The sequence below is a fragment of the Orcinus orca genome, chromosome X, assembly GCF_937001465.1.
Source record: "Orcinus orca chromosome X, mOrcOrc1.1, whole genome shotgun sequence".
In the NCBI taxonomy this organism is placed as follows: domain Eukaryota; kingdom Metazoa; phylum Chordata; class Mammalia; order Artiodactyla; family Delphinidae; genus Orcinus; species Orcinus orca.
Genome location: NC_064580.1, coordinates 30,511,212 through 30,655,390, shown reverse-complemented (window position 1 = coordinate 30,655,390; position 144,179 = coordinate 30,511,212).

Here is a 144,179-nt window from a genome sequence, read left to right as displayed (position 1 = left end):
GGATTTGGTGTACAAGAATGATAGTAGAAGATTAGGTTAAAGGGAAAGGGAGAGAATGAGGGCTGAATATGTGACTATTACAGGCCACTGTATGTGTCTACACTTGACTTTTATTTAGAATGAAGTAAGAGGCCATTAAACATTTTGAATAGAGAAATATCTTTGCCTTATTTCAAATTCATTAATTGGATAATTAAAATTTGCTGTCTATAAAGAACATCCCTCTGATTGATGTTTTGAGAATAGTCTATAGTGAGGCTAAAAGTTGAAACAGGGAGACTCCACAATACCTTCACATTTTTTGAATTGATACCCAGTAAGAAAATTTTCACACTGAGATTCAGGATATATACGCACACATATATGCACATATACACTTAGAGATAGATGTATCTATGTCCATATATATGTATAAATAAAAGTGAAATAAATTTTTTACAAAACAATATTTACTCTTTCTATACATTATGCAGTTCAGTATTTTCTATGACATTGTTTTGCTGTTGTTTACAAGGCACTGAATTAATTTATGACTCACTAATGGGCCATAACCCAAAAACATATAGATGGATATGAAATAATTCAAGAGTCATGGTGCTAGCTTGCATCAGGGAAGCCACTTTGGAGGTGGGGAGATGTAGTTGGATTCTGGATATATATTAAAGGCGAGGTGTGAGAGAGAAAGTGAGGATAAATGAATGACATTAATTTTTGTGGCCTGAAGAACTGGAATATTGGTGTTACTATTTAAGTGCTGGAAAAGGTACTTGGAAGAAATCTGGTGGAAGTAGGTAGGAGAGATCAAGAGCCATATTTTGGACATAATTGACTTTGTATTTTATATTCAGAGGGGTACCATGAATAGGCCATTGGCTCTAATAGACAGGACTTCAAAAGACAGATCCTATTAGTTAGCTATTATCTACAGATCTCAAATGAATAATTTCTTCCTCAAAGGAACCCTCCCTACCCCACCCAAGGAAGCCAGGTGCTGCTATCATAGGCACTGAAGCAACATGTATCTCACCTTGACACAGCTGCAAATTTACATCTATTTGTGTGATTATTTGATCACTGCTTTCCTACCTCCCCCAAAAGATGGGACATTCCATTAGGTCCAGAGTGTTTACTTACCACTGTATTCTTAGCACTTAGCACAGTGCCTAGGGTATGTATTAGGATATATATGTCCTTATTGCACACATACATCTAAGTACACATAAAAAAATAAGGTAAACAGGCTGGAATGAGGTATTGAAAAAAATAGCCTCAATGTCCATATGGCAGATCATTTGTGTCTTTTCAGGTGGTTTAGATCATTACAAGGCAAAACCCATAATACTTGAGGGTGGAATATTTTATGAGGCATGGCTATTGCTAGAACAGTGTGAGTGAGGGAAGAGAATAGTAGGAAATAAGCTCAAAGAAGTAAGACTACAGTTCAAGTGCGATGAGAAAGCACTGGAAGAATTAAGAATGAAAGTGATATAAACAAACAAATGAATATAACAAAACAGAATCAGACTCATAGATATAGAGAACAAACTAGTGGATGCCAGTGGGGAGGGGAAATGGGGGAGGGGCAACATAGGGATGGAGGATTAAGAGGTACAGACCATTATGTATAAAAGAAATAAGATACAAGGATATCTTGTATAGCACAGGGAATATAGCCAATATTTTATAATAACTTAAAATGGAGTATAATCTATAAAAATATTGAATTACTATGGTGTACACCTGAAACTAATATAATAATATAATAGTGTAAATCAACTGTACTTTAACTGAAAAATAATAAGATAAAAAAGAATTGGGAGATTGGGATTGACATATATACACTAATATGTATAAAATGGATTAATAAGAACCTGGTTATAAAAAAATAAATAAAATAAAATTCAAAAATTCAAAAAAAAAGTAGAGGAGAGATAAAAAAGGGAAGAAAAAAATATTCAACAAATTGTGCCTGATAATAACTAAAATATATATAGTCAAAGGCATCTGTATTACTTTGCTAAAAAAAAAAAAAGAATTAAAGTGATGAGATCTGCTAAATATTTTAAAAGATCACTCTGGTTATTGTCTAAAACATATCTGTAGTGGAATAAGAGTGCAAGCCCAGAGAACAACCCTGAAGTCGATGCAGTGGTCGGATGATAGAAAATAGTGATTTAGACAAGGGTTATGAGAATTCACAGTATGAGGGACTGTGGGAGATTGGGAAGAATATTTGCCTCAGAGTTATTTCATCTTGGGAAGGAAATTGGAGAATCTATCTACCAACTCCCATTTGTCATCGTTGCGGACTGCTCCGACGCCATTACCTTCCTGGTGTGTATGGCCTGCTCTGAGTATAGGCCTGGCATACTCCAAAGGCCAGAGAATGCCCTAAGGTAGAAAGTCCCCCATGCTTGCTCTCAGAGGCTGTGGGTACACGTGGGAATGGTGTGCGCCAAGGGGATATATGAGGCATCAACAGCCTCTGCTACACTTGTAATTATTTTGCATTGTTTCTATACTCTCTTTGTCATGTGTGTGTTTGCCTAATTTCCCCAATAAAATGAATTGTATCAAGACCATTCTATAAATGTCAATCATGAACTAAACAAGTGTTAGTATTGTAATCCAGAAGGAAATGATCTTTCAGGCGGGTCACACAGGGGTAGAGTCAAACTGGCCCATTATCTGAGGAGCTGAGAAATCATTTGAAGAAACCCACTCATTTACCATTTTTATAATATTTATGATGGGGAAGCTTATGGGAAACTTAAGTGCTTGTTCCTTGTAGTACGTGGGTGTATGTTTGTTTTGCATGAAGAAGAAAATGGTGTCTGCTTAGGGTAGAGAGGCTTTTAAAGACTCATGAGAGCTCCCCACCCTCACCCCGACCCACCTCTGGGACTCAGCTTGATGGTAAAAACCAGGATGAGGAAAATTAACCTTACTACCAGATTCAACCTAGGAAACTGATCTTAAGCAGCATGGGATATTGGAAGTTTTTAGACAGTGAATAGAAAAATCTTAACACCTAGATTTTAGCTCTAATATCATTAGATCCTCAATATCAAGGCAACATTCCGTCTTCTCCTAAAACACTCCTAGTCTGAGGACATGCCAGAAGAGAATGCTTAAATTTAGATCATTCTAGTAGTCAAAATTTCAAAGAGATCCCTAAAAAAATTCTTTGGAAAGAATGGGAAAGTGTAGTGATTCAAATTACCCTTGATTGTGTAGAAAATGTTTCTTAGAAAAATTTGCAGAATCCACGACAGCAATCTAAAAATATCAACTCAACTTCCAGTCTCCTAGGGAAAAAAATGCTTTCTCTGCATCCCTAAAATACATTTATTTCAAACTGAGTTTTTTCTAAAATCTGTGTTAAGAGAAAACCAACTAATAGCCATGTTGATTCATGAAAGTTCTCTCTTGCAATCAATGGATACCTCTATATAAAAGTGATGACAGTGCATAAAACATACATCTAAAATACGTTTCAGCATTATCTGCTAAAGGAAATTACATGGAATGCTTATTTTTAATACAATAGGGATGTGCCATCTTTGAGAGCTTCTAGGATGCCACGATCTATTCATAATTAAAGTGGTGGACTTTCATTTAATCATACCATGTTATTCATTTTCTAGTTGGACAGTTCATAAAATAAATGGCTTTAGCTGGAAGTCTGAAACCCTTTGACATGATATTATTTGAATGTCTTGCTTTTCTCTAGTTGCAAATACTTTCCGATGTAGAGTAACTGAAATGTTAGCAGGGTCCATGGAATTCTTTTACTTGAGATAATACCCTGCGTGAACAGTAATCTGAAATTTCTATAGGCCTTTTAAGCAGTCACCTAGAAGTAACTGGCTCATCTAAAGAGAGGTATTCTAGCCTCTCTAGCCTTAAAGTTTTGAATAAGAAAATGCTAAGAAGTCTATCTTCTATATTTGTTGAAATAAATACAACAGTATGGGTTAGGGAGAAGGAAGATTTGCAAATGGCTTCTTTTTCATTGCTTGACCATCTACACCAGAGGGTTTCCAGGCATACTTGAAACTAACTTTTGAAGATGTTTGTAATAGAATAAAATAATGAGCAACATTTCTAGCTCTCTACTCTCTCAGTCTTTCAAAGCTTAAGCATCTCAGAGGTTCACAGAATCTTTCTTCATTATTAAAACGACACAGTTTCCCTTTTGTATGCTCATATATATGTTTTTATGCAGTTGCTTGTACCAACAGTATACATCCTCATATAGTTGATGGTTTTCAATGAGATACTATAAATATTAAACTACAATTTGCTTGTTTCATATAACAATATTTCACAAATATATTTAAATATATTTGCATGTAATTTGAACCCATGTTTATTTTTAAAATGGAACTTCACGTGGAAATATACATAAAGAAAATATATGAATTATAAATGCACAGCTTAATTAATTTTTACAAAATGAACAAGTATATCTATCTCCCAGAACAAGAAACAGGTATTATAAGAATCTCAGAAGCTATCCTGACCCCCAATCTCTGCATCCCTCAAAAGATAACTAGTTTTATCTTCTATCACCATAAATTGGTTTTACCTGCTTTTAATCCTTATGTAAATAGAAGTATACAGTACGTACCTTTAGTGTTTATTTCCTTCACTTAAATTATGCCTGTGGAATCCATGCATGTTATTGCATGTAGCAGTAGTCCATTCGTTACATTGCTATAGCACTCGTTTTATGAATATAGCCATATATATTTATCAGTTTTACTGTTTATGGATATAAGGGTTGTTTCTAACTTTAGCTGTTATGTAAAATGCTGCAATATTGTTCCTGTCTTCGATGCAGGTAGTTTTTTTTGTTGTTTTTGGGAATATACCTAAACATGACATGACATCCAGAAACCTTGTTAAATCCACTTATTAATTGTAAAATATTATTATCCGAGGACTCTGAGCTTTCTACATATATGTAGTCTGCAAACGGTAACAACTTCATTCTCCCTTTCCAAACCTTGTAACTTTTACTTTGTTTTCTTGTTACACTGACTAGTATATTAATTAAGGTAGTATTTGCTATTATTTATAGATACATTTTAGCAGATCAAGGAAGATTCCTTCTATCCCTAGTTTACCAGGAGGTTTTATATTTTAAAAATTTTTTTGCAAGTGTGAGTTAAATTTTCCAACACTTTTTCTGCATTTATTTTTACCCTTCATGTTTTTAATGTGATGAATCACAATAATTGGGTTTCATGTATTAAAATGAACCTTTGCTTGCCCAAATAAAATGAACTTCATTGTGATACATATATTGTTGTTTTAATATAGCACTGCAGTTGGTTTGTTTTGATAATAACTTGTTTAGGGTAGAAATCATACACGTTTTCTTTTAAGTAGCTGCATAATATCCCATTGTGTGATATAATTGCTTCAATGGTTTCCCAATTAAAAGACATTTAGGTGGTTTTCAGTGAATGTCTTCTTAGAAATAAGGCTTTAATTAAAAACCTTATATATATCCTTATATACTGGTGATTTTATTTCTGTAAGATAGATTCTTAAAGAGGGATTGATGGGCAACAGATTATGTACATTTTAATAGCTATTTTCAGGTTATTTTCTTAAAATGTGTCAGTATTTCACTAGTGTGGAATATAAATGGCTTTTTTTCTCACCCACTTTCCAGAATTGAATGTTATTCCATTCATTTGTTCTTTCCCCTATCTGATGGGTGGGAAATATCTCCTTTTGCCTTTTCCTGATTATGAGAAGGTAGATAACTTTTCAAAGGTTTATTGGTTATTTGCATGTTCTCTTGTGGATTTTCTGTTCAGGTTATTTGTTCATTTTTTTTAAATTGGATTTTTTAAAAATCAATTTGTAGAATTTTATTAAAGTAGAGATATTAAACCTCTGTTCAGATGTTTTAATCTCAGTTTATTGTCTTTTTGCTTTATTATAAAGTCTTTGGCTTTATAGAAAATTTTATTTCTCACGTACTTGAAAGTGACAATTTTCTCCTTAAAGTCATCGCAGATTAGTGTTTGGTTTAAGAATTCCCCCATAATTTAAACTGTTATATATTCCTCATTTATTTGGTTTTATTTTGTATATTTGGATCTTTAATCTATCTGGAAGTTATTTTTATACAGTTTAAATTACAGCAGTCTAACTTTATGGAAACACCATTATGATATATTCCATTTTTAATGACTAAATTGAAATGTCATATGTAATGCATTCCCTTTGGCTGGATGTTTCTGTATTCTGTTTTGTTCCATCATTTTATCTCTGTACCAATTCCTTACTGTTCTGATTAGAGTAGCATAATAATATAAACTAGTATGCCACAATCTTTGTGATTAAAAAAAATTCTGGACAATTGTTATACTTTTATTCTTTTCTGATATAGGAGCTATGCTATATCTCTGAATATTTCCCATCTGATGAACTTGTTAGAAAGAGCATTGATATTTCTGAAAAGAATAGGCATTTGGGAAACCTAAGAGGTCTGCCTATAAATTACAACAAAGACAGATTTTCAGTAGGCATAACATCTCAGGCTGATGCCAATTGAGAAATACCAAGTTGAGACTCCATCCTGAGAGCTGCTCTATGTTTAATCTAAGGAAATTCTGGAGCTAAGCCTAACTACTACGTTTTTGTCAACTTAAGTTATCCACTGTCATGCAAAAGGCCAATCTGGCAATGGAAAACAGGTATTAAAAATATTATGTTTTTAATCTAAGGCACCCAATCGGCTCTTTCATCACAATGTTTTTCAGACTTGATTACCCATTGGAATCACCCGCAAGCTTTTTAAACTCCTGATGCCCAGGTGAGAGTCCAGAACAATTAATCATCATCTCTGGAGGTGGAAACCAAGCCTTAGTGGTTTGAAAAGTTCCCAGATTCCACTGTCTAGCAATGTAAGAGAACCAGTGCTTTAGAAGAGGGTAGGAATGTACTCTGCATGAAAATGCAGAAGAAAACAAGAAAAGAAAATCCTTAGCTGTTGCTAGGCCCCTTGCCAAGCTCTTCTTGTAAAGTTAATTTGTCTTTGGTAGGTGATGGGCAGGATTTGGGGTGACTGGGCTTCTGCCCGAAGAAGTGCAGGATGAATTATATGTGTGTCGGGGTGGTGGTGGTGGGGGAGCAGTAAGGATACTAACCAAATGAAAGTCGCTTCTGAAATTTTTAGAAAATAAAGTCATATGAGCTGTTTATAGTCCAATCTAATTCTAGCTTCAGTGGTGGGAGGAAGGGATGGAGGAGCCAGTCAGAGTGAATATACACACTGAAAGAAGGGTGGGTAGGTTTGGTGAAATCTCCTAAGAAATATGATTATTCTCAGCCTATATTCCCCATTTCTGGTCAGTGCATTTGAGTCAGGATCCAACCATGGGGTACACACGTTCGAGTGACCCAGACAGCAAAAGCCAGTGACCCTTCTCTTCAGTGTAGTCATCTTATAAGTGGCAATGCTAAATCATTCATGACCTCATGTGCTGCTTTTTGGCAAGCGGCTCCCTAATTGCTCCTGTTTTTGCATCGATTCTGCGCAGCGTGGAAAAGCGAGTCTCCAACTTGCTTGTGGATTTATTGACCACCGGGTCCCTCCTCAGCTTTCACCTTCCAGGCCTCGCCCACTCTATTTTGGGGGCAGGAGCTGGGACACAGCACCTGTTTCCTCCTCTCCAAGCATGGGCTGGGCATTTTGACGGCTTCGCCTTTCCACCAAGCCAGGTGTCGGTGCTTCTGTATTTTCCAGCTCACCATCCCTCCCCGCCCCCTACGCATCCCTATTTCCGTGGCTGAGGGCCCGGGGAGAAGAGGAATCCGCCCTCACACACCAGTTCCCAGCTAGCTACCTGCTCTGGAGGGCACCAGGCGGACCGCGCGGACCCACCTGCCTCCAAAGTTTGGGGCGTGGGGGAGCCGGGACACGTGGCGTGTGGCTATGGCTCAGCCTGGGGGTCCGGAGCAGCCCCGAGAACATGCCGCTGGGGACGGATTCACCGACGTCATCAGGAGCCGAGCTGGTAGGACCTTGCTGCCTTGCTTTTTAGCGTGGGGTCTCGAGCGTTGCGGCTTCTCTCCGCAGAGGCTGTGCCCTGGAAGTTAGTACAGGGTTTTGGAAAGTTGTGGCGCTGAGCGGAGGAGCAGCAGGGGACTGTCACCGCGCCCCCGCGCGTGTTGGGAGGGCGGAGAGCCACGCCGGGCGCTTCCGAGGGAGGAGGGGGAGGAGGGGTGCCGCTCTCCGGGAAAGCAGAAACTCAAGTTTTTCTTTCGGGTCAAGTAGATACGGGTGGGCAATTTTTTTTTTTTTAAGGGAGCCACCGGATATCGGTTTTATTATGCGATTGAAACGGGCTTTAAAAATATAAAGGAACGAGCAAACCGATTTAAAAGAAATATTGTCCTGCGTAGTCTTTCAGGAGGGAGGGATGGGGAGGTGTAGAGAAGGCGTGTCTGGTCAGGGTGTGGCCAAGTGCCGAGTTAAGAAATCTGAGAAGTTTCACCTTTGTATCTGTGCTGAAGGAAAATGTCGGAGGGGTGACAGGGAGGCTTGCATGCCTGGAGCGTAACTAGGTGAGTTGAGAACCAGTAAAGAAGGAATGAAAAGTCTAAGGATTTTTTTGCAGCGTTACCACAGTGAACTTTCCCCCATGTGTAAATTTCACTTGTAGAGAATCTTCTAGTATTTCGTAGCCTGGCCCACATGTGCAAACACTTGTAAACCAGGATAGGTCTTGAAAGCTGTAAATGGAAGCAGCTGTTAAGCTTTGCTAAAGGATGAAGTTTCAGCTGCTTGAATCTGTTCCTCTCACCCTTGGAAATACACCAAATCGTGGACAGCAAAATAAGGGGACCCTTCCAGATATTTTTACAAACATTGCTGGATGCTGAAGAGGACAGAGGTGTAAAGTCACTGTGAAAATGTATTTCTGACGTGAGGTTAAAGAAAATATCACAGTAGAAAACAAAAAAATGAGTAAGAAACACAGGAATTGGGTAAACTACAGATCAGAGTTCAGAAGATGGTAGAGCAGGCTTTCTCTTCACAAGTAGTATAGGTTGGTAATGACGCCTGTAAGGCAAAAATGAGTGGTGTCTCTGACAATGCCTTGGAGAAATAGTTGTCCCCAATTTAAAAAGCACGCTTACCTTCTTCTTTTCCTCCCATTAATAACCTAACATGCTTCTCTGATTTTAAAGGGAAGAATGGTGAACTTTCTTAAATGGAATGCCCTTCTCATTCAACTTGTAGGATAATAGAATTGTCTTTAGTCACACTAAAATAACAATTTGAAAAAGTACATTGGTTACTTTCATACGTTGCTTTCAAATTGCTATTGTTTATACAGTTTATTAGACAGTAACTTGTAGCTATAATCATCTGAAATACGCATAAGGATATCTACTATAAACATGTGAGAGTATTATTTTGGGAGAAGTGTGTTAATTTAAGGAATAATTCTACAAAGAATTAATTGTCAGTGCATGAGAGAAGGAGAAAAAATCCACAAATTCTGAAAACTAGGGTTGTGTGAAATTATGTATTGTGGAGATGGCTAGTTTAAATCCATCTCTAAAGGAAATTCAACCTTTCTGTAACTTTGGATTGCATATCAGATACTGCTTTGTGTCACTTTTTAAAATGCAGTTATTTACTTTTTTTTTACATTTGTGAAATTAAGCTTTTAGAACTATTAGACGTTCAGGTGTGGTGAGTGATAGGTCCAACTGGTTATCTAATTTTCACAGCCTACCTTTATCTTTTTGATAGGTCCTTCTAAGGGTTTAGAGCCCATCCAATAAAATATAATATTTGCTTTGAATATTTTAGTTTCTTTACCTTTATGAAACCAGTGGTTTTGTTTTGTATTATTTTTTAGGTATTGATTTTTTAAAAATTCTGAAGCATGAGGGGCAGCTGCTATTAATAAGTGCTTTTTGTAGCCAATTGCTATGCATGGCAATTAACGGTGATGCCAAAAAAAGCAAACCGAAGAACTTGCTACACTGGCAATACCTATGTCTCCCTGCTGCCTCCTCCTGTCTCCCAATTTCTCTCATATATTAGTTTCTAGACCTAGTTAAATGTCAAGGGAAATTTTACAGTGCCTCAAAGGATATAAAAATAAGCTTTACATAAGATGTTTATATTTTTAGCGGCACTCTTGGAGATTGTTTCTTAAGATTGTTTCTTAATAAGTAGAACTTCTAAAAATCGAAGACACAAAGATGATTATAATAAACATTTGTAATACATGGTCGTACTTCATTAGATCAGTTTTATACAATGGTCTTGGTTCATCATTTGGTGAGAAGTCACAACAATGTGGAACTTTGAGTATCACTTAGTTTTTCCTATCACGACTGCGTATTCTTAACTTGTTTCCTCCATGAACTTTGACGTGGTTATGGTTTACATACATTACCTCAATAATCATGAGAAATCCTATGCCTTGGGTGAAAACTGTTTCAAGATGAATGGCTAACCCAAACCAGAACTGTCCCTCTGGTATAAAGTTCAGATATCTTAAAGGTAAAATCTCACCATTTAAAAGCATTTCAGTACAGTATTTACAACTGTTGTTTTTTTGTTTGGATACTCAAGTATGGGCATTTGATCTCCTGTTGATTGGGTATGCTTTCCTGTAATTAGAAACAGCTCAGTGTAACATAAACAGCTTCGTGCTGTTAATTTTTCTAAACCACATGTGAATTCAACTGACTGATTTCTTTTAGGACATTTTGTGTGTGTGTGTGTGTGTGTGTGTATGTGTGGTTTGTATTCATTTGGCATCTCCTGGCACATCTTTAGATGCTTCATTGGCATAGAATAATACATGAATAGTTGAGTAAAGTGTACCTATGGATTTGTGTCGCGAAAGATTTTTTAACCTCTTGAATGCTGAAATAAAATTCAGGCATTGTCTTCAGAATAAAATTAGCTGAGCAGGTTTTGCTTAAAAATATAAAAATTATTTTTGGTTCGATCCTGGAGTCCACTATAACAAGATATTTCTGGTGATCAATTTTGCATTGATAGAATCCTATTTTATTCCAAATTGTAACTATGGAAGATTGTTACACCAAAATTTTGATATTTTTTTTGCTTATTTATAGCGGTTACAAAGAGCCTATGGTAAAGAATAGTATATATAAAAGTTAGGCCGAATGACTATTTTAAGACACACTTGGCTTATTTCTTTAGTATTTTAACTATCCTTATTAAAAAAAAGAATGCAATGTAAGTGAACTTATTTTTTTCAGTTTGAGCTAATGCTCTTAAATTATACGCTATGCCACTACCAATTAGATATTCTCAGAACAAACTAAGAATCAACTTAGACAAAGATATTGGGGATTTTACCAGGGAAAAAGTAAGAAATCAAGACATTTTGAATAACCATTCTTTCAGAACTTCCAATTATTTCAATTGGAAATATTTTCTTACTAGGCCATTTAATATCTAAAGAATCACTTTGGTAATGAAGCCTGTACTTATCCATCCCAAGAAAATTATATGCTCTTGTCATGCTGAAGGAGTGGGGCAATTCTTTGTGCATGTTTGTAGAAGAACTACTTTGGTGCTTAAAAAAAAACAAAAAACAAAAACTTGAGTGTTAAGATTTTGCTTTGCTTTAATATATAAGGATTCCTATCCACAGAGACCTTGCTAAGGAAATTGTGGGGAATACCTCTTCATAGATAACAGCCACTAAAGTATGTTGTACTATAGTGTAAGTTTTCTTCTCTTTTAGGTAATTGCGTATGACAACAGCCCTATTGTAAAAATAGATAGACCTAAGGACTAGAGGAGTGGAAAAACTTCCCTTTTCATTCTGGATTATAGGCAAAGCCATGCAAATTTATGGGAGCTATAATATGTTTTCATGCAAGTTATTTAACATTATACCAATGTTGTTTTCAAATCTGTATACTAAATTTTCTCTGCTGTGATAGTGAATTAAATTCTATTCTTTCCTCCAAGGAGGAAAATTGGAAGTTTTCATATTGAGTTAGTAAGTACATTTGGCTTGAGACTGAAAACAACTTCTAAGTTTCCACTTAAAGTTTTTCCTGAAGTTGATAGCTCCTTCCAATTTAATAAATTTAGCCAATTTATCTTTACATTCAGTAATTCTGAGTTCTGTGTTCCTCTCTGTAGAAATTCTGTTCTCTATTATAATGAAATTGAAAGTAACATTAATGAACTCTAATAGTTTTATGAAAATGTAGTTATTGGGGAAATAGCCAGTGATGTAGTGGAGGTGGTTTGCATTGGCTCGTGAGATCCAGTTGTATGAATCCCTTCCTATCTGCATTTTCAGTGGCATCATTGTTGGTGTTTTGAAACTTCCATGGTGGGGAAAGACCACAGAAACCAGCAAATACTACTAATCAGGGCTTTTTCTTTTGTCCTTTTGAGGGAACCAGTTATTAAATATTCACTAGTACAACACTAGAACTATGATGAGAGAAATTTAAACTGGAAGGCATCCATTATGTTGAGGTCACGTATCAGTTAGGTATGCGTTCCACTGAAAGTAACAATACCCAGCTAACTGTGGTCTTAACAAATTTTACATAACAAGATGTCTGGAGGTAGGCTGCTTCTGGTATTGGCTTGACATCTCAGTCACAACAGGGCTGGTGTGTCTGATTCTCTCAACCTTTTCTTTCTAATTACAAGTCGACAGCTACTGTTCAGGTACCACTTGAGTCCAGAAGAAAGGAAAAGAAAGCCACCAGTTACATCTCCTCCAGACTCACTCCAGTGGAGTGCTGCTTATATCTCATAGCAAGCACTGTGTTCCATGGTCATCCTTGGATACAAATGATGCTAAGGTTGTGCATTTTGAGCTTTTATAGCCTCTAAAGAATTTTGGTAAAGGGGGAGAAGGGTAAAGGAGTAGAAATAGTGTTAGGGTATCCCGTCATAGGAACTGGTTTATTTTGTTCTTACTGCTGGAGCTTTCGTCATGATAGTGCTTTAAGGCCATTTAAACCCCTAGGTGTTCCTGTTTATGCAATCATAAATTTAAGTTAGGTTTTGGTTATGAGCTCTCACGTCTTTATCTCTTAGAACAGGTGAAACCCATCATAGGGCATGGTCTTAGATTTAATAGCTGTGAATCTGTCCCTAGTTTAGGGACATTAAGTCACCCTTTCATTTCTGTTCTCCAGTGAAACCTGACCTGTCTGATCCCAGGAAACTGGCATGCTATTTTGAGAATGGGTACAATTTCACTCTGACAGATGACAGCAACTGCAGGCATGCCCAAAGACAAGCGTAGTATGTACATTGTGATGGTATAGGGCTATATTTCAGTCTTAGAAAGCTGGCTGGAATGACCACTTTTGGACACATTCCATACCTGTTCTGTCATTATAGTAACTGAAAACTGGTCCATCTGAAAAACAACTTTTACTGTAAAATGCCCCCATCTGCCGTATCCCTCCTGCACACTACCCTGCTCCCATTGCCCCTTCTTATAACATCCTTTGAGGTAGTACTGAAGATGAGCTATCAATTCTGAATTTGTAATATTTAGGGTAGGAGAGTTCTATTACCATCATGTGTCTGTCCCGAGGAATTGTCTTTCACGTGTCAAACCATCACAAAACATGAGTGGAAAATGGAGAAAGAAAACATATTTTGTGGTTTGAGGATATATGTCAAATATAGTAACTTTACACAAATGTATTTAATTTAAAGAAGTTCTGACTCAAAAGCAAATTGTAACAAGGATTACATCCATGGTATGAGTTTGCTAAAGATTAAAGGGGAACTGAATTTTAACTAACATGTGAAAAGACAGGTAGTAGGTTTGATCTGGTGGGGAAGCCACTGGATGTCTATGGTTATGTGTTTTAATTAAAGAATATTGGTTAGGCTCTTCAGAAAACTCATAAGCAGGAATTAACATGTGTGCATGAGATTTGGAAGCAGGAGTAAATCTGATGCCCCTGGCAATAATTTTATATACTGAGCAATGTAACCATGTGGGGAATTTTTTTTTTAAATATGAATGCCTAGTTGTTTGGGGGGGGTGCTGTGAACCTGGGTCCTAAGTCTCCTCCTGGAATTCTGACAAGCCCCCAGTTTTGAGAAGCTCTGGCTTTTGTCTTTGGGTTTTTGTTTTCAACTTGCTTTTGGTTTTTAATCATCACAGGCACCTTCCTAGATTGTTTGCTCTGTAGTGACTGTTGAAGTTAGTTTCCTGTTTTCCCTATGGTGAAAGTACATGAAAGATCAGTGGCAGTTCTCAGTTCACAAGCTCTCAATGATTGATACTTACAAAGGTTGTCTATACCCCTATTCTGGATGCTCTGAAAATACCGTGCAATATCTATTGTGATAGAAATCAAAGAGGACCCGTGAGTTAGAAGCAAAGTAGAGAATAACCTGAAAATCAGCAATAGCTGCCTGAACTTACCAGACAGTTAATAGCTTGATTAGTTACTCATACCTAAATGTGAAATAATTTTCAGTTGCCTTCTTTCCAACATTCATCTGAGATAACTTACATTGCCCAAATTGGACTTTTGTGTGGGGGCAGGTGGAAGAGGGGTTTTCTTCGATGTAGGTGTCACAAACTGGTGCATAAAGGGGGAAATTAAGCCCAAGGGTGTGTTCTTTGAGATGTAGTGTCAAAAATGGAGAAAGGATTCCTTAGAGCATGTGCCTCTAATTCTTGAGAGCCCCAGTGCTCCTTATTATATTGGAGCAATATATAACACTACTCATTATATTTCTTACCTCCTATTTTCTGCTTGAACCTAGAAGGTGTTTTTTTCTGGTTTCACCAGCTTTAGAGCTTAAAGCAAAATGTACACACTCTACCTTATTACTATGATGTAGAAGATTTGAAGAGAGAATAAAGCTCTATTGTAAAGCAGACTTGATAAAACTTAGGATTCTGATATATCTAGCAAGTTTTAATGCAGTCAAAGAAAATTGATTTTTGTGCATTGTACCTGTAGTTATCACTACACCAAAAAAAAAAAAAAAAAGTGGAGGCATAGCTATTTCTCCTCTTTACCTATTTCTTTCTTTTTTCTTTTTTTCTCCCTCTCTTAACCTTCTCATTTCCTTCTTAAACCTCATTGTCACTCCTCTCAGAACTGAAGTTAATGCTGTCAATACTGGAGTACAATTAAATTGATACGAATAGACTCCTTTGGAATGGCTTCCTTCCTTTGCCACAATTTTGTAGCATTAGGCCCATGGGGAAATCTATTCCAAGTTTCATTATGCCAACTTTCAATTCAATTTTCAGTTAAATCTTGTACAAATTTTGGACTGCCTGCATGTTATTTTACAACATAACTGCTATGTTTAAAAATTTTGGCTCATTTAAAATTAGGTTTGTGAATTGATACAAGGACTATCTGATGTGGTTATTAGAAACATCCAGGACAGACAACAATCATACTTCCTTAGTTCAGTGGTTCGCAAACTTGAGTGTGTATCAAAAGTCTCTGAAAGGCTTAAAACACAGATCAAGGTGCGTCTCCCTCAGAGTTTCTGATTGTAGAGTGGGACTTGAGAATCTACATTTCTTACAAGTCCCCAAGTGCTACTGATTCTGATGCTCTAAGGACCACACTTTGAGAAACAGTGCTCTATTAGAAAAGTTAGGAAGGAATTAGAGAACCATCACTTGTTGGTAAAAACATGGAGGAATTGGTAGTTCTTTGTTCCAGGAAACAAAGAACAATATAACACTGTTCAGAGCTATTGAAGGTGGACTTGTTCGTAGTACGCTAAGTCCCAGTAACATTAATATGAGCGGTCCCTTAATCCCTTCTGGCTTAACCTCTATCTGTACGTTGAAAGAGAAGGCCAAGGCAATTGACATGACTGAGGGCATCTATGTACATGAGTACTTGTTAATGAACTTAATCATAAATTCTGTGTATTCTTGTATATCTTTTACTTTTAAATTACTATTAACTCTGATACCACTAATTTTATGTGAAGTGTGTGCATAGTTGATGTCACCAATAAACGTGTGATATACAGATGGCCCATGTTCTTGGTTAAGCTGTTGGTCCATACCAGGTGTTTTCCCTTGCTATTCTGCTTTGCCAGGAGTGTACCCCCATCCACCCCAGGTCCCCCAGACATACTCTTAACCACTAAATATAGATAACCACAGAAAGTATTTTTAATAAATCTGAAATTCTTCCAAAGAAATGTCACCAGTCAAAAGTATTTTATTTTAATTTTTTGCTACCTACCACAAGGTCAATTTTTTTCCCTTAAATTCTTCATTAAACTGTCTTCTCCTTTTGAATTTTAATAGAGTTTCCTGGCTTGTACTTCATGGAATTATATGGGATGTTAATGCTTTCTGGTGATCAAATAAGTTTGTGACACATGGGGTAAACAAAGTTAATCAATTTCTTAATGCCTGATTTCTGAGAAATTTTATCATGCTTAAGTGTATGATAAAACTTGAAGAGAAGGGTGGAGTTTTCCAAACATATTTTATCATGGACTTTTTTTTTTTTGAGAAACATTTTGTGGATTGTTGCTTCATGGAACTCGGGAAATTGAAAGTGTAGATGTGAATGAATTAGAATATATCAACCCATTGATCCATTGGTTTATTCAGCTGCTCAGTGTTTTCTCTAAAGGCTCTGAGGCCTTAGTCCTTGATTAAGGAAAAAAAAAAACTTCCCATTTCTAAGAGGGTTGTTCTAATGTTTTAGTAGCATATAGTTTTTGTAATGATTATTGACAATGTTCCATTAAAAATTGATAGAATATAACTAAAGTAAAAATCACAGAAATAACCTTCATGTAAACTGTTAACATTGTGGCTTGTATGTGCATGTATGTACATACTTACACATATATATACATGCACATATGTTTGCAGACACAGGTATGATTAATATTATATATGATTTTGTATAAATGGGATAAGTTGCCTTTACAGATGATATTTAATTAAGTGTGGTAATACAGACATGAGAGTATAAACATAATGTACATACTATTTTGTAATTCTGTAATATTTAGTTATTTTGTACATCAATGTAATACAGACCTATCCTGCATCATTACATTTTCTTTGATAACACTCACTTTAATCGGATGTGGGTGGCATACTAGAATCACGAAGGTGGGATTCAAAAAGGGCTACCCATGCACCCCGAGTCTTTGAAACTACTGTGCGATACATTGTGGGGAGAGTTGGAGGTGAGATCTCACATCCACCCATGAAAAGATGTTTTTTGCAAAATGTCTTATAAATGTGGTTTCTACCCTGAATTGGTTACATAATTACATGAATCATTTAATTCTTCTTCAAAGTTTCTGTTTCTAAATGACAGACAGACAGGGACTGAATTGATTCCTGGTCAGTCAGAGATCCATACAGAAGGAAATAATTAAATAGATCTAAAAGACCATGCAAAATGAAACTTAGTGGATAAGAAGGAATATATGGCATGTGGCTCAGAGAGACATAAAATGAAGGTGGAAAAGTCTAAACTCTGCAACACTTTGGACAAAGGTGTTTAACTGGAGCAAGTATTGACTGAAGGCACTGATGCAGTAGTGCATGAAGAGAACTGATGGAGAGGAGCGCTCCATGGAGGTATGGCCCTGTAGCCTGTCAAGTGATTTGAACTGGAGAGTATTTTGATCATTACATACATTTTAATAAGCAATGTGAATTTGACAACTGACCTGCAAATGTGAAATTAAAACCAATTATATAACTAATTGAGATCTTAATCCCGATAGAATAGATTTAGTAGAAGTATTCTATTATGACATTAGCAATTTATTTTAAAATTAAGAAGCAGACTTGGCAATATTTGCCTCGGCCTAAGTCATATATGCCATAAAATACATTAAATTACCAGTTAACATATATTAATCACCTAAAAATCTCTCAATGCATTTTCTGTCAAATTTATGCATGGTGAATTACTGAGGTCATGTAACTAGCATAGGTTTGGGAATGGGCTGGTTTTGAATCTCAAATGGAAATCTCTTAAGAAAGTTTCTAAAATGAACCCCATGAGAAAATACATTATTAATGATAGCTAGTCAAATGTGAGAAATGCTTACTTTTTCATTTCATAGAAATACATGTTTCATAATTGAATAGCTATTATATTCTCTAATATATTAAGTCAATTACAGTTTGCTTCAGAATAATGGTCATATTACAGATATTTCTTAAAGATTTGGATCACAATTCCAGATCTAAAACTCAGTTTACTCATTGAATTAAAACAATGGCTATATCTTTAAAAATACTGATGGACATTTGAACAAATGAGGTTAAAAAGCTATTAAAAATCTGTATCTTAGATGTATTTTAATTAGATATAGAACGATAAGGCAGGATATGCTAACACACAGAATGAATCATGCTTTGATTTTGTGTTTTTTCCCTATCCTTAAGAACAAAATCTTAAGTGGAACTGCCATTTAGTAGTAGCAAATATTTTTCAGACAAAATAATGCAATATCTCCAATTCACTCTCTTGTCATTTCCCTATTTTTTCATCCCTTCTAATATTAGCCAATGTTTACATTAAAACCAATGAGGAAATTGTGTCCAAGATGTCTACGGAACTTCTTAGGAAAAGGAACAGAAACTGTCATTTTTAATTAAACCAGATTAGTTTGTGAAAATCATAATTATGGATAGCTATAATTTTCCCAGTGCTTATGTCATATGTAACTAAATTAACACATAAGAGTCCTCTGAAATATTCCCCTAAATGACAGTAAGTTATCTATTTAATAAATTTTTATTCTTGGCAACATATTAAAATTATAGATTTTTTTTTCTCTATCAAGGCTATGTTCTTTTTTTTTTAAAAGAATAAAGATTTTCATTTGTTTCATTTTCATTTGTACCTCTAGGGTGCACAATAAGTTGTTGGCTTACATGCTCACACTCCTATATGCTTATATCTAAAAGTGAGCATTGATATGTGGAATAAGCTGATTAAACCCCAGCGACATAAGTGAACTAGGGAAGAACTTCAAAGTCTCCCTCCTTATTCTCACCAACTAGCCACAAATAAATGCTCCCTCCCTTAGTTCTCTTGGGGGGAAAAAATACCTATTATCTCTTGTCTTTTGTTAGGGAATGTTACTCCCACATTCCTGCTTTCCCATGTTTGCTTTTCCCCATCTTATTCCTTTCACATGCTTTTTACCCTTTACACCTACACTAAAATACTACTGGACTGTTCTTTGATTCGTAGTGGGATTTGATTTAATAAGAGTTCAGAGGTCATATGTAGAAGAGTAGAATAGCATGATATTAAAGCCAAGGTAACACTGAGGTTTCAGTACATACTGCTTTAAAACAGCAATAACACACCTAGTGAGCATTCACAGTCTGCCTCTTACCAAACTGAGACAAACCTATTTGCAACATGATGTTGCAGAAGTAACTCTAAACTAGGAATTTGGGGACCTGGTAGGCCTCTGTTCTACTTTAATTCTGTTCAATTAAGTAATTTTTTAAAAAATTTATTTATTTTTGGCTGTGTTAGGTCTTTGTTGCTGCACTCAGGCTTCCTCTAGTTGCGGCGAGCCAGGGCTACTCTTCGTTGCGGTGCGCAGGCTTCTCATTGTGGTGACTTCTCTTGTTGCGGAGCACGGGCCCCAGGCGCGCGGGCTTCAGTAGTTGTGTCACGTGGGCTCTAAAGTGCAGACTCAGTAGTTGTGACACACAGGCTTAGTTGCTCCACGGCATGTGTAATCTTCCCAGACCAGGGCTCGAACCGTGTCCCCTGCATTGGCAGGCGGATTCTTAACCACTGCGCCACCAGGAAAATACTAAGTAATTTTTTTAAAGTCAACATCAGAACCATGCCATTATCAACTCTAAATGAGGTTATGGTGTACCTAAAAATGAAACATAAACTTTGGGAGCCTGGGTGCAGTGGATTTGGGCAAAGGGAATGAAAAGAGATAGACAAGAGAAGTTGTCATTGTGAGGCTTCTTGAAAAGAGAATGGGCAATGCCAGCATGGTAAAGGCACAGCCTACAGCATCAGGTAATAGTGGAAGAGTATGCAGATCAAGTTCTAAAGTTCTGCTTTTTAAAAACTTTTTTTATTTTAAAAGGAGTTCAGGAAAAGATGAAATATTGTCTTGTCGAGGTCATTTAAAGGGCTTGCCTTTTTGGAAGCAAGGCAGGAGTCCAGATTAGTATTTCTGAAAGTGAGATTTGTGTTGTGGGGGAAAGAAACTTGGAAATTTTATATTAATTGTTTGACTTTAAAAATTATTTTTATCTCATTAATAAGGTTTGTAATATATAACTTAAGCGCATATATATATTAATTCATATTATACATATTTTGAGGGGGTTACTCAAAAATCTTTTGCTACGAAGAGTACATATTTAAAGAAAACATAAACTACTTTTCATATCTTCAGAGTTCTTTCAGGCAGTATGATTTAAAGAAAGGTCAATTATCAAAACTTCCGGTAACTATAGAGTAGAGTCAGAAAAGTATGAATGTATTTCACCTATCATTTTTTATATTCTCATTCTGAGAAAAAAAAAGCTCACTACGAAGGGACTGAGGAAATATCATATGTTTTGTGCAAAATAAACTCTGTGTGGTGGATGCTGTGATGTTGCCCAGGTTCCCCTTGCAGGGGTTGCCTCAGCTGCAGAGAAGTACCTTGCGTCAGGCCACTTTCTTGGGTTGACCTCATTCAGAAACTGATGTATGACGGAATATAAAGGCCCTTTCATCCAAACAAAGTTCAGACTACTCTGTAGAAGCCATTCTAGCTCTAGAACTTCCTTTAGGGTTGGCAGGAATTGCTGTTGGACTTGATAGTGTAGTCGATTTCCCTCCAATCCTGATTCTTTGCTCTTCACTCTATAGGCGTTGAACCCAGGGGTACTCCTTAACAAACACTCTGCATTCTCTTTCAGAGCTGGTTTCCCAGTGAACCTGACCAGTAATAATAATTTTTAAAAAAAGTAAATAAATTAGCCATGTATTCCAGAATGAAGTAATTTTAGGTCTGAGACAAAACATAGGAAGTAGACTTTACTAAGAATTTAATCTTGTACTTTGTACTAGACCAGTCTATTGGTATGCTTTGCTATCAGATGCATCATTATTATAACACGGATGAAATGGTAAACTTGGATGGTATAATTCTGTACTGCACACGGTTATTACCATTTATTGTCCTCATTGACCTAGGGTTGACCCTTGCCCTCAGAAAGTATTTTCTTACCGAATGTTTCCTAGATTGGGAGGTTTCTTGTCATCAAGAGGCCCTGTATTCAAGATCCACATCACTCTCTATAGGGGCTTATTAAACTACCTCCTTTTCAGTTGTTTCCCATCCTACCTCTCAAAGCATTGGTTTGTTTCTTTATGCACCACTATCTTTAAATTTTTTTAAATAGTGGAAGATCTGCATTTTAATTAGGTATAACCTACTTTTAAAGTCGGTTGAAAAATTTTCTCGGGTGAAACATCTGTAATATCCAAAGGTGTCTGGCCTAGGGCAGAAAAAGTGGGAGTGTACATCTGTATTATTGCAATCATCAGAAAATGAAGTCCTATTAAAAACATGTTCATAATGTGCTCTACTCTCTAGGAAGCAAAAGTTTATACCTTGGGAAAACTACTAGCATTTCTTATAGACAATAAAAGTTTCATGACAGCATAGACCTGCGATATTAAGTACATGCTCTGACATCTTAAAAATGTTATTACTGATTAATCTATAGTTATAAATAACTTTCAATGGCCCTGCTCGCCTAAATAAAGATGGTAATTTACGGTTTGTGTTGTTTCTGACAAATATGGCCCTCTGCCTTTTATCTAAAAGTGAAGTTACTGTTTCAGGCCATGTAGTTTCACAATAATAAATATTTAGACAGGATGAAGCAAGTTCCTAGAAGTAGAAATATCACTGTAAGAAATGGCCTCATCTTTAAATGTTAATCCTAATTGCTAAATATAGTATGATGTAAAACATTAGCGTATTTCTTAAATCATATCAAATAAATTGACATTAAAAGGTAACATAATCCAACTCTTTACCAAATGACATATTTTTCATTTAGACAAAAATTGTCAAAGTTAAAATGAGATAAAATAATACTGCCACAAAGTGATGATTTTGATATGTGAAACAATAAATAATTATAACTAGAGCAGGAACAAAAATCAAGAAGATACAAAGAATTACCAAGCTTTGCTTCATTAAAAAATACTTAAGATAAATTATATTTGATTGCACGTGACTTTTCAATATCTGCTGACCGTGCAAAGTACAAAAGGTTATAGATGCAAAAAGGCTTTCTGAAGTCCTTTTTTATAATGATACATTAGAAAACAGGTGAATATAATTCAATTTTTGTTGTCCATGCAATAAAATATAATGCAATCATAAGAGCAATTGATATATCTTCTACATTCATTGACAGAATTGGTGATTAATCAACATGTGTAATATTTCTGTGTCTGTAGAGTGTAACATCAAGTATGGATGTGGGAGAGAGTGTCAAAATAATTGTGGACAGTCTTCAGGTAGTGAGGTTATAAGTGCTGCATTACTATTTTCTCCTCTGGTCTATGTATAGTTTCAGTGTTCAAAGAAATACAGATTATTTCTCTACTATTAAGAAATTTTAAAATTTTATGCTTCAAATGTAACCTCCTTTCTTCTCAAGTCATGTGTTTTGTAATGGAGGTGAAGCCATGTTAAAAGCTAAACCCCATGAGTGGAGGTCCACCTTTAGGGCTGGCCTTAAATTCTAATGAGGTAAAGAAGATAGCCACACATTCTCCAACAAGTCACAAAGGATTCTCAGTAGTGTTTCCATGTGGAAATTTTTTTCATGGTATTTCTCGAGAAATTTGTTTCTTTGAGTCTCAAATCACAAGAAAAATCATTCAGGATATTCGGAACACAGGGAAAATGTGTTATAATCCGTCTAAGGGAATTAGAGCTGAAAATGAATATTAAAAAGGTTACACATTTGAAAGATGTGTAACCAAGTGGAAATTAGCAAGAACAGGAAATATAGACTCTCCAAGTCAAAAGATATGGTTGACATTCCCAGGAACCAGGTTCAGAACATTGATAGAAGCATGGTCGAGATCTAAACAGTCAGTCTTTCTTTCAGCTATTGCCGTGGTATAAGGTGTGTGTGTGTGTGTGTGTGTGTGTGTGTGTGTGTGTGTGTGTGTGTGTGTGTGTGTTGTACGTATGTATGTATGTGTATCTGCCTGCTGCTAACAAGACATTCTTGCAAATAAAATATTAAAGTTTATATGCATAGTATAGTTCATAGAAATACTATGAGTCATGTTCCAAGAAATAATGAGTTTGGGAACAAATAAGTTCTCAAATTGGCAATTTCAACGCATGATTCTGTGTAGTGATGATGATGTTAACCTAGCCAGGAAGTCTGAATATTAGCTCTTAAAATACTACCCAGTACTGTTCACTGACGTTTTCCAATGGTTTAATATTCAGTCGGCTATGTTTCTTTGTAAAGTGAGTATTTTTATTAATCATGTTTTATATATTCCTACTGAGTAAAGAGAATGTAGAGCATTGGAAGTATATGTTAGGAGTAATTTAGGATTTTAGGAGTTGATGAACATTCCAGGGAACTCTGATTTCTTGTTCTCAGATCCCAAAGATTAATATATATTGGGAATTTGTAAACTCTCAACTAACTCTCAGCAGAAATGGTGTGGTGGATAGAGGGAGCAAGGTGGTCATTGCCAAACCCTGTGACATCTTTTTACACATAAACCACGTAGCCTATGACTCCTGCTTTCAGTTAATACTGTTCAGTCTTTGGTATGTAAGATTGTTACATCAAACATTACATCATTAATTTTAAGATGGAACTTGATGCATGAATTTTGATATCTAGTTTGCTCAGGTTCTTAAACTTCTGGGGTTATATATCTTTTGGGAGTAGGGTGATTGTCTATAAGGTGTTTTGATTCAATAACTTATATGTCCTTTACACTAATACCTGCTTTGGGGTTTTATTAAAATAACATGGGAAGTTAAAATTAGTAGTCCAGGTTTAGGTTGAGTGCTGGAGAGAGCAGATAATGAGTTGTAATTTTTAGGAGCAAAAAAATGTTTCCATGATTATCTAAAATTGTTCACTAAAGCTGGCAAAAGGCAAGTCTTTGGACTTTGAGACTTTATAGCAGTAAAATGGAAAAATTTCTAACTCGGGCTTAGCTTTAAAAATAGTGGGAAAAGAAAGTTTATGTGTCTACCATCTTCTGTTTCCTTGTAAGATTCAGAAACTTTGTATCAGAAATGCATTTTGACAGTTTATAAAGGAAGTCAAAACAGCACATGTATAGCTGCGAAATGTCGACTCCTAGTTCTGTTCTATTTTAATATGTGGCCCATGTTGTCAAGAGGAAGGCAATGTAATTAATCACAGGGTAAATTTTAGGGTTTATTATGTGGACAAAATTGTCCCATCTCCACCACCTAATATACCCTATAGCCTTTCCCTTTCTTACTCCTTTCTTGCTAGCATAGGTTTTAGTGTTGTGTATGTGTTTTGGGGATCCACACAGTGTGGTGATTAACTTGGACTCATTTTCCCTCATTCATTGAATTTCATCCTTTCACGAGAAATAAAAACCTTCAACTTTAACCCTTTTATTTGGAATTGCATCTCTTTTCCTGCTGCTAGTATATCTCCATTTAGGGTTCTCAGTATAGTTATTGTGATCACAATTACTGTGTCTCGTTGTTAACAAAAATGAGGTGATTTTAAGGTATATCATATAGATGGCTGCTAATTTTGTTTCAACGTGAACCTACCTCTCTTTAGGAAATGAATTACATTAAACATTCATTTAAATATTACTCATGTTCATAGCAGCCTTATCTGTAATAGCTAAAACATGGCAGCAAGCCAGTTGGTCATTGATGAATGAATGGATAAGCAAAATTTAGTAAGTGCATATAATGGAATATTATTCAGCCTTAAAAAGGAAATTCTGACTCATGCTACAACATGGATGAACCTTGAGGGCATTATGTGAAGTGAAATAAGCCAGTCACAAAAAGATAAATACTGTATTGTTCCAATTACATGATGTACCTAGAGTGGTCAAAATCATAGAGACAGGAAGTAGAATGGTGAATTTCCAGGGGCTGGGGGGGAGGAGGGAATGGAGAGTTATTTAATGGGTATAGGGTTTCACTCTTGCAAGATGAAAAGAGTTACAGACATGGATGGTGGTGATGGTTGCGCAATATGAATGTACTTAATACCACTGAATTGTACACTTAACCTTTTTAAGTTAGTAAATTTAATGTGTATTTTAACACAATAAATATCTAAAAAATTATGAATGTAACACAATAAAACATTATTTTTTCACCTGTCTAAAACGTTGCCTTTTAAATACAAAAGTGATTGAACTCAAGGTGCTTTTTCAAGTAGCTATCCATTTTGGTAACCATCAGTACTGAAAACTGCAAAAACTTGTAATTAATCTGGTGATGAAGCAGTTTAAAAGTTTTTTCTAGCCCCATGAAGATCGAGTTTAATGCTTTGAGAATAAGAAATATCTATTCTTTATGTCAGATCAAGTGTACGCTTCTCATTTTTGTGATAATGTGAATGTTTGGAAATCACAGTAGTACTTGTCTCCTCTGAATTGGAGCCATGTTGTAGGCTAGCTTCATTTGATTTGTTAAACTCAGATTTATCCTTTGAGGTAGCACAGCAGCTTTTGCAGGTACAGAAGTGGTCTTTGTATTTAAATGTGTTACCTGGAGCACACTCCCATCTGTTTTCTGTACTTTACACAAAGCATTAGTTCATTTCCAGGGGTTCAAAAATTCTAATTCTAAAGGTTAAATTCACACAGACAGAAGCCCAGTGGGATTAGAATTCCTATTTTAGAAAACACGTGTCCTTTTGCACTGTGAACATGACTTGCTATCTTCTACGTTATCTGGCTGCAGAGCCATTACATTGGCACTTCTTTTCAGCATAAACTTGTTCCCTTGTTCGTCCTGATGTGGTAGCACAAAAAGATGAGCAAGTCCCATGACTAAGAATGAAGACATCTGGAGCTTATGATAAGGGAACTACTTGAGTCTAGGAGTTCTGTGTATCTTTTTTTTTTTCCTTCAGGTCCCTTTACACTTTCTAGTCTTGCTGAAATCTTCACTATTAAAAATGACTTGTTATTTGCAAAACTGTCTGTGAGCCTGCTTTATAGCTACAGATAGGTAATTACACTTCCCAAATGTTCAGGGATAAATTCAATTTTAAATGTTCATTCCTACTGGCAGACTGTGCATCTAGATAGGTTTTCTGGAGCTGAACAGTTCTATTTAAACTTTATTTAGATAAAGTCAGATCTTTCACTTATCTGAAAGCCTGCCGCTTGTGTTTCTGTACAACTAAATATCAGTATAAAGAACTGTTTCATTTTAATTTTTGTAAGCTTGTTACTTTAAAGAGAAAACTAGAGGAAAAGCTTTCTATTGCTGAGGAAATTGTGTCCCTCTTAAGGGGAAGTTTCCTGAGATGCCTTGGTCAGAGAATAGTGGCTTAAGAAGTACTCAATAAATGCAATTTACTATAGGTAATTGTTTTCATGCCACCTTGGCTAAGTCTAAGTAAATTTTCATCTGCAGAGTAAAGCTCCATGAGCTAACAGTGGCTCATTGCTTCTCACACTGATGATGAATTGATACCGGTGGTCATGTGTGCTAGGCATATGTTGGAAAAAAATCAAATAGTTTTGGACCTATTGAGGAGAAAGGCAAATGAAATTTTCTTAAATTAATAAAAAACAAAATTAAATACATGAACTCATAATAATTGAGAAATGAGAATTTTATACTCAGTTATTTGGAGAAAATGTGTACATATCTAGACTTCAAAAATAAGTAAAAATGGAAAACAGTTAAAACAGGCCAGATTTTCTCACTAAAGAAAATAGTTGGTATAATTTATATGTGTTTGGTATCAGTTTTGTCACCAAGTAAGAAGTGAAGGAAAGGGGGGACCGAGGTAAAAATACTGCCTTGGTCATAGGCCATTAAGAGTTATTTAGTTTTAGGAAGGATTAACTACAAAATTCTGAATTATATTGTAGCAGTTCTGTGGAATCATGAAGTTGGAAATGTTAAATTTATCTTAATCTTCAGGTAATATTTTAGGAGGACCACTTTTTTAAAAAGTTGATGCTTATTCTTTTATTTTGTAAGGTAGCATAGAAGTTAGTGGCCATAACTTTAAAAAAGAGAAGAAGGGGATTGGATCTATCATTCTCCCTCTATGGTTGTAACTTTTGTTCCTGGTGTCCTGAAATGTCATGATTTTCTGCCTTGGAGTGGCACTTTCTATTCATTGTACTGGGCCCTTTGAGTCCCTTTCATTCTACAAACTTATGCTCTTGGTAGACTTGAGGCAATTTTCTTATATTCTTAGTATTGATATATTCCCTGCCCTACATTTTCCGCCTTCATTCTGAAATTGCATTATTGGATATTTATACATGCACATACTTAGTAATTTTTTTCCTCTACTATTTTTCATCTGTCCTTTTATGCTACACCTTGAGTGGCATCCTCATATTAACCTCCCAACATTTCTACTGGCTTTGTTTTTCTTATTTTTGCTATCATATATATAATATCCAAGAAGTATTTTAGCTTTTTCAACATTGTTTTTTATAGTCTCATGTTTTTTCTGTTATGCAATATCTTCTATCTCTCAACTTCTGTTACAATTTTAAAGCATTCTTCAATTTTTACATTTTCTTTACTACAAGTGTGGTTTTTACCGTTTGATTTTTTTTTTTTTTTTTTTTTTTTTTTTTGCGGTACGCGGGCCTCTCACTGTTGTGGCCTCTCCCGTTGCGGAGCACAGGCTCCGGACGCGCAGGCTCAGCGGCCATGGCTCACGGGCCCAGCCGCTCCGCGGCACGTGGGATCTTCCCGGACCGGGGCATGAACCCACGTCCCCTGCATCGGCAGGCGGACTCTCAACCACTGCGCCACCAGGGAAGCCTTACTGTTTGATTTTTTAAGATTTGATTTTTCTTTCAAATTGGGGCTCTCCTCAAATACCTGGTTTTCTTTGGCTGCCAATTTAGGCTTAAGACAGGGACTAAAATGTTAATTCACATCTTCTTACACGTGGGCAGGTCTTTTCAACAGGTCTGCTTTACTGTAGAATGATTGGGTGCAGTCCCAGCTGTTTCCTCAGGAGGTCCCCAAATGTCTGTATGTTGAGGTCTTTTCTTTTGGGACATCTGTTTACCCAGAGGGAAATCTGGTTTCCTGCTTGAGGGGTAGGGGTGGTGGATATAAATCTGGTTACCAGAGTTCCTGCCATCAAGCAGGAAAGGAGATTGGTGGTTTCAACATTCGGTATCTTTTTTTTTTTTTAAATAACAAGTTAAGCCATCTTTATTCATAGACAGGATGATTGTGTGGAAAATCCTACAAAACCTACAAAATAGCTACTAAAACTAATTAGTGGGTTTAGCAAGTTTGCAGAATTTAAGAGAAGTAAACAAAAACCTATTGCATTTCTACATACTAGCAAAGAACAATCAGAAATTAAAACCATTTCCAGTTAAAATAGCATCACAAAATTAAATACTTAGGGATAAATACAGTTAGTTGATGGTGGTGTTGGGTTCAAGTATGTCCTTACTGATTTTTCTGCCTGCTGGATCTGTCCATTTCTGAGAAGCGTATTGAAATCTACAACTGCAACTGTGGAATCATCTGTTTCTCCTTGAAATTCTATCAGTTTTGCCTCACATATTTTCATGCTCTGTTGTTAGGTGCCTAAACACTCAGGATCATTATGTAGTTTTGGAAAATTGACCACTTTATCATTATTAATGTCTCTCTTTCCCTTGATAAGTTTCCTTACTTTGAAGTCTGCTCTGTCTGAAATGAGTACAGCTACTCCTGCTTCCTTCCTTCCTTCCTGCATGCATGCAGGCTTTCTCTAGTTGCAGTGAACGGGGCTACTCTTCGTTGCAGTGTGCAGGCTTCTCACTGTGGTGGCTTCTCTTGTTGCGGAGCACGGGCTCTAGGTACACAGGCTTCAGTAGTTGTGGCATGTGGGCTCAGTAGTTGTGGTGCGCAGGCTTAGTTGCTCTGTGACATGTGGACATCTTCCCGGACCAGGGATTGAACCCATGTCCCCTGCATTGGCAGGCAGATTCTTAACCACTGAGCCACCAGGGAAGCCTATGCTTTCTTTTGATTAGCATGAACGTGGTATATCTTCCTCTGTTTCACAACGGATCATTTTCCCTCCCCATGCCGGAAGCACAAGAGGATTTTTTCTCTGATATTGTCTGTGAGAGCCTGGTGGAGCTCCTAGATGTAAATCTTAAAATATTGTGGGGAGCCCCCTATGATTGGGTCCACCTGGAGTTTTCATCTCTCAGACTTGAGCCTCCAGCCATTCATCAATTACAGTTCAGGTTTCCGACCCCAGCACTAGAACCCACAGATAGTTGCTCCAGTAAGGCCTGACTCCCTGTGTTCACGTATCTCTTCAATTTGGGGGGCAGTAGTTTGCTCTGTGACCTCAATTCTCTTACAGACCAAGGTAGAGTTGTTGATTTTGTTTGTTTAGCCTTTTTCCTTGTTTGGATGGTATGGCGTCTTCCAAGCTTCTTACATGCTGGATGGGAAACCAGAAGTTGGTTAATTTTTTAATTTGTCATTGAGGTAACATTGGTTTGTAACCAATGTCATTCTCATTTTATTTGTCATTGAGGTAACATTGGTTTGTAACGTTTCATGTGTACAGTATTAGATTGTACTAGGTTGTATTAGGTTACATGGCCAATGTCCAGACACTTTCCTGTGTTTGTACATAGGAATATAACTTGAACATTTGACCAAGAGGTATCAAGGTGGTACCTCCCAGAACAAGGGAAGCATCTATCCAAAGTTAGATTTTAGTATCTGTATCATTAAAATAAGTCACAAATATCAGGAAGCTCTTTACCTTCATTAAAAAAAAAAAAAAGAGTTGTAAGTCAGTTATGCACCACTATTTCCTTATTGCAGAATCTAACTATGACTATATGTTTATCATTACCAGTGATATTTACACTACCTTTTTATGTTTTTAAGATGTTAATTATTGTTCTTTTACTTCCACTCAAAGATCTTTCTTTAGTATTTCTTGTCAGTCAGGTTTGGTGGTAATTAACTCCTTCTGCTTTTGTTTGAGAAAGTCTTTATCCTGCCTTCATTCCTGAAGGACAGCTTCACTGGGTATAAAATTCTTTGTTGACATTTGCTTTCTATCAATATTTTAAATATGTCATCTCATTGTCTCCTGGCCTGCAAAGTTTCTGTTAAGAAATCTGCTGATAGTTTTATGTGGGATCCCTTGTATGTAACCTCTTTTCTCTTGCTGCTCTTAGAATTCTTCATCTTTGACTTTTCTTAACTTTGCATTTTATATTGGAATATAGTTGATTAACAATGTTGTGTTATTTTCAGGTGTACAGCAAAGTGATTCAGTTATATATATACATGTATCTATTCTTTTTCAGATTCTTTTCCCCTTTAGGTTGTTATATAATATTGAACAGAGTTCCCTGTGCTATACAGTATGTCCTTGTTGGTTATCCATTTTAAAGATAACAGTGTGTACATGTCAATCCCAGACTCCGTATGTCTTTGACTTTTGACCATTTAGTATGTCTTGGTCTAGCGTTATTCAGGTTCAGTCTATTTAGGATCTTTTGAGCTTTATTGATCTGGATGTCCATTTCTTTCCCCTTGTTTAGGAAGTTTTCAGCCATTATTGCTTTAAATATACTTTTGGTCCCTTTCTCTTTTCCTTCTGGAATTGTTTCTTTACATTGTGTGTCATAATTCCCATAGGCTTTCTTTGCTCTTTTTTATTCTTTTTTATTTTTGCTCTTCTGACTGCATAATTTCTAATGTCCTATCCTCCAGGTCACTGATTCTTTCTTCTGCATGGCTGAGTCTGATTTTGAAATTCTCTATTGTTCTTCACTTCAGTTATTGTACTTTTCACTTCTAGGATTTCTGGGTTTTTGTTTTTGTGTTTTGTTTTTTTTTGAAGGTTGCTGTTTCCTTTCACTTACTTGCCTGTGTTTTTTTGTAGTTCACTGAACTTCCTTAAGAGGATTATTCTGAATTTTTTGTCTGACAGTTCACAGATCTCCATTTCTTTACGATAAGTTTTTGGAACTTTATTACTTCTGTTTGGTGTCATATTTACCCGATTTTTCATGATCCTTTGATTCCTTACATTGGTATTTGTACATCTGAGTAATCGGGCTTCTCTTGCAGACTTTGCAGGTTTGCTTTGGCTGAAACAGATCTTCACCAGTCAGCTCAGTCAAGTCAGTTCTGGGTATGTCTGCTGGTAATGTTCTTGGGCAGGTGGGGCCTGCAATTATGGTCTATTTTGAGGCAAGGGAAGTATTCACGCTCTGAGAATGGGGATGGGGGTGTGTGTCATTCGTTGAGAGCAGTTGTATTGGAGTGCCGGCTCAGTTCCCTACCCCAGTAAGGCTGTAGGATGAGCTCCATTTTTGCTTGGATTCTCTGGTCATGTGTACTAGATGGTAGGGACTGGATACTTTATTCACTAGTAGTTGAGGCTGTGAGTTAGCTTCCTTCCCCAGGCAGGGCAGCAGGACTGGACCCAGGGCCTGTACAGCTTGTTGTTTTGGGACCTGAACCTGGCCAGAGTACACTGAATTCTCTGGTCAAGTGAGGCCACTGGTTTTACTCAACAGTTGGGGGAAGCCATAGGTCATGCTCCCTTTTTTTTTTTTTTTTCCTAACATCTTTATTGGAGTATAATTGCTTTACAGTGTTCTGTTAGTTTCTGCTGTATAACAAAGTAAATCAGCTATATGTATACATATATCCCCATATCCTCTCCCCCTTGCGTCTCCCTCCCACCCTCCCTATCCCACCCCTCTAGGGGGTCACAAACCACCGAGCTGATCTCCCTGTGCTATGCGGCTGCTTCCCACTAGCTATCTATTTTACATTTGGTTGTGTATATATGTCCATGCCACTCTCTCACTGTCCCAGTTTACCCTTCCCCATCCCCGTGTCCTGAAGTACATTCTCTAGTAGGTCTGTGTCTTTATTCCCATCTTGCCCCTAGGTTCTTCATGACCTTTTTTTTCCCTTGGATTACATATATGTGTTAGCATACGGTATTTGTTTTTCTCTTTCTGACTTAACTTCACTCTGTATGACACACTCTAGGTCCATCCACCTCACCACAAATAACTCAATTTCGTTTCTTTTTATGGCTGAGTAATATTCCATTGTATGTATGTGCCACATCTTTATCCATTCATCTGTTGATGGACACTTAGGTTGCTTCCATGTCCTGGCTATTGTAAATAGAGCTGCAGTGAACATTTTGGTACATATATATGGAATCTAAAAAAAAAAGAAAAAAATGTTTTGTTTGTTTGCTCTGTAGTTCTTCTGGGCCCTTGATAAACGTTTCTTGTATTTTTTCCATTGTATTTCCAAGATTTTGGATCACCTTTATTCTCTTTACTCTGAATTCTTTTTCAGGTAGTCTGCCTCTTTCCTCTTCATTTGTTAGGTCTGGTGGGTTTTTACCTTGCTCCTTCATCTGCTGTGTGTTTCTCTGTCTTCTCATTTTGCTTAACTTATTGTGTTCGGGGTCTCCTTTTCGCAGGCTGCAGTTTCATAGTTTCTGTTGTTTCTGGTGTCTGCCCCCAGTGGCTAAGGTTGGTTCAGTGGGTTGTGTAGGCTTCCTGGTGGAGGGGACTAGTGCCTGTGTTCTGGTGGATGAGGCTGGAACTTGTCTTTCTGGTGGGCAGGTCCACGTCTGGTGGTGTGTTTTGGGGTGTCTTTGACCTTATTATGATTTTAGGCAGCCTCTCTGCTAATGGGTGGGGTTGTGTTCCTGTCTTGCTAGTTGCTTGGCATGGGGTGTCCAGCATTGTAGCTTGCTGGTCGTTGAGTGGAGCTGGGTCTTAGCGTTGAGACAGAGATCTCTGGCAGAGCTCTCGCCTATTGATAGTATGTGGGGCTGGGAGGTCTCTGGTGGTCCAATGTCCTGAACTTGGCTCTCCCACCTCTGAGGCTCAGGCCGGAGCACCAAGACGCTGTCAGCCACACTGCTCAGATGAAAAGAGAGAAAAAAAGAAAGAAAAAATAATAATAAATAAAAATTTTTTAAATTCTTAAAATAAAAAAAGGTAATAATAAAAAAGGAAGAGAGCAACCAAACCAATAAACAAATCCACCAATGATAACAAGTGCTAAAAACTATTCTAAGATAAACATAAAAATCAGAAACAAGTCAGTCGCAGACAGTAGACCCCAAGTCTACAGTTGCTCCCAAAGTCCACTGCCTCAATTTTGGGATGATTCATTGTCTATTCAGGTATTCCACAGGTGCAGGGTACCTCATGTTGATTGTGGGGATTTAATCCGCTGCTCCTGAGGCTGTTGGGAGAGATTTCCCTTTGTCTTCTTTGTTCGCACAGCTCCTGCGGTTCAGCTTTGGATTTGGCCCCACCTCTGCGTGTAGATCGCCCTCAGGCCTGTTCCTGCCCAGACAGTGCGGGGTTAAAGCAGCGGCTGAGTAGGGGCCTCTGGATCACTCTTGCTTGGGGGAGGGAGGGGTTTGATAGGTATAATTGGAATGTTGGGCGAGCCTGCTGCGCCAGAGGCCGGCCTGACATTGCCACAGCCTGAGGTGTGCCATGTGTTCTCCCGGGGAAGTTGTCCCTGGATCACCGGACCCTGGCAGTGGTGGGCCGCACAGGCTCCTGTGGGGGTGTGGAGAGTGACTTTTGCTTGTACACAGGATTCTTGGTGGCAGCAGCAGCAGCATTAGCATTTCATGCTGGTCTCTGAGGTCTGAGCTCATAGCCGCGGCTCATGCCTGTCTCTGGAGTTTGTTTAGGCGGCGCTCTGAATCCTCTCTCGTGCACCCCAAAACAATGGTCTCTTGCCTCTTCGGCAGCTCCAGACTTTTTCCTGGACTCCCTCCCGGGTAGCTGTGGCTCACTAATCCCCTGCAGGCTGTGTTCACGCGGCCAACCCCAGTCCTCTCCCTGCGATCCGACCGAAGCCGGAGCCTCAGCTCGAGCCCCGCCCGCCGCGGCGGGTGAGCAGACAAGCCTCTCGTGCTGGTGAGTGCTGGTCAGCACCGACCCTCTGTGCGGGAATCTCCCCGCTTTGCCCTCCGCACCCCTGTTGCTGCGCTCTCCTCTGCGGCCCCAAAGCTTTCCCCCTCTGCCACCCGCAGTCTCTGCCCGCGAAGGGGCTTTTAGTGTGTGAAAACATTTCCTCCTTCACAGCTCCCTCCCACTGGTGCAGGTCCCGTCCCTATTCTTTTATCTCTGTTTATTCTTTTTCCCTACTGAGGTACGTGGGGAGTTTCTTGCCTTTTGGGAGGTCTGAGGTCTTCTGCCAGCATTCAGTAGGTGTTCTGCGGGAGTTGTTCCACATGTAGATGTATTTTTGACCTATTTGTGGGGAGGATGGTGACCTCCACATGTTACTCCTCCGCCATCTTGAAGGTTCCTAGTGCTCTCTTTTCAATTGCTACTGTATATAGGGCTGTTGTATGAGCTGTGCAGCTTCCTGTGTGCTCTGGTTAAGTGGGCTGAAGGAAGTATTCAGTGTTTAGTGGGGCTACAAATTAGATTCCCTGCCCAGGCACAGTGGGAGAGGCAGCTCTGAAGCCAGTAAAACTCTTTGTTGTCTTAACTCAAGCTGAACAGCAACCCAAGTTCCCTGGCCAAACAGGGCCCCTGGCTTTTTTCTACATACTATAAGCTCTGCTTGGCCACCTCTTGGCTCAAGTGCTGCTGGGCTATACATCTTCCAGAACTTCTCTCCAGCCCATTTGGTTAGATGGGGCTGGAAGACACTGCACAGGGTGGGGCTATGTCTCAGCTCCTTTGCCTGTGTGGGTGAATAGGGGCCACTCCAGGCACTCTGTTTCCCAAACAAGGATCTCCAGTTAGGAGGGCCTGGGAGCTTCTCTCAGTCTTGGTTTGAATTAGTCCCCCTGTCTACACAGCACTGGAATGCTCCATGCCTGGTAGTGACTTTTCTGTGGGGGTGATTTGCTCTGCCTGCCTGTCTCTTGGCTCAAGTGCTACTGGGCCACACTGCTTCCAGGAGTTGTTGCCAGTCCTCTGGTCAGATGAGGCTGGAAGACACTCTCCACACTAGGTGGGCTGTGATGAGCTCCTTGCATGGGCGTGGGCAAATCAGGCTCTAGGGCTGGCAGGACTCCTTGTTTGAGGGTCTGAATTAGGCAGATCTGCAACCTGCAGAGTTCTGTGGTCAGAGAGTGCCACTTGGTTCTCAGATGAACAAAGCCATTTGTTGGGGTTACTACTTCAGCTTTGCAGGTAGGAACTTAGTCTGGTTGTTGAAAGCCCCTCTCCCCTTCTCCATCACAGTTGGAGAATCCTGTGGATTCCCCTGCAATGATCAAGGTACAGGATCATTGTTAGGGTCTTCTGCAAGGCGACCCACAATGCTGGGGGGAGCTGGTTGACTCCCCTGGGTTCCCTTTTCCCACTTGATGAACTTCACATGGTGCTGCACTGGCCTGGGGGAGGGGCAATGCAGTCAACCAGGAACAGCTTCTCTTACTGTCTAATGCAGTCTGTCTGGGTCTCTGAGTTACAGCCTCACCCCCCCACCTCCCCCACCCTTGTGACTGGAACCAAAGTCAGGAACCACCTATATTGCCATCTTTGTGACATCACTATTCCAGGAAGCTCTTTAAATGACACTTTGTCCCTGATGCATATCAAATAGACCCACCATTTGATAGACCACTTGATAACCTTCATTCCCTTCTTACAAATAGCTTTCACATTGTCCTCATAATAATTTGTTAGGTACTTTTCATAGCACTTGACCAATATTATCTTATGTAATGCTCATAACTTATATGATGATAATAACATTTTTATTCTGAATTTGCAAGGAAATAATTGGGGCACAGAGCAAATGAATCATTTATCTAAGGTCTCACAGCTAAAAGTTGTAGAGCCAGGATTCAAACTTGCTCTGTCAAAGCCTGTGCTCTTAACTATTTTCTCTCCTTATCCAAGCAGATCCTAGTTGATAGGTGAGCGTGTTTCAGCTGAACCGTTGATGGGCAAGAAATCTAATCCCAGAGATGTGGGTTAAAGACTAAATCATTAAGACTTCTTGGACTAAATAACTCAAGATTCCTAGAGCTCATCAGAAGATAAAAGGAACTTTCTCATGACAAAGTCTAAAAGTTTCTGTAGTTTGAGCTACTCCACTCTTTCCCTTGATGTTTCTCCCCTCCAGTTTCCATGTTATGATATATGGGTGGCTAAATATTGTGGTGGGAAGAAGTGGAAATTGGAATGGAAATTTGAAATGCTCCAGGGAGGAGAATGTTTTGTTGTAGTTGTTTATTTGTTTTGAACTATGCAAATCTTAGGAAGGTTTTTCTGCTGTGTTGTAGCTCTTCTTTGTGGCTGATTGACAAGAGGCCTACAAAAATACCCAAAGTTCAGGCAAGCTAAATCTCTGTCTTGTTTGAAATTTTTTTGGACTCTCAAAATGGCACTGACTATTGAAAAGGGTGCTGGTACTAGTAGCTTGAATGAAAAATGTAAGCCTCTTAAAATCAAATTCTGGAATATGTGGATGATCATTAGATAATTATTGCTCAGAACCAGAGAAAGTTTCAGGTAAAATTTAGAAGAGGTTCAGAATAAAACTAGCGGTTAAGTGCTTGCATGTTCAGGCCGTCCTGTTAAAGAATAACTGCTGACCCTCTGTATGTTGATCATGGTTTATGAGTCGTCAAGATGGAGAGTTCATTCAGCTTTTTTTTTTTCTTAAATCTAGCTTCATAAATGATTTAGCATAGTTACCCAAGTATCATGTAGCTTAAAATTACATTTAATTCTCTCAGGATTTCCATGTACAATGCTGTAATACATTTTGTAGAACCAAAATGTGCACAATTAACTCATACACGAGGGTTTTCTAATGTTTCCCTTGCTGGTCAGTGCCACTCTGTATTTCTATCATTGTCAAGTAATACTGGTAGATAACAAAACAAAAAGGTAGACCTATATTAGCTATGGTTGTGCTCTTCTGTAGATAAAAAAAAAAATCATGAATTTTTCTAAAATATACAAATAATATATAGAATGGATTACCTTAATTATATTGAAATAAAAATAAATGCAAATACAGCATAGTGATATGTTCAATTGCAGTTAGTTTTTCAAAACCTACAAGATCAAGATACAACAAATTAGTATTCATCTACATTACGTTTCCTCTTATCTGCATTCAGTGTATTAGGTTTTCTGTTTTTCTTTTTTTCCAACTGTATCAATAATCACTTTATTTTTATTTTTTAACTGAAGTATATTTGACTTACAGTAATATTAGTTTCAGGTGTTCAGCATAGTGATGCAGTATTTTTACAGATGATACTCCATTAAAGTTAACTGCAAGGTAACAGCTATAATTTCCTATGCTATACAGTATGTCCTTGTTGCTAGCTATTTTATACATAGTAGTTTGTATGTATCTCTTAATCCTATACCCCTCTCTTGCCTCTCCACTCTTCCCTTTGCTGCTGATAATCCCTATTTTGTTCTCTATATGTGTGAATCTGTTTCTGTTTTGTGATGTTCATTTGTTTTATTTTTTTAGATTCTATATATAAGTGATGATATGCAGTATTTGACTTTGATTTATTTCACTAAACATAATATTCTCTAGGTCCATCCACGTTGCTGCAAATGGCAGAATTTCTTTCTTTTTTACAGCTGAGTAATATTCCATTGTACGTGTATACCACACCTTTTTTTAATGGTACAGTTACTTTTTAATTTAATTAATTAATTAACTTTTGGCTGTGTTGGGTCTTTGTTTCTGTGCGAGGGCTTTCTCTAGTTGTGGCAAGCGGGGGCCACTCTTCATCGCGGTGTGCGGGCCTCTCACTATCGTGGCCTCTCGTTGAGGAGCACAGGCTCCAGACGCACAGGCTCAGCAGTTGTGGCTCACAGGCCTAGTTGCTCCGTGACATGTGGAATCTTCCCAGACCAGGGCTCGAACCCGTGTCCCCTGCATTAGCAGGCAGATTCTACCACATCTTCTTAATCCATTCACCTGTTGATGGACACGTGGGTTGCTTCCATATCTTGGCTATTGTAAATAATGCTGCTATGAACATTGGGGTATTCATTTTTTTCGTATATATACCCAGGAGTGGAATTTCTGGATCATATGGTAGTCCTATTTTTAGTTTTTTTTGAGGAACCTCCATAATGTTTTCCATAGTGGCTGCACCAATTTACATTCCCACCAACAGTGTATGAGGGTTCCCTTTTCTCCATGTCCTATTCAACATTTGTTACTTGTAGACATTTTGGTAGCCATTCTGACAGGTGTGAGGTGATATGTCACTGTGGTTTTGATTTGCATTTCTCTAATGATAGTGCTATTGAGCATATTTTCATGTGCTGGTGAACCACCTGTATGTCGTCTTTAGAGAAATGTCTATTCAGATTTTCTGCCCATTTTTTGATTGGATTGTTTGGTTTGTTTAGTATTGACTTGTATGAGCCATTCATATATTTTGGATATTGGCCCTTTGTTGGTCATATCATTTGCAAATATTTTCTCCCATTCCATAGGTTGTCTTTTCTGTAGATAGTTTCTTTTGCTGTATGAAAGCTTTTAAGTTTAATTAGGTTTAATTTGTTTATTTTTGCTTTTATTTCTTTTGCTTAAGGAGACATATCCATAGAAATATTGCTACAATTTATGTCAAAGAATGTTCTGTCTGTGTTCTCTTCTAGGAGTTTTATGGTTTTAAGTCTTACATTTAGGTCTTCAATCCATTTTGAATTTATTTTTGTATATGGTGTGAGGAAATGTTCTCATTCTTTTTCATGTAGCTGTCCAGTTTTCCCAGCACCACTTATTGAAGAGACTGTCTTTTCTCCATTGTATATTCTTGCCTCCTTTGTTGCAAATCAATTCACCACAAGTATGTGGGCTTATTTCTGGGCTCTCTATTCTGTTCCATTGATCTATGTGTCTGTTTTTGTGCCAGTACCATGCTGTTTTGATCGTCTGGGAGAGTGGTACCTCCAGCTTTGTTCTATCTCAAGATTTCTTTGGCAATACAGGGTATTTTGTAGTTCTCTATGAATTTTAGGATTATTTGTTTTAGTTCTATGAAAAATGTCATGGGTATTTTGGTAGGGATTGCATTCAATCTGAAGATAGCTTTGGGTAGTGTGGCCATTTTAACAATATGCTTGTAATCCAAGTGCATGGGATATCTTTCCATTTACTTGCATCATCAACGTTCTATAGCTTTCAGTGTATAGGTCTTTCACCTCCTTGGTGAAGTTTATTCCTAGGTATTGTATTCTTTTTAATGTGATTTTAAATGGTTGGTTTTTTTAAACTTTTTGATAGTTCATTATTAATGTATGGAAAACCCAGCAGATTTCTGTATATTAATGTTGTGTCTTGCAACTTTGCTGAATTCATTCATTAGTTCTCATATTTTTTTGGTGGAGACTTGAGGATTTTCTATAGAGTATCAAGGCATTTGCAAGTAGTGACAGATTTACTTCTTCCCTTCCAATATGGATGCTTTTTATTTCTTGTTTGATTGTTGTGGCTGGGACTTCCAATACTATGTTAAACAGAAGCAGTGACAGTGGGCATCCTTGTTACTAAATTGAGAGGAAAAGCTTTCAGTTTTTGGGTATGATGTTAGCTGCTAGTTTGTCATAAATGGCCTTTATTATGTTGAGATATGTTCCCTCTCTACCAACTTCGAGAGTTCCTTGTGGTTTGATGACTTTCTGTAGTAGTATGCCGGTGTTCCTTTCTTTTTAGCTTTTGTATATCTGTTATAGGTTTTTGATTTGTTGTTACCATGGGATTCATATATGTTGACCTATAACCATATCTACTCTACTTGTTTTTAACTGGTAGTCATTCAAACACATTCTAAAAAATCTGTTTCACTCCTTCTTATATTTTGTGCTTTTGATGTCATATTTTACATCTTCATGTCTATCTCTTAACTGTTTGTTGTAGTTAGAATTGCTTTTTACAGTTTTTTGCTTTTAATTTTTGAACTGGCTTATTAAGTTGTTGATCCTCAGTCCTTTTATATATCTTCAATCTATATCTATCTATATCTTATTATTCTATATGCGTCTATATTTTTATCTACAATCCTTTTATATATTTGCCTTTTCTAGTGGGATTTTTCCCTTTCCTATAGCTTCTTAGCTCTTTTCCACTTAGAGAAGACCCTTTAACATTTCTTTTACAGTAGGTTTAGTATTGATGAAGTCTTTTAATTTTTGCTTGTCTCCAAAGTTCTTCTATCTGTCCTTTGATTATAAATAATAATCTTTCTGGGTAGAGTATCTTGGTTGCAAGTTTTTCCCTTTCAACACTTTGAATATATCATGCCACTCCCTTCTGGCTTGTAACAGTTCTTCAGAGAAATCAACTGATAGCCTTATGTGGGTTCCCTTGTATATGACTCTGTTTTTCTCTTGCTGCCTTTAGAATTCTCTTAATCTTTCACTTCTACCATTTTAATTATCATATGTCCTGGTGTGGGTCTTTTTGGGTTCATCTTTTTTGGGATCCTCTGTGCTTATACCTGGATATCTGTTTCTTTTTTCAGGTTTGGGACGTTATCAGCTGTAATTTCCACAAAGATATTTTGTGATACCGTTCTATCTCTCTTCTCCTTCTGGGACCCCTGTAATGTGAATGCTGATATGATTGATGGTACCATAGAGATCTCTTAAACTGTTTGAGTTTTTAAATTTTTTCTTTTGGTGTTCTGATTAGGTGATTTCCATTATTCTATCTTCCAGATCACTTATGCATTCTTCTGTGTCACTTAGTCTGCTATTCATTCCTTCCAGTGTATTTTTAATTTCAGCTATTGAATTCTTCATTTCTGATTGGGTCTTTTAAATATTTTCTAGTTCCTTGTTGAATTTTTCACTTTGTACATCTTTTCCCTACTTTAGTTAAGATTTTTGTTACTAATGCTTTGAATTCCTTATCTGGTAAATTGTTTATTTCTGTTTGATACAGTTTTGGGTGTTTTCTCTTGCTCTTTCAGTTGAGAGCACTTTCTCTGCCTTTTCATTTTGGTTAACATTCACTGCCTCTATGAATTTAGGTGAAACAGTTACCTATTGTGGTCTCGAAGGGGTGTTCTTAATGTGGGAGTGTCCCTATACAGACTGCATGTGCCCAGTGCCTTCAGTGGGAGAGCTGGATTTGACATGGGCACATGTCACCTCTTTCCTCAGTGTGTGCCGGAAGCTATCACCTTGGTAGTGGGTGGAGCTGGAGATTGAGGGGCTAGAGCTGGAGCTGGGTGTGAGGTGGGACTTCCTCTCTATACAGTGCCCGTCAACACCTTGTCAGAGTTAGGGTATGATCCCAAGTTGCTGGAGCAGAAGCCTTGAGTTTCAGGCCCTACTTGCCTCTGTTCTCTTTAAGTGTGTTTTCCCATCTCCTTACACCCAGTGACTTACCTGAGAGGTGGGGATTGCTAAAGCAGGTGGGACCTGTGCCAAGTCTCAGCCTGTTTTGGCCACAGACAGAGGTCTGAGCTGTCTCAATGTGATGCTTGTCCAGGTACCCACAATTGTTTGCTCCACTCAGACACACCCTTGGGTGTATGTCCCCTTTGTCCCTGACAGCAGATCACTGCCCCCAGCCTCTGCCACCCCTAGCCTGTGGTGGAGTCACACTGTGGGGTCTGCAGGGCCCGCATAGACTCTCAGGATGTATGGGGTTGAGCTGTGGTGTAGTGTCTGCTGTTTGAGATCTTGGCTGCTTTTGTTGTGCTACTTGGGTAAGTGCCAATAATGACTGATACCGCCCCACCCAGGCTCAGCCCTGGGACCGGTCACTTCTTCACCCTATGCTGGAGTCTCCTCCGCAGTCATGGCTACCTCACATCCTGTGCTGTGATGTCAAGTGTGCAGGGCTGGAGTATTTGCTTGGCTAGGGTGTTCACTGAGGCCTTCGTGGAAAACACAGCAGCTGCTAAGGCGGACCTCTTTCTGCCCTGCCTGGAGAGCAAGCCAGCCCAAATGCAATCCTCATGAGCAGAGTCCAGGCTTCCCACAGTTCTCCTATTAGTCATAGTGGTTCTCCAACCAGCCAAGGGGGCTCATCTCCCCCATGTAGGACCCTAGAACTGGGGTGCCCAATATGTGGTTCTAAACACTCACTCCCCAGGAAGTGTATCTACTCATGCAATCTCCCTTTTCCTCTGAGTCCCATCCCAGGGGCACAGGTCCTGGCCCAATCACTTTCCTTCCTTTCTTTCCCAATTCTGTGCGTTTCTTTGTTATAGCCTTAGGTGTATTAGGAGCCCTTCTGCCAGTTTCAAGTTAGTTTTCAGTAAGAATTGTTCCACATGCGTATGTATTTTTGATGTGTTTATGAGGGGAGGGGAGCTCCACATCCTCTTACTCCACCATCTTGATCCAGTGTAGGATTTCTCTTTTGCCATTTTACTTTATTAAAACTTTTTTCTTCCAGGCATTTTGTATCTTGTCCTTTGTTTTATATCATGATTAAACTCATTGACTACTTTGACATTCTTGTCATGTCCTTATTTTAAGGAACTAGCATTAACTTGGAGGTCAGGCATGGACATGCCGCTCCAGTGTATTCCCCTAAAGTTGGGAATTTATGCAAATTAGAACCAAAGGAGTCTCACAAGTACTTTTCTCTACCAATGAGATAAATGAAGGACTGATAGAGGACATAGTGTTACTCCATGATGTTGAGTAAAGCTAAAGTCTATTTTAATGCAGTAAATTGAGTTTCAAAACCACAATATTTGATCTTAGAGGCAACTACTGTATCATGTTGATGCTTTTCCTGTCTCTGTTTGCAGCTTCTAGCGTTATTCTTCCCACTTAAAGATCCACTTAAAATCTTTCCTTCTTGCTCTCTCTCCATCTCTCTCTCTCTCTCCCTCTCCCTCTCTCTCTCACACACACACACAGATGGTGAGAACATTTTTATACAAGACTTTCATTTCTTCATCTTTGCAGTATCTCAATCCCATATGTTTGTCTTTGATATTTTGCAAATGTGTTCAGATTTATGCACAACCTCCACATGGTAGTTTGTCTCTGTACATTTGATTTCTGAGTCAGAACACTGCACGTGAGCTAACTCATGCAAGCGGAAATTGTCCTTGACTGTAAGGAGAAATTTTCTGGTCAACTCATTTTGGTCCCCAGGAAAATGAACTTAACTGTCGGTTCTCCAATACAATATTTGAAATGAGTTTTTAAAATCAGTGCTTAATAGGGAAAGCTACAAGCCTGGTTGAGGAAAACTGAAACCATACTGCACTAACTAAATCAACCACATCCTGTTTTAAACCTTTTTGTTGTACATAAATATATGCAGGTGTATTAGTGAGAATTGTGCTTGAGCTGTCTACTTCTCACTTTTCCTTCTCACAGCATACCTACTTTTTTTCAGCATAAGAATTTTCTCTGCTAAGTGCCATAGCAGGTAAGTAATGTCATTACAGCAGCTGCCATGTTTGCATGTTACATTTCCAGCAGTGCACAAAGACTGGCTGCAGACTTAGCCCTATTGAAAATTTAATGGAGAAGAGTATGTGATTGGTGCACCCTTGTCAGGTATTCAGGTATGGTCTGATAATCTCTGGCCAAGGCAATAGGTACCCATCCGTGTGAACTGGAGAAAAGTAGCATGTGCTTATAGGCTGGAAGAACCCCCAAAGAGTATCTACTTAATAGTAAATTTTAAAAGTACAGATAAAACATTGGCATGGTTATTGTGCTAATTAACAGTCTCTTCTTACTAGCTGTCAATGAAATTCTTAGCTAGAGCAGTTTCTCTTTCAGATTTTTCTATGCTTCTTATATTTCCCTTATTAAGTGCCGTGTGTCTCATTAATGCTTTTGCTTCTTTCATTGGCCATTGTAGTTACTTTCCACAGAAAGCATCCCAATTGATACGCAGAAGACCCAGTTCACAATGGCATGCAAAACGGAGACTTATTATCTTACCTAAAAAGATGAGCCAACACAGAGTCTAAGACTGTCAAATCAGAATCATCTGAATCAAGGGTCTTATGCAGTGTCAGCGTTACTAATAATTTCAAGGATGCAGACAAAAGGGAGGATCAGACAAATATGGTAGAAGTCTGGGACATCCTGTGTGGTTCCTCCTGTCTTTCTGCATTCGGCATGCACAGTAAAAGAGGAGGTGTCAAGTGAGGGTTATGCATTACTTGATAATGAAGAAGTGGTTAGGCTATGAAATATCTCCATTTTTAGACCCTGGTTTAAGTAATTTAAGGAAGTCGTGCCTCATAATTCCATAGATGATGGGTTAATAATAAGGATTATGGATTATCCTTATCCACAGACATCGTGCTTAAGAGCATTCTAGGTATTAGGGCCCTTTATCATAGCAAATTCCATTAGCCTTTTTAAAGTAGGCCTGGTTATCAGCAGATTTACAAGGAAAATAAACCATGTCACCTGCCTTCTTTTTCTAGAAGCATTCCCTTAGTAAAAGGAGGGGATGGGTAGTAGTCCGGCTGGTTTAGTTCCTTCTCTGGTAACTGAGCCTGCAAAATCACATGGTAGGTTATTCGTTGGTTTATTCAAGGGCTCATAAATACCATAAAGGGCCAAGATTTCACATTCTTTGTAATCCCTCCTCCTCTCTTCCTCCTTCCTCTTCTTTCTGAAATCCTTTTAGTATTTTTTGTCTCTAGGCTTGTTTTCCATATTTACAAAATTGTTGCCACAGATCCAAGGATCATATCCTCGCACAAGAGCGTAGAGGTCAGAATGCGAAGGAGACCATTCTCAGAAGTTCCCCCACGAGATAGCCTTTAGTGTTTCATTTGTTGTAAGTGTATCACATGCCTAAGTATATCACATTTCTCTAAATTAATAACAGAAGGGGAATGTAATTATCTTAATCAGAATGGAATAAAAGATTCACTCCTGATGTTAAGGAGAGGCATCGATTGTCCTTCATAATAAGTCGATGATACCTGAACAAATTCTGGTTCTCATTAAGGAAGAAATAGTGGTCGGGGGATGAATGTAGTTTCTGAGTAGTCTGCCAGGAATGTCTGTCATAGTCTTGTAACTTCCTGATACCTACAGATATGACAGTAGAATCTAGCTCTGAAACTATATCTGCAATGGCTAAAAAGCAGATTTTCTAAATGGTTGCTAAGAGTTTGAAGTTTGGTCTCTAAATAATAGACTGACTTTTTAATGTTACTGACATTTTTATTTCTGTCATCTCTACTATAAGAGGTTATTTAATGCAGAAATACATTTCTTTTAAACAGTGCTTTAAAAATCAGAATATGATAGTGTACTTTCTGACATAACTTTTGCATATGACTGCCCTCTGTGATAGTAGTGGAGGAAGAGTTTATTTCTCTAATTTAGTGACTCTAATATTGGAATGCATAAAAATCGCCACAAATACTTGGTTAAGTAGTATTTTCTGGGCCCAACTTTAGAAACAGACAGTTTGGCCTACGAACCTGCATTTAGAAGGCACCAGTGACAATGTTGGAGCGTACATGTTCTTTATACCACTTTTGAGAAACACTGTTAATATGCTTCGGGTGAGGAAATCAATCTTCCAGGCCTGAGTGCTGCTTGGAATATTGATTCCTCTTACCCAAGAGCCTTTGCTTCTGAAGTTGTTTTTCTTCCACTACAAATATTATCTTTGAACACATCAATCCCTAAGTCATTCCTCATCAACAGGATCATTGTAGGACTACATTTATTTATTTATTTTAAATTTTACTTATTTATTTTTGGCTGCATTGGGTCTTCGTTGCTGCACGCCGGCTTTCTCTATCTTTGTTGCAGTGCACGGGCTTCTCATTGCAGTGGCTTCTCTTGTTGCGGAGCACGGGCTCTAGGCGCGCAGACTCAGTAGTTGTGGATCGTGGGCTCTAGAGTACAGGCTCAGTAGTTGTGGCGCACAGGCTTAGTTGCTCCGCGGCATGTGGCATCTTCGTGGATCAGGGATCAAACCTGTGTCCCCTGCATTGGCAGGCATATCCTTAACCACTGCTCCACCAGGGAAGTCCCTGTAGGAGTACATTTAAAGTGAAATGTGCAATGCATATGGGGTTCTACAGAGATAGTCACATGGACATTATAGTTATTTCCCAAGACTTTTAAATAAGGGGGGGGTCTCTCCCCTCCCTTATCATGCAGCTCACTTTTTAAAAACTTTATTGAAGTATAGTTGATTTACAGTGTTGTTAATTTCTTCTTTACAGCAAAGTGACTCAGTTATACATATATATATTCAGTTATACATATATGTTATATATATTCTTTTTCATATTCTTTTCCATTACAGTTTGTCAAAGGATATGGAATATAGTTCCCTGTGCTATATAGTAGGACCTTGTTGTTTATCCTTCATACATACAATAGTTTGCCTCTGCTAATCCCAAACTCCCATCCCTTCCCTCCCCTGCAGCTCATTTCTTGATTGAGGAAGAATATGATAAGGAAATAGTTGCTAGACATCCACCAAATTTTGTCTTCAGTATACTTCTTGGCTCTTCTTGTTAGACCATAACTAGAATCAAATGCAGCCACCCTTCATGTAGACAGAGTATGTGACTACCAATGACTTGATCTTACAGAGGCATCAGAATACTCTTGTCCATCTTCCTCATTTCTGAGCTCAAACCTTTAAAAAAAAGTCAAGTCCCCTATGATCAATTTAGTAGATGCACACTCCCAGTACATGTTCTGTGATGTTCATTCTTCTCTTTCCCCACCATCTTCCTGACACACCCATATCTCTTATTATACTTACTGAGTATATCATTATTTTGACATCTATTAAATTAGAATTCTCCAGGAGGTAATATGTTTGTTTCTATACACTGTGCCTAAAACATTGCCTTAGAAAACATTTAAGTGACATGAGAAATGAATATGACCATACCTACCTCCCTAACCTAACATGCATCACTAATGAAAAGCCTAATACATTCCTGACATCAAGCCATACATTTCCTAGAAGAATCTAAAAAACTGAGAATCTCTATGCATACCAAGGAGTTACATATCCACTGATTAAATTATACCTGAAATTTATAGTACATATTTATATATGTATATATTATAAATATAGTATGTGTATATATCAGTATACACACATATATACTATATGCACGCATACTATGTGATGTCACACATATTGTACATATGTGTATACATATACATAATGTTTGACATGTATACATATATACACTATATTTTTAATGAAATATAGTTGATTTATAATGTTGTTAGTTTCTGGTATACACCAGAGTGATTCATATATTCATATATATATATATATATATCTTTATTCTTTCCCATTATGGTTTATTACAGGATATTGAATATTGAATATAGTTCCCTGTGCTATACAGTAGGACCTTGTTTATCTATTTTATGTATAGCAGTTTGTATCTGCTAATCCCAAACTTCTAATTACTCCCTCCCTCATCCCGTTTTCCCTTTGGCAACCATAAGTTTGTTTTCTATGTTTGTGAGTCAGTTTCTGTTTCATAAATAAGTTCATTTGTATCATATTTTAGATTCCACATATAAGTGATATCATGGTATTTGTCTTTGTCTGGCTTACTTAGTATGATTATCTCTAGGTCCATCCATGTTGCTGCAAATGGCATTATTTCATTCTTTTTTATGGCTGAGTAATATTCCATTGTGTACGTATAACCACTTCTTTATCTATTCTTCTGTCAGTGGATATTTAGGTTACTTCCATGCCTTGGCTATTGTAAATAATGCTACTATGAGCATAGGGGTGCATGTATCTTTTCGAATTATGGTTTTCTCAGGATATATGCCCAGGATTGGGATTGCAGGATCATATGGTAGCTCTATTTTTAGTTTATTAAGGAAACTCTCTACTGTTTTCCATAGTGGCTGCACCAACTTACATTGCCACCAACAGTGTAGGAGGGTTCCTTTTTCTCCACACCCTCTCCAGCATTTATCATCTGTAGACTTTTTAATAATGGCCATTCTGACTGGTGTGAGGTGATACCTCATTGTAGTTTTGATTTGCATTTCTCTAATAATAAGCAAAGTTGAGCATCTTTTCAAGTGCCTATGGGCCATCTGTATGTCTTCTTTGCAGAAATGTCTATTTAGGACTTCTGTCCCTTTTTTTTTTTTAACATCTTTATTGGAGTATAATTGCTTTACAGTGGTGTGTTAGTTTCTGCTTTATAACAAAGTGAATCAGTTATACATATACATATGTTCCCATATCTCTTCCCTCTTGTGTCTCCCTCCCTCCCACCCTCCCTATCCTACCCCTCTAGGTGGTCACAAACCACCTAGCTGATCTCCCTGTGCTATGTGGCTGCTTCCCACTAGCTATCTGTTTTATGTTTGGTAGTGTATATATGTCCATGCCACTCTCTCACTTTGTCACAGCTTACCCTTCCCCCTCCCCATATCCTCAAGTCCGTGCTCTAGTAGGTCTGTGTCTTTATTCCCATCTTACCCCTAAGTACTTCATGACCTTTTTTTTTCCCTTAGATTCCATATATATGTGTTAGCATACGGTATTTGTTTTTCTCGTTCTGGCTTAACTTCACTCTCTATGACAGACTCTAGGTCCATCCACCTCACTACAGATAACTCAATTTCGTTTCTTTTTATGGCTGAGTAATATTGGCTTGTTTGATTTTTTTTTTGTTCTTTAGTTATATGAGCTGTTTGTATATTTTGGGAATTAAGCCCTTGTTATCACATTATTTGCAAATGTTTTCTCCCAGCCTGTAGGCATAAGGTAGGTTTTTATTTGGGGTTTTTCTTGCTTTTTGAGGAAGGCCTGTATCATTATGAACTTCCCTCTAAGAAGTCCGTTTGTTCCTCCCCATAGAGTTTGTATGTATGGTTGTGTTTTCATTGTCATTTGTCTCAAGGTATTTTTAATTTTCTCTTGAATTTCATCATTGACCCATTGCTTTTTTAGTAACATGTTGTTTAGTCTCTATGTAATCATTTTTTTCATGTTTCTTTTTCTGTGGTTGATGTCCAGTTTCATGCTGCTGTTGTCAGAAAAGATGGTTGAAATAATTTCTATCCTCGTAAACTTGTTGAGGCTTGTTTTTTGTCCTAGTATGTGGTCAAGCGTAGAGATTGTTCCGTGTTCACTTGAAAAGAATGTGTATTCTGGGGTTTTTGGATATAATGTCCTGAAAATATCAATGAAGTCTAACTGTTCTATTATATCATTTAGGATCTCTGTTGCCTTATTGATTTTCTGTCTGGAAGATCTGTCCATTGATGTCAGTGGAGGGTTAAAGTTGCCTTCTATAATAGTATTCCCATCAGTTTCTCCTGTTATGTCTGTTAGTATTTGTTTTATGTATTTGGGTGCTTGTATATTGGGTGCATATATGGTAACGAGTATAATATTCTCTTCTTGTATTGATGCTTTTATCATTATATAGTGTTCTTTTTTATCTTTTTTTCATGGCCTTTGTTTTAAAGTCTGTTTTGTCTGATATGGGTATTGCTACCCCTGCTTTCTTGTCATTTCTGTTTGCATGAAATATCTTTTTCCATCCCCTCACTTTCGATCTATGTGTGTCCTTAGCCCTAAAGTGGGTGTCTTGTAGGCAGCATATTGTAGGCTCTTGTTTTGTCCAGTCTGCCATTCTGTATTTTGACTGGACCATTTAGTCCATTGACAAGGTAATTATTGATATGTAATTTATTATTATTGCCTTTTTAAGCCTTGTTTCCAGTCAGTTTTGTAGTTCTTCTTCATTTCTTCTTTTTTTGTTTTTCCTTCTGTGGTTTCATGGTTTTATTTTGTATTTTGCTTGTGTTCTCTTCTTTTTGGCTGTTGTGAATCTATCGTATGCTTTTGATTTGTGGTTTTCCTGGTTTTCCACTATGTTAACTCATTACTATGTCTACTTGCTTTAGACTGGTAGTCATATAGGCTCAAACACATTCTAAAAAAAAAAAATAAACATTTTCTTACTCTCCTCCCCCCATATATTATTATTTTGATGTCCTCCTTTACATCTTCATGTTTATCTTTTTGCTGTCCATTGTAGTTACCATTGCTTTCACAAAATTTTTAATTTTTTTACATCTGTGTATTGGCTTAAATGATTTACTTTCCAATTGCTTTTTCTCTTTCCTATAGATTCTTGTTTCTTTCTTATTTAGAGAACACCTTTCAGTATTTCTTTTAGGATAGGTTTAGTATTGTTGTATTAGTTTGTGCTTGTCTGAGAAATTCTTTCTCTACTTCTATTCTCAGTGTTAATCTTGCTGGGTAGAGTATCCTAAGTTGCAGGATTTTGCCCTTCAGGACTTTGAGTATATCTTGCCACTCCCTTCTGGCCTGCAACTTTTTTGTAGAGAAATCAACTGATAGCCTTATGGGGCTTCCCTTATAATTGACTCTTTGTTTTTTCTTGCTGCCTTTGGAATCCTCTCTTTAACTTATTCCATTTTAATTATAATGTCATGTTGTAGGTCTGTTTGGGTTCATCTTGATTGAGACCCTCTGTGCTTCCTGTACCCAAATATCTGTTTCCTTCTTTAGGTTTGGAAAGTTTTCAGCCATAATTTCTTCAAATACATTTTCAATCACCTTTTCTTTCTTCTCCTTCTGGGATCCCTATTAAGTATAGATTGGGATGCTTTATATTATCCCATAGGTCTCATATATTGCTTTCTTTTTTCTTTTCTTTTTCATTTTTCTTTCTGCTGTTCTGATTGGGTGATTTCCATTATTCTGTCTTCCAGTTCACTTATTCATTCTTCTGCATTATCCAGTTTGCTATTAATTGCCTTTAGCTCAGCTCTTGTCCCAGAAAATGAGTTTTCTAATTTTAATTGGCTCCTCTTTATAGTCTCTAGTTCCTTATTACAGTAATCTCCATTTCTTTCGATAGCCTTTCTTAATTCCTTCAGTATTTTCATTACGTCCTCTTTGAACTCGGGGTCTAGTAGACTGGAGAGTTCTGTTTCATTGTTTATTCTTTCAGGGGATTTCTCAGTCTTTTAGTTGGGAGTGTTTCTTGTGCTTCTTCATTTTACCTGTATTTCTCTGACTCTGAGTGTAGGAGAAACAGTTATTGACTGTGGTTTTGAAGGGCTGTTTTTGTTTGGCAGTGTCCCTATGTAACCACCATGAGTCTGATATTTTTGGTGTGAGAGCTTTTTTTTAATATGGATGCCTGCCTTGTCTTTCCTCAGTGTGTGCTGGCCATTATCACCTTGATGGGGGTGTGACTGGTGTTGTGGTGACCAGAGCCTGTGCTCAATATTGAGTGGGAACTCCTCTTTGTTCTGGTGTTGTCACAGCCCTGCTAGGGGCAGGATCTGCTCCCCAGTTGTTGTAGATGCCCCCAGATCACTTTCTGAACTGCAGTATGAGGTAGGCAGGACTGGAGCGCTCCTGCTGGGAGAGGAGACACTGAGTATTTTGTCTGCAGGAGCTGTCCACTGGGAATTGCACTCTGTGGTGTAGCCTGTCACCCACTGTGTGGGCTCACAAAGTACACTGTTTTTGTCACTGCCTTTGGCCCCGCCTCAGCTGTGGGAATTGAGGCAATCTGCCCGGGTATCCCTCAGGTGCTGTGCTCACAGAGCCACTAGTGGAGGTCCATTGGTGCAGAAGCACTGAAGTCAGGCATGGGAAGTGCCATAGTTGTGCACCTGGATCTGCCATGTGAGCTACTGGGTCAGCCCAGACCCTGGCTCTGCCTCTGTGTGCGTGGGCCCATGGAGCCTGCAGCCACTATCACTGGATCCACCTCAGCCAGGGGAGCATCAGTAATCCACTTGGATATCCCACAGTCTCTGAGTTTACAAAGCTGCAGGCGGCACTGCTGGAACAGGGCTCAGATTTCAGCCCTGCTTCCTAAGTTGTGAGGCCCTTGGAGATTGGCTTGGATTTGAACCCCACCTCTGTATGTGGACAACCTGTGAGTGCTTGCATGCTCCCCAAACCTGTAGAGGCAGAGCTGTGCCCAGTGTGATCATTCAGAAAATGAGGCTGCTATGGCAGGCCCTACCCCTCCCTTTGAGCGCTCATGTTAACAATGGGGCTTCAGTGGTGGACCCAGACTCCTTCATGCGCACACCCCTGGTTGCAGTTTGGACCACACTCCAGCACCTTCAGGCTGTCTCCAAGCAGCCAACCCCAGCCCTCTTCCTGGGTCTGTTGGCTGCAGACCAAGTTTCAGTACCCAACCTCCACACACACCAACAGACACGTGTCTTGGTCTATGAAGTGCAGGGAGGTGGCACCGACCCTCTGTGCTCTTCTCTCCCTGTTCTGCCTGCCACAGGGCAGCTGCTGCACTCTTCTTTGATCCTCTGGAACTCGCTTTCTGTCTCAGCTGATCTCCCCACCTGTGAAGGATCTTCCCAGGGTAAGGGAACATTTCCTCTTTCACAGCTCCCTCTCAGGGGTGCAGGTCCCATCCCAATGCCTTTTTTTTTTCTCACCTCCTCCCATAGACATACTAAATCTACACCTACATATAGGATAGTTCCTCCTGAAGAAAACCTGGGGCCTGATGGAATGGCTACCACACATAGGAGGACCACATAGAGACAGATAAGAAAGAGAGACTTGATATTCATGGTGACCCCACCCCTGACAACTTGTAGTCAGGAGAAATATTGCTGAGGGGCCAAGTGCAGACTTGTCTGCCCTGGGTCACAGTGAAAAAACAGCATTATAAAGGGCACCTAGACTATGTAGGAAGGAAATCCATTTATTAACCCTAGAGCTTCTGCCAAATGAGCAGGGAACTGCTGGAGTCCTCTGTGGGGTCAGTGGAAATAGCAAGTACCATGGTTGGAGTCCCCCTGGCCTGTACCCACTCTAGCTGCTCCACCAAGGCCCCCTAGGTCCAGAGACTGCCCCTGGCCTGGGCCCACTCCAGCCCCAGCCACCCTGCCAAAGCATCCTTGGGCACAGTGCTCCCCAGGGACTTCCCAAGGCCCATGCCTGCTCCAGCCAGCCTGCCAAAACCACCAGGTGCAAGTAGTCTACACAGGGGATGCTTCCACAGAAGGTCGCTCCTTCAAGATCAGGTAGAGGTAGCTGTTGTACCTAATTCACAGAAACAAAAAAACAAAAGTCAAACAAAATGAAACAGAGGAATATGTTCTAAAATTGAACCCAAGAAAGAAAAAATATAATTCAAGGAAAGAAAAAACCTTAATGAAATGGAGATAAATAATTTACCTGATAAAGAAAGAAATGGTCATAAGGGTGCTTACTGATCTTAGGAGAAGAATGGAGGAACTCAGGGATAACTTCAGTGGAGACTTAGAAAATATAAGAAAGAACCAATCAGAACTGAGTAATACAATAACTGAAATAAAAAAGAAAAACACTAGGGAGAATCAACAAAGATTAGATGATACAGAAGAAAAAAAAGTGATTGGGTGATTTCCACTATTCTGTCTTCCCAATAAGAACAGCAAAAAGAAGGAAAATAAAGGAGGACAGTTTAAGACACTTCTGGGACAACATCAAGCATAGTAACATTCACATTAAAGGGGTACCAGAAAGGCAAGAGAGAGATAACGGGACAGAAAACATATTTGAAAAAATTGTGGCTGAAAACTGCCCTAAGTTGTTTTGCTTGGGAAGGACGTCTAGGTACAGGAAGCACAGAGAGTCCCAAACAGGATGAACTCGAAGACATATCATAGTTAAAATGGCAGAAGTTAAAGAGAGAACCTTATAGGTAGCAGGAGAAAAACAAATAATCACATACAAGGGAAACCCCATAAAACTATAAGCTGATTCTTCAGAAACTTTACAGGCCAGAAGGGAGTTGCAGGGTATATTCAAAGTGTCAAAAGGAAAAAAAAAAAAAAAAAAAAAAAAAAAAACTTATAACCTAGAATGCTCTATCCTGCAAGGTTATCATTTAGAATTGAAAGGGAAATTTCCCCAACAAGCACAAACTAAAGGAGTTCATCAATAACTCTTTTTAAAGACATGTTAATGAGTCTTTTTGAAATGGAAAAGAAAAATCCACAGCTAGAAATAAAATCCATGAAAGGAAAAATCTCACTGGTTAAGAGTAAGTATATGGTAAAGGCAGTGGATCAGCTATTTGAAAAGGTAGTCTGAAGGTTAAAAGACAAGTAGTACAATCAACTATAATCACAGTAAGTAGATAAGGGTAAACAAAATTTTAAAATGTTAAATATGACATCAAAATGCAAAACCTTGAGGGGAGATGAAAAATGTAGTGCTTTTACAGTGCCTTTTAACTTAAATGACTATCAGCCTAAAATATATGTCTGTATATATGTAGGTTGATAAATATGAACCTCGTGTTAACTGCAAACTAAAAACCTACAAAGGGTACACAAAACATAAAGAGAAAGGAATCCAAACATAACACTAAAGGAATCTATCAAACCACAAAATAAGAAACCAAGAGGAAAAAGAAGAGAGAAGAATTATGAAAACAACCAGAAAACAAGTAACAAAATAGCAATCATTATATACCTGTCTATAATCACCTTAAATGTTGGTGGACTAAATTCTCCAGTCAAAAGACGTAGGGTGGCTGAATGAATTAAAAAAAAACAAACCCATTTCTTTGCTGCCTGCAAGAGATTCACTCCAGGTTTAAAGACAGAGTAAAAGTGAAGGGATGGAAAAAGATACTCCATGAAAATGGAAATGAGAAGAAAGCTGAGGTAGCAGTACTCATGTCAATCAAAATAGATTTTAAAACAAAGACTGGGCGTCCGTGGTGATGCAGTGGTTGAGAGTCTGCCTGCCGATGCAGGGGACATGGGTTTGTGCCCCGGTCCGGGAAGATCCCACATGCTGCGGAGCGGCTAGGCCCGTGAGCCATGGCCGCTGAGCCTGCACGTCCGGAGCCTGTGCTCCGCAATGGGAGAGGCCACAACAGTGAGAGGCCTGCGTACTGCAAAAAAAACAAACAAAAACCCCAAAGACTAACAAAAGACATGGAAGGACATTATGTAATGATAAAGAGGTCAATCCAAGAAGAGGATATAACATTTTTAAACATTTATGCACCCAAGATAAGAGCATCTAAATATGGAAAGCAAGTATTTCAGACATAAAGGGAGAAATAGCAGTACAATGATATAAGTGGGTTATTTAAGTCTCCTACTATCAGTGGATAGATCATCCAGAGAAAATCAATAAGGAAACACTGACATTAAACAACACATTAGACCAGATGGACTTAATAGATACGTAAGAGATCTTTATACCCAAAAGCATCAGAATAAACATTCTTTTCAAGCGCACATAGAACATTCTCCAGGATAGATCCTGTGCTAGGCCCCAAAACAAGTCTTTGTAAATTAAAGAAGATTGAAATCACATCAAGTATCTTTTCTGACCACAACAGCATGTAACTAGAAATCGACGACTAGAAGAAAATGGGAAACAGTATAAACACGTGAAGACTAAACAACATGCTACTGAATCAGTGGGTCACTGAAGAAACTATGCAACAAAACCAATGGGTCTTTGAAGAAATCAATGAGAAAATTAAAAAATGCCTTGTGCTTCAATTTTCATTTGTCTCAACTGTTCAAAATGTATAAGATAACAGCAAAAGTAGGTTTTTGAGGGAATTTCATAGCAAAAGTGCTATTACTAAGAAGTGTCAGTTCTTGTAAAACATCACTGAGTTAGTATCACTTTTTGTAATCATGCATATACTGTAATAAAAGGCTATTAAAAGTATAATTTATATTAGAGGTTTTAAAATATTAACATTAAAAAAAAGATGTTGTGGTATTTTACAATAGAAACTACTGGTTCCTAGTATACATCATTGTCCCTGAACATTTTTCATTAGATTCTATGTGTTATGTACTTCCATTCTTTCTTCCTATATGTCATTATATACAGCTTAAATGGTGGATATTGCCTCTGAGAAAAGGGGTATGGGACACAAGGATTAAGAAGACAGAGTAGGAGTAGTGCAACAGTAGACATTCCTGTGGGCCAAAGAAGAAAAGGGTTTCAGATAATGGACGGATGCTTGCATGCATGGATGCATGTATATGCGTGTGTGTGTGTGTGTGTGTGTGTGTGTGTGTGTGTGTGTGTATGGTATGCATGTAGTTTTTTTTTTTTCATCTTCCTTCTGCCTTAGTCTTTGCCTCCAGTTGGCCTATAGACACGTTTTGCTAGTTCTCAACATAAATTGTGTTATTTGCCAACATTTAAAAACTGTATGTGTTTTATAAAACTTAGATTTCTGGCTCTCCTTGAAAAGTTGAAAGAGCTGGCAACATTGGGCCCACCTTCTCACACTGTTAGACTTTAATGGAGCTAGTTCCCTGCAGCTCTCTTCAAACCGGGGAAATGTGGCTTCATCCTTCACAGTTTCTACCACTCCCTGTATTCTCTACATACTAAAATAGAATGTCCATCATTCACCATTGCCTTTGAGCTCTTCTCTGTGTTACGCCTAAGCTGTTCCAATCTTTTTGTAACTTACTCATATAGGTCCTAACTTCTGGATTGTGGGAAAGCAGATGTAGTGAGTTGCACATGGGCTATATTGCCTGAACCGTATATACTATTAACAACATGAGCTTTGGATGTATACTTGATTTAGCTTTAGGTTCCAGCTCTGCCACTTACTAGCACTGTGATCTATAATATCTTTAAAAGCTACATAAAAAAATTGAGTTTGCAGCAGTAGTTAAGTTTATTAGTAGGTTTTCCCAGTAGAGTGGATGGGTGTGTGGGTGTGAATATACAGAGAAGGCGAGGGGAGGGAGTGGAGGAGGGAGGGGAAGAAGGGAAGGGAGGGGAGGGAGAGAACATATGAGAATGTAAGGAATTGCCTTATAGGGTTATGTATACTGACAACTCCCAAGATCTGCAGTCAGCAGGCTAGAGACCCAGGAGAGCTGATGGTACAGTTCCAGTTTGAAAGCTGATAGGCTCCAGACCCCCCAAAAATCTGTGTCTCAGTTTGAGTCCAAAGACCAGAAAAGACCAAGGTCCAGTTCATCTAGTTAGGCAGAAGGCGTTTCCTCTTACTCAGCTTTTTGTTCTGTTCAGGTCTTCACTTGATTGGATGGGGCCCACCCACATTGAGGAGGCCAATCTTTTTTGCTCACTTTCCTGACTCAGGTGTTAATCTCATCCACAAAAACCCTCACAGACTCCACCAAAGTAAAGTTTGGCGAAATGTCTAGGTACCCTCGGCCCAGTCAAGTTTATAGACAAATTAACCATCATATTAACTTACGGTTTTTGAAAGGATAAATGAGATAATGCCTGCAAAGCACTTTAGTACAATGCCTAACTCATAGTATAATTTAAGTAAATATTACTTAGGATTACTAATATCATACTTTTTCCTAGTATTTTAACTCTTTCTTGTCTGGATGTAGTTTCTGATTTCCTTATACAGTGGACCCCCCACCCAAGACACACACGCACTAGAAAATCCATGGGTAACTTTACAGTCAGCCCTCCGTATTTGGGTTTCCACATCTGTGGATTCAACCAACCACGGATCGTGTGGTACTGTAGTATGTATTTATCCAAAAAATATGCATAAAAGTGAACCCTTGCAGTTCAAACATGTGTTGTTCAACGGTACTTTGCTTGAAATCTCATCAAAGGAGAAGACAGACCTTTAGGTATGGGCGTGGATGAGAAAGGAAAGGGAAGAAAACTAGCCTGTGCTGAGCCCCTTCCTATTGTATTATGGGTAATATTTATCTATTTGCACTCAACATTTTTCTGAAGTGAGCATCATTCCTCACATTCATTTCACAAGTAAATATACTCAATCCCAAGTAACTTACCAATTCAAACACCAAACTGGTGGATAAAATGGTTTTCCAACATAGGTATTTCCAACTCTAAAACCCCTATTTGTTCCCTTCTAGGGAAGTGCCTCTTGTTTCTTTGCCACACATACTCTGGAATCTGAGCATATGTATAATAATGTCTCAGAACCACCAAGGAGTTATCAAAGCTGAGATTCCCAGTTTATACTTACACAGTTTATACTTACACAGATTTTGTATCAAGTATGCCACATGTACATTCTAAGAGGGAAGTTATTTAGTTGAATTTTCTCTGAGCTAACCCTAAGTTTATTTGAAGAGCCAGGAGGATAGCTTTATTTCCAGAACTCAGTACTCTTCCCCAATCACAGGCAAACATAGAGCTACCACTATAGAGAATATTGAAACACAGGGTGAGAGCAAAGAAAAGATTCCCAGGGATACCCACAACTTCACATTAAATGCTTCTCATAAACATTGCCTTAAATTTTTAATGAAAGCCAAATAAAATGATTCATTTGTTGTAAAGAGGGGTAGTTTAACTATATATTCTTTGGTAGTATTTCAGTCAACAGTGCACAACAATAGCAATGACAAAAAGAATGTTGTCTTTAAGGGTAAATATAAACTGTTTAACATGATTTGTAAATGTATGTTCATATTTTGATGGTGGTAGGAATCTAAGCCAATGTAAAATTTCGGTTTTTGCTTAATGTTTTTTAAATTTATTTTTCAATCATAATTTTAGAGAGAATATAGGATACTACTTAGTGGAATGCAAAGGTAGTTATATATATATGGGGACACTAATAGTACTAAAATTAGAATAATTAGACCTGAGAACCAAAATTGCAAATTTTCTATCTGTTGCAGAAATAATATGCTGTCACATCCCAGGAAGTACACTAAAAATGGGATGAGCTATTCCTGAATAACCTAGGACATAGGTTGTAACTTCTCTGCAACTCATTTTTCTTTCTTATAAAATGGGAGAATGGTGTTATATATTTCATAGCATTTGTGACAATTGAGTATTAAATAAGTTAATAAAGTTGATATTGAACAAGGACTTTTGGTCATCAGTCATTTCACATAATCCTATGCAAGAAAGGTTAAATAACTTGTGCAACTTCATATGGTTAAGAAGCATGAAGCAGGAATCTAACCTGAGCAGTCTGATTCAAGAATATGTACTTCTGACCAGTGTCTTGCACTTCTGGCTATGACTGATCAGTAAATGGATGAAAAAAGTATTCAGTACATAAATGTTGTTGAAGGTTGTTATCATAAAAATCTTTTAAAATATATTTTCTTGGAATAAAAATCTTTCTTTAAAGCAATAGAAAATTATATTGTATTCCCTTTGATTCACTTATCTCTATCCATATCAAAAAAGAAAGGCTAATTTCCCTTGATTTGTTCTTAGTGAATCAACTGCTCCCTTCTCTAAATTCACACAAAGCATTTACTCCAAATAGTACTCTATGTTGAACTAAATTGTCCTGCCACATTTCTTTCTACTGTAAAAGTTGAAAAACTTCTTTGGCTCTAGAATTAATGCTTCATGAAAGATTCATAATTTCATATAGATTACCAATAATGAGTTTACAGTAACGTTTGGTAGTTCTTCTATGCCATGAAATTGGATTAATGAAGACCTGGACCTCTGGTCTTCTTGAAAGAAGATGAGTATTCCTTTGATAACTTTTTATCTGTCTCCACTTAATTTTGTGTGTTCTGGGCTCTAGAATTTGATGATTGCTCTCCCTAGGTGACAGTAGGTAAGTCAGATAAGGACTGACTCATTATCTCTGCTGTTAAATAGAATCTAACTCTTTTGGACATTTGATCTAGGACTTTCATATTCATTTCCTTGCTTGATACCTAACTTTCTCTGCTGTCATGTCACTGTGGGTTGCCCGATCACTTTGTATGGTTACATTTCTTGGTGCTTATTTCCATAGTGTATTTACCCTATTCTTATTTACATTTGTTTTAGGTCATTTTCTCCGCCTCCTTTTGGCTGTCACTTAAAATTTTAGCTAATAAATAATCTAAGAATAGCTATATTGTTTTCTACAGATTATTCTTTTTTTTCTATGGGATCTTGTTTCAGTATGCCGCTAGAAATGAACTCAGCATTTTGTTCTGGAGATAGATTTCTTTTTTCCCCAGAGTCCTTATTCTTGGTACTACACTGCCTATCCATGCTTTCAAATCTGTGTTTTATCTGACTTTCTGTTGAATGTGCTTTCCTAATATTTATAGCATATATCTACTCCTAGCATTTCATTCCTTTTTAACACAGTTTTACAAGCTTCCTACAGCTTTCATGCTATCAGCTTTTGTTTGAATCAGAATTAATTTGAAAGTAGACATTCTCCCTGTTAATTCCCTCAGCTTCTAAGTTGGAACTGTAGCATAGTAGGCAAGACTAAATCAAATGCTCTCATTTCAGATGAATGAGGTTTCTGTTATATGTAGATGAACATTAAAGTCCCTAACTTTAGTAGGTACCGAGATTAAGGTGTACTGTGTGCTGTGTAACACTGTTCAAGAGCCCTGTAATAATTACAGTAGTATATTGCATATGGCTGTTTCTTACCGTAAAAGTTCATGATGAAATACAGTGAAATGAATTCTGTGTTTTATGTGCACACTCCCCCTCCCCCACCATGTTGTCATGATCCAAGGCTAAACTTCAAAATATTTAGAGTAGCCGTACTCAAAACAAATTTTTGGAATATTAATTATGAAGATATTTCTTGAGAAACAGTCTTTACAAACTGGTGGAAAACTCCTAGTTGAGACTATCTCAGCACTGGTTCTATTTTCTCCTGATGGATGATGGGGCCTTTTTTGAGTTGATTTGAAATACTATGGAACCAGTATACACTGAATCAGCAGAACATATACTGTTGATATCAATTCTAGAGCTACAGTATAAGGCCTGAGTCTAAAAGCTTCAGAAGCTTCTCAGATCAAGTGAAAGTCCCCCATGGGTAATGTTCCTTCACTAGAGACGGTTGGCTCAAGGAAGCCAGGCGTACATCTAGTGCTGACCTGAATAGCTACCCAATTTCTGCTGAGGTTCTCTATCTATGGCCAAATAAATTGGAAACAGTCTCATCATGCATATTCATGTACATGTATGGTTTTGTCCTGCTACTCTGAAACCTTCCCTACGTGAAGCACATATTAAATCAGTGTTAAAAGAAAAAAGCATTCATGGGCCAATACGTTTAAGAAATAGTGTGTTTATAAATATCTGGCTATCAAGCATTCCATTTAGGATTTCTCTCTTTGCTTTATTCATTTCAATAATTTGCTAGGAAGTCCTTGTTACCATATTTTATTATTCACAAAGCATATTCTTGAAACTTTTTTATTTTAAATTAGTCTTTTTTACTCAGATTCAACTTCAGTCTTAAGATGGTAAATAACTTTTTTTTTTTTTTTTTTTTTGCGGTACGCGGGCCTCTCACTGCTGTGGCCTCTCCCATTGCGGAGCACAGGCTCCGGATGCGCAGGCTCAGCGGCCATGGCTCACGGGCCCAGCCACTCCGTGGCATGTGGGATCTTCCCGGACTGGGGCACGAACCCGTGTCCCCTGCATCGGCAGGCGGACTCTCAACCACTGCGCCACCAGGGAAGCCCGGTAAATAACTTTTAAAGAGACACACAAAAACTGATGGCATTTATATTTCAGAAAAAAACCTGACAGACTGAATAGTTGATTTCTTTTTCCCTCTAACTGAAGCAGATTCTTTTGAAATTTTTGAAAAGTACATTGTTTCTAATTTAAACATTTAAAAATTGGACCCTAAGTTTTTTGGCTTCTGAAAATATCATCGAAGAAAATTTTCAAAATCTATTAAGACACCTCTAAAATCTTACTAAGTTTGTGCTCCACACTCTTTTGTGACATACTTTGAAACCATGTAAAAGTATGTTATGTATGTTTTCTCAAATATTATTCAATAGTAACATTGTAATCCTTAGTTTCATATTATTTCCAGCTGTTAGCATTTTAATGAAATTCATATTGGTTTCCCTAAATACTAAAATTAAAATCTGGTTTGTAATTTTTAATCGAATTTGATTAATGTCATAATTCTTTAATGCTTATCTGATCATCCACAGGTTTATAAGACCATGATCTCTCATCTATTGGAGAATTATGCTCATATATCCTAAAACTGTTCCTAGAGTTTAGGAGTAAGCACTGGGACCTGAAATGATTTTCTCAGGTTTGTGCAGTCAGTCAGTTGTGGAACAAGGTCTCAAACCCCATGTCTCTTGCTGCCTGCTCTAGTGGACCAGCTGTTATACTATTTAACCTTGTTAAGATTGAAGGCTTAATATTTGTTAGGTTAAAATTTATGGAATAAAAACTGCATTTTAGTAAGTCAGATGAGGTAGCAACTTTATTTGACATCTTATATGAATGGATTAGTTTTCAGTTTTCATTTTGTTCCTGAAATCATTTTATAGGGAAAGCAGAATTGGTGGTAAACACTAGCCCCTTCTGAGTATTTTGATGAGTTGTGCTTGCTTTTCATTCTTCCTTGTGAAATCACAATGGTAATATTCTACAAATGTTTGTCTTAACCATGTGACCTTCTAAAGGACCTATTAATATATTATGCATAATACATTGTACATATATTATGCATTAATACAATATATGTGCTCTTCATGATTACGTTTAAACAAAATGTCATACCTTGACTCATAAATAAATTAATCATAATTAGATTACTTACTACTAGTCTACAATGAGGCTAAATGCTCTTTTTAAGTTCTAGATCATTTAATACTCAAGATAGTATATGTCCTTTTCTTAAAGAAATCGAGCCACATAGTGGCAATTAACATTCCCAAGGGCATATCATTTGTAAGTGGTGGCCCTTGACTATCAACCCAGACAGTCTGTGTCCAGAGCCTGCACACCTAATTATTGCAATATACTGTCATCATTTGTGTTGGTACTGGATATTTTACACAGGTAAAACTATGGTGATTATATCATTTCCTATTAAATATTCCTAGTTGACATTTTAGTTTGTGAATACATTCTTCTCATTTTCTTTAGTCTTTTAATAGGCCACCTCACAAAAAAAAATTACAATGTGGCTGGCATCAGAGTCCATGGTAATAAATACATGTTATAAACTGGATTAAATGACTATAGAATTTACAAAACCAGCATTCTGCGTTTTTTTCCCTTTCTGAGTAGGTCTTTAAAAAATAATATTCTCCATGGATTACTCAATTGGAGAAGCTTGGTGGAATAATCTATCCTACTTAGATGACAATTCATGGTGAGGGGGTAAATGGTAGAGAGGATTAGGAGAAGCAGGACAAATTGTATCAAACCCATGGGCCAGTTTGTCATAACTTAGGATTCTAATGCTTGTTTTGTTTGTACAGAACACTATAAGTGAAAGTGCTAAAAGGTAGTTTCAGAAACGAGGCTTATGTTTCTTAATGAATCCTTAAAATCTGTGAGTGATACTACACAAAACAGAGGCTTTTGCTGTGAGACAAATGTACCTTTCGTGTCAAGCCTTTTGTCCATAAGTTTATGAATCAAAAATGAATAGTTTTCAAGGGAATTTCATTAATATGAGAGCAATCAGGATAACAGAAATAGTCAATTAGGATAACAGAAAGTCAATCCTGTAACAACCAGTAGGATCTAAATATAATAGTGTCATAGATATAAAATTTGCTTTAACAAAACGTAGAATTTGAAGAGAAGTTGACAAAACATAACCACTGTATTGTGTTATAATGCTACAGTGAATATTTTGTAAAGGGTAAATAGCTTGGTAAATTGAAAAAAATGTTTTACACAATCTTTTTTTTTTTAATACAGTTTTCAATGTTTTTTTTTTCCTCTCTCTAAGGAACAACAAATTGATGTATATATTTGGGAGGAGTTGATGCCTCTCTTTGTAACCAACATTGGTACCAATTTTTTAAAAAAAAATGCTTTGAAAAAATGTCAAAGTCCTTTTCATTTTTAACTTTTTGTTTACTTTGCAATTGAGTTATAGGAGTTCTTTATATATTTCGAATATTAATGCTTTATCAGATATATGGTTTGCGAATATTTTCTCCTACTCTTTAGATTGCCTTTTCATTCTGTTTCTTTTGCTGTGCAGGAGCTTTTTAGTTTGAGGTAGTCCCACTTTTCAATTTTTGTTTTTGTTGCCTTTGTTTTTATTGTTATGTCCAAGAAATGATTGTAAAGATTGTTAAGTAGTTTTTTCTCCTGTGTTTTCTTCTAGGAGTTTTACAGTTTCAGGTCTTACATTTCACTCTTTCGTCCATTTTGAGTTGATTTTTGTGTATCCAATTTTATTTTATATGCATGTGGATATCCAGTTTTCCCCAGGCCATTAGTTGAAGAGACTGTCCTTTCCCATTGTGTGTTCTTCACTCTTGAAGATCAGTTGACTGTATATGTATGGGTTTATTTCTGGACTCTGTATTCTGTTCCACTGATCTATAGGTCTGTCCTTATGCCAGTATTATACTGTTTGGATTATGTAGCTTTTTAATATACTTTGAAGTCAGGAAGTGAGATGCCTTTGTTGTTCTTTCTCAAGATTGATTTTGGCTATTTATGGTATTTTGTTGTTCTGTATGAATTTTAGGATTGTGTTTCTGTTTCTCTAAAAATGCCATTGGGATTTTGGTGGAGATAGCATTGAATTCAATGTTGGACATACAAATATACATACAATAGGTATATGAAAAGATGTTCAGCATCATTCATCATCTGGGAAATGTGAATAAAAACTATAATGAGGTATCACCTAACACCTGTTAGGTTGGCTGTTATCCTAAAAGAAATAAAATAAAGATAATAAGTGTGGATGAGAATGTGTAGAAATTGGAATGCTTCTACACAGTTGGTGGGAATGTAAAGTGGTGCAGCCACTATGTACAACAGTATGGAACTTCCTCAAAAAAAATTAAAATGGCACTACATAATCCAGCAATCCCACTTATGGGTATATAGCCAAAATAACTGAAATCAGGATCTGAAAGGGATATCTGCACTCCCATGTCAATTGTAGCATTATTATTCACAATAGCCATGGAAACAACCTAAGTGTCTATTGACAGATGAATAGATTTTTTTTTAATGTGGTAAATACATACAATGGAATATTATTCAGCCATTAAAAAAAGGAGATACTGCCATTTGTGACAATATGGATGAACCTGGTGGACATTATGCTAAGTGAAATAAACCAGTTGTAGATGGATAAATACTGAATGATTCCACTTAGGAAGAATCTAAAATAGTGAAACTCAAAGAACCAAAGAGTAAAATGATGGTTGCCAGAGGGTGGGGATAAGGGGGAATTGGGGTATTGGCCGTTCAACAATTATAAAGTTGCAGGTATACAAAATGAACAAGTTCTAGAGATCTCCTGTACAACACAGTGCCTATAGCTAACAAGTCAGTATTGTACATCTCTAAATTGGTTGGAAGTAGATGTCATGTTTAAATGTTTTACCACAAAAACAAAACAGTGGGGCAGCAGGAAACCTTTCAAGGTGATGAATATATTTATCATCTTGATTTTGGTGATGGTTTCACATATGTATGCATATCTCCAAACTCACCAAATTGTATACTTTAATCATGTCCAGGTTTTTTGTATGTCAGTTATACCTCAATAAAGCTGTTAAAAAAAAGCTGAACTTATTTGCATGTTTTGTTTATGAATTAATGATGTACATTTCATCCTAAAAAATGATGTATATAGAAGAAAACATGTTGTTGGGGGTATATACTTGTGATTTTCACCTTTTTCCCATTCTCCTTTAAATATAATGCAAGTTCATTTTTTAGAGATGAAAAAGTATTTCTATAACAGTAAATTATTAATTACATCTGTAGATTTAATCATATTGACCTTATTAGACAATTTAAATGAACATTTTTATTAGGGTAGCGTCTCAGAATAAGTCCACATGTTCCATGTTTTTAATGTATTTTTTGATGAATACCAACTGCTTAAGTTGTGGCATTTCTTTATACTTATATAATTTAATTACTAGCTTCAGGGTTCAAAGAGTACTGCTTTGGACATAATTTTAATAACTTGCTATAAAGACTGAGTTTATCAACAGTCCTGTGCTCTTCAGTTGTGTATTAATTGTATAATAGTAAAAGTATATCTGGAAAAGGGAAAAAGCATATAATATACTAAATAATTTCTAAGTAAATGTTTGTCTAAGTTAATTAGTAGCCTGACTGTAAGTTAGTCATTAAGTTGTATTGGCTGTAAGGTTTTGAAGTCATAGTCTGAGGCCTAAATATTCCCTTGCCAAAGATCATCAAAATCATCAAGTGACTTAAAGACAGTAGGTTGCCAATTTGTTAAAGGTCAAGAAGTTGGAAGAATTGGTTGAGCTTTAGAGATTGTATTTATTGGGAACTAAGTTTTCCAACTAATACCACAAAAAATGAGAATGATAGACTCAGGTTGGCAGGGTTTCAGCCACCAGCTGCCTCTTAATGACTTTCCCAGCTGTGATAGTTGTAGGACTGAGTTTTAGGCTGTATCCTTAATTTGGGGTTGTTCATTTATTTATGTAAAGGTAAATATTTTATCTAAGGCTTTTTTTCCTTTAGTGTATGGGCAACAAATTAGAGTGAATTTCAGAACTGCTTTAGTTGGTAAAAATTCCTTTCAAGTCTACTCACTTCTTTTATAAAAATTGAGTATTTTCTAAATGTCTTAGATTGAAATGGAATGCTTTATATAGTTAATTATAAACTTCCCCTTTTCTGTTGACAGGCTACTTGGCAGAGAAATAATAGAAAAGGGCTAGTACTGCTCATAGATTCAAAGTGGCTCTTGAATCTGGTTGTAACAGGAAAGGATAATAGGATAAAACATGCTAGCCAGGTCCCCGGACGTCCCACTTTTCATCCACCCCAGTGCAGACATGGCCCTGCAGAGAGGTCATGGGCAAAGTCTCTGAAAAACACCAATAGTGAGAAGTGATGGGTGGAAACTGAGCCCAGATTATACCTCCAGAGTTATTTCATCTTGTGATATATTTTCAGACCTATTCCATAAACTCATCAATAGAGACATAAACTTCATAATAGCTTTAGTCCTTATTACTGGATGTAAATTATAAACCAAGTTTTGGATACAATAGGAGGAATATCAGCCCATTTAGGAAAACAAGACATGCCAGGTGTCCAAGCATTATAAAAGAAAACAAAGAAGACTATTATACTAGACAAACATATTTAGTGGAGCAAATAGAAAAATAATGTAAAATAAGTGTGATGAATTTGTTCAACAAGATGAAAGAAGATGGTGATAACATGAAACAGAAAAAACAAACAACAGAAAAACAATTATTAAAAGAAATGAACCAATTAGAAATATTGGGAATACATGGTAGTCAGAATAAGAAATATGAAATATGAAATAAGAAATATGGGAATACATGGTAGTCAGAATAAGAACTCACTAGGTGGATGAGTTGAAGAGCCAGATGAAAGCTTCTGGAAGACTAGTTATCTGGAAGACAGAGAACTTTCCGTGGACTTGCATCAAATGGGGAGGCACAAGTAGAATTATTCAGTATAAATTTAAATTATATATGGGTTCTAATATGACATGTATAGGGTGATATCTCATTGTGGTTTTGATTTGTATCTCTCTGAGAATTAGTGACACTGAGCATTTATTCATATACCTGTTGGCCATTTGTATAACTTCTTTAGATAAATGCCTAATTCCTTAAACCATTTTTAAATCAGATTGTTAGTTTTTGTTTTGTTTTTTCAATGTTGAATTGTAGGAGTTCCTTACATATTTTGGAGATACTCTTTTTAAGATATATGGTTTGCAAATATCTTCTTCCATATGTTGACTTTTCATTTCGTTTGTTTCCTTTATTATGCAGAAGTGTTTAGTTTGATGTAGTCTGTTGTATATTTTTGCCATTTTTGCCTATGCTTTCAGTGTCATATCCATGAAACCATTACCAAGACCAGTGTTATAAAGCTTTTCCCTCATGTTTCCTTCTAGGTTTTAGAGTCTCAGGTATAAAATTTAAGTCTTTAACCCATTTTGAGTTGATTTCTGTGTCTGGTGTAAGATACCGATTGAATTTCATTATTCTACTTGTGGATATCCAGTGTTCCCAGGGCTTTTTGTTGAAGAGATTTATCTTTCTTGTGTGTTCAAGAACCCTTATCAAAGACATGTTGACCATATATGTGCAGATTTATTTCTGGGGTCTCTGTTGTTTTCCATTGGTCTATACGTCTGTCTTTATGCTAGTACCTTATTGCTTTGATTGCATAACACTAATATGTTTTGAGACCGAGTAACACTTCCATGAGGCTCATTATAAAGTGTTGTAAAATACATTAATTTGATAGGATGCTTGTCTTATACCCTTGTGTGCCTTCTTCCAAAGACTTTCAGTTTGGATACTAGATTCCAGTTATCCAAAATAAGTAGAAGGATATGTGAGGTACTTAAACTATTAAGGTAAGAACTTAGGGTGATCAGAAACAAGATTGCTACAGTCTTCACCCTTATAAAGGACTACAGTATTTTCAATTGAATTAATGAACTTCTTTTATTACCATAGAAAAAAATAGGCACGTTTTGTAGATGTTCTGTAAAATAGATGCTAACATTTATTATTCATGATTTTATGCTTAAATTTCTCTATTTTTTTGTTCATCTAATCATAACCTCTTAATAATTAAGAACATCTTATAGAATGTAAGGCTATTCATCATTGTTGACAGTGTCAAGAAAGGATCTATGATTTATATTGTAATGTATCTATTAGTATACACATTTCATTATCCTGTTTTGCTAAAAGTTCATTATTTGAAATAAAAACTAAAAATGAGACATGTAAATAACTGAAAATAATAGGAAAATTCTGAGGTATTAGGAGTGTTTAAAAAAGAGTATTTCTGGTGGTAGAAAATAAAATTTTGTGAATACAAGATAGGAATGATCATTTACACTAATACTTGCCACATGTTTTATAGTTGAGTACTACAAGTAAACTTAATGCCTAATGAGACCTTTCTTACTACGAGGCTATAGTTCTAAGATTGAGACTCTATATTTTTAGACATAAACTTTGAATGCTATTACTTCCTACTTCCTCATAAAACTTGCTTCTCCAATTGTCCTATTTCCTAACTTTCTTAGAAGAGCAGTGTATGTTGGCTTTTGCTTTTATTCACAAGCATCAATGAAAAATATCTGTCCAAGTTTACAAATTTCTTTGTTGCTAAATATGTCTCTCTTCATCTTTTATTTTTGTTAGTAATTGACACTCTTATACAGCCCCTTACATGCTATAGAACACTTCTTTTTAAAGTAACAAAACAGGAAACAAAACAAAGAACAGCTCAGACACCTACTTACACAAAAGTGGAATTCATTGATTCCTATAATATAAGCAGCAGTGTCAGGGCAGGTTATAGGGTATCTTTGCCCTGCTTCCCTCCTTTTTGTCTCAGTTTGGTGGTTTTCAGAAACAGTATGGTCTCTACTTATGGTTACAAAATCACAGCAGTACCCTGTGTTGGAGAATTCTCAGATAAAGACTCATTATCGTTGGATTTAACTGTGTCACATGATCATTCATGAATCAAGAACTGAAAGGAGGATTAGGTGTGTCAAATAGACATAAGCAAATCAGGCGCATACCCAGAAACTAGAGCTATGTTGATAAATGGCAAGACCGTCCAAAAATTTGGCCTGAGAGTAAAAGGTAGTAGTTTCCCAAATGAAATTGTGTGCTTTTATCCAAAGACTAGAGCTGAATGCATGCTGGGTGGCAAAATCACCACGTGTTTCCTACACAACTCTCTTTGAAAATGTTTCATCTCTTGACTCCTATGAAAAATCACTCTTCCTTGGTTTTCTTCCATCTTCTTGGCGGTTCTCACTTTGACTTATGTCTTAACTATGATTCCTTTGTCTCACCTTTAAATATTGGTTATTCTTAAGGCTCTATTCTAATCACCTTCGTCACTCTACATAGGCTTTATCATTCAGTTCTGTGTCAGTTACCAACTTTACATTGATGGTCTTGAATTCTGTGAATCCATTCTGCTTTATCTTTTGCCTCACAAGCTCCAGAACTGGGATGTCCCACTGAATATTTCTAACTGAATGATCTCAGACCTCAAAAATGCTATACTTTATAAATAGTACTCTCATCAACTCAGCCCCTTCTGCAAACCTGTCTTCTCATATTTTCATCAAACAGCAATATTACTCACTTAGATGACCATTCAAGACAACAAGGAATCTTGTTTATTTCCTACTCTATTTCAACTCTAAGGAATTTACTGAAGAGTTTCAGCTTATTTTCTCTAGCATTTCTTGGATCTGTCCTACTACCCTCCTTTTTTTCTTTTCTATTTTAATCTTATCTTATTATAGGTCTTCATCAAGCACTCTTTCCATTCTTGCTCTCTTTATATCATACTTCCACTAGGTTTTCACTTCTAAAACAGATACATGGTCCTGTCACTGCTGTTGATCCCAAGTTCATTTGGCCAACACACAGTGAGGCCAAACAAACAGAAACATTGGAGTTTGGAGCAGAGAAATGTTTATTGCAAGGGCCAAGCAGGGGAAACAGGCAGCTTGTGTTCAGAAGACCTGAACTCCCCAATGGGTTTTCAGGGAAGAGTTATTCAAGGCAGACTTGGGGTGAGGGCTGCAGGGTATGTGACTTCCTTCTGATTGGCTGGTGGTTTAAGGTAGCAGGATGGTGTTCCAGGAATATCAATCTTCAGGCTTCTGAATCCAACCCGTCTGGGGTCCAGTGAAGTTACCATCCTCCACCTGGGTGGGGGCCTTAGTTCCTATGGAAGAATTCAGAGAGATGCATCAGATTGTTATGTATATCCCTTGAGAAGGAGCTAGGACTCTGCTTTATCACTGCAGCGTTGTTTTTTGACCACTTTTCCTTTGTTTCTGCATTCCCTCACTTCCCTAATTAGTAACTGAATCTGCCTTTGGGAACCGAGGGAAGGTCTAGGAGGCTGAAGCCTTTTTCCTACAAACAAGAAACGGGGGGACATGGTCCTGCTCAGTTTCATCACCTTGCTGTCGAAGGTGGTTTTTAGCTCCCCAGTGACATGTGGATAATGTCCAAACTACTTAGCATTGTATATGATCTGGACATGACTGCTTCAGTCTCATGTTTCAGCATTATCCATTTCAAATCATATGCTTTCTATATCATGCTGCTTGAAGTCCCTTGAATATACCCATCTTATTTCATGCTCCCCTGAGTTATCCATGACCGCCTGTTCTAACTCTCCAGGTTGCCCTTCACCTGTTTGTTTTTTGCCCCCTCAGATAATGCTTACTTACCCTTTAAGACTCAGTTCATCTTCCATACCTTCCAAGAAACCTTGCCAAATGCCCATTTCCGCCATGTCTGGGTTAGATGCCTCTTGACAGTTTTCATACCATCATGGGAAAAGCTCTGACTCATCACTCTTGCCTCTAATCATCCCTTTATTCATTCATCCTCCTTTACAAGATATTTTTTTGGAATAAGGAGGGCTAGTGCGTAGCACATTTCATAAATATTAATAAAGTAATTCAGTGTTGTTTTTTTTTTTACAAGCTGTCACAACATAGAAAAATATTTTAGAGTTTCCTTTTTGGTGGATTTTTATAGTTCTATGCCTTAAAATTATTAGTAGCTATTCATAATGTTGCTATTTATTTATCATGTGTTGATACAGAATATTTGATATTTCTGAAGCATATAATACCATGCCCATTTGTACGTTGTTTCCAATATTGACATTATCAGAATGAAGCACTTTTTCATTTTATACATTTACGCTGAAAATGACATTTTAAGTTAAATGTTTTTTGGCATTATACATATCTTAGGTATTCACCTTTTCCTCATCCTTTCAAAAAATCCTCTTGTGCCTTATGCTCAATATCATGAACAATATATTTATTTCTGTTCTCTATGTGGTGCAATAAAGCCCTTGACATAATTTTAAAAATCATTTTGTCTATACTAGTTTTCCCATTTCATATCTTTTTGGTGTAAGGAAGACTAGAATTGACTGAGACTTAAGAAATCTAAATTTATGTCCTGAATATAATCCTAATTCTGTTTTGGGGCCAATACCTTTGTGCCTCAATTTCCTTCTTTCCAGTGCTATGTTTTGATGATCATGTATTCTGTACATTTATGATACGATACTTTTTTTCATTTTTCTGGGCACAGTATATATAACATTGAACCAAAGTAAAAGTTCGCACTCTCACATGGCTTACATTCAAAGAGAGAGGAAATAAATAAATATATACTATGTCATAGGTGATAAATGCAGTTGTGCCCTATAGGTGCATCCAGCATTGGGTTAGGCAAGTATTATTTAGTCAACGAACATCAGTTTTTCTCTAGGACTGAGTGAAATAACTTTCTTGACTTTCTTAAGACTTATATCCTGACCCAAAGGACAGAATTATCTTCAGTCTGGCAATTACTTGTGTGACAGCACACACAACTCTTAAGTTTACTCATCAAGTGTATAGTCTCCCTTTGTACTTGGGGTGCCTCCAACCATTGTATTCCAGCAAAATTTAGGAGCTTCTCACTAAGCTGAAAAACTAATTCCCTATTTTCCTGTGGTTTCCTTGATCTTTCAATTATTGTCTTATATATTTCCTGCTGCATTTGTTGATCAGTAAATAATTATACTAATCCATCGTATTTTGTGTCTATAATAGCTGAGGCTTCTTAAAATTAAAATCTCAAAAAAAATAAAATATTACATTAAATTAATGCACTGTGCAAAAAATGTTGTTAATCTTTAATTACCTTGTATTTTAAAAATTATACCTACCTACCCTTTAGATTCAGAGAAAAAGATAGTTATTGGGAGGAAAAGATGTAACTGAAACACTTTTTCCTTTTAGAAAGAAAGAATCTTATAAGAGTAAAGAAACAAATACCTGCATGATAGATCTGCAGGTAGTGATTAAAGTAATGTGTGAAGAATTCAAGAAATCTAAGTGACGTGATCGACACTATCATCAGTCTGTGAATTACAGGAAGTAGGTAGATCCATACATGACTTGCATCCCCCTGATCAGAGCATTCCCATGGTCTACCTAATGCTTATTTGTCTGTCTGTGCTTGCAGAATGCAAGCTCTATTTAACATGAAGCATAGTGAGACAAATATTAAGGAAAATATCTTGCGTAAACACAGAATTTGTATAAAAATTGTTGAAGTGGCATTACTCTGTTTTTGGTATGTTTTGTCTTCGAATATTCAGTTGATGGTGTTAATTGTAAAGTAAATGTTACTTGCTTTGCAGATGACAGTTTTACTCGTTCGTGCTTTTTAAAATTTATATGAGTTACTCAGAATCTATACTAATGATATTTTCCAACAGGTTAGGGATTAATAGTGGAGCTGTAGAGGTAAGATATCCCAGCTTTATATTCCAGCTCGGACATTTTTCTGCTGTGTGATCTTAAACAATCCTCTGCAATCTTTAGTTTTCTTCATGTATTAGTCAGCCATTGCAACAATAATGCTGTAGAATCATAACCAATAATCTCAGCGGTTGACAGCAACACACATTGCTTTCTCATTCATTGGTTTGTGTATAGGCTAGGTCTCAGCTGAACTTGGTTGGGTTTGACTCCAGACAGTGAGTGCTCATCTCTGTTCTCTAGGGCACCTCTTTCTGAAAACAGGAGCTATTCGGGCAGTGCTCTTCCCAAAGCAAATGAGAGAATTACAAGGTACACAGCCAAACCCTGCAAGACATTTCAAGTTTGTATTAATATTCCATTGGCCAGAACAAGTCACATGGCCAAGCCTGATACCAAAGAGGCAAGGGAATATAATTCTCCCATAGAGAGGAGAAGGAGATTTTTTTTCTTTTAGGAAACAAAAAAAACCCCACCATACTTATCTATAAATTTGAATTTATTGTACCTCTTATATGAGTTTTTATACGGTGTAAGTGAAATAAAATACTAAAATATTTAGACTACATTTATATTTTGCAAAATAATGGTAGTTTATATTTTATTAGAGACCCCAAAATGATGGAAACCAAGAGTCTATTTAGAAATGAGTGTATTTACATAGGCAAAGTTATACAAACCAATTACTCCAGAAGTGTGAAAAGTTCTGGGACAATACCATGGGTAAGGATCAGTGTCCTCACAGGGAAGAAAGCCCTTCGTTCTCCTAGGACAAATCAGAGAGGACTTCCTAGAAGAGGTGAGTCTTGTATGAGCAGGGTACTACAAAATAAATAAGGGAGGGGAGAATATAGTGAGAAAGTAGAATTGCCTATGCAGAAAAAGCACAGAAGCGAAAAATAAATGGAATCTGCAGATATTTTGATTTGGCTGTATTTGAAGTCATGTGGTTAGATTTTTATTCTCTAGCTGGGAGAACATTGAATAGTTTCAGCATGAAAATGGCCTTAATTGGATTTTGAAATATATAAAATACATTTCTATGCCTGTGTGGCCCATGATGAGAGAGTATGATTTAATTATTTTGATGTGATGGAGACATCAAGATTTTTAAAGAGTTTCCCAGGTAATTTTAATATTCATTCAAGTTAGATAGTCAGTGAGCTGAAAGGAGAACGTGATTTAAAGATAAGTAGTGTATAGAGTTACAGGATGAAAGTTTTGAGGTACACGTGTTCTAACTAATCACAAGGTTGACTGAAAAGTAGGTTAGGTAAAGGAAAGTGGATTTGAAGATTATCAGTAATTTAAAGGCTACTTGAGTTTTTAAAATTATTTGTGAACATTGAAATCTAAAATTTTGCTGAGTTCTGCTAAGTTCTGAGATTATAAGGATGACTGGAATTCAGGTACCAGTGACTTACGAAAGTTGAAGGAAGGGGGACTAGAATGGGTAAAGTAGAACGGCATGTTGACGTAACTCTCAAAGGAAGATGAAGTGTGGCATGAGTGGGATCTAAATGTAGCAGAGGGGAATCACCAGAAGGATACCCTTCAGTTATGTCTCTGTATACTGAGGAAGTCAGTAGATGAAAATTAGAACTGTCTTCAGGAATGAGTGAGGCATGTTTAAGTTATGTTTCAAAGAGTATCATGCTATAGGTTGAAACTATCGGAGAGGTTATAGGAGAATGAAGATAACAGTGACATTTTTGGGAAGGGATTTCTGAGGGAAGAAACCTAGCTCAGATAGGGATGAGGGTAGAGTAGAAGAGAGGTGAGTGGTGGAGTCTCTCACTGCATGGAAAAACAGCTAACTTTGCAGTTACATTAGCATTCTATTACTGGGTAAGGAATTACCACAAATTCAGAAGCTTAAAACAACCTTAATTTATTATCTCATAGTTTTTATGGGTCAACAATCTGAGTGTAGTTTAGCTGAACCCTCTGCTCAGGGTTTCACAGATGTGTAATTAAGGGATCAGATGGCACAAGTTCAAATCTGGAACTCAGCATCATCTTAGGAAGTCCATGGCTGTTGGAAGAATTTGGTTCCTTGTAGTTGTAGGACCGAGGTCCCCTTTCTTACAGGTTGGTGGCTGGAGGTCACTCTCAGCTATTAGAGGCCCCTGCAGTTCCTTGCTAAATGGCCATCTCACAAAATCACAGCTTTCTTTTCCAAAGCCATTACGATACTCTCTCTCGCTTCCCTCTGCTCAAAGAAAGTGTTACACAGTTTAATTTAATCAGAGGAATGACTACCCCATCACCCTTGCCATATTCTATTGGTTAGAAGCAAGTCATAGGTTCTTCCTGCCCTGAAGAAGTAGAGATTATACAAGAGCGCGATTCCTCATTTGGGGTCATCTTATTATTCTGCCTACCACAGTAGTGATGAGATTACATTTTCCCAGACTTGGCAATGTCAACAAAACAGGATGTAGGGCACAGGGTGTATGTTTATTTTGCATTCAGAGAGGTTGTGTATGCTTCTCTAAAATTTGAAGAGGTACAGAATGATCGTTTTCTAACTTAGAGGTACATAAACATGATAAGTGTGTTCTAGTTGAGGCAAGAAAACTAGAGGGCTTGCTTAAGGATATAAAGTAGAGAGAGTACCATAAAAATCATTGTCAGCAAAGGCCTTGGTATTTAGAACCTGGGGATGAAGTAGCCAGAGACAAACATTTTTCTGGGTAGGATATGTTTAATTTTTTCTACAGTGTTTAGGTGGACAACTCTGAGACAGAACTTTAATTCAGATTACAGTTTCCTTGTCTGTGGCCTCCATCACTAAACCATACCCCCACTCCCTCCTGTCTCTGTTGCTCTCCAGAGACCTACTCTGAGTGCTTATTGCCCTTTTGAAAATAGGATTCTCTACCCTAGACCATACACTACTAGAAAAATTTGGGAAAGTTATTGACTAGGACTTAATTGGCCCTCTAGGCGAGTATTATTTTTATTTAATTTTTGAGTTAAAATTGACATATATCATATTTTCAGGTATATAACATAATGATTTGATATTTGTATATATTGTGAAATCACCACAATAAGTCTAGTTAATATCCATCACCACACTTACATTTTTTTTCTTGTGATGAGAACATCTAGTATCTACTCTCTTAGCAACTTTCAAATATCCAGTACAGTACAGTATTATTAATTATGGTCACCATGCTGTACATTAGATCCCATGGCTTACTTACTCTATAACTGGGAGTTTGTACCTTTTGACCACCCTTATCCATTTCACCCACCCCCTGCCTCTGGCAACCACCAACCTGTACTCCCTATCTGAGTTTTCTGGGGTTTGTTTGTTTATAGGTTCCACATATAAGGGAGATCATACAGTATTTGTCTTTCTCTGTCTGACTTACTTCACTTAGCATAATGTCCTCAAGTTCCATCCATGTTGTTGCAAATGACAAGATTTCCTCCTTTTTATGGCTGAGTAATATTTCATTTTATGTATATAACATAGTTCATTTATCCATTCACTCATCAATGGGCACTTAGGTTGTTTCCATGTCTTAGCTATTGTTAAATAATGCTGTTATAAACATGGGGGTGCAGATATGTTTTCAGGTTAGTGTTTTAATTTTTTTTTGATAAATACCCAGAAGTGGGATTGCTGGATCATGTGGTAGTTGTGGTTTTAATTTTTTGAGGAACCTCCATACTGTTTTCCATCATGGCTGCACCAATTTAAATTTCTACCAACAGTGCACAAGGGTTCCCTCTACTCCACATCCTCACCAACACTTGATAGTTTTTGTCTTTTTGATAATAGCCATTCTAACAGATGTGAAGTGATACCTCACTGTGGTTTTGATTTGCACTTCCCTGATTATGATGTTGAACACCTTTTCGTGTACCTGTTGGGTATCTGTATGTCTTCTTTGGAAAAATGACTATTCTGATCCTCTACACATTTTTAATCGGTTTGTTTGTTTTTTCACTATTGATGTATGAGTTCTTTATGTATTTTGAATATTAACCCCTTATCAGATATTATACCCTTATTAAAAATTTTCATTTAGTCAGAAAGGGTTTAATACTGCCAACTTTATAATACTCAAACAATACATTTCCATGTGACTTTCAGGGTTTTGAATTTGTTATTCCTCTCTAAATGGGTACAAGCTACAGTTCTATGTCACTGAATTACCATAGAGAGACCCCACACCTGTTTCATTCCAGTCAGAAATATTTTTCCCTATAATTAGAAGTTATGATAAAGATTCATGACCTGTTAGAATACTTCTTTTGTGTGAATTTTATTATAAGGAAAAAATAGGAAATACTGGAAGTCCGTATTGCCATATTTAGATATGTGTATATGTAAGAAGGCACATGTTATATACATGAATATAGATGTATGTGTGTGCATTTAAATGTACATATATTTGGTTTTAATCAAAAGGTTTATGTAATGTCTGTCCAGTGGATGTTCATAACAGTCATCCTGGAACAAAGATATATTTAGAAAGAATGCATCAAAGAATATTTTAATAATATGTTCTCCTCTTGAAAAGAAGCCTGTAGATGTGAATGAAGAAGATTTAGTGTAATGACTTTATGTTGAGTTTATAATCAATAGAAGAAATGTTTCCTTGAAGGATTTACTGTTGGCTGCCACAAAAGATTAAAGCAGATTACATTAAATTGTTAAATAAAATCGGGAAAACCAAGTCACTTTTAATATTTGCAGATTTGTGCCCATGGATAATGGCATGGGTTATTAAACAAATTTGTTGTGATCTATCAATTAGAAGTAGGTAAAAACCCGCTGTGAAAATTTATAGCTAAATAAGCAAACCAGCATGAACTTTAAACTCTTTGCAGCAAGTCTATTTAAAAAACTCAGGGTACAAGTATGTTCGTTTTTGGCCTTTCAGGATTAAAAGGGGTTGTCCCTAATGTACGTTAAGAAAAGTTTGGAAACTTGAAAACGCATCTTTTAGTGTGTTACTTCAGTTGTACACACGTTTTGGTTTTCTTTTCCTTTTTGGAATAGTACTTATATATCTTTTTTGTAATAAGGTTAAAATTTATAGATGGCAAAAGAGTTGGAGGACTATGATAGTACAGTTCCTACTTAGTTTCCAGCAGTTGAATATGTATATGAATATGTGAAGTGTTTCTATAAATTTTATTTTGCCAAAAACTTAGGATCCAGGACTGGTAAATAGAATTTTAATTAATTCGTGAGCATTATTCCTTAGGCCTCTAACCTAATTGATATGTTTTTCTTGATTTTAAGCTATTAAGAGATGCATTATTTTCATTTATCTTTTAATTATCTATATTCTAAGCTGTCTTAGTGTGTAACAGTTGTTATCCTCTTAGAGTAAGTGTTATAAACTTTAAGTAAGTCATGTTGCTATAAGGAATGTGAATGAAAATTTTGAATTTCTTGGGATTTTATTACCATATCTTACTCATGGTAAGATCATATTTATCATCTGCATTTTCCTCCTCTATTTTTGTCATTATATTTAAATCTTTAGTACGCACACTTATCTCAAAAGAGAAATTGCCTGAGTGTCTAGTACTTGATGAATTCTGTAGCTCATCATCTAGCCCTTAATTATTTACTAATTACATTATTATCCAGTTGATTCATATTCTACATTATCTTAACACAGGAGGATTTTAAGTACTTTAAGGAATGGGCCAGATCCTGTCTTTCTTTTAAAGTGTCCTATCTATACTGACTAGTCTCTGTGCTACCCATTTTTACTTGAGCAATACCATTTGATTCTCACCATCATTATGTATAGATGAGGAAACCGAGTTAGTAGCAGAGATAGTATTAAAATGAAGATTTGTTTGCTGTTGGTTTGTACCTTGGTAGACCAAGAGATGGTGAGTTATTGTCTTACCTACTTGCACCAACTTTCCCAGGGAGAGGCTTGCCAGAATAGGCTAACATATTACAGTAGGGTTTTGGAAGTAAAATTAGGATAATCCTGTCACTTTTCATACTTAAAGCTTTGCATCCTTAGATAATGACATGGGTAAACAAGCTTGAGGTGCTCAACCAGTGCATAATAGTTAGAAAGAAATATCATTTCCAAAATCATGGCTGAATAGACCAACAAACCTGAATCATAATATCTTTGAATATAAGTGCACCCAGGTGTGGCTCTGAGATTAGACATCCCAACTAGTTTTTGAGGTAAAGATGCTAAGGCACATCCTGCAATAAATAATTTCTAGAAGTCTAGATGGACAGTAGAACCATTTCCAGAATGGAGAGTAAAACGTGTTAGGAAGAGGGAACCAGATAGATCTTTATAAAAGAGTAGAAGGGGAGCATCCTTTCAGACAGGTAAAGCATGATGGTGGGGAATTTAGGAATCTGCTAGTAGTAACTGATATCAGGACATCAAACTCAGTCATGGTATTCAAATCCCTGTTTAAGGAGAAGTTCCAAGGCAAAGCCACAGGTTTATATGAACCAGAGTATCAGGCAAACTTGCAAGACCACAGGGAAATGAGTCAAGTGTTCTGTTAATAGGAGTCTAAATTCAAGGCAAAGATGTGATTTCCTGTACCTCTTCTGCCCATCCCCCCCACCATATACTGGATCAGATTTGATTTGCTCACATATTATGTCTATGACATGATTTTGGTGTATGCCATGTTGTGATAAGACATATGTTAATATTTACAAAGGTTCTCAGAGAAGTCATTAATTTTCCCTTACTTTTTAGTTAAAGAAATAGGCACTCAGATATTAAATAATCCAAGGTCTCAAAGCTAGTCAGTTTCAAAAGATTATAACTTAGATTTTTCTGTTTCTCTAACACTACAGCCATTCTACTTTTTAAAATATTTTATGTCTGACATTACTTAACATGAGGAGTCTTTCCACAAGTCATTTATAAACAAATCTACATTTGTGGATATCTCTCATTCCTTTTATGATGTATGTAGGTGATGTATCTCTCATTGTGTGTAGGTGATGTAATAGGTGATGCATCTCTCATTCCTTTTATATTGAGAAAACTTCCTTTAGTTTCAAGGGACATTTTACGGCTTTATCCCCGTTTTCTGGTGAAGGACTTTATGTGAGACCACATGTCTCTTACTGTGTGAAATTAAAATGGGCATACATGCTATTCTTATAGGCTTTCATTGACATTGAGATGAATATTATGAGCAATATGTGTTTTATTGGGAATTTTCTATTCAGGATTGCACAGAGTAACTTTGGACACAGATGATTTACTTATTAACATAAATTACTTTGACTTCATAAAATTAAAATGCATTGCTGTCTATGTGGAAAGTGATGCTTAAAGATGTATTCTTTCAGTTTGCAGATAACATATTCTTTTTGATTCTGACTCTAAAACTTTTGTTTCTAAAGAATACATTACGGTACTTTATTTTTAGGGCCTATGCTTAGAGAATATTAATAAATGTTTGCCCTCTTATAGTTTAAATATTTTTTAATGCCTTATTTAACAACAAGACATATGTCTAAAATTATCACTATATATAATGCATTATAATAATGATTCAGACAATACTTTTCAAGCTATGTGAGCAGCAATATAATCTCCTATAGTTCAGTTCAAAATAAAGTATGCATCTAATGAAATACACTCATATATGGATATAGTGAATTGGGGTGTGGGATTTGGTACCCAACATCAAAAGCTGCAGTGATTGGTAACCTAGTAATTTTCTGTGCACTGTAAGGGTAAATTTTAGATAAATGGGTGATGTATCTGTGTGGTTTTCAATTAAAGTGATGTCTTCCACTTGTAAGGTAAAACGGTATGCGTTTTCACAAGGGCATATGGTAACTTAAACAGCTGGGTTTTTCTATTAAGGGGTGGGGGCAATATTTACCCTACTCAGGAAGTACCAGCAAAGTTTCGACTGAGCGGTAATTTAAGAAGACTATGCCTCCATCACTTCTGCCATGCTTCAAGCCCATGACCGGGAAGTAGAGGATGTATTATTTATAAAAGGGTGGCTAATCCCCAAAGTTTAAAAACTACTGTGAAGTAAGACAGAGAAAGGCAAATATCATATGATATCGCTTATATGTGGAATCTAAAAAAAAAAGGGTACAAATGAACTTAATACAAAACAGAAGTAACTTACGGTTACCAAGGGGGAAAGCAGGGGGGATAAACTGGGGGATTAGGATTGACATATACACACTACTATATATAAAATAGATAACTAATAAGAACCTATATAGCACAGTGAACGCTACTCAATACTCCGTAGTGACCTATATGGGAATAGAATCTAAAAAAGAGTGGAGATATATATATATATATATATATATATATATATATAACTGATTCACTTTGCTGTACTGCAGAAACTAACACAACATTGTAAATCAACTCTACTCCAATAAAAATTAATTTTAAAAAAGCTACTGACCTATAGGACCCTTTAAGCTTAATCTACTTACTAGTAATGAAAATGTACAATGCAAAATATATTAAGCTATGTATGTAGTGCTTTATTAAAATGCTTAAATTAACAAATGATATACTTTAACTTTCTCTTAGTAATTCTCATAAAAGTTCATGATGTTAGAAAAGTAGTTGAGGCCACAGTGAGCCCAAAATTGAAAACTAAGTACACTGGAGTTTTTCCTTTAGATAGTGCAGTATATGTACATGGTAAATGGAAGGTTGTTTACCATTTTATTTTTCGTTTCTTTCTTAAGATTAGGGAGTACTGAGGCCAGGGAGTTTAGTTCATTCAGACGGAAAAGCTTACACATGTGGGATGGGTTTATTTGTTATTAAGATACAGTTCATAAGGCTTCCCTGGTGGCACAGTGGTTGAGAGTCCGCCTGCCGATGCAGGGGACATGGGTTCGTGCCCCGGTCCGGGAGGATTGCACATGCCGCGGAGCGGCTGGGCCCGTGAGCCATGGCTGCTGGGCCTGCGTGTCCGGAGCCTGTGCTCCACAATGGGAGAGGCCACAGCAGTGAGAGTCCCGCGTACTGCAAAAAAAAAAAAAAAAAAAGATACAGTTCATAAAGATAATGAATTGTGTAAGCAGTATATCAAAAATCAAGTCTGACAATTATTTTGGGCTGCTTCTAATTGTGAGAAAGAGGCCTAAAACGTGGAGCATAGAGCCAAAACACTGGAATTTTACAGATATATTTAGATTCTCTTGGTATAATGGGACAAAAGTTTTTTGCAAAAGATACTTCCCACAAATCCATTTAGCTCATATTTCAGTTTAGAACAAAATGTTGAGAATAGAAAAACCTAAGCGGGGCACCAAACGTGATTAAGAAGGGGCTGTGTGCTTCTTTTAGTCTTCTCAGGTTTCTCTGTTTGGGTTGTTTTTCTGTACTCAGCACTCAGTTGCAGTCTAATGAAGAATTCCTACACACTCCTGTATTAATCTTTTCTGTAGGTTATGACGTGTAAGAAGCAACTCCAAAATCTCAGCCTGTAACAACAGATATTTATCCCTCTCCTGTTACATGCTTGTTGCTCAACTTATTTCACACTGTAGGCTGGGATCAAGTTGGCTTCGCATGTGGTTTCATTCCAGGCTCTAGACTGAAGGGCGAGGTGCAATTTGGAATTTTCTCATTTCATGTAGAGGACCGAGGGGAAGAAGAAGATAGGTGGAAGTTTGTAATGCCTCTAAACATTTCTGTTTTGGATGTTTCAGACATTGTGTTCACTTATGATCCATTGGCCAAAATAAGTCATGTTGGCTAAATAAAAAGGCCAATTTTAACTCCACCTACATGGAAGGAGAAGGTGAATAATTAACAAAAATAATGATCTATACCATATCCTTGTGGTTTCCAGAGTTGGTTGGTTTCTGTTTACTATGATGGTTCTTAAAATTTGCCATGCATTGATTTCTTCCTTGACCTATCCTCATTTGAGTGGTAATAATCATAATAAATTAAGTATGCAAAAATGATCAATAAGAAAAATGTAAACATTGATAATAAAATCATTTCACTTACATGGACCTAAACCTCACATACCATCTCTTTTCCAGGGTGCAGAACCAGTAGGTAAACAAATAGATAGCCTGGGCTGCCGAAAATATATGCCACCAAGCTTATTTCCTACACATAGTGGATTTTATTCATAAGGAAACACCTACACAGCCTCTGCTGAGAACCTGTCTATCCTTACTTTACATATATTTTAGCAATTTATTTCCCCCGCCTAAATCTTATAATCAGTACATTGAAAACCATGACAGTGATGCTGATATGAATTGACAGCTGATAGTCTGAAATGAGGGAGAAGAGTTGTGATAGGTTACTTATTGGTCCTAATGTTTCACCCTTTCTTACTTCATGCAATTTTCATGTAACTTTATTGTTCCTCCCTGAAGCAGATTATATTTCTTTGCACTTGGCCATGTAACTTGTATTAGAAATAGAATGAAGCAATTTTGAAAGTGGTCAGTTCCAATCCTAGGCTTTAATATACCTTACGTGTTACTGTTTGCTCCCTCGTGCCTCTTTCATCAATGTGAAAAGAATTTGCCTCTTATAACCCGTTAGTCTAAGGAGGATTAAAGACACATGGAGCACAGCTGACTTTTCTAATCGGCCAAGATCAGCCCACTCAGCTCACCCACATATGGTGATTATTTTATGCCACTAAGTATTGGGGTATACTTCTATTTTTACATTTTTAGCAATAATTAATAGTCTTAAGTATGTGACAATTGTAAAAAAAACATACTCTTCTAGACTAGAATTCCCGTGTTTTATAAAAGGATAATAGCTATTTGATAAAAAGGGGTATCTGAGATCAAATGTTAGAGAAGTTATAGGTTAAATAAAATTACATATTATTGGCTATTGAGAGACTTTAATAGGCTCTGTTAATGTCCAAGACTTGGACAGAGTTATCTTCATTTTTCAAATTGATTTGGCAATGGAAAACTAACATACGGAAATGACTGGTAACACCTCTCTAAACACAATTTAAGAAATAAGGGTTATTCTTAGGTCATTTAGCAGAGTAATCAATAATCTCATTGCCCTTGAAACCTTCATTGTTGGATCCCTGCACAGCAGGCACTATTCATGCTGGAAATAATGCTGTGTCATTGAGAAAAATTAAAACTCAACAAGCCTCAAATTTTATAGTAATGTGAGTTTTTATATACACTTTTTTCATCATCCCGTTAGTGACAAACCCATGGATCCAGGTGAAAATAGGACATGATGAGATGTGTTTCACACAAAACTGGGAATGAAAGGGAAACTGTAGAATATTTGCTAAGATACATGCTGTTGCTATCACTGAACACCTACTGTTGTCTACAACCATGAGCTCTGCAGCTACATGTGTCAGGCTATTTTACACACTTCCCAGGAGCTACAGCATCTTGGTTTGGATAAAAACTGACATAATTAATAAAGTCTAAAAGTATGCCAGAATAATTTTACGTAAAACTATTTAGCAACTCATATTTTCCAGTAAATCATAGAATTTTCAACAACGATATACTTATCAATAGATTTAGTGTTTGGAATCAGATTATTGGGGAAAGTAATTAGTAATCACTTTATTCTAAGACTAAAAGTTCTTTATTGCCATTTCTTTAAGTACCTAAAATACATTTTGAGCAGATGCTCAAGGGCTAATAATGAATTGCTTCCATTTCTATCTTTAACTATTGCAAAGGTAAGAATACCAAGATAATTACAATAAGAAAAATTAATTTTATAACAATGGGAATACATAAATATGTGGACAACTGAAATTTATTCTATGTTAGAAACTTTGATTTACACAAAAGTGCTAGGTGATGAGTATATTACAATCAGATTTTATTCCAATTTGAAAAGGTAAATATCATATCTATCCTTTGAGTCATTAGAGCTCATGACATAGCCATATAGCTTCAATCATTTTTACCTCCTTGTGCTAATACTGAAAACAATTTTCTAATCATTACTTAAAATCAGTGTTTTATATATTTAGTACTAAATGACATATTTTAGAAATTCTTAACATTACATGAATTACCAGCTTGATTTAAAAATATGTAGAATTACCTTTCTCTTTGTTTACTTTGGTTAAACTTTGTTGTATTGGTAATTAATATAGTTATCTCCATTCACGTGAGTTTACTCAGATGATGGAAGATGTTGTGGCCAGCCTATGGTATCCATGGATACCAGACAGATGAGGGATTCTAAGCTGAGTAACTTTAGAATTGAAAGTCAACATATCTTATCCAAACCATCATCACTGAAGTGTCTGTATAGACATACCAATGTTAACTTAGCAGATTTAGCCTAAAGTGGAGGCAATAAAGTTCAAAAACTAATTTAACTGAATAAAATGCTTTCTAAGAAGTTGGTACTTTCTCACTTCTGGACAAGTAACTTCATAACAACCTGGAGAAAGGAAATTAGATTTGTCATTATACATATATTTGACAGGATTGCATTGACAATCTGTCTTATAAAGTGCAATCTTGAAATAAAAATTTAGTTCTAAAAATTGCAAGATGATGTAAAGAAATTTTCTACTTAAAGAGACAGATATATATAACTTAATCCTCACAGTAACATATGAGATAGCCTAGTGCGTCCGATGGTTATAAAATACCATTGCTGTATTTGCTTTCCTTTCCTCGCATGCTTTGGTAAATAAACAAATTTCCAAACCAAAAAAAAATTCTAATTATTATTTAACCCATAAAACTCTGTGTGTATATACACATATATATTTGTATGTAAATCTCTATTATAACACTTAAATAAATATCTCCTAGAAATACAGTGCTTGTCTGAGTCTTGAAGCAGGAAGAATTTGACTTAGTGAAATATTCTCCTTGCGCTTTTGAACCTAATTTTCAGAACTCTGTTGTGGTATTTGGGGCAAAAACAAGTATCTAGGGAAGGCATTTACATTTTCTCACACACAGCAATCAAGTAAGAATGAGGTTGAAAATTAATGAAAGGCAGGTATAGGCTGAAGATAAGTTGGGAATATTTAAATTAAAATATATAATAGCCTATACATAAGGCACCTTAAGATTTCTCTCATTGGCTTAATCACCTCTGAGAATTATTATGGTATTTTGTCCCAATTATCTACATTTTTTTTCCATTTAGCTGCAATTTGTAATGACAAAAGCAAGTTAGTTTTTCTCCTATTATGGAGGCTAAAATATTGCTTCATGGGATCATTATGCATAATAGCCCAGCACTGGAAACAGCCAAAATATCTATTAGCAGTAGAATAGATATGTAAATAGTGCTATATCCACAGAGTGGAATACTGTACAACAATGAAAGTAAATGGACTACAGCTATATGTACTGACATGGATGAACTTTACAAACAGCACAGACAACAATAACCTAGCCATAGCAAAGTATAGCCTGTGTGATTCAGTTTACATAAATTTTAAACAAGGCAACTATGGTTTTTCATTATGATAAAATATATATAACAAAATTTATCAATTATTTTTAAGTGTACACTTCTGTGGCATTAAGTTGTGCAACAATCACTACTATCCATTTTCAGAACTTTTTGTCATCCCAAACAGAAGCTTGGTACCCAGTGAACAATAAATCCCCATAACCCCATAACCCATCCACTCAGCCCCTAGTAACTTCTATTCTACTTTGTCTATATGAATTTACCTATTCTAGGTGACTCATATAAGACTCATATAATATTTGATGTTTTATGTCTGGCTTATTTCACTTAGCATGATGTTTTCAGGATTTATCCATGTTGTAGAACGTATCAGAACTTCATTCTTTTTTTATTGAAGTATAGTTGATCTACAATGTTGTGTTAGTTTCAGGTGTACATGACAGTGATGCAGTTATATGTGTTTGTGTATATATATATGTGATTCAGTCAAATGTGTATATGTGTGTATATATATATTTTTTCAGATTCTTTTTCCTTGTAGGTTATTATAAATTATTGAGTATAGTTTCATGTGCTATACAGTAGGCCCTTGTTGGTTATCTTTTTTATATATAGTAGTGTGTATATGTTAATCCCAATCTCCTAATTTATCCTTCCCCCCCAACCCCCTTTCCCCTTTGGTAACTGTAAATTCAATTTCTTCATTTCTTCATTCATTTTATGGCTGCATAATATTTCATTGTGTGTAAATATATGTACATATAATCATTTTATTTACAAAATTGCAAGCTGATAGTGTAAGCCCTCCAACTTTGTTTCTGTGGAGGAATGAGAGCCTGGAGCTTACTAGTCCACCATTCTGCTGTCAGTCTCCAAGGCGAACATAGTTTTAAATATCAGCCTCCTGGCTACCATTGCAGAGGAGGATGGTTGTTGAGTTTGACATGCCATATACCACTAGGACTTCTCTTCTGCTGGTAACTGGATGCTTTTCTTGCCCTAAGTGATGTTTACGAAGGTGACGTTTACAAAGGTGATCTGTCACCTTCGTATTAAATCATAGAGTTGCACACATTTGTGCAATTTTTTATTTACTTCAATAAAACATAAAATAAAATTACGCAGCAATAAAAAGGAAGAAACTGATGCTTACAGTAACATAAATCTCAAAAGCATTATGTTAGTGAAAGGATCTAGATATAAAAACCTTCTATACTGTATGATTAAATTTCTGTAACATTCTGGAGAAGACAAACGTAAAGGAACAGAAACCAGATTGGTGGTTTCTAAGAGCTAGAAGTAGGGCTGAATAATTAGCACAGAGGGATACAAGAGAACATTTTGGGGTGATGAAAAGAGTCTATATTTTGAATTATGTAGAGATTATGGGACTGAATATATTTTGTTGAAACTTGAACTGTACACCTAAAAAGCATGAATTTTATTGTAAAATACACTCTAATAAGCATTGTGTTGAGAATAAAAATGTAAGTAACCTAGCCAAAGTTCCCTTTCCATCAGGACAATTAGGAGACAGTATGAAGAGAATAATGATGTTATATGCGTGACTTTCAAGTAAGATTCTATTAGCTAGTGATATATTTCCCTTTTCAAAATGCTGTACAGGATACTTAACACCTCCATTGTGCTCAGAGATGGACCAATGTGACAGAAATCCTGGTAAATTATTGTGCATTTCAGATAGTGTGAATACTATCTTTTCTACATGCTGGAGTTACCTGTTAATAGGTAATCTCTAGAAATCTGAATTCTTATTTAAGCAGCCTTACTTACTGTATCAGTTACTGTTTGCTGTGTAAAGAACCACCCTGACATTTAGTGGTTTAGAATAAATGGCAAGCACTTACTGCTTCTTGACGTTATGTTAGTTGGCTGTGTGATTATTTACCTATGGCCTGTCTCAGTTGGGGCTGAATGATCTATGAGAGCTTGACTCTGATGTCATCTGGGATAATGGTCTTATCCCCCAGCACTGTGGCCTGGACTCATTCACATGGTGGTCTCAGAGTTCCCAGCAGTGACTTAGGGCAATTCTAAATGTGGAAGAACTCTTCAAAGCATCTGGGTGTGTCACGTTTGTTATTGTCTTGTTGACCAAAGCAAATCACATGGTGAAGCCCAGAACCAAAGGGTGGAGAAATTCCATCGCTTGATTGGAAGAGTGGCAAACTCGCATTGCTAAAAGATGTACCTTAAGTGATGGGAGGAATTATAAATGGTATTTTTTTGCAGTTTTATTGGTGTATAATTTATATACCATGAAGTTAATGTCTTTTGAGTGTGTAGTTCAATGAATTATTATAACTATAAAGACATGATTCAACTACCACAGTGATTTAAAAAATTTCATCACCCTCCAAATTTCCGTCCGTCTCCACTTCGAGCCACAGCTAATAGCTGATCATCTTTCTGTCACTACTGATTTTCTGTTTTTAGAATATAATTTAAAGGAAATCATATAGTATGTCATGTTCTGTATCTGGTTTCTTTCATTTAACATGTTTTTGAGATTTATTCCATAATTATTCCATTATATTGATACACTTTTATCCATTTATAAGTTGAGAGACATTTGGGATATTTCATATTTTGGGCTATTATAATAATACTTCTGTAAATACTATCATGTAGGATGTTTTTGTGGACATATGTATTCCCTTACCTTGATACATACTTTAAAGCTGAATTTCTAGATCTTCTTTTAACTATGTTTAATATTATTTCCATAAGGTCAGTACTACTGTCTGATCTCATTCCTGATTGTAGCATCTTGGATCTATTTTTTTGTTTAGGATAGCTAAAGTTTTGTTAATTTTGTTGTTCTTTTCAAAGAACCAACTATTGGTTTTGTTAATCATCTCTATTATCTTTTAATCTGTTTTATTCATATGTTCTCTAATCATTATTATCTCCTTCTTGTTGCTTTGGGTTTAGTTCGTCTTCTGCTTTCTTAAGGTGGAAAGTTCAGTGTTGATTTGGAATCTTTCTTTTAAATATAAGCACTTATAACTATGATTTTCCCCTTGAGCACTGCTTTAGCTACATGCTAAAAGTTGTGATATGATCTGTGTTGGATTTCATTGTCCTCAAATTATTTTCTAATTTCCTTTGTGATTCATTTTTTGGCCCATTAATATTTAGGATTGGGTTGTTTGAATTTCTTCATATATTTCCTTTTGGTATTGATTTCTAATTTCCTTCAATTGTGATCATAGAACATACTTTATATGATTTCATTTTTTTAAAAATTTTTGACACTTGTTTTACAACCTAACATATGGTCTGTTTTAGAGAATGTTCCAGGTGCACTTAAGTATGTATATTCTCCTCACTTAGAGTTGAGTGATCTATGGCTGTCTATTATGAGTTGTTGCTATACAGTGTTCAAGTCTTCTGTTTCTATGATGATCTTCTGTCTAGTTGTTCTATACATTGTTTAATGCAGAGTATTTAAGTGTTCAACAACCTTAGTTGAGCTATTTCTCTTTTCAATTCCATCAGTTTCTGCTTCATATATTCAGGGCTCTATTGTTAAGTGCATAAGGGTTATTATACCTTCTTGATAAATTATTACTCTCTTCATTACTCACTGGCTCTAGTAAAAATTTCTGCCTTAAAGTCTCTTCTTTCTGATATTTGTATAGCCATTACAGTTCTGTGATTTACTAAATATTACTCAGCATAGAATATGATTTTCTATATATTTACTTTAAAACTGTATATGTGTATCTAAAGTGAGTCTTTTGTAGACAGCATTTGGTTTCATCATTTTTAAATCAGTTTTGCCTATTTTAAGGTTGCTTTTAGTTAATTTTATCCATATATATTTAATGAAATTACATTTCATTAAAGGAGGATTTGTCAAATACGTCAGTGTCAAATAGCATTTGTGCTATTTGTTTTCTATGTCTTGTATCTTTTTGTTCCTCATTCCCACCATTATTGCCTTCTTTTGTTATAGATATAATGTAGTATACCACTTTGATTCCCTTCGTGTTTCTTTTACTATAATTTTTAAACTGATTTCCTTAGCAGTTGCCCAGGTGATGCCAATCATCTTATTAGTTAGTAATAATCTAGTTTGCATTAATACCAGCCCATTTTCAATAGCATAGCAAACTTTACTCTGGTGTAACTGTCCCCCCACCTTATGTTGTTCTTGGCAGAAATTACATTTTTATACATTGTAAACATTTTATACATTGTATGCATTGCTTTACACATTGTTGATGTATTTATAATTATTTTATATACTATATTTTAAATAATGTAAGAGTAAAAGAGGAGTTACAGTCAAAAGTACATTAATACTGACTTTTGCATTCTCATACGTGGGCACCGTCATTGATGTTCTTTCTTGATGTTGATTCAAGTTACTGCCCATTGTCCTTTCATTTCAGCCTGATGCATTTCCTTTAGCATTTCGTGCAGGGTAGCACTACTAGCAATAAACTCTGTTTTTGTTTATTTTTGGATGTCTTAGTTCTCCTTTTTCTTTTTCCTTTTATCTATTGAATAAATCTGACTTGGAACATTGTGTAAGTTTAATGTGTTACTTTGATATATTTATATATTATTACCAGTGTGGTAATATTTATCACATAACAGTTATAGGACAGTATTGTCTATATTCATTGTATTGTGCATTAGATCTATATGGCTTCTTTACTACTTGTTAGAAGTTTCTGTTCTTAAACACCATCACTCTTACCCATCTCATCCCCCAGCAACCACCATTTTACTGTTTTTTTTTTAAACAGGTTTAACCTTTTTAGATTCCACATGTTAGTGGTATTATACAGTACTTGTCTCTTCTGTCTGACTTCTCTCGGCATAATGTGCTTAAGGCTCATCCATGTTGCCACAAATGAGAGAATATCCTTCTTTCTGGTGGCTGAATAATATTCCATTGTGTATATGTACATCTTTTTTATCCATTCATTCCATTGATGGGCACTTGGGTTATTTCCCTATCTTGGCTATCTCCTTCATTTTCAAAATAAAGTTTTTATGGATATAAAATTCTTGAAGGACAGGATTTTTCTTTCAGCACTTGGAATATGTCATCCTATTGCCTTTGAAATTTCATGGTTTCTGATAGAAATAGACTATTAATTTTATTGAGAATCCCTAGTACATGATGAGTCACTTCCCTCTTGCTGCTTTTATGACTCTCTTTTCTTGACTTTTCAGAGTTGTTTTCTAATGTATTTCAGTGTGAATGTCACTGAGCATAGTCACTTGGGGTTTCGTCAAGCTTCTTGGATGTGTTCATTAATGATTTTCTTCTAACGTGGGAGATTACTGCCATTATTTCTTCACATATTCTTTCTGACTCTTTATCTCTCTCCCCTCTTCTTCTGAGACCCCCATTATATGTATGTTGTTATATTTGGTGGTGCCTCACAGGTTTCTTAGGCTCTGTTCATTTTCGTTCATTCTTTTCTTTCTGTTGTTCAAACTGGATCATTTCAAATGATCTTTCTTTACATTCACGGATGCTTTCTTCTGCTTACTAAAATCAGATTTTGAGCTCCTCTAGTGAATTTTTAAATTCAATTACTATATTTTTCAACTCCAAAATGTGATTCCCTTTTTATAATTTCTATTTATTATTTTCTCAGTTTGCTGAGATGACATTCTCATGCTTCCTTTGTTTCTTTAGTTTCCTTTAGCTCACTGAACATATTTAAGAAAGCTGTTCAAAGTTTTTGTCTATAAAGTCCAGCATTTGGACTTTCTCACTCACAGCTTACGTTGATTTATTTCTTTTCCTGTGTTTTATGGCTATACTACTTGTTCTTTGAATGCTTCATAATTTTTGTTAGAAACAGGACCTCTTATTATAATGTAGCAACTTTGCAAATCAAATTCTCTATTCTCCCTAGGATTTGTTGTTGTTGCTGCTTATTTTCATTGCTGTTTTAGTGACTTTTTGAAACAATTCTGTAAAGTCTATATTCTTTATCATTTGTGGCCCCTGAGGTCTCTGTTCTCTTAGCTTAGTGATCAGCTCATGTTTGGACAGAGATTCCCTTCAACATCAGATCCACTTGCAGAGGGTCTCTGTGTGTGTATTGGAGCATGCTTTCAACACTTAGCCCAGGCAGTTTGCAGTCCTGCCTTAGCCTTATTTTCTGGCTTCTTTAGATCTTCAAGGTCAGCAGTAGGTTAGAGCTATGGCCTTCTCAGGTCCTTCATGAGTGCACACACACATCTGAGCCTGTACATGGACTTCTAGATTTCCAGGAATTGACTAGAGTTTTTCAAGTCCTTATAGAATTGTTGTCCCCCAGCCCTTCCTACCCAGGTTTTTGTTTCATCTATTGTTTGCTCCAACTTTATCTTAGGTTGATGCTAAGACATTAGACTGTAAATATTTTTGACCAATGACTCTTGGGATATGTAACATTAATACTAGGCTAGTTCAGAGTTAATAAAAATAAAGCCAAGCCAAGCCTTTGAGCTGGTCTTCTAAAGAGCTACCAGCCAGGTCACAATAGACCATTAGGTCCAGGTATTTGCATATGAGGTCTGTTTTCTGCTGTCTTCGGTGCCAGGTTGTGCACCAAGTCTACTGCCAAGCTGGGAAGTGTGTGATGGAACTAGGGTAAGTTAAAACACCACACAATTTGTTGTTCTTAGCAAAACTCAGTCCTCGTGTTTGGAATAAGCATTCCCCTAGTTACTGAAATAGTATAGTTAATTTCCAGAGTTGGAAAAAGCTGAGTCTGACAGTTAATGTGTAGTTTTTTTTTTTCTTTCTTTTATGGGGAAGCAGGGGGTAGGCTTTTTGTTTCCTTCCTCTGCGATTTTCACGAATGCTCCCTTTCAATTTTAGTGATGATGTCTTTTGACAAGCAAAAGTATCTAATTTTGACCAAGTCCAGTCTGTCATTTTTTAATTGTCTGAGTTTTCATTGTCTTATATCTAAGGAATCTTTGCCTAGCTGTTGGTCATACAAATTTTCTCATATTTTTATTTTTTTTCAAATTTATGGTTTGTGATTCTTTTGAATTAAGTTTTGCTTTTGGTCTGAGGAAAGAGTCAACATTAATTTTTTTCCACATGGATATCTAGTTATTCCAGTACAAATTACTGAAAAGATTTTTCTTTCTCCATTGAGTTAACTTGGTACATCTTTTGAAAATCAGTTGACTATATGTGTGTGGATCTGTTTCTCGACTTGTTTTCTATTGACCTATATCTTTATTTTTTGCTAATGCTATTTTGCGTTGATCACTGTCACTTTACAATAAATCTTAAAAACCAGATAGCATACATCCTCCTAATTTATTCTTTTTCAAAATTCCTTCAGCTACTCTAGGTCCATTGCCTTTCTATATAAATTTTATAATGAGCTTGCCCATTTTTACAAAAAAAAAAATGCCTGCTAGGATTTTGATTGGAAATGCACTGAATGTTTTGATCAACTTGGGGAGAATGGTCATCTTTACTTTATTGTCTTGCGATCCTTGAATATGGTAGAGGCTGTTTGAGTAGCACTGACATATATACACTACCAAATGTAAAACAGATAGCTAGTGGGAAGCAGCCGCATAGCACAGGGAGATCAGCTCAGTGCTTTGTGACCACCTAGTGGGGTGGGAGGGAGACACAAGAGGGAGGGGTTATGGGGATGTATTTATACATATAGCTGATTCACTTTATTGTACAGCAGAAACTAACATAACATTGTAAAGCAGTATACTCCAGTAAAGATGTAAAAAATAAATAAAAGAGACCACACTTTTGTATACTACAGAGATGAATAATCTAGAAAATCCCTGAAATCTATATGCATTAAATGCTCAGTGTTCTCAAGTGACATATCACCCATAATCACTATCAAATGTAAGAGTTTCCAGGGAGTCAAAGGACCAATATTAAGGAAAATGCTGAACCCTTGCCTTTGACAAGTTTTCTGTGTACTTTCTCTCCATACGTTGATTAGTCCTCTTCTCCACATAGTAACCTCCTACTCATCCTTTATGACACAGCTCTCTGTTTTCCTCCTGTATGGAGCTCTTTCATATCAGGTTCCTGAGTCAGTCAGTATCCTTATGCCAGGATCTTAATCTCTGTGCCTAATATTTTTTACCTCTGGGAACCCTAAAATTTATGCTCTTCAACATGTAACAAGCCAAAAAAAAAAAATAGGGGATTAATACTCTGAGAAACTCAACCAATGGTTCTTGGGAGTTTCCTAACAATTCCAGTGCAAACATTGAGAGGTAAACTTTACACCTTTTTCAGAGTTTCACGCAGGATTAATTTCCATTCAACTACTGTGACATTTTGCTTATTATCACATCCTTCCTTAGCTTCCTTCCCTTTTCTTTATCCATTGGCCAGCTGGCATTGCCTGTACTTTCCAAATAAACTTCATACACTCAGATTCTTGTTGCAGGTCTTCTCAAACTAAGATAGCACTTACTACTCATCTCCTGTCATTCCCATGTTCTTTGAGTTAGCATGAATGAAACTGTGTTTTGTGTAGACATACATTCATCATATGAACGTTAAGTCTCTTGTTTCCTACTTATTTCCCCTTCTAAGCACAAGTAACCATTTGTATATAATGGACACATTATTTTAAAAAGTCTTGTCACTTAATATTATGAACCTGAAACAGTTTTCTGTTCATCTGTTTTTTAAGAGCCATATTGCTTTATGGAGAGAAAAGTTTATGCTTACAAAAATCCAGATGCAGAAGAAGCAAGCATGTTTAAAAGAACACACAGAATCTAGGAAGAAGGATAGTAAACAGAAAGAGGATATTGATCCTGGAGATTAATTTCAACCTGAATTTAGATTTCTAGGAATTTAGAAATGTGGTTTCAGATATCTGCATCATACCAGTCCCTGAACTGGAGTTTTGATGTTGCTTTAGTATAAATGGGTAGCAGCTAGATAAAATGCTTTAGTTATCAGGCATCATCCATATAGATGCTTCCTCTCAGGGAGAAGTATTTAGTACTCGTAACACACTTCTGTGAGTTGCATGCCTGTGTGTGTCTACAGTTTGCAAGAAACTGAACAATTATAAAGAAATACAAAGTTAAGGCAGAATAATGATGCCATTTAAATTCTTCTATTTTTTTCTTTCACTGAGAACAAGGAGAAAATGAACATTTCTTTTAACAAGGTTTACATAGTGCAGTTCACTTTATTTGAATGAAATTATGCCAGTCATACAAGAGATAAAATATTGAGAGATTTGATGAGAGAAGATTGGTGAAATAAGCCCTGAAATGAGGAGGGGGGGTCATTTTCTAGGATTCAGCTGTTTAATTCTGAGAAAATCAGTGAGTATTGGGCAAGTCTGTCAATACAGGCCTGGGCTGAAATCTATACTCAGCTAATCTGTCCTGTACTTCACTTTTCTTTAATTGGACCCTGATTTTAGAGCTATTAAAATAAATGGGATAGATGTCTTTTGTGTCACGTGTAGATATGATATACAACTATTTTGGGGTTCTTATATTTATTAACTGAGTAGGCATATGGAAATTTTAAAAATGCATAGAGACGCATTTAATTTTTATAATATTTAAGAGCTAAATTAAATATTGCTTGCTCAAGCAGTAGAGTTGATATTCCTATAAATGGTTTTCTATTAAATACAATTTCAAATAAAAATTCAACTTTATGATTGACCATTTCTATTCAGTCTCAGTACAATCCTCTGTCCCCACCACACACACATACATGTAGGAGCATATAAAATACTTTAGATACTGTGTCCTGATGTGTTTCTTTGTTGGAACATAGAGAAGTTGATCTGTGTTCAAATATGTTTGGGAACATTGTGTTTAAATTTTGTTTAAAATTGTCCTGTATAATTTTCTGCTCTTCTGGTAGGCTACATCAGGGGATGGCGAACTGTGGCCAGGATGGGTCAAATCCAGCCACCTCTGTGTTTATAAATAAAGGTTTATTGGAACATAACAATGCCTATTCATTTATGTATTGTCTGTGGCTGCTTTCATGTTAATAGTGACAGAGCTGAATAATGGTGACACAGACCATATGGCCTGCAAAGCTAAAAATGTTTCCTATCTGGCCTTTACATAAAAAAAGTATCTGACCCCTGGGCTAAGAGAGACCTAATATACAATGTTACTCCCATAATTATTTGAGCATAGAAGTCATTTCCCACACATCTTATAACTTTAGTGTCCTATGGAGTACCACATTGAATACAGTATTTTAGTGTTTGCTCAACTCAGTTTCCCCATTTATTTTAAAATGTGATTTGAACATCCATAACCACAAAGTTCTTACATTATTTTGAACAATTGGGAGGAATATAATGCAGGGCCTGAACACAGAAAATCCCCTTGGCGATTTCACTGGCTTTTCAACAGTAATATGACAAAATAATTGCTGGTGGTAATTTCTTAGAAATGAACTCATCATAAGTATCTTATATAAATCCACTTCACATATTAAATTTATTTGGTTTTCTTTTGGGTTTGCATTGTGGTTCTTAGTGGACTGAGCAAAGATTACCCTTGTTGTACAGAGGGAGATAGTAGTTGCTCTCAATCTATTTCAGTTATTATTTTTATGTTAAACAAAAGATATCCTGGTAGAAAACATGCTGTATTTTCACATTCTATATATTTAACTTTATATTTTATTTTTATGTCAACTGTTATGCAAATTAGAACATGGATTACACAAATAGAAGTCAAAAGCTAACTGTTTTACTATTGTTTTATCTAATATTCGAATGCATTGTTTTTAAGGAATAACTTATTAAGAATGGATTTGCCCTTGTGTTGAAAATAGAAAAGAAATACATTCTGTTAAGAATTTTTAATATTTTCCTTACTGGAAAAGTATATTGTTGAAAAAAGTAACAAATTTAGGTAATTAAAAAGAAAACCAGAATATTACAAATTGATACATATACATATTTTTAAATGAAATGTTTGTCAGTTTTATAATGCTTTTTTTGCATATTAGAGCATAAATATCTTTCCAGGTCGCAAAACATTCTTCTTCAATAGTATTTTAGTAATATTATTTCATAGTGCTGATTATGCATCAAACACTATGCTATATGGTTTATACACATTGACTTATTTAATCCTTTAAATAAGCCTGTGCATTAAATTCTAGTATTTCTATTGCATGTATCAGACTACTAAAGGTGAAAAATTAAGAAAAGTGTATTAAGGACCCACAAGTACCTAGTGACACAGATGAGTATCAGACATAAGTCTGACTCTCATCCACAATGTTGTACTGACTCTATTAATATTCCACTGGGTGGATACGTCATAATCTTTTTAATGAACCTCCTAATGTTGGACAGTTTAGTTTAAAATACTCTGTAATATAAATATCAGTGTGATAAAGCTTTGTGATCTTTGAGCTCATGCTTAAGATAAATTTCTGTATCTGGAATTCATAGAAAATACATAGTTTTAAGACTTAACAAGTACTACCAAATTGCACTCCAAGCGCTGTTTCTATGTATTCTTTCTGCATACTATATCTGTCATCAGATACTGTGATTCCTTTATATCTTCGCAAGTTTGACAGGTGAAAAAAGGCATCTCATTACATTTGTATATTCTTTGATAACTATGTAGAGTGAACATACTTTATATTGCCATTTATAATTTTAAAAAATTCTCAGTGCTTTTTATTTTCTACCAAGAGTATTTTTTAAATTGATTTGTATGAGGTCTTTGTATGATAAAATTGTTATCACATATGTGTATGTATTTACATAGTCTTAATCTTTCTTTCCATATGATGCTTTTGTTTTTGACACATACATGTTTTATGTAGTTGTATCTATCATTTGTCTTGTTGAATTCCCTTTTGGAGTAATTGTCATTAAATATTTTCCTATTGTAAAATTTAAAAAAAAACACTCATTCAAACTTTACTGTAATATTTTCATGGATTTATTACTTACGATAAAATCTTTAATATGTGCTTTATTGAAACCAATGGCTTATGTAGGGCTATTTTTCCCCCAAATGGGTAATATTTATTAAATAATTCCTATGTTCCCTACTGATATGAAACATCATATTTATCATGCACTAACTTACCTTGTTAGCCTGAAAAAAATATATATATATATATTCAAAATTGAATCTTTACTTATTTTCTATTCATTTAGCAAACATTATACTTGATTTCTGAGGTATTGTAATAGGACTAGGGGACCTGAAAGAAAAGGAGGCAGGTGATTACAATGGAGCATGGTATTATCTAGTGCAGTAGACAAAAGACTTCAGAAGAGTGAGTATTAATGCTCTGATAGAAGTAAGCACAGATAACCATATGAATGGCAGTGCTTAAAGACTTCTGAAAAGGACTTACTAGGAATATTGATGAGGCACAGAAATAAATTTTCTAACAGAGGGACAAGGGGAATGGCATTTCTGGAAGAAGGAACAGCATATGTGAAGACATGGATGTTTGAAATATCGGTCTTTACTCATGGAGCTACAAATAAGTATATCTGGAGCAATATGTATGTGAGTTTGGAATGTTTAGGGGAGAGTTATGGTAGATGAGGCAGAACAGGGGCAGGGTAGTGAATACCTTTGCTGAACCTTTATCCTGAAATTCTCAGGAAGCCATTGAATATTAAAAAAATATTTATAGATTTGTTTTTTTAATTTACTTTTTTTTTTTTTAATTGCGGTACTCGGGCCTCTCACTGTTGTGGCCTCTCCCGTTGCGGAGCACAGGCTCCGATGCGCAGGCTCAGCGGCCATGGCTCACGAGCCCAGCTGCTCCGCGGCATGTGGGATCTTCCCGGACCGGGGCACGAACCCGTGTCCACTGCATCGGCAGGTGGACTCTCAACCACTGCACCACCAGGGAAGCCCTAATGTACTTTTTAGAAAGGTTCACATGGCAGGAGAATGGATTGTAAGGGTCCAGTCTGCATGTACTGAATATTAGGAAGTATATTGATTAGGATTCTCCAGAGAAACAGAACCAATAACATATTTCTTTTATGTATGTATATCTCAGTGCTTCACACTTGGGACACTTCCTTTGTTGCTTCCTTGCTTTCTTATTGTCCTCCTTCATTTCTATGAAGAGTTTATACTTAGTGTTGACTTTAGAGCACAAGCACTGGTCTAGATCTTGGGGATACAGCAGTAAATAACAACATAAACAAATATCCATGTTTTTATGAATTTTAGATTCATATAGAATAAGGCAGACAGGCTAAATAATAGAGATGATATCTCAAGTATTTATAAGTACTATAGAGGAAAATAAAGCAGGAGGGGTGGGTAAGGGGTCCCAGGGATGATTAGGGTAATAAAAATTTTATAAAACCTGTTTCAGGAAAGGTTTATTAAGTTGCTGACTTCTGAGCACATACCTGAGTACTGTGAAGGGGAGGCAGTCATGCAGACATCTGAGGGAAGAGTTCTCTATATAGAGAGGACGGTAAGGGAAATGACCCTAAGGCAGAAACAAGCTTAGTGGGTTCAAGGAGCAACAAGGAAGGGCCATATGTTTGTAGAAGAGGGAGGCAAGGGGAAAGGAGAAGAGACAAGATCAAGAGATAATAGGAGACCCTCTGGTTTTGGACTTTGGGTGGACATTGTAAAGATTTTTGCTTTTATTCTGATTGAATGGGGAAATCATTGGAGAGTTTCAAGTTAGAGCGTGACATGATCAGGCTTACATTTTTCTAGAATAACCCTGGATGTGGTGTTAAAAAGAGATAAAAAGGGACAAGGGATGAATCAGGAAGGCCAGGTAGATGGCCATTTTAGAAACTAGACAATCACTGATGCTTAGAAGAGGGTGGTAATAATGGAGCTGGGGAAGCTTTTTCAGAGTTCAGACATACTTGTCTAGTATGCAGCTTTTCATATAGAAGCCAGCCTCTGTTTGAAAACATCACTTTGGTGTTTGGTAGGTTTTTTGCTGATTTTCTAGGTTCATGAATATATGTATTCTCAATTGTTTAGGATGCTGGATGTCTTCAAACTGAATGAGTTGTCATGATAAATTGAGTCCTAGTAAATGTGTATTTTCAGAACACCTCAGAACTTTGAAATTAAACAGATAACTGGAGAATGTACAAAAAGCTATATCTGGCTTGTATTTGCTAAATGGTTCAACAACAAATGTTTAGCTCTTCATAGAATAGAGTTGCTCTAATTAAAGGATTGAACTCAGAGAGTTCCCTTTCTTGTTTTACCTCCTGGGTAGGAATCATTGAAGAATAAGGAGCTCCTAAGACAGGAAAGCACTCATGACCCAATTAAGACCTCTCACTTTCAGTGGGACCCAATGTGTTGCCTGCACCTCTCCAATTGTACAGATATACTATTGATCTTTCAAGGAGGCTTGTCTCAACACTGTTCTCTAGACCTTTTCCCCCCTGGCTTTACTGAGATATAATTGACATACAACATAGTGCATTGTGTATAAGTTTAAGGTATAGAGTGTGTTGATTTGATACACTTATGTATTGCAAAGGCCATCCTGGTTATATCCTTTTTTACTGAAAATATTCCCCTGCCTGCATTACGTTCAGTCCCTATGCGTCCTTTGAGTTACACAAGTTTTATTTCCTTAGACCCACGAGCAACATGGGGTTGGGGCGCTGACCCTTTGTGCAGTTGAAAATGTGCCTATAACTTACTGTCCACCCTTAGTATACACAGTTCAGTTCTTCCATGCCTGTGATTTTGCATGTGTATTCAACCACGGACCAGGTAGTACTGTGGTATTTACTGTTGAAAAAAAAAATCAATGTATAAGTGAACCCACACCTATGGTTCAAACCCATGTTGTTCAAGTATCAACTGTAATTATTATGTGCCAGATGTGGAAGATACCTCGAGAACAGTGATATTTCCTTCCCTTTTGGTGTTTTTGAAGTGTGTTAGAGATACATGCAAGGAAATATACTGCATGTATATGATAAATACAATGATGGAGGTGTGCAGAGGCTTCTAAAGGAAAATCAAGGGCAGACACCTAGTCAACTTGAGAAGGAATGAGGGAGCATCAGATTGTTGCTGGGAGGATTACAGTCTAATCAGTTAGAAGGGTTAAAGTGGAGGTAGTCACGTTATGGTTGAAATGACTGTGACATGAATCCCTTTGGCAGTCTGGTAACAGCTAGGAATCCCTTCTGAGAAAAATGCTTTTAAATCCATAAAATAAAATACAAAGGCTTATAAAAGAAATTATATAGTAATACAATTAGTAGAACATTAAAATTTTGTAATATAATATACACACATTTTTGGTATTATATAACTAGATCTAGCCACTCATAGACTTATTAACTGCCATAACTTCATAATATGTATTATATATGGGATGTCTATACAGATCAAATTGCAGGTATTGCTCTTTGTCTACATTTGTAATTGAAGAAAATGATAGAGGTTAATGTAAATAAAGATGTAAATTTTATTCCCATCTAAGTTTACATATTTCCCTCCCCTCTAAATTTGATTCTGCTTTACATAGACTTTGTAGAATGTGTTTAAGGTATTTAATGTATTTAAATGTATTTAAGGGCTGCAGGTGAGCAGAGAGAAAATAATCTATAGTTAGTCCTACAGAGTGATGAGAAAGGGCTAAAGGTTTTCCAACATACCATGTTCTTTCCTGTCACCAAGTTTTTTTTTTCTTTAACTTGCCCTGCAGGATTTAATATTTACATCATAATGGAATCTAATTTTTTTCTAAATTTTAAGCTTTGCTTTTTCAGTATGACAGTAACCTAGATCCTTTCAACTCAAAGTGTAGTCTTATGGACTGGTAGCCTTGACATCTCCAGGGAGTTTATCAGATGCACAGAATCTCAGGCTTTGCCCCAAATCCACTGAATCAGAATATGAAATTTGATTGCCAGATGATTTTTATGAACAGTAAGTATTTAGAGCACTGGTCTAAAGGACAGGGATTCTTGATTTGAGTCCATTTGCTTTCTCGTAAGTCTCTTGGAAAATTTAGTCATATAAATTTTCAGTACATACTTAGTTTGACAATTAACCAAAATCATAACCAATTAGTTTGGAAAGTGAAACTTTACTCTCAAATTTAGAAATGGTGTGTAACTCACATTGATGATCCTAATGTGATTTTTAAAGCAATGGGTGATTTTTCTTGGTCAGTGTATCACTTTGAGCAAAGAGACTTATCATAAGTGGCCTGTTATTTGAATGGACATCTTGAAACAATACATCTATCACCTAGCATGAAATGTTGCTGCAAATGTGTGTATCCCACGAACATTATGATAATAGATCGTAAATTGAGAGTGTGCTGTTTCTCATTTCTTTATGGTTGTCAGGCATTGTTCACATGAACTTTTAATCGTTCAAGAAAATGAGTGGCTGGAGAAAGCATACACAGTACTTCCTCGTGGCATTCAATCCTTGGTAGTGATGGGATTCTTTTGAAATATTTTATTAGATGTCTAAGTTAGAGGGAAATAAAGAGAAACTATGGAATTGTGGCTTCTAAAAGTCACTGAATATTTCTAATAATATGTTCCATGAAGTATGTGATTGATTTCTAAAGTGTAAGGCAAAATAGTGTGAACTAAGTTGTGGACAAAATATTGCCACTTAATGTTACCTACTATATCTAAAAGTCACTGGAGTTGAATTAGACTGTGGCTTTGAGGGGGAAAAAAAAAGGGAAGAATTGGAATGGTGAAATCATGAGAACTACAGTCTGTTTATATAGGATAACTTTCTGTTAAAGAGAATCTTTAGTTTTAGTTATCCATTTATGGCAGTCATTTAGCAATGACTTTTCAGTAAATGGTTTGGGTAAATTTTGAGAATATTGTTTAGAAATATTAAGTTCAGTGCTGTTCCTGTATGTCCAAGTTGAAACAGAAAATTATAAGGAATAGAGAATATCTTGTACTGTCACCATTGTTCTAGGTTAGAGTTTGTTGGTATTGACTGGACAGATAAAGGATTAAGTCTCTTCCTCATTTATTGAATGCTTACCATGTATCAGGCAATGTGCACAATATTTTTTTCTTAACATCTTTATTGGAGTATAATTGCTTTACAATGGTGTGTTAGTTTCTGCTTTATAACAAAGTGAATCAGCTATACGTATACATATATCCCCATATCCCCTCCCTCATGCGTCTCCCTCCCACCCTCCCTATCACACCCCTCTAGGTGGTCACAAAGCACCGAGCTGATCTCTCTGTGCTATGCGGCTGCTTCCACTAGCTCTCTGTTTTACGTTTGGTAGTGTATATATGTCCATGCCACTCTCTCGCTTTGTCACAGCTTACCCTTCCCCCTCCCCATATCCTCAAGTCCATTCTCTAGTAGGTCTGTGTCTTTATTCCTGTCTTACCCCTAGGTTCTTCATGACATTTTTTTTCTTAAATTGCATATATATGTGTTAGCATACAGTATTTGTCTTTCTCTTTCTGACTTACTTCACTCTGTATGACAGACTCTAGGTTCATCCACCTCACTACAAATAACTCAATTTCTTTTCTTTTTATGGCTGAGTAATATTCCATTGTATATATGTGTGCACAGTATTTGACATGTTAATTCATTTACTCCATACTGTAACTCTGTTAATCCATTTTACTGATGACCTGGCATTCAAAGATGGTAAGAACTTGTCCAGGGTCATACAATCAAGAAGTATACCATTTAAATACTTTATTTAATTTGACCTATCAAGGCTGACATCAACTTGATATTCTCAGCTACTCTGTTACTGATTGTTTTTGGATTTTATTGCTTAATTTTTTTTTAAAATTCAAAGATTCATTAGTATCAAAGAATAAAGAGCAGAGGCTCAAAGATAAATTAGGATTCAGCCTAATATTGCATTTAGAGCACAGTGACTCCCTTGTCAAATGTGGCCTTCTTGATCTCCAAGTTGTATAGAATTACCATTTTAAAGATAAAGTTCTCTTGATATTGATTCCCTAAGATTTTGGTTGAATTTGAAATTTTCTTTTGTTTAAAAGTATTGAGACACTATCTGATAAACCTTCAGATGCTTTCAATTGTTAATATTTCTTTGGTTAAGAAAAATTCCAAAAATTCAGGTGGGAAAACATAAGTGTGTTCTTAGGAAAATATACCCAAAGACAACTGCGTTCAGCTTCTGATAAGGAAAATCAAATAATAGGAATAGTGAAAAATCTATATATTTCATTTTCAGGTTCTAAAAACCATATATATGAAAAGCTTGTGGTTGTACTACATTACAAATACTCTGTGTTACAACCTGATTTAAAACGCAAAAAAATAGTTTTCAGATTAGCTATTTTAATGTATGTGAAGAATTTTATTGAACACAAATCATATGGATTTTTTTTTCATTTCAAGAATAAGGAAATCTGTTTCTTTCAACTGCTTGATTGCTTAAAAAATGTTGCATTCTAAATATTCCTTAGTAATCATGGATGAATGTATTATTATAAAACAATATGTTTTCCTAGTTTTATAATACCTTTTGACCTGTTTCTGTCTTAGAAAAGGGTGCAATTTGATGCATTTGTAATGGGGCAAAGTAGCTGTCAGTTTCATTTGAACAAAATCAAATGGAACTAACTTTACTAAAAAGCTTTCTTAGAGCAATAATCATCTCAGAACATTATTTAAATAGCGTAATTGAAGATACTCTGTGTTTAGAAGATATTCCATTTGTGAATACTTAAATACTTTATAAAGAGGGGGGCATCATATTTTTTTCAGACAAAGAAATCAAAGAACAAAAAGAGATTAATCCAGGATAATACAGTCAGCTGTGCTGAAAATGAAATGTGTATCTCCTGATGGTAGAAGCATATTGACAAATGGGCGCTTCTAAAATAGTTATCACAACTCTCAAATAGTTACTAGAATAATAGTACTAATAATGTCAAAAGCATTTCTGGTACAGAATGAATGTATATGTAGAAAGAAGTTTTCTGTAACAAAGATACTAGCTCATGAGCTGATGCTGGTCAGAACCTTCATTTTGACTAAGTACAGTGGTGCTCACTAGTTATTTAACAACTTTATTGAAGTGTAACTTACATGCCATAAAATCCATTCATGTGTACAATTCACTGATTTTTAATAAGTTTACCAAGTTGCACAACCATCACTACAGTACAGTTTTAGAACATTTTAGGATCCCACATGCCCATTTATAGTTAATCCCTGTTTTCATCTCCAGCCCTAGAAATCTACTAATCTACTTTATATATCTTGAGAGTTGTCATTTTTGAACATGTCAGTTAAATGGAATAATAAAATAAGTGGTCTTTGTGGCTGACTTTTTTCAGTTTGCATGAAGTTTTCAGTTTTCATCATGTTTTGCAGGTACTTGGTTCTTTTATGCCGAATACTATCTCATCATCTGGAGATAGCTCAATATGTGTAGCCATTCACCAGTTGATGGATATTTGTGTTATTTCAAGTTCTTGGCTGTTCTGAAGAATGCTGCGATTACTGGTGTTTAGATAGATACAGCCATGGTAGTGACTCTTGGCAGAAGCTGAGAGCAATTATTTGAGGTGTGACTGAGTGTAGAGAGGGAGGAAGCACTTGGATTGGCATTAAGAGGTGTGAAAATTGAGGACAGGGTAATGTGAATAGAAGATAAAAATCCATGTGGTCAATAGCAGTTAGAAAAGGTTTTCTCTTGGGAAGTACAAATCAGTAATTCGTAAATTCTTTCAATAAATATTAATTAGGTATCTACTCTGTGCTAGGTATCAAGCTAAGAAATTATGGTGGATACAATATGGAGGGAAATGATCGAACTAGCAAAAAAAATACTGTGAATGCATAATATAGGGGACCATAAGATATTTTTCAAAAGGGAAACATTGCTGACAATTTAAAAAATTAATGGAAGCAAATAACTCATATCCTACATGCAAGATATAAGCTTCTGATAGCTTTTCTACTCTTTCAGAAAATGTAAAATACTATTTGGTATTTGAGTGAATATGTACTTGAGATCCTCTAGGGAGGTGCTTTTACAGGAATGGTTCATGTAGATCCTGTAACACAGTTGTCAATTCTGTTATTTACAATAAAGCAATCCCAAAATGTGCTCTAATGCTTACTTAATTAAGTTATCAGGCAGCCTGTGTTACCTTGTAGGTTTTAAATATGACTCTTTGTTCCTAATATGAGAAAAGCCAAATGACTATCCCAGTAAGAGAAAGTGATAATGTACTTTACTGATAATTTGATTTTCAGATGATTCATTAAGCACTCTGGTTACTTTGTTGCTAAGCAACAGGGCCTATGGAAAGACACCTGATTTACTCAAGAGAGCAATAAGAATGCCTGCTGTGATAATTACTATATTGTAAAATTATATAATTCACTTTCTACAATGGTTTCCCAAAGTGCATCCCGTAGAACACTAGGTCCATTAAATGTCCTTGAAGAAATACAAATTCCTTATTAAGTAAGTTTGGAATATGTTGCATAGTATATCCCTCTATTGGAAGTTAACAGTTTATATTAAACGTTCTGAGAAATATTATTGGGATGAGGCATGCTGAAGTGGTTATATCTCAGTAATTTCCAAGCTTGTTTTATAACAGCTCTATTTTTACATATATTAATAAATAGCCTATGGAAGTGCTCATCTGTGGAAGAGCCATGGTTACCATTTAATGCTGGTCTAGTTAATGAGATGTTAGAGGAACATAATACAGCCTAAATGTTATTTTTGTGTCTGTTACTAGACCTATGGAGGTTCAGGGAGGAGAAATGTGAAGAGCCATATCCCTTCTTCATATCTTTGGACAAGCAAGGAGAGCCAGGGCAGGAGGGTCTCCTATGTAACCAATTGTGAGCATTTGGGATATGCTTAATTTCTTAGCTTTATATGTACCCATTTTGGGAAAGGTTCTCCATCTACCAGAATATTAACCTCTTAGTGCTGGCATTGTGTTCCATGATTTTAAATCCTGACTCCCCAATCTTCAACTTGTGGGACTTCGAGCAAGTTATGTGATCATATAGTTCTTTGTTTACTCATCTGTAATATGAGCTGTTGTAAGAATCCAATGAGATAATGATTTTCTAAGAACAGTGCCTGGCACATACTGAGCCCTGAAATATTTATAGCTGTCACTATCATTATGCACTCTCAGAAAAATGGCCACAACATTCTATTTACGATAAGAACAATTAATTGTGTCACCTGTGATGGTCGTTGAAGTCATGTAAGAACTGTCCTGCTTTTCAAACATAACAAAACCAAACAAAAACAAACTATTATAAATTCAAATTCATTAACATGACATAGATAACCCTTTCCCTGTGTAAATGAAATAGATTTTTCTTATCTCCACTCTTGTCACACTCTATACTTTTATTTTTTTTCTGTCTTCCTGCCTAGGTGGTGAGCCCTTTCTGTACTGGGAACATGCCTTAAGCATCTTTGAAACAAGATGTAACATAAATTTGTACATAAAAGGGGCTCACCATATATCTTTCATAAATCAAGTGGGGGGAAGATAGTATGTGCTACTCTGCTATTTGGCTTTGTTTTTAAACTTGTATTCTTATCAACAGTTGCCCCCAAAATGAGATTACCTCACCTCTTTGGGTTTTTTTTTCTCCTAAAGTAGTATATATTACTCTGAAATAAGTGTAGCTGTAACACATAGGATACCACCTCTATGCTGCCATCTCATCAGAGTAAGATAATTTCGGAAGAGACACTGACAAAGTGCTTAGTGATACAAACTGAGAAGCTAAAGAACCATAGTGGCTTTTCTGCTGTTTTCTTGAAGTATAAAATTGGAGATCATGTACTGTACAGCCTGTGATGTTAATATTCATAGTGATTTTCCTGGATACAAGCTATCCATAATTGTTCTTCTGTGTAATAATAGCAATAAGAGTGATATTAACTAAATTGTGATTTATCGTAGTGAAGATGGAATACCTGGTGGGCCACTTGAGAACATAACAATCTTATAAAGGATATTGGTGCCTTGAGTAACAATTCTTTTAGGTATTGTTTTAGGACTAAGTAACTCTTCTTTTTCAGCAAGTCTATTAGTGTCCTTCCAAAGAGACAAGATTTATGCTAGAAGACTCGCATAAGAATGATAATAAATAGATTATGAGAAGTCCTTCCTATATAGCAACAACTTGCCAAGTGCTTTATATGTGTTGCTGTAATCAATGCCAAAATACCTTAAAAGGCAAATGTTATTCCATTTTTCAGATTATGTAATTGAAGTTTAGAGAAGTAACTCCTCCAAAATCATCTGGATAGTTAAGTGGCAGAGCTAGAATCCGAACCCATACATATCTGCCTAAACAAGTACCAATGATAAACTCTACTGTATTTCAGTTACTATTAAAACAGGCAAAATTTTAAAACCATAAGAATGTTGAATAGAACAGGATACCGAAATCATAGGGTCTCCACCTGGATTTGTAACTTACTATCTTTGTAACCTTACATTAGTATCTTAGGTACTCTGAGCTTCAATTTCCATACCTAAAAATTGGAGCTAATACAATCCATATTATATATCAAATAGGGCTGTTGAAAAAGAAGTTAATAATTCTATGTTTATGGAAGTTCATTTTATAGTATGAAGTTGTGTCAAAATTTGTTTTTTAAAACATCTTTTACTGCTATAACTCTCCTCTCTGCCAAATGAAGGACATTTCAAGGAAGAATAATACTAGTGATAATAAATGGCTAATATTCACTGATCGATTAGTATGTTCCTGGCAATGTTGTAATCATCTCAACAGCCCATGAAGGTTGATCTAATTAACAGATGAGAAGAGTGAGACACTGAGAGAAAAAGTAACAAACCCAAAGTTACGTGCTAGTAGTGATATGATAGTAACCCAGGTAATACAGTCCAGTACTTAACCAAGATACTGTAGCGCCTATCTAGGTAAGATAGGCTGTGAATTGGGTTGGAGCAATGTTTGTAATTAAGGAACTTTACATATGACATACCATATAGATTCTCCAGTTGTTGATCTCCATGGAAAATGAAAGTTTTCTTGGGCAGGATAAGGTTTTATCCTTCATATGTGCTCACTTTAAAAGCTATTTATTGAAATTAGTTATAGGAAGGGATATATTTATTGAATAAAAATAAGTGTTATCTAATATGTAGGCACACAAATAGGGGTGAGAAAAATTGAAATGTATATCAAATAAACAAGCCTTATGGCTAAGTCTCATACGGAAACTGTGATCTTCTTTATTTCTATTGTTATAACCAACTATTTTTTTTCCTCTCCCATCATCTTTTTTAATTCAGTAAACTCCATGAGGGATTGACACTCATGCTGGAATAGGCACTGCTAACTGTGCAGACCCAAGAAAGCAGGTTTCTTTTTTTGTCTTTTTTTTTTAACATCTTTATTGGAGTATAATTGCTTTACAATGGGTGTTAGTTACTGTTTTATAACAAAGTGAATCAGCTATACATATACATATACCCCCATATTCCCTCTCTCTTGCGTCTCCCTCCCACCCTCCCTATCCCACCCCTCTAGGTGGTCACAAAACACCAAGCTGATCTCCCTGTGCTATGCGGCTGCTTCCCACTAGCTATCTATTTTACATTTGGTAGTATATATAATTCTATGCCACTCTCACTTTATCCCAGCTTACCCTTCCCCCTCCCCGTGTCCTCGAGTCCATTCTCTACGTCTGCATCTTTATTCCTGTCCTGCCCCTAGGTTCTTCAGAAACTTTTTTTTTTTGTAGATCCCGTATATATTTATTAGCATACGGTATTTGTTTTTCTCTTTCTGACTTACTTCACTCTGTATGACAGTCTCTGGGTCCATCCACCTCACGACAGATAACTCAATTTCATTTCTTTTTATGGCTGAGTAATATTTCATTGTATATATGTGCCACATTTTCTTTATCTATTCATCTGTTGATGGACACTTAGGTTGCTTCCATGTCCTGGCGATTGTAAATAGAGCTGCAATAAACACTGTGATACATGACTTTTTGAATTATCATTTTCTCAGGGTATATGCTCAGTAGTGGGATTTCTGGGTCGTATGGTAGTTCTGTTTTTAGTTTTCTAAGGAACCTCCATACTGTTCTCCATAGTGGCTATATCAATTTACATTCCCACCAACAGTGCAAGAGGGTTCCCTTTTCTCCACACCGTCTCCAGCATTTATTGTTTGTAGATTTTTTGATGATGGCCATTCGGACTGGTGTGAGGTGATACCTCATTGTAGTTTTGATTTGCATTTCTCTAATGATTAGTGATGTTGAGCATATTTGTATTCTTTTAGAGGATAGCCTTTCTGACAGGTGTGAGGTGATATCTCATTGTGATTTTGATCTGCATTTCCCTGATGATTAGCAGTGTTGAGCATCTTTTCATGTGACTGTTGGTCATCTACATGTCCTCTTTGGAGAAGGGTAACTTTAGATTTACAGAAAACTTTCATAGAAGACAGTTGCCATACACCTCACATTCATTTTCCCTCGTTAACATCTTATATTAGTATGGTACATTTGTCACAAATAGTGAACCAAGATTGATACATTTTTATTAAATAAAGTTCATACTTTATTGATATTTACTTAGTTTTTCCTGACTGCCCTTTTTCCTTTTTTTTTTTTTTTTTTTTTTTTTTGCAGTATGCGGGCCTCTCCCTGCTGTGGCCTCTCCCGTTGCGGAGCACAGGCTCCAGACGCGCAGGCTCAGTGGCCATGGCCCACGGGCCCAGCCGCTCCACGGCATGTGGGATCTTCCCAGACCGGGGCACGAACCCGTGTCCCCTGCATCGGCAGGCGGACTCTCAACCACTGCGCCACCATGGAAGCCCCTGACTGCCCTTTTTCTGATCCAGGGTTCCATACAAGATATCACATTATATTTAGTTGTTATGTCTCCATAGATTCCTCTTGATTGTGGCATTTTCTCAGACTCTTTATTTTTTATTATCTTGACCGTTTTGAGAAGCACTGGTCAGGTATTTTGTAGAATGTTCCTCAACTGGAATTAGTCAGATGTTTTTCTCAAAATTAGACTGGAGGTTATGGGTTTGGTTGGGGGGATGTATATCACAGTTAATGTGCCATTCTCATCACACGATATCAAGGGTACATGCTATCAACATGATTTGAGTTGCCCTTGATCACCTTGGTGAAGTAGTGCTTGTCAGGTTTCTCCACTGTAAGTTTACTCTTTTACGCTTTGCATATTGTCCTCCTTGGAAAGAAGTAACTGTGAGTAGCCCGTACTTAAGGAGTGAATAACTATGTTCCACCTCCTTGAAGATGAGGTGTCTACATAAATTATTTTGAATTCTTCTGCATGGGATGTTTGTCTCCTTTCCCTCATTTATTGATTGTGTTATTGACACCTTTTACTTTTAACATTTATGTTTATAATCCAATACATCTTTTTAATTTTGTTGCCCCAAATTTTCAACCTTTGGTCATTGGAATATTTTTTAATTGGCCTCTGTGTCCCTTTGACATACCCATATGTAGGGGGGAACACTTTTTTACTTTTTGTTTCCAGGCTTATCTTAGACATTCAGCCCCAGAATCGTATGTAGAATAAGACGCCCCGATTCGTTCTATTGGAGAATGGTAATAGAAATCAAGATCTGGGTACTGGGACCCAGTATTATATTTATGTTTCTATTATATAGCCCACATCAAGTTATGTTTTATTTTTCTCTCCCATTGAATGAAAGGCCTCCAATTGTCATATTCTCTTGTAGAAGAATATGTAGCCTTGAATTCTTCTTTAGTTACTTGATGGATTTATAGTATTTCTCTGTACAACTAGATTGTAAAGTCATTGTGTTGAAATATTTCATACATGCCTTACTGGCCCCTGCATTGGTCAAATATTTTTTATGATTCTGGGGCTGAATTCTGTGCTTTTACCTTTCTGAAATTCTTCTTTTTTTTCATCAAAATTTACCTGTTCCATATTTACCTATTGTAATCATGGATATTAGAGATTGAAATGGAAGCTTTGATGCTGTAGCTGGGCACATAATATACTGTCAACTGGTTATTATGTAAAGAATAGAGAATAGGACCTCAGTTCACTTTAATGAAAACCATTCATTTGTTCAGTAATACTAATCACTTTCTAACTAGCTCATGAAAAGAAAGGGATGTACTAGTTCAAAAAAGTGAAAACAGAATTCAGTCAAGACTTGATACAATATTTAAAGTGACATCATTAAAATTATTTCTATGTATCCTTCATCTTTACTCACATTATCTTTCCTTGTACATTGTCATTTCTCTTCCTGCCTCCCATTTTATTCTGTAACTCAGACCATATTCTCTCTTGTACTACAACCATATTTGTACTAATATTATTAAATGACCAAATAGCTTTCTGATGCCATATTTTGTATCTCTGATTTACTGGTGCATCTTCTTCAAAGTGGCAAAAATCACCTTTAGCGTGTGTATATTTTCCATTTTCTTGTACCCTCAAAGATAAAAAGTAACTTTCAAAAAAAATTCTGTATGACCATTGTTTAGATTATCCACCCATCCACAAATCAGCGTATCCGATGTGTTGTAGTACCCAGTTCAGAATGGGTCATTTGGATAGCCCTGTAGTTGAATATGCCTGAGCCTTACTGTTTTATACAGTACTGGCAACTGATTCAAACCACAATCTGATGCAAATTTTTGGATTGGTCTGGCATTTTAGTTATTGCATCCATGTTGTTCTCTAAGATAAATTTTCTAAATAAAGTTTTTATTTAAAATCTTTAACCATTTTTTATTGAAGTAGAGTTTGTCATCATCACATTCTTACAGTTTTCAGAGTACAGGTCTTTTGCCTCCTTAGGTAGGTTTATTCTTTGGTATTTTATTCTTTTTGATGCAATGGTAAATGGGATTGTTTCCTTAGTTTCTCTTCCTGATATATCATTGTTAATGTATAGAAATGGAACAGATTTCTGTGTACTAATTTCATATCCTGAAAGTTTACTGAATTCATTAATGAGCTGTAGTAGTTTTCTGGTAGAGTCTTTAGGATTTTCTATGTATAGTGTCATATCACATGCATACAGTGACTGTTTTACTACTTCTTTTCCTATTTACTACTTCTTTTCCTATTTGGATTTCTTTTATTTATTTTTCTTTCTGATTGCTGTGGCTAGGACTTGTAAAATTATGGTCAATAAAAGTGGCAGTGAGAGTGGGCATCCTTGACTTGTTCTTGATCTTAGAGGAAATGCTTTCAGTGTTACACTGTTGAGTATGTTAGCTGTGGGTTTGTCATATATGGCCGTTATTATGTTGAGGTATGTTCCCTTTTTGCCCACTTTCTGAAGCTTTTTTTTTTTCATATGTTTTGTGAGCACAGGCTACTTACAACATATACTAAACTATTACCTTTGGCTTTGTTACCATCCCCAAACTGGGTGGCTTCAAGCAAACTTTTTTTTTTCCCATTTGCGTACAGGGTTTAGCTCTTCTAAGTTGGGGCCAGTTGGGCAGCTGTGTTGTTTTTGATAGGGCTTCTTTGAAAATCTGAAGGTCAACTGGCTATCATTTTAACTAGGCTGGCCTTGATGATTTAAATGACCTAGCTTTGCTCCACATGCCTCTTTTCCTCCAGTAAGGAAGACTAGTCATGTTTTCGAGTCAGTGGTAGAGATACAAAAGAAAGCAACCCCCGTGTGTAAATTTGTTTTAAGCTTCGGTTTATACCACATCTGCTAATATCCAGTTGGTCAAAGCACGTCTCTTGTAGTTGAGCTTGTTACCCTGCTGGTGACTGGAGAGAAATGCAAAGTTACAAAGTAAAGGGTGTGGGTACAGGGAAGAGGAAATGAATCATGGCTATTGGTGGAGTCTGCCACAATAGTCATGATAGAAAAATGCAATGAAGAATCAGATCCATGACTTACTTTCAGGAAGCTGATTGTTCTGTAGGGGGATAACCAAATTAATATTACAAAAAAGAATTTGATGTGTCTGTCATTAAAGTTATGAAGTAAAATTGGAGGGAAAATGAGAGAAATCATACCTAATTGGAAATTAAGACTTCTGGAGAAAATTACATTTGAACTTATTTATAGTCATACAATTAAAGTTAGGTGAATAATATAAAAATATGTCCACTTTTAGAATAATTGTTAAAACCCCAAAACTTGGCTATTTGGCTTGACATATTTTACTTAAATATCTTTAAAAAGTGAATTAAGTAAGCTTATTAAGCTGCTAGCAGAACTTCTTTAGTAAATAAAACATTCTTAGAAAATTAACCTTTAGATGTACCATTTTGTGGTTTGTTTTTATCTATTAGGCAACATTAATGAGAAATTAAGAGTACTTATATTCAGTGGCTCATTATTCTTTAAGAATTCTGACAGATTTCTAATTTGAAAAAAAGTATGTATGTGTACATTTTAGACTTAAATTTATTTGCTTTTTTCTAACAAGAAACCTCTATTTTACAGTTTCATAGAACTATAAAGCTTTTTCTGCACATTTTGTGAGCATTTATTGTGCCTCCTTTTGGTGCTCAGCATCCTAGTAGAAATCAAATGGACATATATACACTACCAAACGTAGAATAGATAGCTAGTGGGAAGCAGCCGCATAGCACAGGGAGATCAGCTCGGTGCTTTGTGACCGCCTAGAGGGGTGGGATAGGGAGGGTGGGAGGGAGGGAGACGCAAGAGGGAAGAGATATGGGAACATGTGTATATGTATAACTGATTCACTTCGTTATAAAGCAGAAACTAACACACCATTGTAAAGCAATTATACCCCAATAAAGATGCTAATAAATAAATATATAAATAACAAAGAAGTAGGAAGTATGTTTACATTCTTTTAAGTGTGAGTGCCTTTAGTTGAAGGAGTTAAGACAAAAACACCCATTAAAATGTCCACAAAAGTAAGTAATATTTCACTCTTAGCTCTCCCTGTCAACATTTTTTTTCTGGTGTTTGATTTTTTATCCTATTTCCAAATATCTAGAGGACTGAGATATGCCCTTAGTGGAGACAAATTCCTCATTTCCCCCCCCTGAATATAGTTTATTTCTTAAATTAGGTGAGCATGTTTCTAGACAGAGATTTGTGTCTTCAGCCTGAAGGTGGAATTTCATGTGTGTCTTCAAAAAATACATATCAAGAGAGATCTTAAGATGAATGAGTGAAGTAACATAGTCCCATAGGCATAAACCTTTCTTAAATGCAGTCATCCCTGGATGGAATCCACAGAGGAAGTAGTGTTGCCATATATCTCATACAGTACCATTATGGAGGTATCATAAATGAAATATTTCTCAAAAGGAGTGGCCAAATAGCAGGATAGGAATGTATCCTGATACTGTATATACCTTATGAAACTTTGTATTTTTAATGTTGCTTAATTTATGGAAAAATGGTAAAATAAGTCAGGAATCATCAGCTAGAGTATCGATTGTGTTCTTCAAAAGATGTAGAAAATAACATAGCATGGAAAGTGAACCCTTTCCCCAATTTAAAAATCACAGTTCACTTTGAGAAGAATAGCCATAACAGGAAAATAGAGGTGGTTAAATATTTTTCCTGTAAATTATTTCTTATTTGAGCAGTGTTAAATTAGGTGTTTTAAATAGGACATAATCTTCTCATATACACAGGTGACATCTTTAATAAGAATTTTTCTCTAAACAATATCTTAGGTGTTCAAAAGAACAACTGAGATTTGGAGAAGATTTTACTGATTACTACCTTTAAAATGAATAACAGATGCATCTTTTATAATTTCTTCCTACCTCATTTTCTTACATATGATTTAAGGAAAACTGAAGGTGAACCTAAACAGCGTAAAGTGTGAAGATAATAAGCATCTTATATCTTTTCTTTTCATTGCAGAAGATAGTTTTTCATTACTTTAGAAATATTTCTACTGTACTCTCCATCTCTTTGATTTCTGACTAGAGATAGCACAATTTCAAGAAAATCTGAAGGCATGGAAAATATCCTCCCTACTTTTGTGGGAGGAACAAACACCAGAAAGTATATAACAGAGATATGTTGAGGAAAAAACCAAAACTTTGTTTAATAATGTTTTTTGCTTCTTCATTGATCAAAACTACTTTGTTTTTCAGAGCACAAAAATAAATGCTTATGATTTGGTTTTCTCCTTATATTACTATGGTAAACATCTTAAATACGAAATCATTATGAATTTAGTTGTTTTAGAAATGTTGTTACAGACATAGTTGATCTTCAAGCAATCCACAGTTTAATTTGTCGTCAATTTAAGAAGAGCAGACTAGGACTGAAAGTGAAGAACCCATCAGTATTATTGCAAAACAAGGGAAGTTGTTTGTTTCCTGGATTTACTATCCTTAACAATGCAGAATGCCCCTTTTCAGACTAAGGCATAGAGTGGTAGATGGACCAAACTCATCTCATATGAATTTTACACATGGAAATATATCTAATTGTTTGCCTTTTCTATTTCTGCTGTTTCTTATGTTTTTATTTTTAATCATCTTTCACAGTCTTTTGAAAACTAGGCATTGAGACAAACTTCATCTGTTCATAGTGCCCTCCCCTCTCTCATGAAATTAGTATACCTTCTAACGCAAAAATGTATTTTTATATTGCAGGGGCTTGTTATCGTTGAACAGATCAAAACACTTTTTGTTTAACATGAAATATTTCTTTTTGGGAAGACTGTATTAGTCAGGATTGTTAGTTGTCTGCAACAGACACCATGCTCGTTCATTGAAATGGAAAACGGATTGACAAAAAGACATTATATATTTCCTAGTTAGTTCCTGAGAGGAAGTTTTGAAGGTGAGAGGAACAGGGCAAAGAGTCAGGCTTGAAGGATATGCATTGTGGAACAGTATCCAAATTAAGATATTGTGCTTCTATTTCATTGGTGAACTTTCTGCATCCGGAGTAGAACCCAGTTTCTTCTGCTTATGTACAGATGGTGCCTCCTCCTTGCGCATCTACCAGTTCTGTTTCTAAAAGCACCACCCTGACCAGAAACTGTCACCTGCTCCCTTAACCTTACTCTCTTAACCTAAGACTTGTGCTACATTGCATCTGAATGGGGATATGCTAACACATTGCTGTCCGTGCTCTAGCTTCAAAGTAGGCTGCAAAGTATATTGCTTCAATTTTGGAGGGATAGGATGCATGTGTGAAGTTTTCCAAAGTTAGTATGTTGGCTTAAGAGATGATGGACAGATGACCATTGTGACAAATCACCACAAAAAGACAAAAAGCAAGCAAACTATAGATAATAGTAAGAAACACGATAGGAGTCCAAGAGCAGGGCTTGCAACACATGGCATTCTAAAAACACATAGGTCCTCACAGAAAATACTGTTAACAGAGACACAAAGATCTCTGAGAAGAGTGCATACTGGCATGTATAGTGTTTTATATGGCTAAACTGGTTAAAGCAGAGCTGAGACTACTCATATACCCTCAGACCACTCAGTTACTTAAAGTGTGGTCCACGCAAATGTAACATCATCGTCACCTAGGAGCTTGTTAGAAATGCAGAATTCTGACCTCAGTTAGATGTACAAATCAGAATCTGCATTTTAAAACGCTTACTAGGTAGATTTTGAGCAGCACAGCTCTATGAGATACTGTTTTTTAATAGAACCTTTTCATCAAATTGTACATATAAGTCAAATACTTAAACTGTAAAAGTGGAGCATCTCCTATATACTCAAGGTCATAGTCATTCATTCATTCTTCTTTACATGAATATGTATTAAGGAACTTTTCTGTATTAGGTGCTGTTCATGGCAATGACTAGATAGTCTTTTTGTTCGATAGAACCTCCTGGATCCAATCTCTTTTATCCCATTTATTTTCAGATTTATTAACTTAATTCATACGCAGTTTCTTCGTTGTTTTTTTTTCCAAAATACAGTATTCTATAAGTGGGGAAAAAAAGTGGAGCATCTCTGCTGGAAGTGGAGGCAGGATTGCCAGGCCCACACTAATCAAGGCCCCTGCTTCTTCCTTGGAGTGGCCCAGAGTATCGCAAACTGCTCCAGATCCACAGTGCACAGCGTGAAAACAACATGTACTGGTCTTGTGGAGAACTGTCAGAACACATCCACCTCCAGCCCACAAAATCATGGTGCTGCACCGCTGACTGAGACCCTAACTGGGCTAGGAGATGTGTACATCCACCTACATTTCAGCTTTCAATTTAGGACAGGATTATATCAACGTCCTGTGGGACAGTGAGTGGCTCCAAGGGCAATCCAAAGATTGGTAAAGAGTATGTCTGGACATATTCCATTGTTCTGTAGGGAAGGATGAATAGAGGAAAGAAAGAAAGCAGTCTGGTGCCTATGGAAAAGTCTCAAAAGCTTTAGAAAAGTAATGTCTTAAAAATTCAAAAATAAAACTTATAAAAAATGTATTTTCAAATGACATAAACCTGAATTCCATGAATAAATTTCAAAATGTCATATAGAGATAATAGATTTAAAATACAAAAATGAAACTTATAAAAAATGTATTTTCAAATGACATAAACCTGAATTCCATGAATAAATTTCAAAATGTCATATAGAGATAATAGATTTAAAATACAAAAATGTAAAATATAAGTGGAGAGTAAAAGAACTTCAATAAAATTAACTAAAAACTGTAAGGAAGCTAACAACATAACAGTGGAATTAAGAATTTCATCAGGATGCTTTTAACAAAAATAACGCCAAAGAAAATTGAATCTATAGAGGGTGCAATTGAGGAACTAATCCTTTTGCAAAGCAGACAAAAAAAGGAATATAAACCTGAAAGTAATGTGGGGAAAAAAAAGGAGAATGTTTCATTGTACAGTTATGCTTGCCAAAGACAAAACCACAGCCAACTGAAGAGAGGAAAATTAAATTGAGCTGTAAAAAAAAAAAAAAAAAGTTTCATAATTTTTTTGAAGACTTATTCTGGTATTTTAAAAATTTCAATTACAGACATCTAAGTAAAACAAGTTAATAAACAAAAGATGTGTACTTAAGAATAAAAATCAAGTAGTTTTAGACTTCTCTGTAACAGTAACACTAGAAAACTTTGAATCAGTGTCTAAATTTTAATTGGAAAAGAATCATAATCAATTTGTTATTTGTTTATAAAGGTCACAGACTTACTTGAATATTCAGTGACTCAGGAAAAACAGAATCAATCCAGAAAAATCACAATATGTTGTGGATAATTGTAAGATAAATAAAAATGTGTCCTTTATTTATCTGCAATGTAAAAATAATACAAACTATGCTTTAATAACATAATACCATAAATCAGTCTGAAAGTAAAATATTCCTCATTAGTAATACTGAGAAAGCTAATCAGTAAAATATTAGACCTTTTCTATATAGACCTTTATTTTGTACTACCAAAATCAATTTCAAGTGGATTGAAGGGGGAAACATTTTTGCTATATAAAACTGGGGTGATAGTGTAGAATAAACATTGAGGAAGATGAATAAAACTTATTCCAAGTAAATGGTTTAAAACGTCAGAGTGACTGAATTTTGAGAATCTAATTCTTAAATGCATAAAGCACCTGGTGTGTATATTTATTTGTAATAGGTATAACCAGTAAGAAAATCAATGTCTAACAAAGCAATCAGAGATCAATTTTCTGTTATAAAATAGTGTTAACAGGTGCAGCCTTTATGTAAAAAAAAATTGAAGGTGTCAAATGCCCAGGAATTGAAATCACAGAAATGAGAATTAGACACCAACGTGTTCATTATTACTTCATTAACATATGTGAAAAGTAGAAACAATTCAAGTATCTTACAGCGGGAGATGTCTTAGGAAACCATGGTTTCCAAAATGTCTTACCATTTCTTAAACTCTTCGTTATAAAAAATAAGTTAGACTTAAACTGATTTCATTGGCTTGTCTTTCCTGAATCTAAAGAGACATTTTTTCTGATACTTCATTTACTGTAAAATGCTTTAATGTTTATAAATTATTATCCTAAGCATATCATTTTAGTCTTAAACTTGCCCTGTAAACCAGGCAACCCAGGGAATTATTATTTCTACTATTCCTCGAATAATAGAATTATTAGGCAAGTATTTTCTTTTTCTTTTTTTGCTTGCCTGTCCAATTTTACTCCATACCTTTCTCTACCCTGCTTACTTAATAACAGGGAGACTAATCTTTATGGGTTCTGTCAACCAGTGTCTCTAACTCTGGCTTCTGGATGTGTCACCCAAATGGAAATTACTGGCAAGAGAGGACAGTATTGGAGGAACAAGAGGTATTTATTGCCTTGCCTCACTCCCTGCTAACCTACAAGGTAACAGTGCTGAATTTTCTCTCCATAGCTACAACTGCTGTTGGAAATCTCTCTTCCAAAGCTCAGCTCTCGCAGGGCTCTACTATTAACATTCCTTCCCATTATCCCTTCAGGCCTATGGGGGATAAGGGCTTTCTACTATTACTAGTCCCTGCATGCTTCACGGTTCTTACTGGTTAATATAACCCTGCCCACCTCACTTCATTTATCCCATTGTGTGGTGTGACATCTGATAGTGTCAGGGCCATGATCAATAGAGATACCCAGGGAGTTAATGGATTTTTCAATTATTTCCTAGAAGAATATGTTACAGTCAGGTTAGAAACTCTAACATTTCTATTCTTTCTACTATATCAAGCTGTATTTAAGGAGAAATTTTTGCTTTAAACACTAAAAGGAGGATATCTTATTGTGAGACAGAAATACGGTTTTTGCTACTTAAAATGTATCTGTGGATGGACAAGGTTTGTTATGTACAATGACTAGCACAGAGGTTCTTTTTACCAAGTAGGCTATTCAAATCTGTTCTTATGTCACTGGTCTTGCTGTTGCCAGTCCTTTTATAATGAAATATTAGGTCAGTTGAGTGCAGTGTGAAGTCTTTGTGGATATGGGCAACACAATATGTATAAAAATGAACCCATCTATAGAAGAGTGCCCAGAACAAAACAGAAGCCTTACTGACATAATTCTTGGGAAAGAAAAAGGTGGCTGTTTCATCTGACATGAGGGAAATCTTCGAGCAAATCCAGTGGAAGGTGTTACATGTGACTACTACTTATTGTTTCTTTCTGAATTTAGTACATTTTGTTGATACTGTGACATTATGTTGAAGTGGAAAGATTTTGGGGTAAATACTATTAAATAAATTGGCTTTTAATAAAGCTGCTAAGTTGACAGATCCACTGGGTTGCTAAATAAAATTTTTGTACCATAATCACAGACATTATTAAATCAGAATTCAGAGTTTAACATTTGTTTTACTAAGGAGGAACCAACATGAAAGTATTTGGTAGAGGTGGCGAGGGTAAAGTGGGGAGAGGTCTGGACTTGAGAGCTACTCCCTTTCATTTGACAAATCACTCTCTTCCAGGATTTCCCAGGTTCCAAATCATGACCTGCAAAGCATAGTTTTAAACTGTAAACACCACAAGCTCTGGTACTTCGTAAGTGTTCAATTAAAAAAAAAATTTGTGGAGTAAATAACATAAGTCATCCAGCAAATCAAAGCAGAAAGAAAACATAATTCACAGACACGAGTATCATATGTTCAGAGTTGGTCACAAGCAAAGCGAAGGGAGTTTCAGTCATATATGTCTTAATTGTTAAAGATATTAGGATATTAAAGATATTCTAGTCATAAAGGGCACGGGAGACTTTTCTTCCAAACCTTGTACATAAGGCTTCAAGTAGGAGTAATGTAGACAGGTAACGCCTCAACAGTCTCCCTCTGGCAAACTGAATAGGGTATTTCTTAAGGATGTACCTTGTATTTTATTAAACCAATGGCAGGATTTAACACCTAAATGCCACTTGTTAAGTCCAATTGTGTAGAAGAATGAGATTTTTAAAAAAACGTGATCCACTTGGTATTTATACATGAATCTGTGGCTTGCAACTGTGTTCACAGAAATTGAGGTCTGCTGCAGAGTGGCTCAGAACTACCATCAAGGATGGAGGGGCAGTATAGCCAGCAGAATCAAGTGTCCTGTCCCCAGCATGAGAGTGTGATTTTTAGATTTTGTAAATAGGTCATTGAGATAGGAGAATAAATGCACAGTACTTCAAAAATATAACTATCAACTGGACTGAGCAACCAATTTGAGTCTGTGTTGTTAGGTTCTTCCCCTTTAGGATACTGGTGAATAAGGGGACCAGATAGGCTGGTGGGAAAATTAGCATTACTGTGTGTGAAAATTAAGAAGAATATTTCAAGAATCTATCTTGCATTGATGGACTTCTTGCCTGTACACAGATGAACTGTGGAAGTCCCTAAATGCAAAGACAAAAAACAGTTGATCAAAAAACATCAGGAGAGAAAATAGTCTTGGAGAGGACTATTTTCTGAGCAAGAAAATGGGGAATAGATAGAATTAGGAATTGTGGTGAAAAGAAATTACTACTATAAGAGATTGAGACCCAGAATGCAAGTAATTTTCATCTTGCCTGCCAGCAGGAATGTGATGTGGATTTGGGAGCAGGAAGTTGTGAAAAATACTGAGTTTCCAGAAACTGTGTCATGATTTGCTGATGGTGCAAGCTCTGGGCATGTAGTATGTGAGTGCAGGCAAAGGTGCAGTAGCTCTTCCTATGGCTGACTTCTTACCTTTCAAGTTTCAGCTCAAATGCTTCCCTTGTCACTTCCTCTGTGAGAGCATTTAAAATATACCTGCCTCCTGTTTGTTTGTTTTTGGTTTTTTTAGAATATGACTGATAATTTTATTCTTAGCATTTACTGAAATCACTAAATGTGTTAAAATTATTTTGTCTGCTTGTTGCTTGCTTCCTTGTTTATTGCCTACCCCTCTCCGTGAGGAAAGGTACCATATCAGTCCTTTGCTCTTACGTATTTGACACAACTGGATAGCAGGTGCTTAACAATATTTCCTGAATGAAAGTACAAATGGACAGATGAACAAATTAATGAATATCGTATATTTACCAACTCTGTTTCAAGCACTACCATGGTGTGCCTTATCATTTTGACCAATTCTGTTTTTTTCTTGTGAAGGTCGAATGAAATCTTGGCAGGTCAGGTGTATAATCTTATAAGATGTCATTGCTCAAAGTAGTGACCGAAAATCAGAGGGAGCTTTCCCCTAAAGAAGTTCTCTCACCTCTAGAAAGCTCTCAACCTCTTTATTGTTGCTTCTAATGCCCTTTGACTTCTTGGCATGATTTAAATTACCATGAATGACTTGTGCATCATTAATGTAGTGGACCCATTCACCTCTGTTTTCTGCTTTTCTATGACTGGCATTAAATTTCTTTATGATTATAAAGGGATGCTATTTAACTTTGGAATAACTTATAGTAGTGTTTTAAGCAGAGCTTAATTTATAACCTGAGAATTCTTTATATAAAAAGACACAGAAAATTCCCATTTTAAAGTCCAAACATCAAATCTTATTATTCCTAAAGCTGTCCTATAGTTAATTTTGAACGAAAGTCAAAATATAAGCAATACTAAAATATGAATCCTTAAGGTTTTAACCAGGTTAAAGTCCTGTAATGTGTCTTTGATCAACTAAAGTTCTTATTAATATATTAGTTATAGATCTGAAAAATGTTGGGAGCAGAGACATGATTTTAAAAACTAAGCCCCAATCATAACTCTGATTTCTTATAATCGACATTATACTATACTAGTAATCTAAATAGCAATAGGTTAACTGTTAATAAGACTGAAGATTTATGTTGGTTATAAAAATGGGTGGTAATATCGGTGATAGAACCCATCCATATGTTAGGCAGTACTCTTAACGTAGGCAGAAAATACATCATAACTAATACTTTGGTAGCATTTCCTATTCCCAGGGTATCTTCCAAGGACTTAAACCACATAACATATAAAATCCTTGTAAGAGTTCTTCGAAGACAGTGTTAATGTTACCTTAACAGAGGAGGAAACTGAGGTACAGGGCAAAGAAGAGCCATGCCCAGAGTCACAGCTACTAAGTGGCAGATCTGGGTTTCAAACCTAGGTAATCTGTCAACAATGTATATTCTCTTTAACCCTGGAATATACATGTAGATGGGGCTTATTTGAATATTTTAATATTACTGACATGATTTCCAGTCAAAAAAGGTTATAATGAATATGACAAATTTAGAACTTGTCAAAAATCACTGTAATTGTTTAATTCCATGCACCTGCTAGAGTTGACAGGGGAGAACTTCATTAACTTGGGCAAGTGTTTTTTTCTGTTTGTTTTTTTTTTAAACATCTTTATTGGAGTATAATTGCTTTACAATGGTGTGTTAGTTTCTGCTTTATAACAAAGTGAATCAGTTATACATATACATATGTTCCCATATCTCTTCCCTCTTGCATCTCCCTCCCTCCCACCCTCCCTATCCCACCCCTCTAGGTGGTCACAAACCACCGAGCGGATCTCCCTGTGCTATGCGGCTGCTTCCCACTAGCTATTTATTTTATGTTTGGTAGTGTATATATGTCCATGCCACTCTCTCACTTTCTCACAGCTTACCCTTCCCCCTCCCCATATCCTCAAGTCCGTGCTCTAGTAGGTCTGTGTCTTTATTCCCGTCTTACCCCTAGGTTCTTCACGACATTTTTTTTCTTAAATTCCATATATATGTGTTAGCATACGGTATTTGTCTCTCTTTGTCTGACTTACTTCACTCTGTATGACAGACTCTAGGTCTATCCACCTCTTTGCAAATAGCTCAATTTCGTTTCTTTTTATGGCTGAGTAATATTCCATTGTATATATGTGCCACATCTTCTTTATCCATTCATCTGATGATGGACACTTAGGTTGTTTCAATCTCTGGGCTATTGTAAACAGAGCTGCAATGAACACTGTGGTCCATGGCTCTATTTGAATTATGGTTTTCTCAGGGTATATGCCCAGTAGTGGCATTGCTGGGTCATATGGTAGTTCTATTTGTAGTTTTTTAAGGAACCTCCATACTGTTCTCCATAGTGGCTGTATCAATTTACATTCCCACCAACAGTGTAAGAGGGTTCCCTTTTCTCCACACCCTCTCCAGCATATATTGTTATATATATAAAAATAACACACGGTTATTTTTAGTAAGGCCTGCCCTGAGGGGAAACTAACCAAAGACTAACTGACCTAAAGGAAGGGAAATACCCAATCCAGTCAGCACCAGACTTCCACATGGGAGAAGGGAAATACTCGACTCCATCCCCTAGAGCCATCGTATCTCACCCAAGGCAGGCTACATATGGTATGCTTTCAACTATATGCTGTTCTGGAAATGACAAAACTATGGGACTAGTAAAAAGTTCAGTAGTTAGCAGGGGTTAGGGTGGGGACAGGGAATGATTGGCAAGAGCACAGAGCATTTTTAGAGCAGTGAATATATTCTTTATGATACTATAATGGTGGATACATATCATTATACGTTTGTCCAAACCCGTAGAATGTACACCCGCAGGAGAGAACATTAAGGTAAACAATGGACTTAGGGTGATTGTGATGTGCCAGTGTAGATTCATCAGTTGTCACAAGTGTACCACTCTGGTGGGATGTTGACAAGTGGGAGTGTCTATGCATGTGTCCAGGCATATTGGAAATAACTATACTTTCCACTCAGTTTTCCTATGAACCTAAAATTGCTCTTGAAAAATGTCTTAAAATATTAACTATAGAGGCTCAACAGGTTGAGTGGGCAAAAGAAATTATCAGCCAACCTGAAGATAGATCAATTGAGATTATCCAGTCTGAGCAACAGAAAGAAGAAAGAATGAAAAAATAAACTGAGCGTCAGAAACCTGTGAGACACCCTCAAATGTATTAACATATTCATAATGGATATTCCAGAAGAAGAAGAAATAGAGAAAAGGTCAAAAAGACTATTTGAAGAGATAATGGCTGAAAGTGTTTTCAAATTTGATGAAAACATTAATTTACACACTCCAAAAGTTCAACCTCCTCCAAGTAAGATAAACTCAAAGAGATCCATTTATGTACACATCTTGAAAGCAGCTAGAGAGAAGGTATTCCTCACGTACAAAGGGTCCTCAATCTGATTAACAGCTATTTTATGATCAAAAATCATGGAGGTCAAAAGACAGTGGTATAACATATTCAAAAATGGTGATAGAAGAAAAAATCAACCAAGAATTATATATCCAACAAAACCATCCTTCAAAAAAAGATGGAGAAATTAAAACATTCCCAAATAAACACCAATAGTTCATGGCTAATAGATCAGCCATACAAAATATAGGAAGTCCTCCAGAATGAAATGAAAGGAAATTAGACCATTACTTGAATCTTCATGAAGAAAGAGCAAGCACTGGTCAACACACCTAAATAAATAGGTAAATATAAATGACAGTATGAGGATTTTTCAAAAAATCCTACACAAAATACTAGAAAATTGAAGCCAGAAGCATATAAAAAAGAATTTGTAGACCATGATCAAGTGGAATGCAAAGTTTGTTCAACATAGGAACGAATTATGTAATTCATTTTATTAAGAGATTAAAGGATCAAAAATATTGAATACATGATTATCTCAACATATGCCAAAAATGCATGTGACAAAATCAAACATCCTTTCATGAGTAAAAGAAAAAACACTCAACAAACTAGAAATAAAAGTATATTTTCTATAGCTGCTGGAACAAATTACCATAACATTAGGGACTTCTACAACACATTTTTTTCTTACTTCACAGTTTTATAGTATAGAAGTTCAAACTGGACCTCACTGGAATAACGTTAAGGTATCAGTTGGCCTTTGTTCCTTTTTGAAGACACTGGGGAGAATCCCCTTTCTGGATATAAAGAATTGGTCCATGAACATGAATTGGAAGACTTAATCTTTTTAAGATTGTAAAATTCCTAAAATTGATCTACTGATTCAGCACATGCTGTGTCAAAATTCTAGCTCTCTCTTTTTTTTTTTTTTTTGCAGAAATGTACAGGCTGATCCTAAATTTCATATGGAAATACACGTGATGCAGTCTAACCAAAACAATGTTGAAAAAGAATAGCAAAGTTGGAAGACTGACTTCCCAATTTCAAATATTGCCACAAAGTTGCAGTAATCAAGATTGTGTTATACCGTCATAAGGATAGACATACAGATTAATGGAATAGAATTTAGAGTCCAGAATTAAATCCATAAATTCCTGATCAATTGATTTTTTAAAAAAAATCAGAGTCCTGAGATTTCATGGGGGAAGAATAATCTTTACAACAAATGGTGGTGGGACAGTTAGATATAAGCTGCAATGCTCTCTCTATTTACAAAAATTAAGTCAATATGTATAAAAAACTTAAATGTAAAGATTAAAATAATATTTTTAGGAGGAATCAAACACAATTATTCCTTACCTTGAACTAAGCAATGATTTCTTAGATATAACACTGAAACCACAAACAGCAAGAGAAAAATAGACTATAGTGAAATAGAAAATACTTTTGATTCAAAGTAAGATATCAAGAAAGTGAACACACAAACCACAGAATGGGAAAAAATATTAGTAAGTCATATATTTGAAAAGAGTCTAGGATTTAGAATACATAAAGAGCTCTTACAACTCAATAATACAAAGAAAATGAACCCAGTTAAAAATGGGAAAATGCTTCAAATAAATATTTCTCCAAAGAGAATGTAAAAATAGCCTATAAACACATGCAAAGATCCTCAATATCATTAGCCATTAGGAAAATGCAAATCAAAATAAAAATTAGATACCACTTAACACCCACAAGAATGACTAGAATAAAAAAATATGCACATTAGCAAATTTGGTGTGGTTAGGGAGAAATTGGAATCCTCAGAGATTGCTGGTGGGGATGTAAAATGATGCAGCTGCTGTGGAAAACAGCTTGGTAGCTCCTCAAGAAGTTCAACATAGGGTTACAATATGGCCTGATAATTCCACTTCTAGGTACTCAGGACAATTGAAAGCACAAAAGAAATGATTTATGAATGTTCATAGGAGCTTTGTTCATAATAGCCAAAAAGTGGAAAATGTCTAAATGTTCATCAGTTGAACAGTGGTTAAACAAAATGTGTTGTATTCATATAATGGAATATTCAACCATAAAAAGTAAAGAAGTAGTACTGACACATGCTACATCATGGATGAACATTTAAAACATGTTAAGTGAAAGAAGCCAGACACAAAAGTCCACATATTGTATAATCCCAATTTAAAAATGTCTAGAATAGCCAAATTTATAGACAGAAGTTAGATTAATGGTTTCCAGGGCCCATGGGTGGGCATGGGAAGTGAATACCAAGTGAGCATGTGGTTCCTTTTTGGAGTGATCAAAATGTTCTGGAATTACATAGTGATGATGCTTGTACAAGTTTGATAATATACTAAAAATCACTGAATGGTACACTTGATTTTTTTTAATTGGAGTATAGTTGATTTACAATGTTGTTACTTTCAGGTGTACAGCAAAGTGATTCAGTTATACATATACATATATCCATTCTTTTTCAGATTCTTTTCCCATAAAGGTTACGACAGAATATTGAGTAAAGTTCCCTGTGCTATACAGTAGGTCCTTGTTGGTTATTTTATATATAGTAGTGTGTGGATGCTAATCCCAAGATCCTAATTGATCCCTCCCCCCCCACCTTTCCCCTTTGGTAACCATAAGTTTGTTTTCAAAATCTGTGAATCTGTTTGTTTTGTAAACAAGTTCATTTATATCACTTTTTTAAAAATTAGATTCCACATATGTGATATCATATTTGTCTTTCTCTGATTTAGTTCACTTAGTATGATAATCTCTAGGTCTATCCATGTTGCTGCAAATGACATTATTTCATTCTTTTTTACAGATGAGTAATATTTCATTGCGTGTGTGTATATATATATGTATGTATATATATTTACATGTAGATATATGTACATGTGTATATGTATATATATGTACATATACCATATCTTTTTTATCTATTCTGTCGGTGGACATTTAGATTGCTTCCACGACCTGGCTATTGTTAATAGTGCTGTGGTGAACATTGGGGTGCATGTATCTTTTGTAATTATGGCTTTCTCTGGATATATGCCCAGGAGTGGGATTGCTGGATCATATGATAGCTCTATTTTTTGTTTTTAAGGAACCTCCATACTGTTATCCATGATGGTTGTACCAATTTATATTCCCACTGACAGTGTAAGAGGATTCCCTTTTCTCCACACCCTCTCAAGCAGTTATTGTTTGTAGGCTTTTTGATGATGGTGTATTTTAAAAGGGTGAGTTAAATGGTATGGGAATTACATCTTAATAAAAATTAAATGTATATTATGCATTAATAGTGAATATTGAGAAAGTGAAATTTTTAAGAAAGATGCCATTTACAGTAACATCAGAATCATCAGTACCTAGTAGAGAGTCTAAGAAAAGAGATACACAAACATCACAGAGGAAATAATAAAATTTTAGAGAGAGATTAAAGAATAAAAAAAGGACAAACCTCCCTTGTTCATGAATTGAAATCCTCAGTATTAAAAAGACAAAAATTCTCTGAAAACTGATTGTAAAACAATCAAAATAAGAATCACAACAGGTGTTTTGTTTTATATTTTGCTTTGCAGTTCAGCTAGCCAATTCTAAAATTTATAGCAAGTTGTAAATGTCCTAGGAAAGCAAAGGCATTCTTGAATAAAAACAAACAGGAAGAGCCTCTATAATACAAAATGGCATATAAAACTGTGGTAAACAAGAAAATGTGTTATTCACAAAAGGGTAGACAAGTAGACCAACGGAGGAAAATAGAGAGCATCTAAACAGATCTTGGCATAAGCGATACTAGAAGGGAAGAAATGAACTTTTAACACAGTACGGTTTAGGGCTGATTCTATATATGTCAGAAAACAGTTAGTGTTGGTAAGAATGTGTAGAAATTGGAACCCTTGCACTTTGTTGGTGGGATTGCAAAATGGTGCAGCTGCTGTAGAAAACAATATGAAGATTCTGCAAAAACTTAAGACAAGAATTAGCATACGATCTAGCAATCCCCCTTCTGGGTATTTATCGGAAAGAATTAAAATCAGGATCTCAGGGAGCATTTGGCACTCCTGTGTTCATCACAGCACTATTCACAGTAGCCAAGATGTGGAAACAATCTAAATGTCCATTGATGGGTGAATGGATAAAGAAAATGTGGTATATACAGCAATGGAATACTATTCAGTCTCAAAAATGAAAGAAATTCTGCCATATGGGACAGCATGGATGAACTTTGAGGACATTATGCTAAGTAGCAAAATAAGCTAGTTACAGGAAGAGAAATACTGCATGGTTCTACTTACATGAGGTATGTATAATTGTCAAATTCATAAAATCAAGTAGAATGGTGATTTCCAGGGCCTGGGGGAGGATGAAATGGAGAGTTACTGATTAACAGACATAAAATTTCAGTCAAGCAAGATGAATAACCTCTAGAGATTGACTTAAAACATTTTACTTTTGGTCAACAATAATGCATTGTACACTTAAAAATGTATAAAGAGAGTATATCACATGTTAAGTGTTCTTACCACAATAAGATTAAATTTTTAAAAAAGACACCTGTACATTAAATGTTTCCATTTGTTGTTGTGTAGTATTGATAGTAGGATTAAAAAATTACTACATTAGATGGACAGAAACGTAAACATTTTCTGCTAGTCACTCACTTTATAACTATGTTTTCCTGAAGCCCAGAGCATCAATGGATTTCTGCATAAACTTATACCACATACATAGATAACTACATTTTTTATGAAATTATAATTTTCTCTGTCAGATCAATATAGACCGTCAGAAGTTATTAGTTTCACAGTACACTCAGTACTGGTATCACATAACATAGGTGTTCCTAAAAATCATTGCACTGTGCAATATTATGTAATAAAGACCACAGGGCTTATGGAAAATGGAGTTAAAGGAAAAACACTAAAAAATACTTTGTCAGTGTTACATAAAAATACACAGGGACTTAATGAAAATGGTATTATTGTTTTATACATGTTACATAGTTAACACAACCTGACACTTGATTTTGGAAATGGGTGTGGGAAGAGTTTGCATTTGTTACTTAGCCCACTTCTATCATTTCACACTATGTGAAGTCAGAAGTGAAGTTTTAACACCAGATGTGTGGATGGAGGTAAACCAAAGTAGCCTGGTATATGTTTGAGGTGTATGCTTTATGTATTCCTACATAATTCCATTTGATGAGATGCATTTTTCTGAGTTTACCTAGTAGTTCTCGTGGATGACATTGCACAAAGCCAATGTATAATTTGTGTTATTCTTATGTTGTTCCCTAATATATCAATCACACTGAAACAAATTCACATTCTCAGAACAAGTGTTACAGCAGAACTGAATGTAAATCCCTTTTTTGCCTCCCCCCGCCCCCAGTATTGATAGATTCCAAATGCAGTTCACTGAGTGGGTATGCTTTACTTACATTTCTAGTGGAGTACGATGTGTAAACTTGTATGAAATTCAAACAACATCAAATTTAATACATCTACCATATTGGAAATATCTCTACAGAATCCCTAAGGGCTATTGCACTTTATGTTGTTTATAGTAACTTCCTATTAACCAAAAATGGCAACCTCCAAATGCACTAGTAAGAGTAAATATATGTATTAAATAGTAAGTTCATTCTTTTTTAGGTAGTAAGGTTCTTAAAGTGAAATATAGAGTATGTATACTATATCCCACAAAGATAATAAAATTAAAAATTCCTAAAATGCATTTACAGACAGTTACAGAGTCCATCTTTAGGTATAATTTTTCCCTTGCCTATATGAACACAGCTCTTTATAAAATCAAGTCACTGGGCACAGCACGTGCATCCAGGAGCAGAATATAGTCGTAACGCTGGTAAGAGGTAAGAGGTTTAATGTTCTGAGGATCAATGCGGTACCTAAGTGCATTCTTAAGATGCTGGTTGTGCAGTATTTATTACTTTTGATTGATTACCAAAATATGAAATACTGCATTTCCATAAGTAGTTATTTTTCTCATAAAGTATAGACATCAGAGGGGAAAGTCAAGTTCTCAGAGAAGACTTGGGACTTCTTCCTCTGCAGGAAATTATTACAAAGTAAGTAAAACACAGAAACAAAAACTAAGTACAGACACTTAATTTAGAAATATTAAAAGCCAACATGCTGTCAATGTGCCAAATGCCATATACACTGTATAATTAAGATAATGCAGACATAACTATTACAAATATTTACTATAATGTATTTTCTAATATTTAAAATCAAAAGTTGGTAACAGTATATGTAATATTTGCTTGGCTTTTAATCTGATTGTGATATGTTTTTAGGGCATTTCAGTTTAAAAATACCTTTCAATCCTCCAAATTTCTGGCACATTTTGAGAACTAGAGCCCTTAAATAGTTAACTCCCCTACTTACTAGCACATATTGAAAATGAATCTATTTTTTATTTACTAAAACTATATCAGAATTAATAGTTCTTTGTCTTTATAATATTCTATATTTAAATCTGTTTACATTAATCTCATTTGAACTGCCCAATAATCCTGGGAGTTTGACCCAGAATTTTAAAAGTAGAAATGATTTCAGAATTAAGCTTATTTGATCAGTATGGAACCTGAGGCCTATGGAAATTTTATCACAGTAAGGTTTAAAACCAATTCTATGTTAATTTTTTCTTCCTTTTTGTTTCTTACTAAATTGCTGTCCTTTGCTACTGGTGGCATCAGAGAAATAAGCAAAAAAACAAAGCTCAATATGTTCTTTTTAGAAATTGATGGTTTCATTATTTTTAAAAACTCTCCATGTTCTTGGGATCATGATTAAGAACAGTAGAAAATTCCTCTGATTAATCAAAATCTAAGGGATGAGCGATTACTCACATAAAATAAATTAATAACAAAGTAAATTTAATCAACCAAAATGGAAGGCACAGGCTGAGGGTGAGACCTTACGGTATATATGGAAAGAGCACCCCTTTAGGGTCAAAGAGTTCTTGGTTCATGTCACAGCTCCTCTGCACTAGTGATTTTTGTCCTTGAGTAAGTTACTTGGCCTAAATTTTCATGCTTGTAATGTGAGAATAGTCATCCTTATATTTCACTGTTTTAAAGGTTGAATAAAATAGTGTATAAGCACATTTGTCTCTAACTGAAACAGATTCTTAATAAAAGTGGAATTTATCATTGTCATATGAGATAATAGGGAGATATTGTGAAACAATTAAGGAATATATGACTTACTTTGGTTATAGTAGAGTAAGTAGATGGGAAATTATTTTTTGTTGTTGTCGTTTTTGTTTTTTTGTTTTTGCGGTACGCAGGCCCCTCACCACCGCGGCCCCTCCCGCCGCGGAGCACAGGCTCCGGACGCTCAGGCCCAGCGGCCATGGCCCACGGGCCCAGCCACTCCGTGGCATGTGGGATCCTCCCGGACCGGGGCACGAACCCATGTCCCCTGCATCGGCAGGCGGACTCTCAACCACTGTGCCACCAGGGAAGCCCGATGGGAAATTATTGATGGGGGAGCATTCAGGATCAAAGAGATGGGATAAGCACGTTTCAAAGGTGCAAGAAATAAAATGATATTTTTTTGTGGTGAATAGGAGAGCTGAACCACTACATATATAGAAGTAGTGATATATAAGGTTAAAAGTAAAGTTAGGATCAGACTGTGAAAAGCAAAATACCAGAAGGCATAGTGAACCCATGAGTAGTGGAGAACATAAAAGTTATTAAGTAACAGAGGTAGATGGACTAGATTTACAGGATTCAAGGATTGGAAGTCAGGAAAAGAAATACAAATTTGTAAGAGATCCTATAAATTTAGGGTCTACGTATTTTATAATCTTGTAACTAATTGAATTTTGTATTTTATGAAGCCAAATTTAAATAGGTTGAAATCATAAACCTCAGATTAAACTCTTACCTTGGTAAATTATTTAAAAATTTATATACTTTGCCAATTTAGGTTTAGGTTGGAGGATATAAATGAATATAAACCCATTTCTGTGACTCTGGAGTTAGGTAAAACATACACTTAATAAATAAAAAGTTTACGGTTACCAGGGGGGAAGGGGGGGAAAGGATAAATTGGGAGATTGAGATTGACATATACACACTGTCCTCCTCATTTTTGAGCACATATACTAGAGAAAGCTGAGCAAGAGATGTGAACCTGCTCTTTGCTCAGAATACTTAATTTCCATGTGCATCTCACAATGGGAGTACGTACTTCACTTTGCTGCATGTAAGTCATACACAGCATGGCCCCTAAGACCAAACCAGTTGATTATTTCTTCTGGTACCCCACTGAATAAACAGCTATCTGTACCCATCGTGAAGGAAAATGTTGTCTGGTGGAACTTCATGTAAAATGTTGGTCCCCAATATAGTGCCTTCACTGAGCGATACTGGTTCCCAATATGATACATTCTTGAGGAATTTTTAATGGTAATTTTTAGTGTGTATATATTTTTCTTGTAATATCAGAAGCAAATTTTTAATATCTAGCTGCATTTTCCTAGTAAAAATAGCATAGTTTTCATCGATCTATCTAGTGTAAAATGAGATTGTAACTAAAAATTACGTTTGATAATCAGCTTGGTTTCCTTTGACCCAATTACCTTATACTTTGTTTTTCAAATGGCATTATGCACCTCTTGGGTTATATCAGATCATGTTTTTGATAGATAACATACTTTAACAGAAGAAGTGTTCAAGGAAGAAATGTTAAAGCACTGAAGTCTGGTAGACTAGGAGGAGAAAAAAATAATTTCTAACGTTTGTCTTCTTTACTGTTCTACCGAAATCACAGCTATACACTCAGGTATTATCACTGAGACCCTTAATCTCAGGAGATCATCCTTTTAAAGGCTGGTGTCAGTGTATACAGCAAAATATGTGGTTTCCATGTTGTATCCCAGAACCCTTCATGTAACCTTTATGAAAACTGTATCTTGTCTTGTCTGAAGTGTAAATCTTATTCTGAATACAAAAGGAGTCTGAAGACAGATAAATTTCTTAGGGCTTGGGAGAATAGTTTGAGTGGATGCATTCAACTAAATCACAACTATTATATCCATGATTAATATATTGATAACACACCCAGGAATACAATTCCAGAATGCTGGCTCCTATGTGATGAGTTAAAGATAGACTGCTAAAGTTGTTCTTTTTTTTTTTAAGTTGTTCTTAACACAATCTTTTGGTTTAAGCCATTTGAGTTTTTATTAATATTTTTATGGACATTAGCTGATAGCTTCTGTTTTGAATTAAAAGAACAGAAGATATATAAAGGAATAATTCCCTTGAAGTATAATATCAATCTTTTGTTCAGTGGTTAAAAGTTTAAAAACATTAAACACTGGCAAGACCAGCTACTAATTTTAGTAGCCCAAACTTAATCTCTGTATCCAGTCATGTAGAAAATAAGTTTTAGCTTATTGCTTTTAAATCAGATTAAACGAAGGAATATGCAGGAATTAAGTATAATATTTTACCTTTATCAACCTGAGCACTTCTATAGGTCTTCTTTCAAGTAGTGGTAGAGTAATTTGAAAGGGGGAAACGCTGTTAAACTTCAGATTTTTTTACATCTAATATCTCAATTATAGAAACGCTTAGCTTCTTGAAAAGTACTTAAAGCTGAGTTCAATTGGCTTCTTTCTTTTTTGTGTATTTAATAATGTATATTTTCCTTAGTATTTGAAAGCTTTTAAAATAAATATTTAGATGGATTTTTTCATGCTTTCATCTTTCCATGAAATATCTTTTCAGATTATGCTATGAAATAACTTCATTGCCCAATATTTATCATTTAAAATATTTATTAAGTATCCACTGAAACCCAGCACTATGCTTGGCATAGGCATAAAATGGTGATTAAAAACATATGTCAGTATTTTCATGAACTTAACGGTTTGGTAGTTATACCCCAATCCAATAGACACTCGTGTGTCTAGAGACGTTATGGTTGTCAGGACTTGGAGGGGAGGCAGTGTGCTTCTAGAATCTGGTGGATAGAGGCCAGGGATGCTGCTAAACATCCTACATTGCACAGAATGGCCACCTACCACAAAGAATTATTCAGCCTCAAATGCCAATGATGTCACAGTTGAAAAACTTTGCTAGTATTTAAAACAGACATTGCTTAAACAATTCCGCTGTTAAATGCATGAATAACATCCAAGATAAGCTCTTTGAAAGAAAGGAAACATGGTTTTACAAGAGCCCATAGCAAAGAAATTTGACCTAAACTGGGGTCCTTGTAGTCTTCTCTGAGGAATTGATCTGAAGTTTATCTGAAGATTAAGTGTTTTGTGCACAGAATGGGGGGAAGAGGGTTCCAGACAGAAGGGCTCATGGTTTGAGGAAAAAGGAATTAATAGCAATAGGACAGAAGCTGAGAGGGAGCTTTAAGGTAGACTGGTGGAGTAGGTAAAACCATATATGGTTGTGTGGAACCTTGGAGGGAGGCAAAGCTATTGAAATAGGTGAAGCAAGGTGGGACTTGACTTCATCAGATCCACAGGTTTGAATATATCACTCTGGGTGCAGTACAGAGAGAGAGATTAGAAAAGGGCAGTCGATGAAAGGAAACTAAGAGATGCTCTGGAGGGCACTGTTGCTATAAACTGTAATCTAGATCAACAGTAAAAATAACTTTGACAAGATCCATGTTTGTTTAACTCACAAATGAGGAAAGAAGGTCTTTGAAATCATGACTCATAAAATAGGTATTTAATTTTCAGTTTGTTTTGTTTTGTTTTGTTTTTTTGCGGTCCGCGGGCCTCTCACTGTTGTGGCCTCTCCCGTTGCGGAGCACAGGCTCCGGACGCGCAGGCTCAGCGGCCATGGCTCACGGGCCCAGCCGCTCCACGGCGTGTGGGATCTTCCCGGACCCGGGCACGAACCCGTGTCCCCTGCATCGGCAGGCGGACTCTTAACCACTGCGCCACCAGGGAAGCCCTAATTTTCAGTTTTAATCCTAAGTATGCTTGTAGCTTGCCAAAAGTATATGTAAGCAGAGTTATGCCCGTCTTTTTAAAATTTATTGCTGTTCTTACCAGAAACATTGGAACACAAGGTGCATTGAATTAGCAAAGGAAAATAATGTGAAAAACAACGGAGTTCTCTGTCCAGTGCACAATACAGGGAGTGCCGTGCTTAAGAACCTGATTCAGGATTAAAGCCAAGGAAGGTCCACCAAATGGTTAATGTTTTGGTAAAGTGGGGTTGTAATTTGACTTTATCCAGAGTCTATAATGTTTGAATAAGCATTTCTGCCTTAGAGCAGAGGGAGGAGATTAAATGGTTCGCCTTCTCTGAGCATTCTGTATTGTTCACAGGTACTGATGAAATATTGGAATTTCTGGTGAAGTGAATGACTAGAGGCAAAGGTACTTCTTTTTGTTTTAGAAGCTATTATTTTTCTACCTTTCTCAATAAAGAGGGAATTACTAAATCCTGATTTAGAGACTGTTAGCTTTTCTAAAGTGTTGGTGAGGGAAGTCGGAGACGGTAGTGAAGAAACTTAAGTATCATGAATCGTAGTGAAACTTTAGTTCAAACTAAATTATTTTCTAACCTTAAAAGAAAACCTTTTAAAAAAAAATCTCTGGAAAATGTTCAGTTTGTTATGCCTGTTTTGTTTAAAGTTGATAGGAAGTAGAGTAGTAAATCGCTATTGATTCATGTGTAGTGTTGAAACATAATCTCTGTTAATGACATTAAAGTCATTTAGAGAAGCAAATTCTTCCACAGTAAGCTTTGCAGATGCTGACTAGCCTCTGTTTGAACAACCTCAGAGAGATGGAATTTGGGAGGTAATAAGACAACCAACCCATGGCATTGTGCAAGGCAATGCTCTCTGTGAAAGAATTATTTTTTATATGAACTGTATCCCCCTCCTACCATTAAAGTTGTCCTTATGATCCTTTTTTCTACATTTAGAAGCAACATATAACCACCCTTCCAGTGTTGGAGATTTTCCTATCTTTTCGAGTGTTCATATACTAGGCTATTCATCACTCTATCCATACTTATAAAACGGCAGCCAAAATAAATCTGAAGATAACTTTTCTAGATAAGGGCTGATTGGTTCTGGGAATGAGAGGGCTGTAGTTTCTTGTGATTTAGGCATTATATTTCTTATATTAAGTGAATTATGACGTTGTTAGTAGTTGGGGTCTATAATGGTTTTACTAATAAGGGTCAGCATTTAACTGTTTTTCCTTTTGATAGACTTACTAATCAGTTAATTAAGAAATGATGTAGACTTAACATTGGGTAAATCTAATTTTTACAGTGCTTTGCCAAAGCTTTCTATGTTTTATTATTGGAAGATGTTATGGTTCACCGAGCTTACAACTCACAGAATAATTGTACTGAAAGAATACTGAGGTTTGAAGAGTTCAGTTTTGGATATGTTGATTTCTATATCTCCATGATCCCTTCAAATGGAGATACCCTTTTGAAAAGTTAGTTATATGTGTCTGAGGCTCAAAAATTAGTGAAGACTATTATTATATTTTAGCAACAGTAAGCATAAAGATGATTGCTGCAGTCTTGGGTATGAATTCAAACAAAAAAGGAAGATAAATTGAGTAAAGATTAGATCTGAAGATGGAATGGAATACTTGGGCATTCTGATTTACAAGGAACAAAGTCAACCAAAAATGAGAAGATGCGTTCACAGGGAAAAGGGTGATATCAGAAGAGTGATGTCTCAGGATCTTACATGGCAGAGTTTCAAGAAGCCAGCAGTGGCCTGCAATATAAATGGTGCAGAGAGGTCGAATAAGGCAATAACTAAAGCATGGATATTAGATTAAGCAAGCAGTTTGGATTTGATGACCGTAGCCATAATGCAGTGGAGTAACAGATTTTCATGGATTGAGGACTAAATGAGAGTTGAGAACGTGTGTACAGTAAATATAAATTGAAATTCTCTATTTTGATGGAAGGATTTGGAGTTGCTGGGAAGGCTACAGTTTAGGATCCCAAATCCTAGATGAAGATGGAATAACAAGGATTTCAAAGATGAAAATAAGGCAAGTGAGTCATGAACAGTGTTGTGTGGTGTGCCGAAGTTCTCAAAAATATTTTATATAAGCGTGAAAGAATAATAATCTCGAATAGACATTGACAAGTTTAATAATAGGAGAACCACAAACCTGTGGGGGGCGAGGTGTATGGGAGAGGCAGCCTTTATTTTCGAGGAACACTTGGAAAAGTAGAATCTTTTGGGAAAACTGGAGTCAAGGAGCATTCTGAAAAATAGAGTATGTAAGAATCATTTTTTTCTTTTTTTCTTTTTGGCTATGCAATAGGTATTTAAGGACTGTGGAGATAGGATACAGAAGGCAAATCTGATGAAAATTTATGGAGGCAATAGCCATGAGTAGTAAAGAGAGCTGAAGGTATTTGTTGTTTCAAGAATTATAAGGGTATAAAGTATGTGAGAATATAGGATCTGAAGGGAACTTGGTAAACTTGATTGAGTCCATGCATGCCTTCTGCCAGGGGCCTAACTATGTTGACTGTCATTCTGCTTGTGCTCAGACTATTAAATAGAAGATTGATGAAATTTTTGAAAAGGGTGAAAACAGTGACTAGCATCAGAGAGGCTATTATATTCATTCAAAATAATATATTTTAATTACCCATCTCTGACACATGGGTTCCCACAGCTTATTTTACAGTTTTGAAGTCAGCCTTCCACGTACCATCTCCTTAACAAATTGCTTCCTTTTGAAATTCCCAATCTTCCCTAACTTCAGTGTTTCTTCTGTGGGCTCGCAGAGTTTTTGATGAAATTCATGTAGGAAATGGTGTCGTGATCCAGCTATCAAAAGGTGGTCTTGTTGCTTTTGGCAAAAGCGCCTAAAATAAAAAGTTGAGTAGAAAGGAAGAAGAAACTTAAAGATTTTAAAAAATTTAATCAGTTGGTGAAGGTAAGAGGAAACTCATTTTACTGGGTAGATGCAGTTTGGATTTGATGACCTTAGCCATCAAAGGTAAGAGGAAAATCATTTTAGTGGCCTCCACCCACTAAAATGAGTTTCCTTTTACTTTCTATGCATGAACCATTTTATTGTTCTCTTAATTGTGTCTTTTATCAGTGGAAATTTTCATGCTGGAGGGGTTAAATAGCTCAGAAGTAAGTCCTTTCTCACGTTGGCCTGATGTCACTACTGCAGACAAACTAATTTATTATTGATGACTTGTGATGCTTTTTTATCTGTCTCCACTTCAGCACTTCTGATATGTTGGGTAAAGCCTATTGATTCACCCAGGTTTGGCTTTTATGGTAATTTACTGAAAGGGAGCCTTGAAGAAAGCTTGCAGAAGAGGTGGACATTTTTCAGATCTTACCCAAGCGGAATAAAAGAAACGTAAAAGGTCTGTTTTTCTGCAGTTGAGTAAATGATTCTGCTAGGGTTTAACTTGTGGGTGCGTCAGGGTTGATGGAGAAAGGATATCGTTAGATGTGGAATGAGACTTAAGATTATTGAGTATTGAATCTCAATGGTGGGCCATGCCCTTTAAAAATACAGGAGTTCAACATTAAAGGCATGATTCAATTTAGTTTTTCAAAACCTGCAAAATTTCCTCCTTGAGAAGCCTTCGTATGTTACAGTAAGAGTTTGTTAAATGGATTATATTTTGAAGTATATTATGACTAATATTCCTGTTATCCTGAATCAGAAGTATCTGACAACTAAAAGTAAATATCCCATTTTATCTACCATGCCTTTTCATGTAAATGTACAATTTGTCTTGATTGGATCTAAACTCTTGAGCAGAGAGAATGAATGCATCTACTTTTCCTAGCTCTCATGCGACTGCAAATTGAATTCTCCTGCGTATTGTTCTGGCTTGACTACATTTGTCTGTTTTTTATCTCTGCTATGCAAAAAGATTAGAGTTTTATCTTCCCAATGGGAAACTGAAAAACAGTATTCTCCCCTTTATTGATAGGCTTCTTCCAGAAAAAATGCAGCTAAATAAGTTAGTTTTAAGCAACAGATAAGATAATCCTGAACACTGAATAAAATTGAAGCTCAGGAGAGAGCATGTGAAACCTGGATAGATTACCGAGATGCAGCCGATCACGGATTAGAGAAAAAAATATTGTCGTCTGATGAGAGACAACTGAACAAAGAGGGAACACAAAGCTTTCAATTTTATCAGTATATACAAGTTCTATCAGTCTTATTACTATAAAACTAGCCTTTAGCTTCTGTGCAGAGAAAAAGCAAATCACTAGAGTTACAGAGCTGTTCTACTTAGGTAATGTATTGGAACAAATTATAGTATGCTTTAACTGTCCGTAGGACAGTTCTGAACTTTTACATTTGCCTTTGGTTAGAGAAGGTGAGAAGAACTGAAAAATAAGTAGGGGTAAGGAAAGGAGAAAAGGAATAAAATGTTACATAGGTAATTCCTCTTTAGTGGATATTGAAGATAGTGAACCAAATATTTAGAACAGGCTTACTTTTTCATTATTTTATTTAGAAATAATTTCAAACATAGTGGATCCATTAAAATTTTAAGTAGATATTTTACATTTGCAGTGGCTTCATTTAATAACTTTCTTATCAAGATGTGTAGGTACATGTGTGTGTTGGGAGCCATTAGGTGCAGTATACTTCGTTATTCACAGGGAATATAAGGAAATAAGAATGATCTTTGTTCTCATGTCTCTTGTATCTAGTTGCTGAGAGATTTCATATATTGAATTTTACTTACATTTTTTGTACATAATTATCAACTTAGTGACTGGATCAGGAAAATAATATGGACAATTCTTTGCGGTTTGGATGAGAGAAAATGGTCAGAGAAAGGTATATGTTAGAAGGGAAGCCTTCTAGGAGGAGATGAGATTTGAGTTGACTCTTGAAATTTTTAGAAATCTAGACAGCAATGATGTAAAATAGTGTGGTCAGAGGCAGAGTATGGTAACAAGCTAGGTGTTATCATGATAGTGTATAGCATTTGGGATTTTGAAATTTGAGAACATTGTTTTATTTTAGATTGTAGAAACATGCACTTCCCATTGAAAGAAATTTGGACATTATCTGATATTGTCTCTCTGGTATAACTAAAAGAGTTAGAGAATCACAGAAAATAGGAACAGCTTTCTTTACAGCTGTAGGAACAATAGGATCTAAATTAGTGGAAAGGTTTATTAAGTAGCTTTTAGGCTTGCTGTCTGATTGCCAGAGTTCTGTCTACAGAGTTTAAAGTCCTAGATGTAAGCATGTTCCTCAGCATAAAGTGTTTAAAGAAAATCGAGGCTTAGAAAATATGAGAGAGTTGTTTTAGGCTAATTGGCTTGTAAGATGTGGCCAAAGGGACAGCATATTGGAGAAAATAATAATAGAAAATTAACTAATAAGTTACAGGACTGGTAGTAAATAGCTAATTGATAAAGAAGAAAACACAAGTTATTAAAACAATATCTACTTGTATGATCATATACGTATGAAGATGTTAGAAGATACATAGGAATTAGCAGACGAATGACTGAGTCAGAAATTTATGATTACAGCTAAATTTAAACCGTTGTTAAATTTGTATCAGAGTAGAAGGTTAGGACCATGAGCTAGGGATACCGACCTCTTCAGCGTTCTAATTAGAGGCTTAAAAGATTCCTACTGGGGTAAAAATGCCACAGTACCATCCTCATGAAGCCCAGATTAAAGTTAGGGTATGATAGTCACTTTTTCAGATTTGCTGAATAAGTGATATGATTTGGGGGTACCATGAGCAATGTGTTCCCAAAGATTGAGCAAAGCAAAATGCATTTAATGAAAGAATGCAGCTATTTGCCAGATAATGCATTTTTGCTATCCACTAAAAAGGGTCAGGGACATGGCAGACAAAGATTGGACTACGATGAGAGAAAAAACTCTACTTGTGTAAACACATTCATGAGTTGTTGTTCTGTAAGGGATATTGATCATCTCTTCCAGATCTTGATTGTGGGACGCATTTTCCTACTTCTTTCCATGCCTTGATTTGTTTTAAAAATTTTGTGTGTGTGTGTAATGGACATGGTGAGTGAAATGTTGTGAAGAGGCATCATCTTTTAAAGTGTACTGAGCTTTACTCAGGCAGTTAGTTAAATTACTGATGGTTCCTTTTGGGTGTATTAGATATAGTTTTATTCTTTTAAAAAAATATATTGTTTATGTGGTTGCACCGGGTCTTTGTTGTGGC